The 144,179-nt window shown below is 41.8% G+C and overlaps 4 protein-coding genes across 4 annotated transcripts in view; 1 reads left to right on the plus strand and 3 right to left on the minus strand.

Moving 5' to 3' along the window:
• Nucleotides 1–60,545: 60,545 nt before the first annotated feature.
• On the minus strand, nt 60,546–65,548 carry tent5aa (terminal nucleotidyltransferase 5Aa). The gene is made up of 2 exons (XM_069143383.1): nt 64,344–65,548; nt 60,546–63,884 (listed from the first exon to the last, which is right to left on the minus strand). Exons 1-2 carry the CDS (start codon nt 64,770–64,772, stop codon nt 63,105–63,107), a joined length of 1,209 nt encoding a protein of 402 aa, XP_068999484.1. The 5' UTR covers nt 64,773–65,548; the 3' UTR covers nt 60,546–63,104.
• An 8,193-nt stretch (nt 65,549–73,741) lies between these two features.
• Nucleotides 73,742–98,251, minus strand: ibtk (inhibitor of Bruton agammaglobulinemia tyrosine kinase). Its single transcript, XM_069143385.1, has 29 exons — nt 98,091–98,251; nt 96,564–97,449; nt 96,242–96,338; nt 95,787–95,911; nt 94,276–94,386; nt 92,724–92,894; nt 92,455–92,572; nt 91,903–92,083; nt 90,273–90,396; nt 89,780–89,957; nt 89,234–89,387; nt 87,441–87,825; nt 87,045–87,301; nt 86,873–86,959; nt 86,686–86,768; nt 86,350–86,387; nt 86,137–86,233; nt 85,921–86,022; nt 85,372–85,489; nt 85,023–85,083; nt 83,953–84,080; nt 82,792–82,904; nt 82,260–82,405; nt 81,773–81,894; nt 81,462–81,560; nt 81,111–81,266; nt 79,437–79,637; nt 75,537–75,669; nt 73,742–75,012 (listed from the first exon to the last, which is right to left on the minus strand). The coding sequence occupies exons 2-29, from the start codon at nt 96,885–96,887 to the stop codon at nt 74,887–74,889; spliced, it is 4,035 nt and encodes a 1,344-aa protein (XP_068999486.1). The 5' UTR covers nt 96,888–97,449; nt 98,091–98,251; the 3' UTR covers nt 73,742–74,886.
• Nucleotides 98,252–102,814: 4,563 nt separating this feature from the next.
• tpbg (trophoblast glycoprotein) lies at nt 102,815–104,955 on the plus strand. The gene has a single exon (XM_069143386.1). It carries the CDS (start codon nt 103,238–103,240, stop codon nt 104,375–104,377), a length of 1,140 nt encoding a protein of 379 aa, XP_068999487.1. The 5' UTR covers nt 102,815–103,237; the 3' UTR covers nt 104,378–104,955.
• Nucleotides 104,956–133,592: 28,637 nt separating this feature from the next.
• Nucleotides 133,593–144,179, minus strand: part of ube3d (ubiquitin protein ligase E3D) — a 22,393-nt gene continuing 11,806 nt past the window's right edge. The window contains exons 9-10 of the mRNA XM_069143387.1: nt 142,085–142,223; nt 133,593–134,120 (exon numbers count right to left, since the gene is read on the minus strand). Of these exons, the coding sequence (XP_068999488.1) occupies nt 134,100–134,120; nt 142,085–142,223 (160 nt within the window). The 3' untranslated portion in view covers nt 133,593–134,099. The remainder of the gene's footprint in view (nt 134,121–142,084; nt 142,224–144,179) is intronic.

The raw sequence follows: 144,179 nt of genomic DNA on the forward strand, positions 1-144,179 counted from the left end.
ATAGCCTACGTCTGAGGAAAATGTTGATCTTCCCAACGGCCTCATCTTTTTTCCTCTGTGACTTTGCATTTCCTGCATGACGTTACCTGCCTGTTAGAATTAAATGCAGGTGGATGACAGCAGCACAGATGACTTAACCAACTGACAAAACATTTGTTAGCTTGCTAATAAATGACTAATTATGTTTTGGGTTGAATGCAATTTGGTCTGGTTTGCCCACCAAAAAGTAATCAGTTAGGGTGAGGCATAAAACCCCTTAGTTCGGGTTGGGAAAATTAATGGTTTGGATTCAAATTTGTAATTTTACTTAAGTAATGTCACATCACGTAGGTTACTTAACGTATGTGACATGAGTAAAATATGTTACGTTATGTACGTAAAAGAAATACTGGTAACTTTTTCTTTCTCATGGACTTGATTATGGGTTGTCAGGGAAAAACAGCCTGTTTGTTTCATCGAACCATCCCCTTCGTCACATGACCTCCTATTTTGGCCCTGTTCAGACATACGTGTACGTTTTGTGTTAAGGCGAGGTAAAACATGACATTGATAGTATCCTCTAGTGGATCACATGCTGTGACGTGAGCCAAACATGCTAAGAATTAAGAACATATCCACATAAACTTAGTAATGCATTTTGGAGTTGGCTTTAGGAAGAGCAACAATGACCACACAACTTTCTTGTCATCTTAAATAAACCATCTCTCTGTTCTCAAGCTAAAAGGAAGCTGTTGTTTTTGTTATACTCAGTCATATTGATGAAACAAGAGAGACCGATGGCTACCATGTCATGGTTTTTGTTTTTCCCATTGTAGTTCAGATCTGAACAGAACAACTGACTTCAGAGGTTCATGGATCATAGAGTTAATGAACGCTGATCCAAAACAGTATGTATATTTTATTACTTCCTTGTAATGGGGAGGTATGATGCTAAGCCTTTGTTGGACTTTGATGAGGAGACATTTGAGTTCAGGTCCTTGTGTTGTGGTCAATTCTATGTATCGGTTTTATTGAAAAAAAAAATGATGAGACGTTCCAAATTGTACCCTTAAGGGCAGACATGAAACCTCTCTCTTTTAGGATATGTGTATTTGCCTTTAAAAACACAAATGCCAGAGTTTGCCAATTAGAACCACAAGGAACCAATGGAGAACACCAGCTGTTTTGTGTTATGTTTATCCAAAGCTTCATTACCCCATGAAACATTTACCTGCAAGCAGTGTGCTTTCATGACTTCACACACATAAGGCCTGTACGGTATGTTAGTTCACTGGTGCCACAAGACTGAGAGCGTCGACTGCACACCATATTGTTTGGGTTTCCAAGCTGTGGTCCACTGCCTCTTTAGAGCCAAACAGAGAACTCACAACAGGACTGAAACACAAAACACATGTACATCTGCCGGTCTGACGATCCCACCATGCCTTCTCTCACAAATGAGCTGGATATTATGAAAGTTCGGCGAGGGTTGGTTTTAATTCCCGTTGTTGGGTCTGACGACTGGTTGCTATGGTAAGAGGGGTGGGGTTATTTTGCCTGTCTGTCAGCTTGACGGCTTGTATATACCAATGACATCCTGTTAGACCCAGAGGGTCGTTCAGTCTCATCTGACGTAAGGGGTGCTAATTTGTGTGGCAACAAAAGCATTTCCAGCCCTAATTGAAGGAGCATTGCATGTCAGGCTCACACATTTACACCATCCATGGCAAACAGGGTCTCTGTTTCGGAGTTGTTCCCCACTCAACAAGGGAAGCATTTCTATTCTCCAGCTTGGCGGGAGCAACACACTATTTGTCTGTGAAAGTTGATTCGACACAAATGGGTACCATCTGCCCAAGTCTGACCGTCAATGGATCATAATGTTTGTAAAGCTGTAAAGTAGACTTTACAGATCCAAAAGGCTTTTGGTGAAGGAAACAGAATAGTTATTGGTGACATGAGGTCATCAATGCTTTGGTTGCAGTGGAAACAGATTTATTCGGACTGGATTCTTGCAGACAGAAAAAACTCTGATAGACCAGTTTCCACAATAGTGCTTGTGTACTATAAAAATAAATAAAAACATCTTGAGCCTCTGACTGCTTGCTTCTTGAAAGCTACATTTCAAAGCAAGGCTTCTTAAAGTTAGCTTTGACCTTAATATAATTTCTTTCCTCCTAATTTTTCATTGTACCCATCTTTCAAGTAGGCTTCTTGGAAAAGGGGAAACAACGATGTTTAAGTCAAAACTGTTTGAAGTTTGTGTAGAGAAAATGTAATGAAGATGAAGGAAACTAACACAACCAGAAAGTTGTACTGTCCTATTAATCCCAAGCGGCAACCTGTCATGACATCGGTGTGTGCCGAGAGAGCCACTATGAGAGCGGCAGAAAGGAAATGGAGAAAATCTAACCACCCTGACGACCCGCTCACCTATCAATCTCTCCTCTCCTCTTTCTCTGCCTCTATCTCTGCAGCCAAAAGCTCCTTCTACCTAACCAGAATTCAATCCTCATCTTCCAACCCCAAAAAGCTATTCTCCATCTTCTCCAACCTCCTTGACTTCCCTCCCCTCCTCCCTCCACCCTTCTACCGAGCCACTTTGTCAACTACTTTATGAAAAAGATAGATGACATACGCTCCTCATTTTCAAACCCAGCTTCTCTAACTACATTTCCATCATCTTCATCTTCATCCCCTTCGCTTTCCTCTTTCACCTCCCTGTCTCCCAATCAAGTTCTCACCTTGGTAACCTCTGCCCGCCCAAACATCTGCCCCTTTGACCCCATCCCATCTCACATTCTCCAGTCTATTGCTCCTGACCTTCTTCCTTTTCTCTCCCATCTCATCAACACTTCTCTGTCAACTGGCTGCTTTCCAAACTCTCTGAAGGAGGCGAGAATGAACCCTCTCCTGAAGAAACCCCCCCTCAACCCGGCTGAAGTAAACAACTACAGACCCGTCTCTCTTCTTCCCTTTCTTTCCAAAACTCTCGAACGAGCTATCTCCAATCAACTCTCCTCCTATCTCCACCATAATAACCTTCTTGACCACCAGTCTGGTTTCAACAGACTACTCAACAGAGACGGTCCTCCTTGTTGTCTCTGAGCAGCTTCACACTGCCAGAGCAGCCTCTCTCTCCTCTGTCCTCATCCTTCTTGACCTTTCTGCTGCATTTGACATAGTGAACCACCAGATCCTTCTTTCCTCCCTTCAGGACCTCGGTGTCTCAGGATCTGCTCTCTCCCTGTTCTCATCCTACCTCAATGACCGCACCTACTTGGTAACTTGGAGAGGATCTGTGTCTGAACCTTGTCCTCTCACTACTGGTGTCCCTCAAGGCTCCGTCCTGGGTCCCCTCCTCTTCTCTCTGTACACCAACTCTCTCGGCTCTGTCATTCAGGCTCTGGTCCAGGCTCTGGTCCAGGTTCTGGTCATCTCACGTCTGGACTACTGTAACTCCCTCCTGGCAGGTCTACCTGTTAGTGCCATCCGACCTCTGCAGCTCATCCAGAATGCCGCAGCTCGACTGGTCTTTAACCTCCTAAATTCACTCACACTACTCCGCTCCTCCTCCGCTCCCTTCACTGGTTACCAGTAGCCGCCGCATCCGTTTCAAAACATTGGTACTTGCGTACCATGTTGCGAACAGATCGGGTCCAGTCTACATCCAGGACATGGTCCAACCCTACATCCAGCCTGCTCCCTCCGCTCTGCTTCTACCAATCAGCTTGTTGCTCCCTCACTGCGAGCTAAACACTCAACAAAATCACGTCTGTTTGCTGTCCTGGCTCCTAAATGGTAGAATGAGCTCCCCACCGACATCAGGACAGTGGAAACTCTGTACATTTTCCTCCGCAAACTAAAAACACACCTCTTCCAACTTCACCTTGAACAGTAGAACTTTAGTAGCACTTAAAATGACACTTACTTTTAGCACTATGTAGTTTGGCTTTCTTGAAGAAATTGTATTTACTTGATTCCTGTTGTTCTGGGTTGTGTACCCTCATGGTTGAAATGCACTTATTGTAAGTCGCTTTGGATAAAAGCTTCAGCTAAATGAAATGTAATGTAATGTAATGACATCAATCACTGGTTTGAGAGCTGCAGTCTTGAAAGGCTTAAAGTCTCACATTTCACCCATCGCCATCTTGTTTTTTTTAAGAGCCAGAAGTCACCATATTTGGATGAGATGCAGTGGAGTGAGCGGTTCACCTGAATAATGAGGTCAATATGCTTCAAACAAAGTAGTTGTCGGATTGTCAAATGGTGTCTAAACCTGACTTAAATTAGCATAGAATAAATATTCTTCTGATCTGACACAATGCTCACTTAAGGCAGCAGTTAGCCATCTGTAAGAGTTGAGGCATAAGCAGGGTTTGAACTTCTCTCACGTTCTCTCGTTTCATTCTTCACAGAACCACTTCAGCCACTTTTCATGGGTGTAAATAACAAGGAAAGATTGTCTAAAAGTAAGCACCTTCATCCCCAAAAATTACTGTATCTTGCCCCTCTCTACGACGGTCAGCTTCTCTCCACACCCTTTTGCCTTCATACTTTCAGTCAACGTATTTCAAGCATACCCCGGCCTTAACTCAAGATAAAAGGTTTGGTCCGGGTTCAGAGAGTTTTCAAACAGAACACAATCTGCTCTGCATTTTCCACCCAGCAGAGCATAATTTTCTGACTGCCTACAGAAGTAGGAGTGGTGTTGAATATAGCATTTTAAAATGTCCTGTCAAAAAGGTCAACAGTCTTCACTTTGTCTCTAAATAGAACTGCCGTGGCGAATTGCTCAGAAACAATCCAATTCTCAGCTGGCAAAACAACCTCATTCGCTAAACTCTAAAGCTTTTACCTTTCATAGGAGAAGAGAAATGTACGGAACATTCGGTTTCTGAATTTCATCCAGATCCAACCCTACACAGCAAATTTCTGGAGGGGAATATCCTGGAGTTAAACAAAGAGTTGGATTTTGGGAGTTTATTTTCGAAGTTAGAATACAGCTTGTGTTCAGGGAGACTCTTTGGTGGGGTAATATTTTGGTGATCATTCTGCTGAGTGTTGAGGAGCGTGATTCAACACTACTCCAGGTGTTAACTGCACAGCTTTGCTGCAGTATTAGCATTTCCCAGCATGCCTAAGTTATTTCTTTGTAAGTTTTGGGAATAAAGCAACCAAATTAAATCAAAGTGATGGGCAGAAATTATATTTAGTTTTGTTAAAACATGCTGTTTATTAATATTTCAATGAAGACATAATGATAAATAAAATGGGGCTATCATTGAAAACCATAAGTGTACAAGTTGGGAACGTAACATACAGTATATACCAATCACAGGCACTGTGAATAATGAATTAGTTGGTAAAAAAAATTCCATGCAGAATTCATTGTCGTACACTGCATATAATCACTCTGCATATAATTGTTAATTATAAATTTGTGATGAATATGTTGTTATCTTGTTGTCAGTCTTACCTAAAACCTTTTAAGTGTGATGTAATTTTAACTCCATGAATGTCAAATAATTCACGCTTATAAGTGTTGATTGTTAACTCTGTGAAAGAGTTTATATTCAAACAACTCAAGGTTGAAGTAAAATTGTACTCTTTATGTCGAGTTTTAACTCCCAAAGAGTTCAGCTTTAGCTCCTGAAAAGTGTTCAAAAAGAACTCCTCGAAAAGAGTTACTTTCAATAGTCTCACATGTACAAGCAAAAAGAGTTGATTTGAAGTCAGAGAGTTTATTCTATGTGAATTTGCTGTGTACCTGTATCACTGGTGTCAGATAGATAATTAATTCTATGCCATCAAACCTTAATCCAAGAAACAGGTTCTACCATGTTTTCCTGAACAACTTCACAACCGTGCTGTTTTAAGACATTTAATTGCAGCATCGTTCAAAATATCCCAAAGGAATTTTGTGGACAGAAAAATGAGACAATCCAGTGAACACTGCTGCAGTCGTTGTGTGTTTTTCAAGCCTGACCGTTTCAGTGCCTCAGTCCCGATCCTTTTTCGATACTACCTATGGGCAGAGCCCAAGTCTGGATTCAAATTCTACACATAGTGGCTCTAAATCTGAAACTGTCACAGGTGCTTTTTCTTTTCCATCCTTCTGGCAACCTCTGTTTTTAATGAACACATGATGGTTCCACCAGAGAATACAGTGCAAACATTTACTCCATTTCAGCTTTGAGTGACTGATGAGCTTGCTCCTCGAATGGGGGAATTCCAGCCTAAGAGAACAAACGGTTAAAGCTGGTTCATGCTGAAGTTTGGGGTTTCAGTTGGAAGATTATGTGTTAGGGAGTCTGTGAATGAAGCACTGCCAGGTTTTAGGAATCCAATCTTTAATTCTGTATATATCGTTTCATTCAATGCACTATTTTCTATGTGTGGTCTGCTGGTACGCAGCAGGAAAATTCAAGATAGGTAAAATAATCTGCATATGCTCAGTCAAATTACTATCTTCATCTGCATCCAACACTTTGATGTCTGTCTACGCTAAGACTCCCACTGAGAAAGACAAGTGTAAACCTGATGTTTTGAGTTTGGCCGCATGTCCAAGACTTGCAGTATATAAAAGCTACGTCTTTCTGCAATCCTGAAGATAAAGAGGTTCCTCTGGGACGCTGTCTTGATTCAGTTGTTAATCAGTTCAGACATAATCTACAAAAGGGGACAAGGCAGAAAAGGAAAGTACATTAGCATTCAAACCATCTGTCGAGTCTTACAATATCCTCTGAAATGCATGTACAGCTGCAGTTGCTCCAAACAGCAGTGCTCTCTAAATGTAGATTATTTTATGAGAACATTTTTGGAGAGAAAATATTATAGTAGAAGCTTACAATAATATTGATCATTCAGTAGCTTGCAATGGCAGTTTTACAAAGCCATTAACACAGCTTGATAGCAACACAACTCTCGGTTAGCCTTCGTGTGAAGCTAATAAATATGCTGCCATGCTTTAACATTTCTGCGGGTCACATATTTCCACAATTTGAACATGCCAGTCGGGACTCGTGGCATGGCTTTCATTCTTCGGACACTGACGCACTCTCACTTTTCAAAAAGCACTTATAGACACAGAGCACTTAATCCACTCTCGGTTCCCACATGTGTCAGATGTGCCGGTGAGCGGCGGTGCTGAAGGATCTCAAGGAACGCTTATTTTGCAGGGAGGGAAGAAGAAGAGTCATTCGAGGTCAGCGGTGGGGGGTGGGGGGGGGGGTTGTGAGCAGTAAAACATTTCACCTTCCTGAAGGCTGAGTCAGAGCTGGGAGCGAGGCAGGAGTGAAATGACGGTTAAAGTGATGGCAATCGACTGACCTGCGACACCGCTGAGATCACACTGGAGGAGCAAATTAGATAATTACCCTTCTGCTACTACTCACCAGTATAAATATAAAGATCCTCTTGGAGAGAAACACTGCAGACGACTTGACTGCTTTGACTGTCTGAGACACCACAATTACTGCTGTATATAGACATCTATATACATAGACATCCAGTTTATTAGCTGCCATTTGGGTCTGAAGACTTCCAGACATTTGCAGAGATATTGTAGAAATTGGAGTCATGCCTTGCACTCAAATAATGACAAAGATACTGTTCAGTTGCAGAAAATTTTCGACCCTGACAGATTCCTGCTAAGAATGTCTTTATCGTGCAGCGCCAACTTTCCTAAGAGGCCTGTCTGAATCTTGCCCTGGTTTTCAAGGATACATCTAAGAATTTCACAGACACATTTTTCATCATAATTTACTTATGTAATGCCTCATAATATAAGGCAGCGTCATAATTCTGTCCTTCATCAGGGAACGTGACGCCTACAGGAATAACAAAGCACTGCAAAACACAGATTTGAGTTTGCAAGAAATAAATTAGCCTTTAAATCTGTAGTAATCAATATTTATATGTATATTAACAACAGATTATATGATTATGTGGAATGTAAAGAGGGTTGACAATAGTGACAAACCCCCAGATGATTTTCGTCCAACTCTGCAGTTCACTTTAGTCCTATGCAGCGCTTTAGTGTCCTTTAGCTCACTGTTTTGGTTTTAGGACATTAACTGTTTTGGTTCACTCTCACTGCTCTCATTAGTGAATTCAAAGATTTTTTTTTAAGCCAAAGAAACAAAAATAACTAAGTACACCTTCAACTAACTAACTAACCAGCATCAAATAGCACACAATGTTACCAACTAGCATGTTGAGAAAGTGAAACAACTAGCAGCTAAAGAGTAAGAAATTTCCCTCAGGAGCTGAGACAGACTAAACAGAGCTAAAAGCAGAGCAGAGGACTTTCATTCATGCATTCAACAGGTGGCCAGAAATGTGGCTCCAAAAAAAAAATGCTAAATTTGCTTAGTGTCTGCTGGACGTGCAAAAAGGCAACTATTTGCTATCTCATTCACTGAAGCAAAGGTGATGACAATTTTATGGTTTTCTGACACCTCCAAGAATTATTAAACAGGGTCAAATATTTGCCCTTGTTTCCACTGAAACTGCACTTCAGTCCTAAAATCAAGACGTGAAAGGTTAACATGTGAACTGGAACCGGGGTCACACTGTTGCAGTGCGGCTAAAATCTGAAGCTGGCCATCTAAATTGAGCCATTGTTAAACAGGAGGAACGACTGTCTCTTGTGTGTAATTTCTCTAACTGCGACCTCTCCTGCCTTTTAAAGTCACCGATCACTCCTGGTCCGCAGTCCCATTCTCAAAGCGTGCGACCAAACCACAGACTCCTGTCACTGCTGCACTTCTCCCGCAGTAAAACAAACACACAAAAAGTCACCTAACCAGTTATATTTTCAATTTTGTCCGTGACTTTCTGTCTAAATGTTTATAATTTTCCATTTGGAAGCTTTGTTTTTGTTTTGGTATATTTAGCTGTCCCTCATCCTGGGCTCAGTGCCCGCTTGACAGCCAGTCTCTAATTAGCAGAGCAGAAATACATATTTAGAGCTGTGTGGCTTTGGAGACTCTCTTTATTTAAATCACCAGGGAGAACAATGGAGGAAACAATGGCCGCCTGCAGCAGTGAAGGTCTTCACAGCTCTAACTCAGTGTAGATCTTTTCAGCGTGACAGTCCACTTCAAATTTAGACACTGTAATACAACCCACTCACTGCAGGAGCTCAGAGATAATTTATTTTTTTCCAGTGACAGGGAGTTTATTGTTGTGCTGCAGGTTTTTCACACAAAGTATGAATAGCTGTGGTACCATATCTGGTAAGGATTTAGTTTCGGGAAATGCTGTTGGCACATTTGTTGCATAAATAATAATGAATCATAGCTTAAATGATGACTATTGTGCCTGCTTGTAACTAAGACAAGTGTTTGTTCCCCCTAATCTTGTGTGAAACGGGTGATTTAAGACGTAATAATAGACATTTTAGGAACAAACTGTTTAAATCTCCTTGTGGCGGTGTTGATAAGACGAAGCAGTGTCTTAATACTGAGAGCTGTTTTGGAGTTTGTGTGCTCCATGGAGGCAGGCTCGAAGAGGAAGTGTGGGTGAGGCCGGCAGACATTTCCCTTGGCTCCCCCTCTGAGACTCCTTTAAAAAGTGAAACTTGAATCAAAGCCTCCACACATTCACTTGTCTGCGGTTCACAAATGAGTAAGCTGTTGGGGACTCCACTCCTAGTGCACTATAATTTAGGAAATTCATTCACATCAATTTTAATTTTCCTGAAAGCCATATGGTGTCATGACTAAGACCTTAGATTTCACTCTGAAATATAAGGATGCCAAAATAAGGACACATTGTGTAGGTGGCTGCATGACAGCACAACTCCTAAATGAGCATGTGAGTTTCTGCAAGCTTAGTTTAATTACAAACTGAAAAGCATATTACTTTATAACACACATTACTCATTTTTATTTTAGTTTTCTCAAAGGTGTTCGATGGAAATTACTTTAAGATAAAAGTTTTATACTTGCAAACATATGTAACAATGTAGGACAAAAGCATCATAGAGCTGCTCTTAACATAGCAAATACGGTGACCCAAGGTCAGTCAGACCCAAGCGACAAGCCACCGAGAGGTCACCCACTGGCTCATAAGCTGTCGTTCTGATGCCTCGAGTTTGGCATTTTGGCCGTCGCCATGATGTTTTTTTTGGAGCCAGAAGTGACCATATTTGGATGAGCCGTTGCAAAGCAAGGGGTTGATCTCACTTTAAAGTACTTCGGCATTGGCATCATTTTTCAGACCCGCATGTCCAGTTTTACATACAGTCATCTGAAAAGGTATGAATATGAATATGAATATGAAGACCTGGTCCAAAATCCCAACAGAGCCCAACGACTTTTCACCTTCCATCTGATAACTGCAGGTTTTTATAACAAAAGCTGGGGCCCTTCCTCGATGAATAACTGTACCGTTATTTAAACTGAAGCAGCACATTTCATTACAAGCCGTGTATCTTTATCTTCCAGTCACTCAGCAGACGCCGTGGCCCAGATTTGTAGGCGTAAACATGCTGGTAATTAGGCCACAACTCGCTCTGATCTCCTTTCAAAGGCACTGACTTGCTACAGACACACCCTCTCCCTCCACAGGCCCCCCAACCAGCCACGCACCAGCCCTACACCCAAAGCAAATATTTGGGGAAATAGCAATGAACTCTGTGTTACAACACACACACACACACACACACACACACACACACACACACACACACACACACACACACGCGCACACACACACACACACACACACACACACACACACACACACACACACACACACACACACACATTTGCATTACTGCACTTATGAGAACCTTTTTTTTTTTTAACAATTCCTTCATGTCAAAGTCTAATGTTATTCTAACTCTAAACCAAGTAGGATCTCTTTAATCGGGGTCTGCATGGCCCTCAGTTCTATATTTACTGTATAACACAAGATACATTATTAGAAAATGTGTGGAGTAAACTACATGTGGAATTTAAGTAATAAGATTTGGATTGCACAAACTGACAACCAGACTTTTGAGCATATTATTATACATTTCATATAATATTTTTCAGCTCAGCCACGTAGTTGTTTGGCCCGATGGAAATGCTGGTCAGCTTATCGAATCATCTCCTGTTCCGTCTGTCTGATTTTGGACTTGACAGTGGATCTGAAGTACCGTAGTAAAAAACGCCATGAAATTCAGTGCAGACTGAAAATGATGTTGTTGATTCCCAAACCTTTTGAGCATGTATGAGCAAGCTCACATATTATCTGTTTGCACAGAGCTTTAAAACACAGCTTGGCCTGAAGTACAGCTGAGGAAGAACAGGTGATATTGGTAATAACTGCACAGCACCAGCGTCACAGTCTGATTTTACTTTTGTTTTTTGTGCCACCAGCAGTATCAATGTTAAGAATTTTGTCTTGTTTTATCCCCAGTTTGTCTACCGATAGTATCAAAACCCCAAAGCTAATGAGCAGCTGTACTTGCTATAGCTGAACTCTCATGTTCATGTCATGTTGGAGAGAAGATAATAATGGGTAACATTCACATATTTAACACTCATGAGCAATCAAGTCATCAGACAACTCAGGTGCCATCTTAAGTCGACAGACAAAAACGTACAAAGTACAATTGATGGCCACAATACAGGAATGTAATTCTAAAAATGGGAAATAACATGGAGAGACAATTGCTCTACTGTACAGCTGGCTGTTTGAGGATTAAAAGTACCATGCCTGTTCAATATAAGAGTTTGATCAAAAAGTTTAGAGGCTGCGCCTATAACGAGCAAAAGCTGTAATCGATTTAAATGTGGTCACCATCACCTTCAAGGGCGACCCTTTGTGCAGCGACTCCCCTAAAACACTGCGATGCTCCCTAGAGCCCATTGATGTTGCACTTACAGATCTCACTTGATCCCTTACACAGTGTCAAAACATTGACCCTTCAGCTTGATCTTCATTTTTGCAGGGAGCTAAATGCAGTCAGTAGTGGGGAGGGACAATTGTGTTGCTGCAGACAATAAACCTGTGTGTTGTCACTTTGGAGAACACAACTGCCTTCTCGCCCCAGTTCAGGTTGTTTGCGCCCGATGTTTTCCCTGAGACACCTCAGAACGTCACAGTAGACGAAAGCATTGACAGTCTGACTTTGGGGGATGAATTCAAAGTGCACAACCCCACAGATGTCACCGAAAACCACCAGCATGTTCTGGGTTGTGCTCATGACCTGACGCTCCTTCTTTGGTCTTGGACAGTGACGTTCTGTTCCTCTCGCAAAACAAATGCCACTTGATACACCTCACCCAGGTCAATACTTCATTTCTGTAAGCTTTCTGAAGCATTTCAAATGTTTCCGTTGACTTCTTAACACCAAGTTGGATATACTGAAGCTTTGAGAAAAATTCAGCTCGGCTAGTAGTGATTGCAACTTGGATGCTGACATGAACTCTATTCATAAGTGTAAATTCCAATGTGACTTGAACACAGCATACAAATTTCAAGTGAGGACAGATGTAAAACATACTGTACATACTGCAAGCAGCTTCATGGGTTATTCATGGGTTTCAGGGATGCCTCAGGACATTTCCAATTACTAGAATATCACAAAGATCTACGTTCAGTGTCTCTGGACTGACTCGTAATAATACATCCGGACTAAAAACAGCTTGTTTGTGATCATACATTAAAGATAAAAAAACAGAGCTGTTCCAGGAAAAGTGCAGCTCGCCTGTTCAAAGCTCTGGGTGTTGAAAGAATGAAAGGAGTAGATCATAATTTGTGACTATGAATTCATAAGCCTAAACAGGGATCGGGCTTTGCAAATTCTAGATATCCTATTCATATTACATACTCACGGTGGGATTCTAATGTGCTTATGATTCCTTTCAAAGCCTTATATACACTGCTGGTTCTATCTCCATCAAAGCTGAAGCAACAAGGCCAAACATCTTCATCACATTATCTTCAAAACCCCACTGAAAAACAATCCAATGGGCATTCACAGCACAAGCAGCTTAGCTCATTTGAAACTATTAAATCTCAAACATGTAGCAGCTCTGGCTTTTTTTTTTATTTTTTTTTTTATGTCATGACCATCCAGATTTAAAGTTCTCGGGTTCTCAGGTTTCCAGCATCTTTCAGAAACAGCTGTTTGTGTTGACAAATGATGGATAGACTGAATGATGAGCTCATATGAATTACATTATGTTAATTCTGTCTTGGGAGAAGTTTGGCTCGGACTCCTCGCACATGTGAGAGGTGACTTTTTCATGTAAATAAATATCCATTTTACTGCTATTAGTCTTTAACCTGATGAAGATGCATGAACGTTTGAAAACTTGACTGGATGTGTGCAGGCGTTAATGTGTTTATCTAGTGTATTATTATGAACTAATAAAACACAGTAATGTTTGCGTTAATAGCCAATTAATTGGCTTCTGTAAGCTTTTGGAAGCAGAAAAAAAAAAATCTGTTACAGTGATGTAGTGCTGCGATTACTAACACTGTTTCAGTTGGAAGAGATTAATAGAAAAAAGGGATTAGAGAGTAATTTCATGAATTTGATTAACACAGAGTGCACAATGAAGAAATACATGAGGAGTCTGTGGTGATTGGAAGCCATCTTCAAATCATCATTCTACGGTGGCAGTCGTACCATGAGCCACAGAGTGGCATGCACCTATACCTATAGTAGAGGCCTGACTGCACCCGAGTCATGTCAGTCAAACCAGACACCCCCAAATATGCCTCCCTTTGTGGCCTGATAACTAATTCAATATGAAATTATTTTCAGAAGGAACACCAGAAAACCGAAGGACTGAATGACACCATAATGACTTGTGGAAAAAAAAATATTGACATTGTATTTCATGAGTTGAATGCGAGGCTATGGAGCCAGAGGTTTTTTTTGGAGCCAGCCCCTGGTGGCCCTTGGTGGTATTGCACTATATGACACTTCTGCATTGGCTTCACCTTTCAGACCTGGAAGCTACGTTCACATTTTCATGCAGTATATGATTGTGCTGCACATAGGCCTATGAGATTATGGAGCCAGCTGACACTGAGGAAGATATTTACAACTTTACTTTTGCTTTGCTTCAAGCAGTGTTGTGGTCAAGTACCGTGTTTTGGAGCTGCTAGCCTGGATGTAGATTCTTAGCTTTGTTGATCTTTGTTCATCCTCATGTTGGTGTGTTCGTCAACACATTTCTCCTTTGCCTAATAATTTATAATAGTTTGTCTAAAGTGGTGCCATTGTGTTTACTCATTGTAATTAAGGTCCGTTCCAACACAGTAATCCCACCCACCCCATCTATCTGACTTTCAATGTATTCGAGTTTGTCTTTGCATGTGTGTTTATCCCCCCTCTCACCAGGATTACTCACATCGAAGGCTGTTTTTCATCTCCACATACCCTGTTTGACACATTTCTAAATACAGCTGAGCCACTCTGCATTTTTAACCTAGTCCTTTCTCCTCTGCCTGTTTTTTAAAACTTCCTCTAAGGGTGTTTCTCATCTTACAACACTAAAATGATCAAAGGAAAATGTGATCAAAGGAAATTAAATGCTCTGCAAGTTTCTTTTCAGTCAAATTTGAATGTTGTGTGACATATGGTACATAAACAGGGACCACACACACAATGACAATGAATGTCTATATCCAGTCTGACTGATAGTTGGTGGTGATATCAGTATTTTCCCAGCAATGATCTCGAGCTTCTTTACATAACCTGATATCCCAAAATACCTTCTTCATTAACACAGGGAAACAAAAACTTTCAAATATTCTCAGACTCTTTCTTTCCCAATAAGAGGATAATGTGAAAATATTTCTTGCATACTAGATGATTTAGTTTTATAGTCATCGTCCCCCCCCTGTACTTCCCAGAGGTTTATGTGTGTTTGTCTCCCTCGCTGAAAACTCTCCAAGTTTCCCTTAATTGATTCCCACTACGTTCCAGTGAACTGCATACCGAGCAGGCGACCTGATGAAGAGTACAGGTAGGAGCCAGGAAATAATCCAGCACTGCAGGTTTGCAAGAATTTGTAGCTAAGATTTGGCTCAAGATACTGAATCTTCCAACTGGAGCTGCAGGGGAGCGGATCAGCTCAAGAAAAATACACCTGTAGTTCAACATAAAATCTTGGCAGTCTCATTAACCAGCAGGTTCACAAATTAAAAGAAGGAGTAGAAGAAAATTTGACACCTCAAAAGCCAAATCCTCGAGTTGTCTCACCTAGGGCCCATTATTATCAACTTATCGCAGCTGCAGTCATAAGCTGGAATCAGATCGGTCTGTTGTGAAGCATTTTACAACAGCCATGCATTTAAAATCTAACCATTTTTCTAACCCAGATGGTATATTTGGGAATTAACACAGAATAGCAAAAGGCAAATATAATTACATCAGGTAACAGTCTGCTATTACTCGCCAGACAGCCTGCCATCACTCTCTACTTCCGCGCCCCACTGGAGGTGTGTTGTCCTGAGATCATTTCTAGAAAGATATGAAGACAGTATTTCATTTAGCTGTGATTTTACTGCATGGTGCCATGTCGCCCTTGGTTGTTAACCACAGATGTTCGGATGTGAACCTCCTCACTGTTTTCGCCTGTGGACTCTGTGGATTGTTCACCCCTGTTAAATTATTGTGTTTCCCGCAACAAGACCTTGAATAGCACCGTGCTTTGCTAGTACTCTTAGAGCTCTACAAGAAATGTCCTCGTGACCTGAACTTCGTCGAAGTGATATGGCTTCAACTCATTTAATTACACATCTGTTGATTTATCCTCCGTTCATCCTTATTTCCGGATTTTGCCATTTAAGATATTTACTCTGGTCGGTTGTAATCACAGTGTCGCCAGTGACGCTGATGCGCACGCATATCCTGCCACGCCTACGAATTTGACCGTACCATCTTCACCACCGTAGAAGGAGTAAAGATACATTTGAGTGTCGCCTTTGGCTCCTTCCTTTTCAAGATGGTTGGAAAAGAAACATCAAGGCATTTTATCATGCGAGGCATCTTGCCTCCTCCGTAGAAAAGTTCACCCTATCATTTAACCCCATTCCCGAGATCCTAAGATTATATCATATAAAACCATATATAGCTCTCTTTCCTCTTGCATTTTACTATATGTAACAACTATGTGCTACCTCCTCTGTATATTATACTTGTGTTATGACGCATGCAGGGCTAACGATTGTAAAGACCTCGTTTAACTTGTTTAAAAACCTGCTCTAAACTGATCTGAACGCTGCCTACAGTAGTTTTTCCCACACACAGTTGAAAATGGACCGCCAACTGCTCGGCCCTCTGTATGATTAGGTATGCTGGCAACATCCCACTACAATGCTATGGCTGAACCTCAAGTGCCATACCTCCCTGTGTGTTCCTCGTTCCATCCATGTCAGTCCATCTGACAGCTGTGCCTTGACTTTCTCTGTGATTTCAACCTCAAAATTCGACCATAAATTAGGTTCCCATGTGAAGAGAAAAACCGTCCACGCCATGCTGATGTACCCTCCAATTACCATTGATGGTTTTCCGTGGATTCTGACCAAAATGTTGCAGTGCGCACTTTACAGATGGACAATGATGACAATTTTCATCACCGCAAATGTATTCCAATTTTCTAACAGCATTTTCATGAAAAATGCAACCCTGGTAGACAATATGATTGTAATTGCTTCTAATTGTTGTGCCAGACTTCATTTATATGTAAACCTGCAGCCTTCTTATCAGCCTGCGTTCACATTCTCTGTATTACCATATTCAACACTGTCTGTACCAAAAACCGAGAGAAATTACAAACTGAAAGCCATTCAAGTTTTCAATTTGAAAACATAATGTTTAGTGTATTTAAAAAAATAATAATGTTCACTCCAGTAATTCTGCATTTACGTTATATTTACATTTAAAGACCGAATGCGGCACAGTGGTTCAGTGGTTAGCATTGTCGCCTCAGCGAAAACGTTCTGGGTTCGATTCCGGCCTTTCTGTGTGGAGTTTGCATGTTCTCCCCGTGCCTGCGTGGGTTCTCTCCAGCTACTCTGGCTTCCTCCCATTGTCCTAAAACATGTATCTCAGGTTAATTGGTCATTCTCTAAATTGCCCTTAGGTGTGAATGGTCTTTGTTTCCGTCTGTCTATAAGTGTTGGCCCCGTGATGGACTGGTGACCTGGCCAGGGTGGACCCTGTCGTTGCCCAAAGTGAGCTGGGAAAGGCTGCAGCCCCCCCGTGACCCTGTTCAGGATGAAGCAGGTATAGATGATGGATGGATGGACCCCCTCGAATGACAATCATGTTATTTACCTTGTTAACATGTTCATGTGTGACATATCATAAGTGAAATAAGCAGTCAATACAACGACTGAGTATTTCCACTTAAAAAATGCACTCAATCTGACAAAACCAGGATTTCATACGTCATATACCTAAACAACCAATCAGCTTTCAGGGTGGGGCACATTAGCTGCCAGCTCCAGCTGCAAGCAAGTCACTGAAGGGTGGGTATAGATGAAGGCGGGGACTATTTGTATATTTATAGATCCATGAATATGAAGGAATGACGACGATAGTGTTAGGCTTCTTGATATTTATTTTAGATTAACAGAAAATTTGGTTTTACGGATTAACTCAATGCCAGGATGGGGACTTTAAATCTTCATATATTTTTGTAAAGCTTCACTAATCAAAGTCCTGTATCGATAATGTATCAAGCAGCTATGTGTAATGTAAAAGGTGTGACTCATAGTGACACACCTACAGAAAATTATTGGCCCACTTCGCAGTTTCCCTCAGCTACGCAGAGGAACTTAGTGTCTTTCAGCTTTTTGTTTTGGTTCACCTTAAAACCTCTTATCAACATTTTTCACATTGTAATAGACAGCTGTTTTCTTCAAACTTCTGATTAACCCACTGTATGCTACGGGTCAACAGAGTCGAGCACCTAAAGATTGTGATATTCCCCTCAGGAGTGAGAGAGACCAAAACACAGCCAAAGGGAGAAAATGATATTTGACAATCATCAAATCACCAGAAACCACAACTTTAAATGTTAAATGTTAATGTTGCTCTGTAGACAAATGTTTCCTGTGTTTACAAGTTTTTTTCTACTCCCATAAATCTAATGCTGCTTTATGCTATTTTATGATTCTCAACAAGAGGAACAAATACCCACCAACACATGAGTGGACTGTGAAGATATGAATACAGAGTTAAACATATTGTTAACCATGAATGGACAAATTTCCCATCCTCATTTTGAGCTTCTCTTCCTCCATATGAAGCGACACATCAAATAACAACAATAAAACAGTATTAAATCTCGTACAAAATCACACCAGATTTCAATCAATAAAAGCTGGTGCCTTTAGTCCGACCAATAATCTAAAGTGGTTGATAATTAAAATGTGCTGATGTCGTAACAGTAACAGTACATTCTGAACACATTAATTACCTTTAAAATCCTACAAGCTTTGTCTCTTACACGTCATCATGCAGATGACTGATCTGTCCTCGTGTTCCCAGCATTGAAGAAGATTTCAGGCTCTCCAGGGGGCAGCTTTTCTAGTGTGTGATATGCCACTGTGCTGTGATTCATGCCCATAAACAGACGTCATAAGGGCGGATCTTTGGCTGACGGTGATGACCCGTGGTCCTCATGTCTGTGAAACAAGCCAGCGTTTATTAATTCCTGTCCCTTGACCTTTGACCGGCTGAGTGACGTCTTGTGTCTCCGGCGGTGCTCGGGTGTTGACTGATGACATCAGCGTGTCACAGGCGCGGGGACATTTAGCCATTTGTGACATGCAAAGGCGAGCACTCTGGATCTAGAGATTATCAGATGCTGCTGTGTTAAAGGTAAAGTGAAGGATGATTCATTAGTCACACAATGACTCAGATTGAATTATTTTGTGTGCCTGGAAAAAATTCCTTTAAGCTTTTGCTCATTCATCAACTTCAGTTTTGTGGTAAAGAGGAAAACAGACTGTTGTCCTACTTTTAATCAGGATTTCTCTTATCTTCAGCTTGTCCCCCTCATTTGTTTTTAGTACATATCATTTCCTCATTATTAACCATTACATGAAAAAGCGTGATCCCAAGATTGTGCTCAGATTAAAACAAGTTGCTATAAAAACATTGTTTGACTGAGAAAAGACCAAATTTTCCATTGCATAGTCCTGTCATGATCCATACGCTTTCACATGGTCCTAGTTTGGCCCACATGGATCCCATCCACCAGACTAAATGAAACAATCCTGTGATCCGTACGTTTCTCTGTTGTTGTAACCACTTCACCCTGGTCTGGAGCAGAAAATGTTCCTCTGATGCAAACCAATGTGTGTCCTCATGCCTACAAGGTAAGGCTGTGTTTTTTTATGTTCTCGCTTGCTCTTTGATGTACATATTGTAAGTTAACTGAATAGTGATGCTCTCACAGTGTAATGACATTGAATTCTGTCCATTTAAGCTCTTTAGACGGATGTCACAAGCCTTTCGGACTTATTGTTTTGAGTCAACTTGGCACCCGGTTGATGTACTCCAGATAAGACTTTTAATATCACACTCATCCAGATTCAGTGCATCACTTATAGAACAGTGAGGTTGGAACTGTAAAAGTCACATTTGATGGCGATGATCACTTTGTATCATAGGAGCATTTAATCACTAATAATAAACTCACTTTCTCTGTTGCGGAAAAGAGCGTGAAGAGATGAGACATCCAGCCGGAGAGTGTGTCGCACATGTGACAGGGACAGCATCCAAGCTAAATAACGATGTGCTGGCCTGGGCAGAGGCAATGGAAAACAGCTTGTCCTGGTTAAATGCTGACCGGTTCGTGTCCCCCACTGAAGCCAGAGCCACGAAGAGTCAACAGCAGTCGCATCGCTCGGAGTACAACAATAAGAGTGCTCATCTAGCCACTCTGTCTCCAGCCTTCAAAGTGATAATCAAGCTCAGAGGCGCAGCAGTAAAGGCAGCAACAGTCAGAGTTTTGAATAGAGACCATGGACAGAGCGCTGGATGGCAAAGTAGGCAACAGCTTGACACAGTAAAGAAAGAGACAACAGGTTTATTTCAGCTAAAGAGCCCAACGTTGGCACAGCTCACTAACAGCAGATCAGGAACAACAACTTTACGACGTGAAAGAGATAAGCACAGCTTTTCTGTGCACCCTCAATGTTTCACTCACTTTATTCAAATAGAAGCAGACCTGACATTTATTTGTTGGAATCCCACAATGACATCCAGATTTCATAGGAAACAAAATAAAACCATTTATAATCATTCATAGTCAGCCTACATAAATATCACTGATCTTGTAGCATCCAAAGATTTAATTAAAGCCAGAGGCTGATCTCAGATCTGAAGGTGTTATCTGAGATCTGAGGGAATATATATAATATCAGCCACTTCAGTGTTGGGTACGGTCTTATATACTAAACCCATAAATGTGCAGGGCTGTTGAAGGGAAGTCCAATGCAGAAATGTCTTTAATTGTACATGTAAAGACAACACAGATGAGCTTGAATGGCAGCTGGAATCAAGCAGCAACCCACCGTGACATCGCCCATTGGTTTGTGAACTGCTGTTTTGAAATGTAGAGTCTGGCATTTTGGCCGTTGCCATGTTAATATTTTAGGGCCAGAAATGAGCAGAAGTATTTGGATGCGCTGTAGAGGAGCGAGGAGTGGATCTGACTGACAACGTGAGGACACTATGCCCCGCCCACCTTTACCAGCAACCTGACTGCACCCCACGCCTGTCAATCAAACCTGTCATGCCCCCAAACATATCTCTCTTTGAGGCCTAACATCTAACGCTGACCAGGAGTGAATTTAGCAAATGTTATTCTCAGTGGTGTTGCACTTTAAGGACCTTAGATTATATCCAATTTATGTTTAGACTGTGACTGGAATGTACAAATGGGTAAAAATAAAGTGAAGACAAAAAACAACATAAAAACCTATTTAGGTGTTCAGTTGAAATATTGAAAAAAAATGTATATTTGTTGGAACAGTCAGTGTATCAATGAAAACAAAATGCATAGGAAACATGAATTAATCACAGCGCTCGTGACCTACAGAGCAGTCTGAACTAAAATGTTACAGATCTTAAAATGGCTTATAAAGGGGTAGTCGTGAATTCTGATGAAAGTGAATGTTTGAAATGATTTTATGATTACATGGTGTATATTTTTCTCCCCATTCCCTCCTGCATTTATTCAAATCATAAAAATATAAGAGTGAGGGTGGGGGTCTGATTAGGGTCCCATTGCTCACTCCTGCCCTGAGGCACCTGGTGGGTTAATCCAGCCCTGACCCGTGATGGTTTTAATAATAAATGCATGATATTTATTACCTTTTTGTATGAAAAAAAATCATTTTCCTCAAAGTTAACTACCAACTGTATATCTGTCAGATGCATGTAGCAGAGAAGAAAGTACAATACAGTGATCATAAACGCAAATTATGTCACTGGTGTTCAGTTGGTTTGCGATCTGCTGACTGTACTGTAGCCTTTAGATAGCTTTCATACTGTTCAAAATCTGCATTCATCATGCTTTCCATATATGCACGATTTTTCTTATTTGTGTTCATTTCAACATGGCTAAACATAAGACAAAATACCTTAGCTGTTGGAGCTCTATCATTCCCCTGTCCAAGGGTCACTCCCTACCCAAGTTAAATATATCCTCAGCCTGACTAGATGGCAGATGTGCCAGTCTGTAAAATCTCAACGGGAGCAGAATTCAGGATGCCTGCCAGGTGGAGTAGTGGGACAATAAAGTCGTCCTCCTCCTCCTGTGTCCTCCAGGCGATGTGGTGTACTTCTAGTTGTGTGGTCTAATATAGAGTAGATGCACAAAAGCTCCATGAAACAACATTCAGTTAGCACAAGCCAGTACTCTTTAAGTTATATGTCCCCAAAAGTCTGCTGTGGAGAGATGGGAAGAGGGAGTGTGGGAAAGGCACACTTACTTCTGGCAGATCAAATGACACATCAATCTTTTATGGACCGAGAGCGAATAATTCTCCCTTTGTGTTAGCTCCACTTTACTTGGCAGAACTATTACCCATCTGATGAGCAGAAATGAATCTGTTCTTTTAAGACCTTGGATGGGTGAGCGCTTCCTTAATGGCAATCAACAGGTTGGACGACTAAAGTGAACTTTAAAGTTGTAAGCGACTCTCTGTTATATTTAAGTTAAACAATAATGTAAATCAACATGAAAGATAAAAGTCTTTCTGGAGCAGTACAGCACAACACAGTTTGCCTCAGATCTCATCAGAGTCTGTGTACGTTCCATTTTCTTTTAAGACATTTTTAGTACATAGGTCGTTGAAGTATCAAGCATAATGTCCAGTATCCTGTGTATCTGTTACCTTAAATAAATGCAGTCCAATAAAATAGCCCTTTAATAAATCCAACATTCACGTAGCAGTGTTAATTGTGGCACAAGTTTGATTCATGTTTATTAATAATGTCAACAGTTACGTTCAGACACATCAAATTTCACCAACACTGGTTCAGAAGCTGTATCCACTCACTTATTCACTAATATATAATTACAATAATACATGAATTGAGATTAAGCCTGAGACAAGAAGTTAGTGTCAAGTAAAACTGTTAGCGAACACGCGGGGGAAAAAAAAAACCTAAACTTAAAGTAATGTCAGGGTTACAGACACAAATGATCTGGATGGAAGGACTCTTCTGTCCTGCGCCGCTCCGTCACAAAAGACAAGTCATTTTAGGGCTCTTCCACACTCTCCACTCAACATTTGAGCCCAAACTCCAGTACTGACACGGTAAGTGTGTATGTTGCGTACAGGAGCCGAGCACAGAACGACGGTCCGTTCCCACTTCCGTTTGGAGGACGTTTGCTCAGGTCCAGATGAGAAATACTCAGGTCCTCTATGCATCAGGTGTAAAACGTAGCCGTACCAAAATCAGGAAATGTTGGTGAGAATATGAAATCAACATTAATAATAGTACACTTTTTCAAACATGACCATGAAATTAAAGTCTTATAAGACATTTGATTTGAAGAAAAAAAAATGTATTAGACATTAAACATGTCAGAGTTCTTCGCATCCAAAACAAAAGCAGCAGTGAGAAGCCAACCCTGGAATATTAACGTTAGCTTAGCATTTTATAAATGTTGGCATGTTATCTTTTTTGTTGGCTGTTTGCTAATTTTCGGTCAACGCTACCTAACACTTCTGCTGGCAGCAAGATGCCCGTCTTTATTGTAACAAGACCAGCAGCTAAATAAAACACATTTCACAGATCAGGAGCATACAGTGAAATGAGTCGTTCCACAGATGTGTGCAAACACCCGAAGGCAGAAGACGATCATTTTTTTGAGGACTACTTTTGCGTTACATCACAACAGTTGTGTGTCTCCATTCCTATTGAGCTCCATGTTTATTTCTGCTCAGGGGCTCCCAGCGTAACATCCCAGCGTGGATCAAATCATTACATTTTACTCTGAAGTGGGAACTAAGTATGCTATTTATGATATAGTACTGCCACTCAAGAGGATTTGTTAGGTAATTAGTGAAAGTGAACTTGCACACATTTTTAGATGAAGAGGTCTCTTCAGATGAAAGCAGTATGATAATATGTAGGATGCTGTCGCTTTCATTCAGGACCAGTTACTGATGTATAAGTAGTCTACTCTTGATATTATTCACTGACCGCTGCTAAGACAGACTGCAGCTTCGATTATGACTGCAGCCTCTTGGATGGCACAGCTCTCACTGTGGCTGGACTTTGGTTGTTACAATGTGGGCAGAGACACATTCATTTTTAATGGTTGTAACATAAACTCTTATAGAAGCACCGTTGATTCAAATAGTATCAGCAAGACATCCATAAAACTGAACCACTGCAGCAGCCAAAGTCCAAACAATAACCATATCCAGCCACAGCTTCAACCTTCGCAGCAGGAAGAGCAGCTGTGCTCTCGACCAGAAGCCCGGTCCTGTCAGAGATCGGCCTTTTAAAATGAAGAAGCACTAAATGCATCACGTGAAGCGACATATCAACTCTCTTTCCCCGAGTGTCTGCAGATTGTTTCCTTGAACTGGCAGTGGATTATTGATAAAGTGGACCAACACACCAGTGCAGCTGAGCGGAAATAGACATGTGGCTCAGGAGGAATGGAAGAAGCGAGGGAACTCAAAACATATTGCAAGGAAGTGCATTGGTAGTCCTCAAAACAATTCTCACTGTTACCCCTCAAGGTTTCCTCATGCAAGTCACTGATAAAGATGCCATTAAAACAGCAACAGCAAGTTGATTTATCTGTCTTTCACGTTAACATTTCTTGAAGAACTTTTTATTTGTGAAAAAATGTAGTTGTTGTTGTTTGTTTGTTTTGTTGTTTCTAAAAGGGCTCTTGGTTACATAAACCAGTTTGGGACTGTCTCTCCTTAGTTCCAGCAGCCACCTTGACTTGCGACAGCATAAGCACAGGTGTTAGTGATAATGTTCTATCTGTTCCATCTGTGCTGCGTCTCTGCTCGGTGGGCCAGCATCCACAACACCGGCACCCTACAAACTGTGGCAGCAATTGGATCATAATGAATTTTTATAATTGACACCAGTGCTGTTCCTCTGGTGGCACGTTGAAATGGCTAAAGGCTCAGAGAAGCATTCTGCTTTTTCAGAAGTGAAGTTAATGTGAGACACATTTGTAACCACTTCGTCCTCGGCCTTGATGCCTTATCTCCTGTAAAACTGAAAGGTACTCTATGACAAAGGGGTGCTTTCAGTATTGTGTCCACACAATTTTGTATTACAATTTTGTATTAGCAAAGCACAACTAATAAAATAAGTTTATGTCTCAAAAAAATGTTATGTCTCATTTGCATTCTCTTACCTTAAAATGGATATAAAAGGTCATGAAATGCTTTCCACTCAAGGTTCTGGACTTATTATTCACCTTTATCAGCTACAGGTTTGTAGCTTGTATGTGTGTGTGTTAAACTTGAGGAGCTGCATTATGTCTTTGAGAGTCAGCTGTAACGAGATACTTACGATCTTCACACCTCCGTGTCAGCATGCTGAACGTTCTTCCATTGATGACAATGTCCTCCACTCACCTGATTAAAAATCTCCTTTACCCACTCTGCTATTAACCATCCATGATGATTAAAAGTGTCTTATTATACACAGAATTGACTGTGATACTACAGCTACTGCTGCAGCTCAGTGGAGCATCAAACAAACGCTGATTGGTTGAGGGAGGGTTGATTTTCAATACCATTTAACATCAAATTAAATTGTGACCCTTCTCGTGCAATAACATGATGCAGACTTCAATTTTCATTCACAATAAACACCAGTGGAAAGGTTGCCAACAGAAAATGGTTTGTCTTTGATTATGTTTAAATTTGTATTATACTATTTTATTTGGACAGTTACACCTTTTTTTCTTCCTCAGGCCTTGTGATATGAGATAAGATTATACATGTTACATTAAAGTGCCGCACGTCGGCTTAATTTGAGTAGGTTTAAATTAATACTGAAAGAACTGTGAGTAACATACTGTATAATATATTGTTTGGGTCCATAAGCAATTGGACACTCAGGTGCCAAATGATTCCTGCTGTATGTCCTTTCACTGTTAATTCATCAAGGAAGAAGCACACATGACTCAGAGTTAATTGAATTTGTGTTCAGAGTTGCCAATATGCCAAAAATCAGTAGTTTGAAATGTTCTAGAAAATGGCAAACAAGCTGGTAGACCGAAGAGGACAAGTCTGAGCAGAAAATCATTTGCATGGTAAAGAAAAAAACCTTAATGACTGCACAGCAAGTCTTGCTTACAAGATGCAGGCAAACAGGTTTCTCCATCAGCAATCATGAGTAAATTTCATGACCAGAGTCTCAGAGAATTCACAAATAAATGTAAACCCCTGGAAACCAAAAACTGAGATTTATGCAAAAACAATTTGAAGTGACTCACTGGACTTTATTGATGATTTCACTGCTGACAGAAGCAGCAGGATGAATGCAGGGGTATACAGGAGCATTCAGTGTTTTAACATTCAGGCTGAATCACCAAAAGTCATAACAGGACAATAGTCTAAAACATGCAACCAAAGCAAACCGAAGAGGTTTTTAGTGCGAAATGGAGAAATCATCCTGACTCAATCTCCTGATCTCAGTCCAATAAAGCTGCATTCCACTTTCTGAACCTGAAGAACAAAAAATGTGTACGTTTCCAACTCCTATATAAAATATATGCTCTTTAGCTGTTAAATGATCCATTCATAGTTACCAGCAAGTGGCTACCTTTGTTTGTCTGGTGCAGTCCAGGTCGAATCATCAAATAAGGTTGATGAGAATGGTGAGACTGAACCAAAACAATGAGCTGAAAGATGCTCAAATTTAGACTTAGGAGGGAATTATTTATGTGGTTGTCACTGAGCAGACACTCTCAGAATCCGTTTTTTGTTGTTGTTTAGAGTAAAAATATTGCAAAATAAGTGCAGCTTGTCCAAAGCTCCTTATCTTGTAATCAGTTAACTTACGATCTGAGCTCAACTACGAAGCACAAACATATCAGTAGAAACACTTTACAGGAAACAAAGTGGATGGTAACAAAGTAGAACCAATTTTAGAGCTTATGGGCCTATAGTGATCAGTCTCTAATGACATGCTTACACAGAGTGTGTCGTGGGCAGCGCCAAGGCTCGGCTCATAATGCCACAGATGAAGTCAAACACGACTGCTGTTTCCCATATCCGTACCAGCCATGAAACCCCAATCAAGAACACACCAGCACAGCATTAAACCACAGACTTCTCCCACATCACAACAGTGTGGTGGAGATTTCACTATGAGGAAATGATTGTTGCGTTGCCCCTCAGTTTGGCATTGGATGAAGGAATTTTTATGGCGGAGTTGAGCAGCGAGTCGTCAGAAGGTTTCTGGCTGACAGGATGTTGAAACACAAGTCATCACAGCTTCGGAGAACAAGTCACGTCAGGCCTACGAGAGGAACCTGACGTGAAAACTTGGAACAAAAATGTACACATCTCAATGTGTTTCATGTGATGGATGCATTTCCCCCATTTCATCTTTTCAGTACCATCCCTTCTAACCCCGACAGCTTCAGTGCTGATCCGGCCTGTTGAGCTGCAGAACCATGTCAACTGTCTGCACTAAACACACATTTCATTAAACGTCGCCTTGGGGCATAAAGTTGTGGACTGTTGCACAAGCTACAGAGTAGAGTATGGGGTTGAAATTCATTTCTTTCCCCCGTCCCCAAGGGCAGCCTCAATGCAGGTGTGAAGTGAGCTCATCCTGACACTTCAGTTTTCACATGACATACATTAAACTAATAGCCTAAAGTGATATGGTTGCCTAATTTGACACTTAAATGTTGGCTAACCGTAACAGAAAAATGTACAAAAGGTTAAACAACACCTTCAACCGTCACAGTAACACAAAGGCCTGGAACACACTGTCTGCCTGGTGTGTGCATTACCTCTGATGCGCGTTTTAACTGCGGCCTGGTTGTACGTGTGTACCCACACCTGCTGCGTGTCACCATCTTGTCAGCTGCGTTGCTGCAGCTGCAGGTCCTACTATTGAATCAGTGAGTTTCCCCTTAATAATGGTCGTCCGTATAGGATGTTTGTGGTCAGACAAGTGATGAATTGTAACTAAAATGCAGGAACGTGGTTTTTGTTTATTGTTGTTCCGAGCGAGACAAACACACACACACACACACACACACACACACACACACACACACACACACACACACACACACACACACACACACACACACACACACACACACACACACAGGAGAGGAGCTTTACCTAGCTACAGCGGTGCTTTGAGCTAAATGCTTACATCAGCATGCTACGGTTTCATGCTCACAATGGCAATGTTTAGCATAATAAAGTTTACCATGCTAACCATCATTGTAGTTTACACTTCCTGATCATTTATGCGGGTGGAGCAATTAGTTCAGAGCTCCTGTTGCTCGGGAACAATACACTGCACCGTGAAGTGCACGGAGCAGGAGCAAGATATAACCCTCGTGAGTAAGTCTAAAGTCTTTTTTTTTACAAATTCTACTATTGTTGAGAGCTTTACAGATCCCTTGTTGAAGACCGAAGCGCACAAAAGGCATATTGAGTCTGGTGACAGATGACATTTAGCAGGATCCACATCTTTGATTCCAAACTAGCAGAGACATTGACAACATCTTCAATCAGCTCATCAATAGTCAGCCAACATCCCTACAACTGCCCGTTTAATCTAGAAAATACTCCTGTGCCAGAACACACACTCACAGATGTTTCGTCAACAACTTCCCATTTTTTTGGCGGTCTGGTTTCCACTCTTCACGCTGATCTGCCAGTCCTGGTCTCATTGGAAACCTCCTCTTCCGCTTTGACAGACTGTGTAATTATCTCGAAGATGCTTTCGGCCTCCTTCTCAGAGCGCCTCTAAAACATTTGTAGCAAAAGTACATGGTAGTGTCCGACACCTCTCACACACACATGCTCACACGCTCATATAAAGTTTACTTGAGTCAGCCCTTCTAAACCTGCATCCTGTGATCCTCTCCCCACCGCAGGCAGGCTCAGACAGACGTGGAAACGTGCTGCCGATGTTCCACGGAGCATTCCCCAGATTCTGCCTTTATGGGAATGTTTGGAGCAATCTGTTAACCCCACGCCTAAATACAGAGACCCGCCTGTTTCTGTAAGACTGAAATGTTAGTTTACTAGTGAGCGTGTGTACATGAGAGTGCGTGTGAGACTACACACACCTGCTCTTCAGTGTTTATGTGAATATTGTGAGAACAGTTTTCCATACATTCCTGCCAAAAGAGGCCAATCTACTCACGCAGGGTGTTTAGGGTAAACACACTGTGGGCCCTGGCCGTGAATATTTCCTGTATAGTAAATGTGAAACCCGAAGATGGACCTCATGGCTCAGGGCGAGCCTCCCTCCTCTGTCTATAAAAAAAAAACTTGATTCACAGCTGCGCTTCAAAGGATGACAAGCTGTGCTGCGTATAAACTAAGTAGAATATGCTTACAGTTGTCCCACATTTTGCCCTTTGGGCCCTATTAAATCCATTTAAAACATAGTAAAAGATTTCCCTCTGGCTCGCAACCCACTGATTCCTTTGAACAGGTGGTGGTGGGGCATGGAGGAGCCCTACTTATGCAAGAAAATACAAATTATGATTGCATTCAAAGTGTATAAACTTGCGTTTAGGATGAAAATAACCATCCAAACAGAGCCATCTAAATTGGTGTGATGCAGAGCAGTAAACTACATATACAATACGCAGTTGTAACACAAAGCCACTTGTTGCCTTAAAGTTAGGAAGCTTTTATTAAACCAAAATAGTTTGTCAAAAGTAAAAGATGGAAAGATTGTTAATAGAAATAGCTAGATGTAGTACGTTAATGTTAAAACACTTAATACGCAGAGATAAATCAGTTAAATAGTAAGCCTAATGTAATGTGTTGCATACATGATAGCATCACTTTCGTGTCGTCAGACAAACAGACCTTTCTTTTAGGCCTACTATCTAATTAATGATGGGATTATTTTCAGATGGACGGCCAGAAAATGTATAAGAAGGAGTGACTTTATCGAATGTCTCCATGATAACTTATGGAAAATATTTATTGACTTTGTATTTCATGAGAAGTTGAATGGAAGTCTAAGGAGTCAGAGGCTTTTTAGAGCCAACCTCTAGTGGCCCTCGGTGGTATTACAGTTTAAGGCACTTCCACATTGGTCAAATTTTTTGTACCTGGAAGCTACGTCCACTTTTATATACAGTCAACGATAACAACAAGCCCTTTTAAAGTTGCCAGCACCGTGACTAAAAGCTGCTGCGTCACATTTCACAATTTTCTTCACTTCCCCAAAGAGCAGAGAGTAAAAGAAGAGATCTGCAACAACGTCAGTGTGGGCCTACTGTAGGTGGCATAGGGTGAAGATAGGATTATTACTGTCTACTTATAGCCTACGGTCTATAGTTATAGCCAACCATATGGTTTCAGGTTAGCTTGCCAAACCCCTGTAAAGCATGTCCATTTCAGCCAGTATAATTAGTTGACAGTTACATCACATTGGACGGACCAAAATAAAACAGGCCACAGCAGCTAAATCAGCTGTCAGAAATATGTTACCTGAACATTCAGTAAGGTAGATGTATATGTCAGGTTATGACACCTCCGATCAATGGGAGACCATCCACTTTGATGGAGGCAGACTGACAGGACACTTATAAACCCAATCACTTAAATCTTTTCTGTATGATGACGCAGACCAATCAAAGAATTGTTTGTCTGATTGGCCTCAAAATTCAGGCTCCTAATACCCAAAAAGCTACATGGTATTCTTATTTTATGCTATGAAATTGGAAAAAAAAAAAACCCTCTTTGGCATAACTCTGCTTTCACCTTGAAAAAGTGACGTAAAGGCCAAAGTATGTTGCTTTGATTTATAATTGGCCCAAAGTATTAGATGTAAAGTTAAAAAAGCTAAGAGTAATGGTTAAGAAGTGGAGTTAGGTTAAAGTAATGGATAGTGTAGGTGACAGGGGGACATGAGCTCATCTAGGAATATGTACGTCAAACAGAAAAGGATGGAAACCAATGTCCTGATGTGTGAGCCGAGTCAACCGCAGCTTCAGCAGGGAAATAAACATGTCTCTTTTTATTTTCCCTGGCCACAGAGGCATCGATAGAAAATGAGGAGATGGTCAGCTGATCATATTTCATAGCTCTTAACAACAACATCTGAATCTCCTCTTGTTGCATATGGGACACTGCATTGTGTTGTTTTGTTTTCGTTGGCAGGCCTCACAGTCGAAGCGGCTTTTCAGCAGCTGTCCTCGCATCACTGTGTGCCTAAATATTAATTTGTCTCACAGGATTTGGTTTCTTCCTGCACAGCGGCGAGAGGCCAGCGTAGTAAAAACCCCTCAAGTTTTCGTCGATGCCTCGTGATGTCCGAGACCCTGTTGAGCAACAGCAAATGGACGTGGGAGCGTCTGAACATTCGCTACCTGGAAACAGTGTAACACTATGTGCAGTACATCACGTATTTTTCTCCATATGAGAGAAATGACAACAGGGATTGAGACTGGAAGTCAGCGGGACTCCCGATACTCCTGACATGTTCATAGATTCAGATTCACAAACAAAGAAAACTTCTCTCTGCTACTGTTTGTTTTGCATCTCTAGCATATAAAAGCAGGTTTCAAAATAATTCATGCACCGCTGTTTAAAATATGTACAAACACATATTGGAATATGTGAACATGTTGCCTGTGTGCAAATTGTGCTCACATGGAAGTTATTTGTAAGGGCTAAGTCATTTAGCATGTGTTAGGGGACTCTAGCAGTCTGTACATTACTTACGAGAATGGAATCCAACAGATGCCACGATGAGCATGTCATTATTCTGTTTCCTACATGACACATTCAAAGCAGAGTCATCAGAAGCTAACCAGGAATACATACTAGTTTTTTATGATCCTTGTCCTCAGCACGAGCAGCGGAGCGGAGCGGAGCGGTCGTACTGAACAGCCAGTCTCTTACACTTCATGACAAACATCTGGGAAATGTTTCTGCAGCTTCAGCACCCTGTTTTGCTTTTGGATGGGGGACTTGTAGGAAAGCTGGGGTCTTATTTAGAGCAGTTTTATTTGGTTTAGGCCAGTGGGAGAAATGTCTGTGCCTCAGTGGGTGGGACGCAACCAGATTTCATTAATACGCTCACTAGGGACATAAAAGTAACACCAATGAGCCGTGAGGATCGTGATCTCTCCATTTCACTAGCGTGATGGATTGTGAAAGCAACAGATACACAGTCGGATTAGAGGCGAGATAATGAGCTCATCTGATCCTGGACCACAGAGGAATCCAGACCGAAGGAAGCGTTCCACAATCTCAACAACATGAGCATAAAGCCTGAGACTTAGTGCTCGATAGTGTGTTTTTTGAACACACAGCGGAGAGCTGGGGTGAATCACTGGACATGGATGGCACACAGATGAATTCTGGGATTAAATGGCAGCAGCGCAGCCACTCATCTGGTTCCCATGTTTGTTGGAGAGCCACTAAAGAAACAAGGGCATGTTTGTCAACAAGCACAATAACTTTGAACTGTTACCACCAATTACTACTCTGGACTGTTGATGTTATTTCCAATGACAAATGCTATTTTTACATATTACCACTTTGCCTTTTTTCCACAACATATCAGACCAACAAACAACAGACCTCAGGATGAGGCAATCGCTCATTATCACACAGAGAAATCACTGAAAGATGCTGCTGCAAAGATAATTTACATAACATCTGACAAAGTCTAAAAAAGATCATGATGCTCAGTCAGCCTGCAAACTGCAATGTTGTGTTTATTTGAGTAAATATCTCTAAATAGTTTGGTCTCATTCCAGCATTCTCAGAACGTCGTTCAAGTAAAGAGAAATATTCATACGTTTGATATCAGACCTGGTGAGCAGATGATGGCGAGCGAGGGAAAGCCACATGACAGGAAACAATTACAGCTTTCACTAGTGTTCATTATTGGTGTAACTTCATAAAAACCGTTTCCAGTCACATCCTAGATCATTTTTTTCTTTCACCAGACTCTTACTGGATGTGATGTGTTTGCGCTCACTGCCTTTGTAAAGAACGTCAGTTGTCTCACGGCTGTGAATCTCTGGATGTAAATGTGTATCTCATACATAATTGAATATAAAGAGTATATATTCACCTCTGGATAATTATAGCAGCCACAGATCTGTAAACAGAAGGATTTGTATGGAGTGGCAAAAATATTTACAAAATATATTTACACGAGAGAAAAAAGGATGCATAAAGTGACCAAATATTTCAAATAATTTGACATGGAGACTTGTACAACACTGTTGTATTGTTAAAAAAAAAAAAAAATTGTGAATACAGTGAAGCCTGTGTGCTTTCACTAATCTCCTCATGTCAACACAAAGAGATGCCGAGATAGATTTGCACGTGTTACAAATTGTTCCATGGGAAGATATGAAATTTGAAATTTGAGAGCCAGATCTGTCGGACCCAGCTGGGTCAGGTCACTTTTGCTGCCTACTCCTGTCCAGTAAATCAATGTCCAGTAAATCAACGTCTAGTTTGGGCCTGAGTTGTGAATATGGTGAAACACTGCTTCCTTGTCTCATCGCATAATCCTCTTTTCTAATTTTTGTATTTTCAGCTTTTCTAAAGAAATGTTGTGAAAGTTGAGTTTAAGCATATTTTCTGAAATAACATGAGTGCCTTGTGCAAATACTGAGCATGTGGATTTGCATCTGAGACATTTGAGAAGCTTTTTAGAATGTTTTTATGTTTTTTATCTTTCACCGTGAAACTGGATCAATAGATTTCAATTCCTGTGAATGCAGTCTGACACTGCCCCAGTTCTCCATCGTAAACATTTTAAAGTCACCTTTTAAGTCTGCACAGGGCTTATTTTTCCATACCTTAAAGTTATACTCCTCAGGATTTCAGTCCTGTGTGATTTGGCAACACCTGGGGTTAAGGTTATAAGAAGTGTCAAATGCATTTTGTAATAACTGGGGTTGAAAAAGTTCTGTTTGAAATGACCCGTGCATCGACCAGTGGGAGCAGCAAGCACATTTAGAGTGCATTAAAAAAGTTCAATGTTGGATCGCTGTAATAAATGAAGGTAATCCATCACACAAAATATTTGTTGACTTAATATATGTCCTGCTAAAAGTTTATATTTGGTCAAAAAAAACAAAACATTATGAGGTTTCATTTGAATAAACTAATAATTTTCTGCAATTTGAAGTAATTAAAACACAGTGAAAAAAACAACATCTTTGTTTTACTTTTTTCAGTGTAAAACCAACCAACCAACCAATCGAGAGTACCATCAGTCACGAGACTCTCGATTGGTTGGTTGGTTGGTCTGGATGAGGCTGGTCTGGATCAAGCCATATTCTAATTCTCTCTTATATGCATTGATTTTCTGTGAAATTCTAATAAAAAATTAAAATTAAAATTAAAAAAAAATCAATCCTTACTTTTAAATTACATCAATAAAATATGGATTTTAGTCAACTAACTTTACAGCAATTTAAAAAATGAATTACCTTCTTCCTCCTGCTCCTCCTCTTGCAGGTTGTAACTGTTGTGTGACCCTTGTCATGAGGGTCAATCCAGAGTCTCTGGATTCTGTCTTCAGTATCACATACAGGATGTGCTTACGTCATGCCTCACCAGTGCATCAACATGCAATTTCCCAATTTGGAACCTACAATAAATGTTAAACTTACTGCATTATTGTAATATATTATTATTATTATTTTAACATCTTTCAATTCAGTTCAGAGTAAAAGCTATATCTTATCACTGGAACCAGTTCCTTCTGACTGAGAGCAATTTCATGGCTTTGATTTCTGTTACTCTGGTTAATCTATGAAAGCTGTCTATTGATTTCTATGGCAACCTGCTCGCTCACATCAGCCAAGGACTACAGGCAGAACAATGGCATTCATTATATGTATAAAGAGGAGGGGAAATGTGTTTATGTGTGAGAGGGGGATGCAGAGGCAGAAACGGAGGGAGGACTGGAGAGCATCTTTACAGTATCAAGTGTGTGTCCACACATACACGCCTAAGTGTGATTTCCATGCATGATGTGCCTGTGTGTTGGTACGCCTGTGTTTCCAAGCAGCAGAGAAGCGAAGCGTAGGCTGACGTCAAGCAGCTGACCTTGGGTCTCGATGTGTTTACTGCTATGTGAAGTGTCTGCTCTGGCCAGCGGTGATGCAGCCCACGAGTTTGGAAAATGCTGCCGCGTGTGTGCGAGGCCACGCCAACATGCCAAGCGAGTAAAACACACACCGCCACCAGCCTTGTACGGTGTTACGCTTACATACAAGGTGACAGAAATAGAAAGGCAGACACTTTCTTATTTCACACTTTCAGCTGGAGTGCCAGACGCACAGACATAAACATCCTATTACCAACACGGCTCTGTTTATCCACCGATTATTAGCTTAAACTCTGTTGTGTTATTGGTGATGGGGGAGGAGGGTGAGGGGGTGTTATAGCTTTGTTTTGTTGATGTTTACTCATGCTTTTGTGTCATGCTGGAGATCACATCTCCTGCTCCCTGGATGCTGCTCTGCTCCCTCAGGTGACATCAGCAGAGAGAAATTGCAGCTCTTTTCTCTACAGCAGGTAGACAAGACAGAAACCATTTATGATGCAACACAATGTCTCTGCAGAAAGTTGAGTTAAGTTGACTTTCACATATGTTTGAGGCTTCAGGTTGCATGTTGAGGGATATAAAGAGTCTGTCTGTAGCTGCTGTTCCTCTCTATCAGTACGGGGTGGTACTTAACACTTTAGTTTGTAGTGCAGTCGACTCTTCTTGGAATATAGAAAATGAACTCCAAAAACACAATTTATTTTTTCACAAAGACTGATAAAAGAAAGGCTAAATGATAGATTGTACTGAGTTACAGAAGCTGGCGGAGTGGAGGCTAGTAATGTAGTCACTTTGCTTGTTAGCCTGTGGACATTATCTTTGGTGCCTGTGGAGTTTGGCAAGACGCGCTGCTCCAGATTGGTTGAAAGTTACACAACTTTTACTGTTAGTGTTTTGTCTTTTGATGCAAATGCTGCTGTCTCCAGGTTATTTTTGATTCCTGCTATTGTCATGACACTGTGGATTTATGTTAATTCACTGTAAAAATGAAACGTCTAGCGTCAACACAAGGCTAAAGCTGGAAAGGCAAGAAAGAAGACACCACAATCTTTATATAGTTATTATCATACTCATAATACAGCTCTACACAATACAGTTCTGATTGGGCAATTGCTGTTCTGGGGAGGGGCATAACGTTATAATGACATACAAATGCAACCACCATGGCTTGAGGCTGTCGCTAACATGGAGGCCTAATCGTGTGCAATGGCTCAGACAGCTGACAGATGGAGGTTCTATGGTTGTGGTTGTGTGGTTTCACGAACAAGACCCTCATTGGGTGCTGTCACTCAATATTATGTTAAGTTTAATGCTAACATTAGCACAGGCGTGGACCGGTCAGTGTCTCCAGCGTGTGAAAGGCAACACAGCGCACGCATCAATGTGAGTTTATCTTTATCTTCATGATCATGGAAATAATAATTGTTGAATTAAAACACAGTAATTACAGAGTAAGTCATGCTGAAAAGGAATGCAGTTCTGAGAGTCTCTTAAAGAGTATTGAGTCTTTTAAAAGGAAGTTTGGGGTTTTTTGTGGCTGTTTAATGGTCATATGAAAAGTGGTATTACTGAATCCATACAGAGAAACTGAGCATGCTGGACTCAGTGGCCTTTCTAAGTTTATACATTTTTCTGATAGCATGCAGTGAATGCATCACTGGTTAAAACTTCTCCATGCAAGAAACACTAATTCATGCACGGTTTAATTCTTTGCTTTTTGTCTTGATACAATCTTTTTATGGTTGTTTGTTCGGGTTTGGGCGTCCACATGCTGTAAGACTGTAAGAGTTTGTCTTCTGACACTAAAAATCTTGAGAGAAGAATGATATTCAGTACATATTTGATTATTACTGTGTATATAAATGTACACATTATAAATAAAATGCATGATTTACCAGTTTTTTGGTGTTTCCTCACCATCCCTTCTCTCTCTAACTCAGTAACCTTCTGTCTTCCTTTCGTTTCTTATTCAGTTTGACCTTCTTGTACTTCCACCCACCTTCCTCAGCCTGTCCACACTGTCCTTTTTAACACCATCCTCCATTAAGAAGTGAGTTGCTGCCTCTTCATTCACAGAGACTGATGAATCACATCCTCAGAGTGGATAAATAGGGTTTTTTTAAACAAATTTTTTTTTTATTTAGTTTTCAACAACATACATTTTCAGTCTTTCTTTGTCCCTTTTTCAGCTGTATGTACACAATATTTAGGTACAATGCACAAAGCACAGAAAGAACAACAAAGAGTGCCCACTCCACACAACAAAAAAAAGAGAAAGAAAAAGAAAAAAAGGGGGTGGAACAATAATAATATCATAAGTTTTCAGAGAAGATGGTGTATAATGTGTGTCTATAGAGAAGATTAACAGATAAATGTTAAACCAGATGGCCGAGCAACATTGAGTAATGTTGGCTACTATTTCTGAAGAATCTGGTGATTATTTTCCATTTAAATTCCTTCCAAGTGTTTGAATTTGTAACCCGGTGTGCCTCTGTGCACATCTCCTCCCAGGTAATCTGTGGTATGATCTTTTTCATTCCCGCTTCCCATCTTTGCTTGTTCTGTAGGGAATTATGCAGATTCATAAATAGAAATATTTTATATAATGTACATGTTGTTTTCTTATCGCCATTCCCCATCTGTATTTCTATTAAAAACATTTCTATAAGGGTACGTTTCACAAGCTTTCCCCACTCTTTGTGTGTTGTTAGGAAATTTCTCAATTGTAGATATCTGAAGAAATCTGTTTTGGGGATATCAAAATAATTTTTCAACTGCTCCAATGTCTTGAAGTTGTCCCCATTAAATAGCTGGTGCAGATAAACCAATCCAATATCTGACCATTGTTAAAGCCTGTATCTAGATTGCTAGGTATAAAGGTCTTCATAGATCCAATGCTTGCTAATGATGAAATTAACTTCGGAAACCCAAAAGTTGTCTGTATTTTGTTAAAAAACTTTAAGAGGGATCTTAGTCCAGTCTGCCAGTTCTTTAATCGGTAACATTCTTATTCTGAATTTCAGGTTTCATTTGTGCAGCCTAGAAATAATATTTTAAGTTTGGAAGTGTAAGGCCTCCATTTAGCTTAGATAGGTGTAAAGTTTTAAATCCAATTCTAGGACGCTTTTTTTGCCAAATCAATTGTGAAATTATTTTATCCAGATTATCAAAACTTAATTTTGGAATTTCTACAGGTAGCATCTGAAATAAATAGAGAAGTCTGGGCAGAACATTCATACGAGTACTTTCAACCTCGACTGAGCAGGGAGAGAGGGAGCGTAGACCATCGTTCCAAATCACAACTAATGCACCAAATTATTTTGCTATAATTGGCATCATACAAATTCTGTAAGGATGGGAGGATGTACATGCCAAGGTATTTTACACCGCCTTTTGTCCATTTAAATCCACTTTTGAGTTTTACACTTTTTGAGATGTTACCGTTGACCGTCCACAGCCTCTGTTTTTACCACATTTACCTTGTATCCTGAGTAGTATCCATACTGCAAGATGAGTCCCTTTAAATGTGGTATTGTTGATGCAGGTTGCATCAGATATAATGATACATCATCAGCATAAAGAGATATTTTATGCTCTTCTTTATTTATTACAATTCCTTTTATATTGTTATCATCTCTGATGAGCTAGGCCAAGGGTTTGATACTAATTGCGAACAGCAGGACTGATAAAGAGCAGCCTTGTCTGCAGGCACGTTCCGATGTGAATCTTTATGATCTATATCTATTAACTTTGACAGCTGCCTGTGGTGATGAATATAATGTTTGTATCCAATTTATAAAAGTTAGGGCCAAATGTGAACCATTTTAGTGTTTGGAATAAATATTGCCATGAAACCCGGTCAAATGCCTTTTGAGCACCTAGGGACATAATCATTGGTTCTGATTTCTCTTCTTTTTGATGGAATATTATGTTTAATAAGTGTTGCACGTTATCGCCGTAATATCTTCCAGTGATGAATCCTGTCTGATCAGGATGGATGATTTCAGTGATTAACTCTTCTAGCTAAGATTGCTGTTAGAATGCGCCGATCCCCGTTCAGCGGTGATATCTGTCTATAGGAGTGGCTCTTTACCGTCTTTATGAATGGTGGCGAGTGTGCGGTGGGATCGATCAATCGTTATGTCCCGGTCCATCTGCAGGACTTCTTTGATAACTTTGGCAACTGTTTTAGGGGAGCTGGAGTCCGATTGTTCTTGAATGCCAGCTGTTTGGATAATACACCATCTCATTCTCCCCTCCATGTCCTCGCATCGGCATGTTAAAGTTGTCACCTGTCTTTGAAGGCTGGTTACCGTGGCTTGTAGTGAGACAACATCGTCGGACCGTGTTGATAAGCCGCGCTTCATGTCTTGAATGTCGGCTTTCATGTGGTCAACTTCTGTTTGGATGGCGGTCATGTTGGGGTTCTTGTAGGCCCCAGTGAGCTACCGCCGGATTTATATTTGTATTTTTGGAGCTTTTCTGCCATTCAGATCGATGCAGCTTGCATAATTGAGCTTTTGGCCTCTTTATGTTGACCTCAGTGAACTTTGAGGCTGGTATTTCTGTAATAGTAACTGTTTTTTGATGGAAATATTGTTGGTTCTTTAGGAGCTCTGAAATTTGCGCTTACTCCATATCTTGCTCACCAGCCCCGGATAAATTATTTTAATTCAGACGTGGGTAACTGGACTTCACCAGTGTGAGTCATAGGTGAGTCCTCCTTCATGCTCCAAGCATGACCCAGACTAAACATACACACAGACGGAGAGTTTGGAGAGTGTGAGGAATCCTGGGAAACTCTGTCTTCCTGTTGATTCGCGTTGTGCCCAGAGGGGTTTCCATGTTTCTCTGATGAGGACAGCGTGGCCCAAACCTGGATATTTCTGTACTGTATAATTTAACACCACCTATATTAAATGAAGCATTGAGCTGCCTTGAGGCGAGACAAGCTCATGCTGCAATAGCAAGATGACACAAGATGACACAAATCTACAGACCAGTATTACAAAAAAGCAAGTAATACACCTATACACCTATAAAAACACGCATAACAGTCAAAGAAAAAGGTCATGCAATGAACAAAGAGAGATAGTGTCCGTTTGGGTAAGAGGGTGATCAGACTGCATATAAAAGTGGACGTAGTTTTCGGGTCTGAAAAATGATGCTGATGCGGAAGTGCCTTAAGCTGCAATACCACCGAGTGCCACTAGAGGTTGGCTTCAAAAAGTCCCCGGCTCCATAGACTCCCATGCAACTTTGAAATACAAAGTCAATAAAAAATTTCTACGAGTTATTTCAGTTTTTCGAGCGAAAGTTACTCCTTTTTATTGGTTTTCTGGCTATCCATTTGAAAATAATCCCTTCATTAATTAGAAAATAAGCCTAAAAAAGTTGTGTTTTTGGGGGCATGTTTGTTTGATTGGCAGGTCTGTGGAGCAGTCAGATAACGGCTATTGGTGGGCCAATCAGGGGTCTCATTTATAACCGTTGTGTACGCACAAAACCGGTCCTGAAAAAGGCGCACCTCACTCCCCACGCAAAAGTTGGGATTTATAAAAACAAACTTGACGGCAAATAGTGAGCACCTGAAAGCAAACTCTGACCAGCCGTACGCATGTTTTGGAGACAGGGAAAATTGACAACACAGACGGTGAGGTGGTGAACTGAAGCCAGATTGTAGAAATTAAATGTGATGGGCATCTTGATATGTATAAGGAAGCCCATTCAATTTCACCTCATATCACATCTTATTTGGAGATGGGTCCACTTTATTATTAACATTCTAGTAAGCAGGGTCATTTTTGCTCGTGACCTATAATTATTCCATAAGAAACTTTGAACTGCAAATGATACAAGCAAATCTATATCTCACATTTAATTCCGATCATTATATCATACACAGGATCACGCCAACACGTTCCTGTAGCATGTACATTGCAAACTAATCATCATCCTTTGTAAAAATCCAAGATAACATCAACTTTGATGAAAGTACATTGACTTTTTATTACCCTAGCCAAGTAGATCATCGTCCCTTAACCTAAGGCACCTTAGGCGAGGTAAAACATGACACTGACAAAGTATCATCTCGTGGACTGATAGGTGTATTACACCCTTTGGCTTAATACTGGGTTGAAATCGTATTTGTTTCTGGGCAATATAGAAACTTGATGTTTCATCTATTCTTCACCGGTTTTGAATTGACAAGATTTATCTGTCAGTGTACGGCTCCCAGCTTTGTTGTTAAGAGTTTGGCTACTTGGTCTAAACTTTGGCCTGACTGCAGCACAACAGAGGCAGAAAGGCCTGTCAGGCGTAGTCTACAGCTGGGCTTTTAATGCCGGGTCCTCAGAGCTCAGAGAGCCAGTCTGCTGAGGCGCTAATGGGTCCACACTCCAAGCATCACCTCATCAGTCAGCTACAGGGAAAGCACGGTGAGAAAAAAAAAAACGTGTCAAATCTCTACCAAGATTTTACTCTCCAATAATAAACACTTTCATGTTCTGTTACTGCTGCGCTGTTATACATTTCGTGATGCATCCCGTTATGCATCCCGTTACAACAGCAGGTGTGGCTGTTGTTTGAGGTGTGTTATTTACTGCCTGTCTATCTTTACCAGCTTCATTTACAATGTTCACCATCTTAATTTTTCATTTTAGCTTGTCACATTTGCTGGTAAGCATCAACCACCCACGCATTTGTCAAATGAAACTAACACTTTAGTTACATTTTTCTGATTATAGTTATATAGCTTTACTTAAGCAACATTTTCAATGCATGGATTTTACTTAAATTAAGTGTTTTTACAATGAGGTACTGTGCTTTAATAAAGTGAAGGACCTGAATAGCACCACAGCCGGAAGGTTTTAGCCACTGGGGACCATAAATTTCTATACAAAATTAGCCATTACTGATATTTCACTCAACCTAAAGCAGTGGACGGACTGACTGACGTGGTTGTTTCGAGAGCCACACAGCAAGTGGAGCTAAAAATCTGACCTGATGACTTGTAGTAAATGAACCAATGAATGATGAGCAGATACCTAATAAAGTTCGAATAACTAGCCAACATGCAAGTATACTACTTTCCTACTTTATGTACTTCTCAAGCAGTACAATGCATGTAACGTCATAAATCATAATATTTCAATATGAAATGTTAATCATCCTCAATTTTAAAGCCATTTTTGAGTATTGCGTTTCTATTTGACGCTGTTTTGACCAAAATACTCTCTATTCATCCTCTATTATTAGAATTTGCGTAGTTTGGAAGCATAAAAACTGTTCAGACTGGCACCCCTGAACTTTTTTCCTGGACGATGATTTGCTCCTCCGTTCCCACAGCTCTCCCACAGCAGGTCTGCTCTTTCTCAATGTTGTGTGCCAACTCTTTTTGTAATTGTAAACAATTTGCCTTCTTATGAAACCTATTGATAGTGCTGTCTGCATTTTGCTTTGAAAGGGAACATATCAGGTGCATGTTTTACATAATGCGGACCTTTGCAGTTTGGAAAGCAGTAGATCTCCTCAGCAGAAAAATGCAAATATAAGTATGTTTATAATGATGCCTGAAATTTCATAATCTGCAACAAGCAAACAAAGCAGTGTGCCTTGTTCTATTATGTGATAAATGAAACAGAAAAAGACTGGTATCATTTAATTTGTGTGGGCAAATGAAAGGAGGGAACATTTATGTAACACCATGTCACAGTGAACGCAGGGACCTTTCGTGACAACAGTGCAAATGACACACAGGGGACAGGTGGCCAAGCAAGTACAGAGGCCAACAGGACAAAGGAAATTAAAATTAAAAGAGGGACTAAGTGACCTCTGCATGATCAACCGTGCTTTTCATTACCTGAATTAGTTCCTTGACTGTCTTGTGTTTCTGTAATGGAAACAAGCCTCATTCACCCTGTTTCTTCCTACTTTTTAAGGGCAGACCCACAGCTGCTCTTCAGCAGTTCAGGGTTTTAGCCTGAGTGTAAATCTTGCCTTTTTGTTAACCCCCTAACTGCACCCTTCTTTAACAACTGACACCACAATCTTTATCTCTTTTTCACAACAGCAAGAGCCCATAGAGGAGCCTCTTTCCTGACCTTGAAAACAATTCTGAGTTTCAGTGTCACTGGGGGACTTCTAAAGCGGTCCTATGCAAGCTGTGACTGACTCATTCTAACTCAATACAAAATCAGGTGCTGCATTCAGAAAGATTTAAGTTTTATGTGTTGGAAATAAACTCGATTTGTGTCTGAAGGGATGTTTTGGAGGACACAATGTTTCACGATACACCAAAAGTTCTATGTATTAAAGCTTTTCCTCTGGAGGCCCAGTCAAACTGGGCAAGTCAAACACCTTTGGCGAGAACAACCTCCCTCATTCATCTTTCTTTCTGGCAGCAGACACTTGGAAATCTGCATCTCTGTCAGCCTCAGTAGTTCTCTCTAAACTTAGGGAGTGACCTTAGTAAGTTAGCATTCACGTTGCTGTGTGTCTCCCTGGTGTCCACAGGCATATGGTTTGATGTGTGGAAATGGCCTTCCTCCCTCACCCACTCTGTCATTTCCAGCAAAGTGGCGCGAAGGCTAAGTGTGATTACACTATGGAAGAAATGAGATTATTCATCATTCAGCCAGTGCTACTGGGAGATGTCGCGTAATTGTTAAAAGAATTAGACTTTGCTCATGGTACATGGGGAATTGTGGCCACCACATGTACTGCGATTTACATGGTCACCGCCAAAACAAGAGCTTCTATACACTTGCTTCACTGTGTAAATAATGCGATGTGAGGAAGAGGGTGTCAAAAGCTTAGAGTGCAGCTCCACCATCAAAATGTGAAAGGGAGTTTTTTTTTCCCAAACACCTTCACAAAGTCACTGTAGACCTTACCAACTTTTACTTGTCATCTGTTCTGTCACATTCTGTCAAATTATATGAGAATATGTGTGGGTACATAAGGATATATGAACATGTTCGTGCAACGTTCATTTCACATTATGTCTTTTTATATCACTGTATTATAACTGTGTGCACTGTTACTATTTGGGACAGAAGAACAAGACCTGCTAGCTCAAAGTGGGTGGACTGGTAAATACTTGCTTATTTACACATACAGCTAATGCAGAGCAATGTTAGCACTGATTTAAAGTTGATTTGCATGTTATAGATTCTCCGTTCTGCTAATTTTTTGTCTCTGACAGAAATATCTGACTGTTAATAATGCTCTGCTATGTTCGCTTGCTGGCCTCCACTTTGTTAATTTGCTGTTTGTCAGAAAGCTGGTAGCGTAAAGTCACTTTATCAAAAGGGAAAATGATGTGAAAAGTGATTGATGAGAGCTGAGAAACTGAATCAGGACAATAAAGTTGTGGGTCATAAAATCAAAATAGTAAGCTGGAAGATGCTTTAAAAAAAAAAAGGTCAGTGGGTTTGAGGAACTCTGCAGTCTAAAAAAATATTGTGGGTTTGTCATTACAAGAAACCCCTTTCACCTTTCACAGTGTCATGTGACCCTTCGGTAATGTAAAAACACTGATTAGTGCAGCTTTAAAGATGCTGTTTAAAAGGCACCTTATCAGACATGATTGTTTCATTAAACTGGAGAGCAAAGACCTCGCCTCAAAAGTGACCATTATGGACTCAACAAACAGCAAAACATACTTAGCCAGCGATTAGAATAAGTGTTCACAGACACAGACAGACTTTCTGGGAAATATCAGTCACTGAAAACATGATCCAAGTTAAGAAGAATGTAGATAGAACAAAGAATTGAAGCAAATTACAAAGAGAGGGCGAAGAAACAAAGTCGATGGATCACATGGATTGAATTCAAAATTTATTTCACGATACTGTCAGTATGAATTCCTCACACACTAGGGGTGATAAAGTGGTTGGATCTTCTCTGAAACCTCAACTCGCTGCAGTGCTGGAGCACTCTAATATTCTAAGTTTCATTTCAAAGCTTCTGTTTTTCGGTGCCAAGATTTGCTTTGTACAATAGCTCAGTCTCAGAAAGTGTCAGAGAACCAAGAAGCTGTCTTGATTGGCTGATAATGAGCGCTAATGTTGCTCGGTTTGGAAATATCCTGTTGGCTGGGTCTCGCTGTCAGATCCGTCTATTCAGTGGGGTACAAAGTGTTACAAACCCTGGATCCTCCATAGCTGGAGGCAATCCCTATGTTTTGTGTTCCGTCTCCAGGGGCCCATTCGTGAAGCCACTGCCATGTTTAACAGAATTCGATCTGCGAGGCTGAAAGTTAGCGATCGAAGCCAGAAATTCTGTGTTGGTTGGCTAATTGTAGGTGATGGTGTTTCCTGTTGTGGGAAGGGACATGCTGGTTCGATCACAGCGCAGGGTCGTTGCGGTCATGCCTAATACGAAGCAGAATTAGATTCCTCGCAAGTCTGGAAACCGAGCACACAAAAGAGTCATAAAACAGAGGGAAGAGGAGGAGGATGTTGGGAAGAGTAAAATAAAACAGGTCAGACAAATATTGGCATAAAAAGAAGAAGAGGAGAAGAAAAGCGAGGCATTGATCGCTTTATTGTTTCAGCTGAGGACCGTCTGCAGCCAGGAAGCTTCAGACAAAAGCTCCGCGGTAGGGTTAAGTGTCTACAATTATAGCACTATATAATAAAAGACGTGAACTATATGTGTGGTTAAATGTCAGGAGAGATGAATACAGTGGAGCAACCTATCGCCTGTCACTTTTATGTCTCCGTGGTTATTGCAGGTATGATCACTGCTCTGGGAGGCAGTCAGTCGACGCCTGTTTTCACTCCATAGCGGTTAGAGCGGAGGGACCGGTGTCCAGTGGAGCCATTTTTAAAATACATACGAGGTGAGTCGCTGAACTTAACGCAGCAGTGCAGCCAAAATGGTGAAAGTCTGTTCCAAGGAAAAGGTACAGCCTGATACCTCAGAAGGCCAAATATTATCCTTTTTCATCACTTTTTTTGTTCAACTCAGTTCAGGACTTGCATGTTCTTTGGAAGTAGTCACATGCAGTGAAGATCAGCGAGCACGTTGAAGAGCCACGGCTTTCGTTCGGAGTCTGCATGAATCAGAGGACCTGTTCGCCAGCAGATGCTCTACACTCTGTAACCCTCTTCACAGGCCGAGTCATGTACTGATTTATGAGGCAGAAACTCACAACACCAGAATGTGAACCCCAGAAACTGATATAACGCTTGTTTAGCACTTGGCATGGCAACCACCACCACCAAGATCTGGCGCTCTGCCTCTCTGTTCTCTTTCTTTTTTCTCTCCATGTAGAGTCCTCTGTAATCTATCCTTTTCTCTCTTCCTCTCTCCCACTCCCCATTTTTTGCTTTCCAGATTTTGCTCTGGAGTTGTCAACATTTGAGCACTCGAGGACCGGCACGGCTGGATCCCAGAACAACAGTCAACGGTCACATGAAGGCCTCAGCGTGAACTGGACCGGCCCATGACCCAGAGCGGGACTGTAACTCAGATACAATGACCTCATGAAGCACCGGGGAGAAGGCCTGTTCTCCGGCCAAACAAACGACCGAACATAAAATGGAAGAAGAATCATCTGAAAATAGATTGTTTTAATGTTTTAAAACTGGAGGTATACCTAAGACAAGCTAACTAACTTGGAAAATCTGTGTTATAGAATCATAGATTTGTTGAAACACTGAAACCCTCTTCCTAGCCTAGTAGAGAAAGAAAACGAGAAGCAGGGGAAATAACTAGCCTGGCTCTATCCAAAGTTCAGAAATACATCCAGCAGCTCCTATAGAAAGCTACAATAAAACAGGATATTCTGGATTTGCCACAATTCCTAAATGTCAGCATGGAGTACAAAGTGTAGGAGCTTTCTTGACAGCAGAGATAACAGCTTAAACCCTGAGAAAAGGCAATGGGGGGAATGAATCCTAGACAAAGATTAAACCAAGCTACAATGACGTTAAGTACCAGTATTTGTATTTTCATTGTAACTGCTGCATGCTACCAAATGAACCGTGCTTCAACCCTAAATTCCAGTTGGCAGTGAGTTCCAGTTTATCACAGAATGATGATAGTAAAACCCATTTATTCAGAAAGACTGAAAGCTTTCTGCAAAATTATAGACTGCAGCATAGATGTTGTGATTGCGGACGCTAGCCCCAATGACATGGCAGGACTTTGGCTCTCTTTAAACCTGCCCTCATTAACACATTGTATCTTGTTTGATTAAAGTGCACACCAACATAAATGTAGAAATAAGAAAGAAAAAGGATGGTTCCCCCTCACACCACCCCAGCCTTTGCTTTGAATCAGTGTGCTAAGCTCAGCGAATTATCTGCTTCCAGCTCCACGCTCAACATGCAGAATGGTATCAATCTTCTCTTTAAAGAAAGTAAATAAATATGCTCATTGAAATGTCCGTTTATTCAAGGTAGAGGGTATTTTTCCAAAAATTAAAATTTTTATGGAATTCATTGTAAGTACATTAAAATGTTAGTATGTTGGTATTACACCCAAACTCTGTCTTCAGAGTATCAAAAGCCTCCCAAAGGCTTAATGTTCCTCCATTGATTGAGGCTCTTTTCCCTGAAAGTGTAATCTAATTGTGGACTTCCTGGAAGTTGACTGAGTACCAGGAGTTAAAACCAGTTTTCTACCCAGTGGTCATTTATTTCCACACTCATTCATGGTATGGAAGCATCTGTCATTTGAGTTGTCGACTCACTGCACTGCAGGAGGGTTATACTTATCTGTGCAGTGGCAGGTGTGTACGGTGTGGTAGGGATTCTGCAGTACAGGAATGACTACGGAAAACGTGATAATTACTGTCATCTTTATTGCAGGTAAGTATAGCTGTGGCTCAGCGGTTCTGGATCTGAGTGTTGCTCCATCGCCGGAGCACAGATCTCTGGTCCAGTGAAAAAGGAACAGCTTTCAGGAGCCGCACTTTCACCGTCAAACTACAGCGGTTTATAAGCCTTTAACTGGTGTAATTTTAGCTTTAATGAGGATTTGAGGAGAGAGGTATTTTGAAAATTGGTACTCTGTGCCAATAAAACATTAAAACGAAGCTCCTGGCAGCCCTTATCTTTCAAAGTCTCCCTCGTTGCTCCGCTTGTGGGCTTTTCAAGTGTTATTCCTTCACTGTGGATGTGCAGGGGGGAAGTTGTGGGTGGCAGTGCTGTCCTGCAATTGAACATTTACATGCTGGTCGTTTAGCATCTTGGAAACATCACATTAAGATGGAAAATTGAAAGATGGATTCATTATGTCAGGAAATTGTGACACAAGGGGTGACAAAAGAGGCTAATTATATCCAAATTCATAAATCTTTAAAAAAAAAAAAAGAGAGAGAGGACTTTAAGGTGAAAGTGTAATTGCGAAATCTGCTCATTTTGAGGGAAATGTGCAGCAATACCTAATAATGAAAAACTGTTCCATTGAATACAATCAATTGTATCACTTGTTTTTCATTGTTTAAAATGTACGCTACGGACGAAACACCAAACTTGAGGCTTCAAAATGGCAGTTCACAAACGTCACTGTTGGTTGCTGCTTGTGTAGACTCCTCACTCAAAACACTGCAGAACTGACACACTGGATTTAAAGAGGGGAGCACCCTTGTTCCTTAATCTGTGAAGGCCAAGGTTTATCTGATCACAGTTATCGAAGCTTTCAGTTACTGAGGCCCTTTTCTTTTTTTTTAAACCTTGACAATATACCATTAAATTAGTTTTGCAGCCATTGAGATATGTTTTTATTGCTTTTTTTTTGGTCCCTCGGTGGATCAGATCAGTGTTCATGAAGGTAAGAGGCCAGAGAATTTGCTAGACCCACAGAGGATGATGTAATCCTTCAACTGCAGCGAAACCGTGAAAATACCCAAATTGGTTTCATGAGGTTTTTACACACATTCAGAGATAAGCATTATGCTGTTTTCATCAACCCCAACACTGAGGCGAATGCACTGATGTTGCACCATCTGGGAAAAATCACCCCAGAGCTCCCCCCCGATGACCTCTCCAGGCGGTCCGGTTAAACATCCTGTCTGCAAATTAAGGGCAGCGATGGTGTCCAAACCGAGACGGTGCTGTGTTACAAGCTACCCTTCGGAGAGGTTTGGGTCATCCAGACAGGAAATGAAAGGGAAAATGGTTGTAAAACACGTTCTGCTCATGACTCATCAAGAGACCTGGCACTCAGAGCAGAGCAGCCTGGAGCTTTATCCCTCAGCTTGTTCTGACCTGGCCCGCTCAGCGGTGGCACCACTTTAATCCACTCGTAAATTACAAGATGTTTGTGTGAAATGTGAAAGGTCTGTTTAATAAGGATCGCATTGTAAGCTGGATTTGTTTGTGACAACACAGAATAAGAAAATGCATATTACATTTATAACAGTCATAATACTGCCTGGGCGTGTCTTTAAAACACAGGGTTTGACAGTGTTATTACATTTAACAGAGTAATGCTGGAATTATGGTTCTCTGAAGATAACCTGTAAATGTCTGTCGTTCTATTCATTGTTATGGATAATCGTAGATTGATCTGCCAAGTTCCCCGACCAAATCTAATGAAAATGCCAAGGATGGTTCAAAAAACACTGCAGGAAAAAGACGTAAGAGTTATACTCAAAATGTGGACTAGTAGAACAGACGTTGCTACAATAACATCTCTGAATGACCCTGTGTATGTTCACCCCCATGCAATTTGCCAATAAAGCTCCTTCTCTACTTCTTTACCTGAGTTACAGGAGATAATTTCGGACAATGTCATAAGTGAGTTTGACTGTGGCTGATGTCAATTTGCTGTATTTTCACAGATTATTAAACTAGTGTCAACTTTGCATTAAATAAGTGCATTCTCATTCCCAGTGCGTCAAATAAATTTCCCAGGCCTCAAGTTCTGACATTTTATCAAAGCATGAAGACACCAAAATGGTGAGGAAAAGATCTGTGTGGTGTGGGTTACTTAAAAGTAATCAACTTTTGCTTCATTATCGACTCGAACACTGCTCTCCTGCGTGAAAGTCATGTGTTTTGTTCCCCTTGCGAACTTCCCCTCCTTTGTACTTTGTCACGTTTTTTGAAACGACTTGTCATTGTGCGTAACACAAGAGGAACCTTGTGTGTGTTTTAAACACCAACAGCTGTGACGAAACAGCTTTACTTCACGCCCTGCGAATAAGAGTGATGTTCAGTTCATGCTCATGTCCGTTTGGCTCCATTACCCTTTCCTGTGGTGTCACCATGTTGTTGACAATTTTGGTTATGATTGACGTAGCTTGATAACTGTTGGATGGATTGATGTTAAATTTTGTAAAGACGTGGGACTCCGATTTTCAAGTTCCATCATCAGGTCAAAATCTCTGCATAAAAACTAATGAAGCTCCCCTCGGCCTCAGCTGTGCTTTGGGTTTAGTTTAAATAACCAGACGTTATCATGCAATGATACCAAACTGAGAAGATCCTAATGATAAACATAACCTGCTAAACATCAGCATGCCAACATGCGTGGGTCCATTTAAGGCTTTATTCAAACTGTAGGCAAATTGGATTTGTTTCTCAAATCTGTGATCTGTCACAGATCACTGTCCAAACTGTTATATGCAAGTGAGCAGATTGGATTTTGTGTGTCCACACATCACTGACCTATTTGCATCAGTTGCCATGGTAACAACATATGTGTAACCACGCTGGTGACACGTCTTTCCAACGTGGAAGCAGAGTGCCAGCAGACAATTTATTTCAGCCTCAGTTCACAGACGGTTGTTCTCATCCTGCAGACGTGCGGTCCTCCATCTACACTCTATGAAACACCTGCCAAGCTGCAGTATTTTTTATGTAGTACAATCACTTCTGTTAACGAGGGTAAAACTGGGGCCTTTGTGTTTCATGCACTGTCAAAGTCAGGACAGCAAAAAAACAATTTATTTCAGCCTCAGTTCACAGACGGTTGTTCTCATCCTGCAGACGTGTAGTCCTCCATCTACACTCTATGAAAGCGCTCTGCTGGTGATAGCATATATTCTGCTTACTCTGTCACTTTGAAAATAACATCATACTTGTGTGTCGTGTTGTGAGTGACGCAAGAAATCCAATCTGAGCCACAAGCGCGTCCGGACTGAGGCTCATCTACAGAAATCCGATTGGAATCGTATTCAGACCACCTTCAAATGTGGTTCAGTTCTGATTTCCAAAATTGTTTTTTTGCTGTCCTGACTTTGACAGTGCATGAAACACAAAGGCCCCAGTCTCAGCCCTCGTTAACAGAAGTGATTGTACTACATAAAAAAAATACTGCAGCTTGGCAGGTGTTTATAAAGATGTCCAAAAATCTATGAAAACAAACTAAATCTGCTCACACATAATTGAATTAAGAGTCAATTCAATTATGAGTCCACTGGAGTTTGGGTTTATGTATTTTGGACATGAAGCAGGTGGACACAAACTAACTGGAGAAGACACGTGTTGATTTGTGGACCAGTGATGCTCTTTTGGTGCTATTTGCTGGCGTATGTGTCGGCACTGGTCTCAGTAGGCTTCTTCTTTCTTTTTTTGCTTTTTTTTTCAGGAAAACTTCCAGCTGGCCCTCTGTGTGGAATTACACCCCGGGATCCGAGCGGTGCAGGCTCACAGAAAAGAAAACAGCTGTCAGACAATGAATTACTGTGCTTTCCTGAGGAATGGATGAGGAAGCTGGGAGCGTGTCAAAAATCACACACAAACACACGCTCTCTCACGTGCATATACAGTTTATACAGATATTGTATGCTTGCTTGTTCGTACCCAGATACTCATGAGACACAGAGGAAAAACTAATATCAACAACAATTTGAACTACTTTTCCTGTCCGAACTAAATCTGTAATATCTTCAGACTCTACCGAGCAAACACAACATAATTCAATAGACTTCCCCTCTGCATTTAAACATCATGGTCAGATGCTGAAGCTGAAGAGGAAAACAAAATCTCAGACTTTCCAAAAATGTTGTTCTCTTTCAGGTGATGCCTCCAAAAGGCTGACTTTTCAATGCAAACAGAGCACATGCTCAGACGGACCCTCGTGAACCGAGCAGGCGGCTGCGCCGAGCAGGCGGCTGCGCCGAGCCGAGCGACCCGAGAGCCTGCAGCTCTCACTGCTGCCTCAGTCTCACACATGACTGTGAGTAACTGAGGCTCCGAGGAGGAGAAGAAGAAGAAGGTCGTACAGGAGATCGGGTGAAGGGCTCAACACTTATACGTGTGGCTGTTTTTTATTTCTTTTTTCTTGGAATATTTGCTTACGTGTGAAAGACAGTAGATGGGAGAACTTTTTGTTTTTTTACAGCAACAATTTGGCAACTCATAGGCGGACGACACGTAACAATGTTAAGTGTCCCAGGAGGCCATGACAATATGACAATGAGCTAGCAGGCACAATACCAGGACCCTGAAACCTTAGCTAAACCACATATAGCCAGTTTGATTGTTTACATCAGTGTTTTTACCCGTGGTGACTTGTCAAAATGTCTGCTATGAAAACCCGACATCTACTGTACATATGTAAGTTCCAAGTGAGTCCTGTTTGACTTTGCAGCTCGGCCACAGCGGCAGAAAACAGCAACCCTGGTTTAATGCAAAGTTAAAACAAAATTGTCCAACCAACAATTCAAACTAATTAACAAAGTGGGTCCTATTTTTGTACGCAGCGGGAGAATAATGGCGCAGTGGCAGTTTTAAGCAGTGGAAGGGGCTTATTTACGCCCTTGCGCCAAGTTATTGTTTGTGGTTATAGATTCGCCGGTGTCAGTTTTGTGGCTTCAATGGGCAGAGCGCACATGAACAGACCGATCCAAAACACCACAGACAGGTTTGGTGGATGTCCTACATATTTCTTCCCACTTGCAAGAATAATGAAAACAATTTTTTTTTAAATGCAATCTTCTGATTTAGTTAATCATATAAAAATTAAGCTGACTCTCATCTATTAAATTGGATGTGAGTCATGCAGTATTAGGCAACTCAGCCATGAAATATAAACGATTCTCGCGTTCACGTCAAATGAATAACAAGTAAATTACAACTAAAGGTGTAACAATTCGTAAGGAACTTGTAGGCTGTAGTCCCGATGTGAGAAGTCATATGAACGGTGTGCTAGGGATTCTTGTGGTTAAGTCGTTACAGCATGTTTCTTGGCAACGCCAACATGGATAAAGCCACAGAGCTACAACGCCTGCTTTACAGCTGGTGTTGGTCGGGTTTTGTTCATTTTAATGAAGAAAGTGATTGCGACATGTCTATGCAATGTGTAATTTCTGTGAGTACATCGCCTTTATCTGCCAATCCTTTCTGTTGGATGTACTTATTTTTTTTTTACTGACGGTGATATTCCTGCCAAATAGTTTAGTAGTGTTTGCATTGTATTAACATTCTCACAGACCTGCATCTCATGTATGAGGTATGTAGCATGTGTGGGTTTTTCATTTGTGTGTGTCTGCATGTGAGAATTGCATTTAATAGTAATACATAAATCAATACTCAATTTCAGCCAGCGTCATCGAGCTGCATTGTGCGGCTTTCCAAAGAAAATCAATCTCTCTTGCCGGGTAGTTGTCGGCCTTTCTCCTCGCCCCACAAGACTCTCCTCCCACCAATTGGATTTAATTGGAAAGTAATGAAATTTATTTTTAAGGAAATGATAGAAGTTTACGAGGATCATCTCATTGAGGAGACACAGGATACTATTATCTCGGTTCGGTTTTACGCGAGGATGGAGAGTCTGCATCAGTCTGCTCCAAATCAAACGAGAAGTGTCTCGTCTTTCCATGGTGCCCTCGTATGAAATTACCTGGCTTTTATATCAGCTCCACCATCTGGATCCTATTACCGTAGCAACTTATGAGCCAGCCTAAAATGGTTTAACTTGTGTTTGAGAGAAGAATATTGTGGTTTACCCAGCAAAGGTTATGTTTGTTATATGGGCTGGTTGAAATGCACTCCAAATTGTTTGGATCCCATTCAGTTGTATTTTTCCCCTGCTGTAAATATAAAAGCTATTTTAAGACCCACAATGGTAGATAGTTAGATTAAAAATGAACTTCATTGATCCCAAATTGATCCCAACAGACTGGTGGTGACGAATCCTAAAATATCTTTTACATCATAAAAATGGTTCTGGGAGAATATGGTACCCTTTATCTCAGAATTTCAGAGTTTGCAGTCAAAGCGTATAAATACACAATTTTAAAGCTACTATTAGTGGTCTGAAGAAAGCATTTTCATATAAAGCAGCTGGGGCTTTCAAAGCAATGGTGGGTTGCATCAGAGCCAGGGATGTCATCTGTTTTAGGGGAAAGACAGTTACAAACGGGAGGTCAGAGAGCCACAGCAACATGCAGGACGATACATGACAGCCAGTCAGAAAGACTTTCCTTGGCCTCATGTTAAGTGCCTGCATGAACTACGACAGAATAATGCCAGTAAAATCAAATCTGAAAATAAACATTACAAATCCCATCTCAATCTGTGCCATCTCATGCCGGAGAACGATAACAGAGAGTCATTTCAGTCCAAACCAGGAGCTTTGAATTTAGTTTTCAGACATGCGTTCTTCATGGCTCTATGGATGGGGATGTTGGTTCACCACGGTGGTCCAGACTGAAATATCAGCAACTACCAAATGAACTACCAAGACATTTTCTACACTCACGAACAGTCTCCTCTCGTACCACTAATAGGGGGACATCTGTAGCATACAGTGAAGTGAAATAGTTAGACAATTGTTGGATTGATAGTATTGAAACTTGAGGCTCAATCTTCTGTGACTTTTGTATCATCTTTTCAAAATGTGTTGACTTATGGCCAAATGACTTGCTTTTAATGATATTAAGCAAACATTAAAATGCTAACATTATGTGACTATTCTAGCACGCTAATATTAGCATTATGCGTGACTCCAGTTTCTCATTCTCATTCTTTTTTTTTCACCATTTTCACAGCGATAGGTCCGTTTTCACTCTGGAATATTTCAGATTTATTATTAATAAATGTAATAATTCAACCAGCAGGTCCCATTTCTGCAGACAGTGAGAATCAGTCAGTTCCCTGCCAGCAGTGCATCTTCTCACCACAAATCACGATGCAAGATCTCTCCTTGTCTGTTTTGCTTACCTTTTATCTCTTGCTGATATCAGAATGGCAACATAAACATGTGGAAATTGTATGTGGTTGCACACTCATTACATATCGAAGAGCACTTCCTATTTATACTTTAAAACTATAAATTCGAGCTTAACCCTGCACCAACTTTTCTCCTGTTTCTGCCTTAATATCTTTCTCACAAACGTATAAAGTTGAAGGCCGTGCACTGATGCACACCCGTCCGCGCATAACCACCATGTATTGCGTTGATAATTGTGTAATGTTGATTCACAGCGACACATTTTATACTCACTTGTCAACAGTGGTAAACATGGGCCACACACACGTAGGCATCACATGAGAGACGTGTGCAAAGGCAACTGCCCGATCTCAACAACCACAACACACTAAACACATTGATGAAGTGCCCTATGAACATTAATACAGTTTTACTAAGCTGATTTGTGAGTATCATTAGCTGCTGCACAACAGTAAAAACTGAACTATTCACTTAAAACTGCTTCAGTGTTAACCCTTAACACGTTTAATTCATATAAATCACAGTCAGGCAAAATTTATGAGCAGATACTCAAAACATGAATTGTAGTCCAAACACTTTATCAATGCTGGCTCCAATGCCACAACAAAAAAAATTTAAACTCAGACTTAATCTTCACCTGAATACTTTCTGCACTGTAGTTTATGCTGCAGAGTTTCCAATAAAGCAACTAATTTTTCCCCTTAAAATAACAGTTTCAAAATCATTTTGATAGTAAACTGATTTGTAACTGAAAAAAAAAGCCGGACGAGCGTAAATCTCAGAATAGCTTTTAATCGTTGGCAAGAGCTTTGTGAAATTAAATGCTGCAAGACCGTCTTGCTGTTGGACTTCTGTAATATTAGCTGGTTCACTATGTCTTGCATTGTTGCACTTGCTTCGTGCTTGGCTGTATTAAGATCATAAACCATTTCCACTTCCTACGTTGATATCTCAATGTGATTTCCGTAAAGATTCACAGTCATCCAGGTCATGGTCAATCCAAGTTGTATTAGAAGGCAACTGGACCCTGAGTCCGTTAGCATCCAATGTGTTCTGACTGAGCATGAATGTACAGTGCACTTGCTGGCAATTATGATGTTGTGTAATTACCACTTAAGGCCAAAGTGGCCACTGTTGCTGCTGCTCAGCAAAACTTACGTATTGTTGCTTTAACACTCAAACAACTGGCTCTGATCTGCGTGTCTCCTTTATAGATTTGCTCTCAGAGAAAACAGAAGGTATTTCTCATGTCCATGTAGGAAAATGATTTTCTCTTTTGTATCTGACTCCCAGTTCACCCACTATGTGTCATTGTCAGATCCAATTTGCACACAAAACACAGAAGAGCTGCAGCCAAGATGTGAAGGTATGGAACACGTATGAAAATGATATTTACCCAGCACGCTTTAATAAGATGGACAGAGGATTCTTTCTCTCACTGTGAGGTAGGAAGCTCGTCTGTCCTGAGACTTATAAAAGATAAACCTGCTAATGTCAATGACACTAATCTCTGAGACGAGAGGATCAGCTTCCCTCCCTGCACTCTTTCACCTTCTCTGTCTCCACACACACAAACCCCGCTTTTATGATCAGCTGCTCTTCTTCTGGTCTCCTCCTTCCAATATTTTTTCCTTTCCCACCTGGTTCCTACTGTTACTCCCACCCCACCTATGACCCGTCCAGGATCCATGAATCTCTCACATCCATTCAGTCGTTTCAGCTCAATTGTTCCTCCCTGGTGATCCTGTCAGTTCGTTACAGAAGTCGATAAATCTTCAAATTTCAGCAACAACAGCCGTCAGCTCCTCATTGTTCCCACTGATAGCTGCTGTTGACCTCTTTCTCTGTGTTTCTCTTTGGCTGTCTGGTTTCCTTTGTGTTTCCCGTAAGTGGTTGACTACAGGTCAATAGTAAACTGGTGTGACACTCCAGCAGAGTTGTCTTGCATTACCTTTTGTTTCACAAACCATTTGCTACAAAAAATGTCCCATCTTGGCTCAGGTTCTCTTGCTTGATACACACTTTAGAGGTGATTGAAGCTTCAAGCAATTAAAAGTGTAAATGAAACCAAATCAAGAGAACTGTGAACATTTTATTTCCTTACTTGGAGAGGAGTGTCGTTGCAGGGTGCCACCAAAGAGAACAAAACAGAGATCTTTGAGAGTGTTGTTTTAAAGACGGTGAAATGCTCTGAAGAGCTACTATTTCTGGCAAAAATGTTCTGTGCATTCAACACTACGAGTGACACCTTTTACGCAACACGTAGCCATTTGACCCATTGTTGATATGAAAATATGAATCAGTGCAGCTTTAATTTAAACGGGACATTATAGACGTGTTTTCTTTCACCCTTCCAAGCCATTTGATTCCACAGCCTGAAGGAAAATTGTCATATTAAGTGAACTTAAAGGCTGAAGCAAGGCCAGTATTTAGTTAATGATAGCCAGTAATTTAGGTTCATGTGCTTATAATTAGATTGACTGATGAGAACTTTGTACATGGTGGGAAAAGCTACTGAAGCAGCAGTTATATCACGGGACACTGAAATTATAACCAAATATATACATGCAGTCTGACATGATATATGAAACGTGAAGGCCAGAAACCAAACTCAGCCTAGAGAGACTGAGAAGAAGTGTCGTGCATCTTCTGGTCCTGTAAGTTGTTGTTTTCAAGGTGTGCTGAAAGCAGAGACTCCGACACATTTAGAGGATGTTTGAAGAACAGCAGGTCCAGCTGTCAGTGACCTGCAGCTGACTCGCACTCTAAATCTGTATCTCCCCCATGGGTGTTGACATGCATGATGGATGTTTCCTCACTGTTTGTAAAAAAATCACTCTTTTGGAATTTATTTACAAGCCCCCAGCATGATGTGTGTAGATGAGTGCATGCATGTGTGTGTGTGTGTGTGTGTGTGTGTGTGTGTGTGTGTGTGTGTGTGTGTGTGTGTGTGTGTGTGTGTGTGTGTGTGGAGGGGGGGAGAGGGGTTGGTTTGCTGTGTTATCCCACACTCTTTACATAAGTGAAAAATAACCAAAGCTGAAATAGTATTTCAGAGACCAAGCCACATTGTAAATGAAACAGCATGTTCGTTTGGCCGCGGCCATCACTCCTCACCGGCGGACTAGACCATAGTCTGGACCGGACCAGGTTAGGTGAAGCCGCCTTCCAAACGGTTCACTCTTATTCCATAAAGAAGAAAAAAAAACTTTCATCTGGAAAAAGTTCTTCACAGCAAAAGGGAAGGAAAAACAAGGAGAAATCCCATTCTGGAAAAGCCATTAGAGAGCAGATGAGCGCGAGGAGGGACGAGGAACCGAAGAGATAACTGACAAGTGTCTGAGCTTTTATTTAAAGGTAAACAGGTAATTAAAAAGACATTCAATAGCACACACTCTATGGATTCCCTCTCCTTTAGCTATCGCCCTGTGTCAGCCAGGTACTGCGGTGAGAGTATTTCACAGCTCACCCTTTAAACTTTGAAACAAAGCTCCCCTTAAATTAAGAGGGCTTCTTCATTTGATGCTGCATCTCAAATTAAGGACCTGAGATTTAGGTCCTTTGGCACCATTACATCAATCTGACTTCTTTAAAGCAAACCACAAATGAGATGGGTTCTTAAGAGAGGATTAAGTCGAGTCATGCTTGAAATTAAGACGGAGACTGCTAGCACCAGAAGGCATGAGACTCTGACAGTAAACAAATAATTATTCTTGCTTGGCTGCTGCTTGAAGGAGAACATGATCAGGGCGATGTTGCATGACTTTGAGGTCAATAGTTTTAGTGGTTTTATGCTCTTTGGTGATAAGAATTTCATTGTCTCTCATATACTCAGACATAAGCCAAGTAGGAGCCTGGATGAGTGCTGTACTAAAAACTGGATCATGGTTCTGTATCTAAACGCTAGAAAAGCCGTCATTCTGGTGTTTGAAGTCACCACTTGGGATCAGCACAAGCTGTAAACACAATATACTGTATATTTGCCTGTTTACACCTCCTGCAGACATAGAATAATGTTAGTATTCATTTGAAGTTGTGTCTCTGGCCAACTGATTGTCACATCTCTCCTTTTAGCTCTGGTTTGGTTTTCACTAAGTCCTGGGATAAACACTATTCTTTAGTTGCTAAATGCTACACTATGCTCGCTTAATGCTAGTTAAAGCTGTGTAGTTTGATGCTGGGCACTAGTGTACAGGGAGTGAACACTTAAAAAAAAAATAACAAAATTTATTTAATAAAAGAACTTAAGTTCCGGAGAGCAACACTAGTGAACCAAAACAGTAAAGTTTCTGGTCCAAAAACCAAGACAATAAGCTAAAAGGTGTTAAAACAGTTGATGCAGTTGAGGGAGGACTGCACTACAAGTGACCCTTTACATGAAACTATTAAACTAAATATTGAATATGTTGACCAGTGGAGCTTTAAAGCATCATGTTTTTTGTCTGGTAGCAAATGTGCAGTCACGTCAGTGCTGCACTCGCTGGTTGGAAGCAGTACTGCAACATTAACGATGCAGAAGACATTTTGTTGCTGTACAGACTGAGAGGTGGTAAAATTTATAGAAACGAGTGTCTCCCGCAGGCAGCCGTTTATTATAGGATCACATTCTTGCTTCAGTGCTTGATGTGATTTTCTTTAAAGGAAAGGTTCACATTGTTTCAAGTGGGTCGTAAAACAGTCCTCATGTGAGCGTGCACATGGAAAGACTTATTGGTGGCTGTAATCATTTATCCCGTCTGTACTGGCCATACAGAGGTTCCTTCCTAAAGCACTTCCAAGGTAAGTGATGGGGGGATAAAAGCCGCAGTCCCTCTCTCGGCGGTCTGATTTGGTAAAATCGAGCGGCTCTCCTTCCATAACGTCATATGTTGTTTGTGTATGTGTCTATACATGCGCTGCTGCTCAGCCTCCACCTGTCAATCATTACTTTAACAGCCTAGATTAATGAGCTGTAAATGCGCTTGAGTGAAACCAATAACGTCCTTCTCATGGCAGCTAAATATAGGATTATATCATACAGGGAACCTCTTACTCATTGTGTGTTTTCTTCTCTATATCCCTCCGTATCTAGGACAGCTTTTCATGTGACCCGTGTGACAGTCAGTGGGTTTTATTTCAGCCTGACAACCATTGAGACAGTTGGACTCCGATCACTGCGGGCCTCAGCGATCATCGCCACTGCATTGCTGTCAGTGTATTGTGTGTGTGTGTGTGTGTGGGGGGGGGGGGGAGGGGGGGGGTTGTTAACAGAGAATTTGATGAGCAGGCAGAGATATTCATTCTACAAAAGCGTTAAAGTCTCTTTTTTGGGTGGATGCAAATCCCCTCACATTCAGCGACAGCCCTTTCTGGCAGCAGCGGGACAGTTCTGGACGGGTTTCTGGCCGGGCCTGTCGGGCCCAACAGGCCCCGGCAGGGATTTGCCTCTCCGAGTGGAATGAGCGGGGAACCCAGCTGAAAAGCGCTGAATGGCTCCCATCACTGAAAAGATACACTCTGATTCTTCTTTAAAGAAAAAAGAAAAAAAAAGTCTGCAGTTAATCGACATACGAGCAATTTCTCATGTTTGGCAGGAGCTTTGTGTCTGGACAGAAGCCGTGCACTAAACTGGATTTAGACTCATGAAGAACGAGAGGCATTGCAAATCTGGTTTTCAGATATTTTATTGAGGAAAACATCTTTAACCTTTTGATCCATTGGACACGACATAAAATAGCAAAAAAGCTATCGAGAACATATCCTTTGAAGCCCAATCACAGATTCAAAAAGCACCGCAGCATTTGCAGTGTGATACATTTATAAAAATAACAATCATAAAAAATATACATACATGACGAGGATCTTTTTCTCTCTTTTTCAAAGTGTGATTTTGTAAAAGACTGCATGAAGAGAAAAAACCTTGAAAACGACACGTACAAGACGATGCAGTAACCCACAATCACTAACTGACAGGCAGACTGGAGCTAGCTAGCTAGTCAGCTGGTAGGACTTCACCGAGTATAAAATGACAATATACTTCCAGCACAATCCAAAGGAGACCATTGACGTACACAGTCATTGAGAAGAAACAGCCGAACGGAGCAGGTGTGGATTACCAGAGTGATGCAAGAAAAAGGACGAGGAAGAGATGCTGGTCCAAACCTGGAATCACCGTTGTATTTTTCTACTTGCCATCAGATAAAGCTGCAGTATAGTTTGCAAGAATTAAGCTTGAAATCATATAAATATATACAGTTCTTCAAAATGGGTGGGAATGAGGCTTATGAAATCATTAATGAGCATCAATAAAGCATCAAATGAACCATGAGGTGCAACTTAAATTCTCCTGAAGCCGGCATGAATGCATGCAGTGTTCCTCAGCTTCTTTTTTTCTTTTTTTTTTATCAACCATCAGTGTGATTAAAACCGACAGCAAACGCTGATAAAAGAGTGCCTTGGTGTTCCTGAAATGAAAGGGATAAACTGCAGCACTGTCCATAAAGCTGTAATCTGACCTTAACAGAGACCGTTTGTACAGTAAAGCATGGGAGCCCTCAAGAAATAAACCCCATCACCAGCTGCACCCATCTCTCCAGACCGGCTCACTCTCCCCTCTGGCTTTTAACGTTTCCCTTTCTCTCCCCACGTTTGTTTTTTGTTTTTCTCACTGTCTTCTCTCTTTCTCTGTCTCCGATATCAGCATCGACATCTGCACACGGTGAAGTTGTGCTCGCCGACATGTTTGGCACTACGTTTTTCAGAGCATCTGCAGACCCAACCCCCGTTAAGTTCAAGCTCTTCAGCAGCAGCTGAGGAATTCCCTGCCAGGGTGCTACAGCAAACAGTGTCTCATCATCTGAGGTGTCTCTGCAAATATCCTTCCACTGTGGGATGAAGCATGGGGGAACACACACACACACACACACACACACACACACACACACACAGACACACACAGACACACACAGACACACACCAGCTCTGTCGGGCCCCCTCCGTCTGAATGCAGTCTTTCCTCTCTCTCTATACCTACTTATTCTGACTTTTTTTTTTTTTTTTCCTCAAACGAGAAAAAGTGCAGCACCACTCTACAAAATATACGGGAAACATTGTGTGTAAGTTGCTGATGATCTGAAAATGCTTATCAAAGCAGAATGTAATATTTGTGACCTTTGCAAAAACTGTTTGTACATTTCACTGCTACTTTACTGCAAAATCATTTCCATCCAAATGTAGACGAACACGGACTGTGCACGGTTTCATGTATACATTCACAAGCCTCTGGGGTGCTACTGTCTCATGTGCCTGACTAAACGGAGTGGGGTCGTATAGCCTGCTCATTCTTTTCTCTGCCTGCTGACAGGCAATAGGCACTTATAAGCACACATATGTTCACATATAGAAATAACAACAGTTTCATATTTTGTTAGTTTTTCCCCCCCATCAAAACTGGGTTTTTCTGTTATAAAAAAAAAAGAAAACTCTTTGGTCTGTAAACAACCAGAATCAGATCCAAATGCGAGGTGGAGATGTCGCTTCATTTTAACGGCATCTCACCACAGCTGATGTAAAGCAGAGTCTGGGGTGCTCGTTTTGGAGCCCCGCACACACAAATCTGAGAGTGTTTGTGTTTGTTTGTTTGTGTGTGTGTGTGTGTGTGTGTGTGTGTGTGTGTGTGTGTGTGTGTGTGTGTGTGTGTGTGTGTGTGTGTGTGTGTGTTTGTTTGTGTGTGTGTGTGTGTGTGTGTGTGTGAGTTACACACCCCTGAAAGCTGGGCTGGAGAAGCTGTCAACTTCAGGACACTGATGCAGCCATTTGGTCTGCTGCTGGAACATGCTGGCTAAACAGTTCGTGACAGATTCAATCAGCCGTCTCGATGACAGTTCTGCTTGCTCGCGTTCGAGGCCGTCACACATTTTGCATGTAGCCATCGCTTCCTAAAATTAGTCTTTTCCAAACCTGCGTGGCCGAGGCCTCGTCAGGAGACGTCGGCCTTTCAAGAAATGTGAGATATTCACATTGAAATACGAAGTTGAAGTGAAAGCCAACTGTTCTCAATTTACCATTCATACTCAACGTATGAACAAAAACAGAAGCTTTGATGCAAAACATTAAACAGAAGACCCCTTTCTCTGTCAGCACTTGAGCACTGTGCAGATTTGAGGGTGTGACTTGCTCCTGTTTAAAGAAATCAGACTCTCTCCCTCCTCCTCTCTGCGCGGCTCGCTCAGTTACACGGCAGCCAGGTGGAGTACGCAGGCTGCTGGCAGGCAAACATGGGCTGTACCTGGGCTATGTAGTAGTTACTGAAGTTGCCATCTGCCACATAAGGAGCAGGTTGGTAGTAACATGTAACATTAGCCACGTTGGGGATGACGTTCTGCTCGGCAAGCACGCGCACAGCCAGCATGGCTATGAGCCCTAAGGTCTGCCGCCGCTCGTGTCCCATCAGACACACCGTGCTCTCGTTGACCACCCCGTGCAGGGTCATCAGGTAGTCGTACTTGCGGTCTTCCAGGCCCACAAAGTGGTTTTGAAGGTAGGACTCCAGCTTGCGCTGCTGCTCACCAATGTCAGAGAAGTCAATGAAGAAGCGTGAGCACATATAGCGCTGCAGGGACTTCATGTCTGACTCGGACGCGGCCCGGAAGCCCCTCACCAGCAGGTGACAGTACTTCAGGAGACCCCCACCGCGGATCTCCTCCGGGTTGCGGGTGCAGATGACCTTGTGACGTAGGTGGTCCAGGGCCTCGCCGAAGCCCCCGTACACGCTCTCGCCCATGATGGTGGGGTGGAAGGTCTCGGCCATGGGGTTCTCTGAGCACTCGTAGAACAGCAGCAGGGAGTCCAGTTTGATCTGAAAGGAGTCCACGCTGAACTCAAACTGCCGCCTGAGGGAGTCCACAAACTTCAGCTCCACATTCTTTCCCCGGTTGTTAGAGAGGGAGATGAGACTCCAGCGGTCTGAGTCGTTACACACCTTCACCATCTTCTGCACATAGGCCTCCTATACGTGTGTGTGAGAGAAGAGAAAAAGGGTCGAATCATTTAGTATTAAAGTCTTAAAGGTGCAATCAGTAATTCAGCAGAGTTATGTACCGACACAGTTAGGCCTAATTTTCTATTGTGCAAAAGGGTTTTGTATTTAATAACCATATTTCTATATATACACATAAGAGCTGCATGCTTTGTTATTAATACAACTGACCCCAATATTAAAGATCCTAGAAGATACTTATATGGGACCTTGGTGGCTGAGGTCAGGTCCCTTCCAAATTGGTTTAACTCAATCCTCTTAACTACAGAAAACCAACATTTTACTATCACTAAACTGATCTAATTGCACATTAGGCTGCTTCTAATAGCCATTAAGCCAAATTGTCACAAATGCAATTAAAGCTGATCACATATATAAATGTAAACAATTGAATAAAAAAAAAACACGGTGCAGAGTTGTGAAATGTACCTTTAACGTTAACGGGGATATTTTCTCTTTATTCACACAGTCCGGTAAAAAATCCAGGAGACAGTCCAAAACTATGTCCTTCACAGTCTGGAAATCACTTTCACCTTTCATATTTGCGCAAAATATGAGGTCAAGGTCCTTATAGCCCAGTCCGCTATCCTCGTGCAGGATGTGGCTGGCTGCTGAGCCGTTTAACCGAACGTCCCGGACGTGGATCTGTTTCTCCTCCATCCGACTCCGCACCACTTTGACGATCTGCCGCGGCTGCATCTCCAGAGTGGGGAAGTTTCCTCGGCCGTGGATCGGGATGGTCTCCGTCAGAATGGCGTCCAGCCGCTGCACTTGCTCCCAGCTGAGGACGCTGACGGTGCTGTCTTCTGTGTCAGACATATGGCTGGTGGTGGTGGAGCTGCTGTCGTCCTCTGACATGGTGGAGAAAGGTCCGCAGCAATTTAAATAAAAACAAAAGTGAAATCGTTTTCTCAAAATGGGAACAAATCAGTGGTCGCGTCTTTACGCACAAGTAAAGTAGCGTATCAGTAACTTCATCAAGACTCTCAGTGTTAGAAATGGTCCGTTCTGACTGTCAAAATATTAAAAGTAAATAAATAAAAAAAAAAAAAAAATGAAAGACCCCAGGCTTAAAGTTGCGGCAGTGCGTTATAGTTTGCGCAATGAGCCTTTGGTTGGAGATCCAGCGGAGCAGTCGAGCTGATGCTTGACTTGAGAAAGAATTGCAGCCAGTCAACAGAAGCGTGTAGAAAAACGAGCCCAAACTTTCTCTTCTTTTCCTCTGCACCTATAAAACAGTCGCCCGGGTGCTGTAGTCAATGCGTCCGAGCGCCGCGCATCACAGCCTTTGAAGGTCGCTGATGATCCAGGAGGGGGTTTGCTTTTCCGGCTGTGACTCCATCGCCCAAAGGCACGCCTATGATTTTATGAATTTGCATGAATAAGCTGCTCGCCAAGTTGCACTTTGGCACAATCCTCGCTCCGACTACGACGACGACGATCAACCCTTCAGATGAATCTTGTGGATTTTTACGCACAGCGCCTACACAATTTAAATTTCTCCTCCCGCTGCCAATAAATAATCCCGTTAATGCAACTTGTATGTGCTCAGTAAATCCAGGCTACTTTCTTCGAGTCTGTTTGGTTCAACATATTTTTCCCATTTATGGAGAAGTTAACCGTTACCTGTCCACTTGACATGCAGCGTCCTTCTGCGAATCACGTCTGTAGTCTGAAGATGTCAGCTGTACTTCACCCCGCCCCCCTCTGACAGTCTGCTGCTCACTGCTAACACTGCTCAACATGATAATACTGTAAGACCCTTCTGTATGAACCAACGCCGGTCTGTCCTTATTATATTTTAATAATGATTTAAAGCATAACTCCTTAGATAAATTATATTTCTCTCATATCATTTCTGCTCCTAATTACAGTTAATGCGTTTGAATAATTTTTTTTAACTGCCGATATATTTCCTGTTGTTACAATAATCCCTTTATAATCTAAATTAAAATTTCAAAACGGCATGAAAAACAACATTAAATTATTAACAATAACTATAAACGTGTATCCTGATCTCCGTAAGATTGGAGCTGATCAGGACACAGCTCACTTCATATCACCATGTCGCCCTCTGTGGGCTGGTTTAGGTCTTGAAACAAAGTAACAGAGTATATAGCTTTAAAATATCACATTGATACGGATTTAATTTGTATTATCGTAAAAAAAAAATAATAAAAAAAAAAGTCATAAAGGAAATGTGACTTTTGCTGTTTTAAAGGGAGAATAAATATTTTCTCTGCAATCTGTGAAGTGGACTGGCGCTCCTGTAGACCACTGTCATGTCAGGGTCTACAGTCAAATGTAAAAACACCTCTTGGACACACCGAAATGTGCAACAAGATCTTGAATTGGTCATTAAAGTTACATTAAGGGTCTGCAATATGGTCATTTATTTTCAATGAGCCTTTAAAAACAACAGTTATTTTTCCATATTGGTAAACTTAATGCATGAAGACATGTCTTATCCGAAGCTGTTTCAAGCAGGATGTGAGAGGGTCAAGGGTCAGAAGAAATTGGAAGCACGTACTCTGGGCTCTTGAAGGGTCAGGGATGCCACGTCGAGGGAGGGGGGGATGCTGTCACGGATGCTCCATTAGGCAACATAAAGCCCTGCGTCACTGCAGCCACCCAGATCTGTAAACCCTGATTATCCCATTTACTCTATTGCACTGTCTTAACGCTGAGTCTGCCTCCGCTCAGCGTCACTCCCTCTGGAGGACAGGACACAGACAGTTGGCTATTTTCAAGTTTACAGTCACATGCTGCAGATTTTAATGTCAAAACAGCAGAAAAATAGGCTACTGAATCACCAAAGAACTTCAAAATATTGAAGACAGAAGCATTTTTAAAGTGTCAGAGTTTTGAGATACAGACCTTCAGGTAATTTATTAACTGTAATTTGTTGTGTTTTCATGCTTTGCTTTAGCATGTGTCAGACAGGTTGAACGCAGGTTTCTGAAACTGAATCCCACATCTGGAAATGTACATGGAACTCTTAGTCAGTTACAATGCACTGAAGGCAGCCCTGCCGATGTGTTTCCCAGGTGTGGAGACACAGTTGCTATGGGTTGGATTGAGTCCCGCTGCCATGCACGCTGCAGCCACTCCTCTGCAAAGCTAAATCAAAGCGTCTGTCAGGCAAATAGCAGGTAGGTAGGTAGGTAGGTATATACTTTATTAATCCCCGAGGGGAAATTTTTTAAAGGTAGACACATACGGCACGACGCTGCTGAGCTGTTTAGTATAAACACAACCTGGTACCTCATTACTCACCGTGGAATGGATGATTGATTTGTTGGAAATTATACAAAGACAAGAATGAGATTATGTTGTCAGAAAATTAAATAGAAGCACAGATTCAAAAACAATACACATCTCTTCTCTCAGAAGATGTTGATGTCTTTTCCTGTCAGATGGGTTTGTGTTTATTTAAGTAAAAAAAAAAAAAAAAAAAAAAAAACTTTCCAAAGTTTTCCTGCAATGTATGTGGAAGAGACTTCTTCTATTCCTCATAAAGGAATCTTTTACAATCACGCAAAGTTTGCCTCCGGGGTCTATGAAATATTTTCTGGACAGTTCGGCCCAATAAAAAGAAAAACGGAAAAGGAGAGCGGTGTTGTTTTCCAGTGTCACTTATCTGACCACATGAGTTGGATTTATCTTCCATGAAGTGTAACATCGCTGCTGCCTTTGAGCTTTGTTCCTCAGGTGAGGACTGTGAGCTGGAGCTTCATACGGCTGAGATGGACCATACTGTACCTTTTCCAGGTCTTGTCGAGGGATCTGAAGGCATTCCTGGGCCAGATGAGACGTGTGATCCCTCCAGCGTGTCGTGGGTCTACCTCAGGGTTTCCTCGATGTCTGAAAAACCTCCGAGTGCCGAGGGGGCATCCTAATCAGATACTCGAACCGTCTCAAACGGAATATTGGAATTATGAGCTAAAAAGACATTTTTAAGAAAGACTACTTTGAAAGAAAGATCTTAAAATGAAAATTGACTCAGCAAGAATAAAGAAGGAACAATGAAAAAAGTTTCATATGAAATTCTGTCATTTTTTTTCAATGACAAGATTGAATCTATCAGGTACCCATATAGTTGGACTGTAGTACGTGTATCACTGCCTGTACTCCCACTGGTGCACCGTATCAGCTGGGACAGGCGTTGACATTCAGGCTCCTCCGGCATAATTATTAGAATTTCTGTCTCATTAGGAGCAATCCAGAAAAAACATGATGACCTCCCAACCTGGCTTTCAGCAGAGGACAGAACAGAGCTGCTTGTAACGTTTGTGCCAAAACAAGCCAATAAAGCTGTGATGAGTGAAAAAACAACACATGCAAGGTGAAAAACAGCCCAGTTGGCATGGGTGCAGAGTGTGACAACAGTAGGGGATTTAAATGCAGTGTCAAACAACAGACATTTCATCTTCAAACTGTCAACAGAAGTGAAAATCCTTTTTTTCTGATGCTGGTGTGACCCGGAGAAGAAAAGAAATCGATCTGAAACACGACAGTCTGAGACAACGTGGCTTTAGAAAAATGTGAGCGATGACATAACAAGAAAACAAAGCCCCACTCATGCTCTTCAGCTCTGTATCTTCAGTCCTTCACCCTCATCCTCTCCCTCCGCACAGAAAATTGGATTTCCAAAAGGGTCACATTAGTTTCCCCCGGCTGTCGGAGAGATATTCCCACTGCTGACGGCCGAGTTAGTTTTGGTTGAGGATCAGAGGTGCGATGACAGAAATGGGTTTTCCAGCTCTAACTGCTTCTGACCCCCATTGACTAAAAGCTGGAGAATCGCTCCGCCGTCAAGTAAAAGTATCGTGGGGTTATGTGGGGTCTGCGGAGCCACGGAGCAGCAGCAGCTTCTGCACACAGGATCCCTTTATGTCAGCTCTTTTGATCCCAAAGGGACGGCATTTGTTGGGTGTTTGGTTTTGAAATATTCTGGCAGATTAAAGCAGAGGGAAGGTTACAGAAGGGGTCTCGTTTCACGGGGAGATAGAAGCCCATCTCACCTAATCTTCCTCATTATAGTGTCTCTGTGATCCCACAGTCTGCAGGACCAGGGACAGTGAAGGAGCTGAGTGCTGCTGCTAAAGCACTTTGAGCAACTAATAGATGCTACAGACCGGCTGTGATCCTGGTACTGTATGTGATTGTCTCCGGCAGACTTGCTCACTGGATCCACCTTCCTGCTCTGACAGCGCCAACCCCCCCCCCCCCCCCTCCTCCTCCCACCTGGACGCTCTGACCACGCTGGAAGACATCCACATCAAACAGCCACACCTTCAACTCCACGGCTTTTAAATGTGCTTTTCTAATCTCTGTCACGGCCTAATTGCACCCTGCATATTTCATGAGTGTGTCCATTTACACTAATAACATGTCATTTGAGACTGAGGGATGAAAGGAAATCCTGCAGGATCTGTGGGGCCTTGAAACAAACATATAGTATATTTGATCCAGAGAAGGACTGTTTCATCGAGGGGAAATATGCTTCGTATTCTTGTCGAGAGTGATTTAAAAGACTGACACTTAGCATAAATACTGAAAGGGAGTTAACAGTCCTGGAACTGTCCAGCAACAAATAACAAGGACAATTCAAAGCTGGTCATCACTAGATGATGGGTTGGTGATATTCCAGTCACACAGTTGGTGTATCGGCCTGCTGCTGAATGCTGTCAAAAGTAAATATGGCAAATAACCATCGTAGCGAGACATTACACGAGGAGGAGGAGGGTAATATCATCAGAAAACTTAACAAAAACCAACTTGAAACGCCTCACATTTCCCCAAACATTCACTCCAGCTGTCATCACATCCATTGGTTGGGGACATGCTTTGTGACAAGCAGCCTCAGAGACGTCACAGGATCATGCTGTTAGCCAGCAGACACTCGGCTCTGAGGCTTTCACACCGACAACCAGATGAAGCAGGAAGGATGCCAACTGAATGACAGCCAAGGCAGCAGCTCGGCCCGCACGTTCTGGCCACCCTCTCCGAGTAGAACACTTCCTGAAGCCCTAATGATCTTTGTAAAGCTGCCAGCAGAGTGACGGTCGTGGATAGGTCAGGTAATCCCAGGGCTAACTGGCTCCATGTCCACCAAAGAGGATTGAAAGGGCTAGTCGGACTTTTACTCCGCTTCGGGTGAGGCCATGGACAGAAGCTAAGCAGCCAGTAGGCTCTTTGAGCCACAGGTCAGCATTCAGGCCAAAGAAGAATATGAATAACTCTTAAGTCACTGTTAAGGTATTTAGAAGCCGTCACAGCTGTTCAAACTCTGAACTATAGGCTTCCTTCTTCTTAAATGTCAGCTAAAATGCATCTTAAATAAAGTTGTTAAAATCAATATTATTACTATCGGATTTGTATCAGATGGTAGAGTGGGCTGCACACTAATCGGAAGGTTGGTGGTTCGATCCCCGGCTCCTCCTGTCCACATGCCTAAGTGTCCTTGGGCAAGACACTGAACCCCAAGTTGCTCCCGATGGCGTACCGTCGGTGTGTGAATGTGCTCCTGATGGCGAGCACCTCGCGTGGCAGCTCAGTCTCATGAATGTGTGGATGGAAAACCATGTGAAAGCGCTTTGAGACCGATGAGGTGATAAAGCATGATACAAGTGCAGACCATTTACCATTTACTTTAAATATATATTGAATTTTGGGTGAAACCATTTGTAGTCATGATATGCACATTTCCAATTGTAAAACAAATGTATGCATCTGCTCAGACTGGAATGAAACTTCACCGAGATCTTAAAGTGCTATGCTGTGAAAATATTTATATGCTAAGGATGACAAGCATGAATTTTTGAGGATAAAAAGTATTTTCGCTTTTCCCTTTTGGAAAGTGCCACGGAGGCAAAATCAACTTTGTGTGCACAAGTCAATAATTTGGGAGCTCAAATGAGTAATTTCGGCATGATATTTAATCAATGAAAACCTTTACATTTCACTGATGTATCATCTGTCATGTCGTTCCAGCTTTTCACTAAAGCTATATGATGTTTAACTAAGTGAAATATGCAAAGACTGCATTGTCTTTCCTTCAAAGAGAAATATTTGAAGTGTCTTAAGGCACACGATGTGTTCCAATGTGAAATGGACAACCCCCATATTGTTGTGGAGCTCATAAAAGGTAATGAAGAGAGCGTTTCTTTACGACTACTTTTGTGTTTCCTCGTGAGTACTACAGAGTAAATCACAGACTTCCTCTCATTCATTTTCTAGACTAGAATTGTCATTTATACCTACTTTCTATAAAGGGGAAACAAATAATGCTGTTTCATTTCCTTCTGTAATTACCAAAGCAAAATCTGCAAGTTTCAGTTTCGTTTACAGTATTTTTTTTACTGTACTCCCAGAACGTCAGTATATATGAAGGACTTCAAAGAATAACTTTTCTGCACAGCATCAAGTGTGATACTTCCATCCTGCGGCTCCCAGGACTACTTATCGTAAAAGAAGTTTGAGACCTATTTAAGAGTCATTTACAATCATTAGACCGTAACAAATGACACCGACAGGTAACCTGATGAGTGATTAAATCAGGACGGATGAACAGAGGGTTGACCTCCCTCACTCTGCTTAAACCTGTCCAGTCAGAGCGGGTCGGGAATGTAGGAGTTGTTCCACGGGGTGTCGAGAACGTCCCTTTTTTTTCCAAAGACAAATGAATCCCGATATCCTCACCAGCTGGAGAGCAGCCCTGTATGACTTTCCCATCTGCCTGGCAGGAAGGCTGGATGACGAGGTCCTGTCCTCCACCGTCTCTCCACAGGAAGAATGCACCTTCCTCAAATATGCCGCGCTGCTCTGTCACGCTTTTGCCTGCCAAACTCTACAGCAGTGATTCCCAACCAGGGTAAATATAGCCCTGGCACTAATAGAGCTGTCAGGAGGGAACAGGGAAGGCCTGAGTATTTCAACCAATTTAAAAAAAAAAAAAAAAATTAAAATTACTTGACTAAAAATATATATGTATGAGGGACAATAAAACGTTCAGAGACTGCTCCTGTTGCTTACGAACAAAACCAAGCACCATAACGTGCACAGTGCCGAGGGAAGCGAGAACCTTTGTGAATAAGTGTTTCAACTTGCGTTGCTCGATCTACGTCAGTTACTGCGTCACGCATTTCTGTCAGCATTGCCATGTGCGCATTTGCGATGTCACCATGGACCTAAAACATGAGCAGAGAGGACAGATCCAATTTTGCAGAACATTTTTGGGAAACAGAAAGAACTCGAGTAAAATCTGGCGAGTTTGGGTGGTGGGGGGGGGGGCAGTTGTGTTCTTGGTTATTGCTCCGAGGAGGCACATTGTCATGTTGGAGAACCCAAGTACCACAGTTCAAGTCATTTGCACTGAAAGTTTTCCCTCAAACGTCTCAGAACATCACAGTCCAACTCGGCATCGACAGTCTGACCCCGGAGGACACAAACGTCAAAGAAAACCCACCCGGTTGAGCTCCGAATCAAATGCACCTTCTTTGGTCTTGGACGGTGACGTTTAGCACGTTTCAAATCCCAAACACCACTCAAAACACCTCGCCAGGCTCATCGCTTCGTTGCTGTTGGGCCTCTGTTGTCAATTTCCCGAATTTCACGCAAAATGTGATTGTGCTCAACTCCATAGTGAAAGAACAAATGCGAAAGCAGCAGTGATCACAAAAACATGACTAACTCGTGATCAAGTGAAGGAAATTGGAATACTTTCTCATCTGGAGACCTGTTGTGATAAACAGCCTAAGATGTTAAAACAGCTGAAGCTAAAAGCCTAAAAAAGTAGCTATATATATCTAAAAGTAGAGGCTAAATGGTTCTAGCTACAAGTAATGGTGATTTGTTATCATTAAAACAAAGTTAAACCCAGCTAATGACTATGTAGCTGACAGTAAAGGCTAAATGGTTATTTAAGCAAAGCCCACGTAGCTAAGAGTACAGGCTACAGGTTGCTATAGCTAAAGATAACTGGATGCCTAAACGTCGGGGCCACATAGTTAAAGCAAAAAAAAAAAAAGAAGCTTTTCTTACATTTATTTACCATTTACAAAGTTTTAGACAGCTAAACATAGCGAATGGATAAAAGTAAAGGCTAAATGGTTAAAATGGGAAACTAAAAGTAACCGTTATTGGACGTGAGGATGATGAAGGGGTACTTGACTTCAACCGGTTGGGGAACCACCGCTCTACAACTCCCACATTAACGCACATCAACATGGAGAGAGCGCATGAGCTCCAGTTCCTTATGTCAGCTGCTTTATTGTGCTCGACAGTCTAATTTCAAAACATGTCATGCGTCAGTACACTAATGCCGAACCACTGCATTTTAATTCAGAGCACAAACAGGATGAAGTCCTTTTGAAAAAAAAACCCTCATTGGTTTCCAGGTCGCACCAGTGGGAGTCAAAAGGAAGACTTTCTCTCCAAGGCTTTGATCCATGTGTCGTCTCCGCGCTGCCTAATGGATCCTAATGAGTAATTAACATTTTGCCCATGAGCCGTCTCCCCCTGACTTCCGATGTGATGCTCTACCTGTAATTACAACCAATAAAATCCCTCTATCGCAACACTCTGCGCTCAGATCAGGGTCATCGCAGTTAATCACAGGTTGAGACTCGATAATGGTCCTTTGCTCATGCAGGCCAGATGACGTGTCAGGAGATCAGGAGATTAAATGTTATTTTTATTAAGACGCTATGAGAGCCACATTATTCAGTAAATGACTGCGATAGAAAATTTAAGTATTTAAATTATTGAGAAAATTGAACTCGTCTCATCACTCTAACCTGAAATACAGAAAGGAGACACACCAATTGCACAGATGAGATATTTTATTATTGCATGCCATTTTCTTTTCACATCCTGAAGTGATACACACGCGCACAAATATTGTATGAAGATGAGAATAGATGGTCCAGATCTGAAGTGCCTACCAAGCTTACACTGGCTCCGGGAAGAGAGCTGATGGAACTGATGAAGAAATAAACTAAAGACTTGTAGCTGCTTTAAACTGTCTATATTGTATATGTCATTCTTTTATAAAGGCACACCATCAACTCTAAAACACACTAGTGATAACCAGTTCCACACAATCACACCTACTGAGTATAATCTTGCTTTAGCATTCACTGTAGCTGCATTAAATCATGTATCTTAACGATGACAAATGTGCGTTGCGTTTGAGTTCAAACTACATATTTACTGGAGTCCAGCAATGTTACCACGTCACTGCAAATCAGCCGAGTCAAACAGTCACAATGGAGATGTTACAAAGGGAAACGTACCGCCTTCGTAAACAGCTCACTTTAGTTGTTAAGTGCAGCTGATGCTCTGTCACAGTTGATCATTGGCCATCTTACTTTCTTCATCACATTAAGAGCTTCCACTGATTTAACACGCGCGCACACACACACACACACACACACACACACACACACACACACACACACACACACACACACACACTCGTAGTGATGGAGTTTGGACCCAACATCTTAGTATATTTTCACATCTTTGGCAACTTCAACTTCTGACAATATATATTTTGGGAAAGTTGTTTACTTTTGATATAATTGTTTTGCCGAGTAAAGACAGTATAAATCCAGCAAAAGATAGAAAGAGAGAAATATGCTGTGCTAATCCCAGGCGGTCCAAAACTTCTCTTCAGGACAACATTCATTTATGGAAAACATTTATTCTCTTTCTTACGTAACAAAATGCAGAGCAGCAATAAAACTAAAGTAACACTGCAGAAGGAAGCATAGCTTAGCTCCAGACTCATCTTAAACCGGGCTGGATGAGTCTGAGGTACACTTCAACACGCACTGATGGATCTGATGGGGATGTGGGGGGTGGGAGGGGGGGGGGGGCTGCAGCAGGGACGCTGCCAACACTGCGGAGTGACAATTGGACGAGATGTTCTCACGTTGATGGTACTTAGCGGTTGCGCTGTGAAACATCAGTGTTTGTTCCAGGTCGGAGCTGCTATGGGGCCTCTGGACGACCTCTCCACCACTATCAGCTCATCTGGGTTGTCACGCGCCTTATAGTGGAACAGAAGGTCCTGGATGGCCCGCTCTTCAATCTATGAGGACAGAAAAATGAGGAGAAAAAGAGATGGATCTGGGGATACTGTGGGTATTTATGAAACCACACTTTATTTGAGGGTAAAAAGGAAAACGCTGACACTGAAAGCTTAATGGTAATAAGAGTGTTTTACATAATGGCAACCAGAAAACCACAGAGGGGGGAAAAAAAAAAAAAGTGTTTTTTGAAGGCACTGACAAAAGTCTGGCAACAGCCGGAGAGGAGCAGAGAGGGCTGTCACACGACAACCAGGAGGCAGCTCATTTCTAACCAGCACTGTACAATCTGATATTCATTAGATCAACGTCGGCCAGAGAGAAAAAGACAGAGAGCAGACATATCGCCCTGAAGGGCCACCGCTGTTTCTACCAGGATGATGCTCATGGAAGCTGTACATAGTAGGTGTGTGTGTGTGTGTGTGTGTGTGTGTGTGTGTGTGTGTGTGTGTGTGTGTGTGTGTGTGTGTGTGTGTGTGTGTGCGCGAGAGAGTGAGAGCGTAGACACACAGATAAGACACGTTACCTGGATGAGCGCCAGCGGCTTCTCTCGACTGCGGATCAGTGCAGCTTCCTGCTGCTTCTCCTCCTCCACGATGGAAGCAAAGGTCACCAGGGAGGAGAGGAGGGGGCTGCCCACTGCACCCAGCACCCACGGCCTGAGGGGACACACACACACACACACACACAGAGAGAGAGAGAGAGAGAGAGGATGGGTATCAGTGACTGCGCTGTGATAGTGAAAACAACAAGTGTCTTCATAGGTGGTTACAGGTTGAGTCAACTCCTCCTGACGGCCGCCTGTCCACCTGCTCTAACAAACCTCTGGTACGACTGCGTAACTGGACTCAATTTAAAAAGCATCTCTGTTACAGAGTCTGGGTTTCCTCACAATCGCAGAGCTGTGACCGCTCTTATTAAAACTTATTTTTAACTTTTTTTTTTTTTTTTTTTTTACTGCCGCTGCATTTGATACAGTGGATCACAACATATTGTTGGATGAAACTAGGTAGGACACACTGGATTAAACTGGTTTAAATCATGTTCACACAACAGGAAGCTTACTGTCTCCGTTGGAGTAGTAAACAATGCAATAACACGTTCCACAGGGTTCAATACTTGTTCTTGTTCTCTTTCATCGCTTCACACAACTACTACCAAGTTATACAATCTACTACAACTACATTGCTCCTATTCATGCAGATATGTGGCTTTACAGATCATTTTTTCTGATGACTTCTATATTGGCCCAAAAACCCATTCAGTCTATTATTCAGATAGTAACTGAACTTTTGGTTGTCTGCAACAGGACTGCTCATCTTGTCTCACTGTCAATCAAAACAATGAATTGGAGAATAGTTACTGTGACGGAGTTCAACCTCAGCCCTCAGATAACAAAAACAAATGGCGTAGTCGTAGGCAGTGATGGTGCAATTTATTGTGCGTCTCCCAGAAGTGCAGATTTGTGGCAGATATATATTTACAGGTAGAAAACTTTTGCAAACAACAACAATGTTTGCAAAACAACAACAAAAACCTAACAAATTCTAGACCAAAAAGTCAACAGCTTCTCAATCCAAATGGCTGTTACCTTCTCTGTAACTCTGCCCACACACCTCTCCATCCTAAAGAGGCCCCTTTAAATATAATAAGCTCCTCCCATCAGGCTAATTGATTACAACCAAACATACAATGAAGCCCATCTCTAAACTCAGAGGTTATAGTTTGTCTGCTTACTGCAGAACTCAAAACAGGAAAACAAAATACATTTTTCCTTCATGCAGCCCAACAACTACCTCACAGGTAAACCTGTCTGTTATGATTAAAACTACACATTTAATAACGGGGATCGTCGCATACTAATGACATCTTATAATTGCGCATCACTACAGACGTATTAAACACCTGGTTCACCTCTGCTTCAGTCTGAGAGGAGAGTTCACCTGCAGTAAGTTGGCCAGCGGTGTTATACTTAGTTATGATAAATGTGTCAAGTGTGCACCCGTGATCATTTCCTGGCAGCAGCCAAATAACGGTGAAGGTTCCCGACGTAGTAATCGGCATGGAGTGTGAATGAACCGTGTGTGTGTGTCTGAGTGTGTGTGTGTGTGTGTGTGTGTGTGTGTGTGTGTGTGTGTGTGTGTGTGTGTGTGTCTGAGTGCGCCTCATTAAATCTGTAACCAAATCTGCCTTTTGTCATCTTAAACTGGCAATAAAACATTTTCCAACCATTTGGAGAAATCAGAATAATACACACTGACACCATCTTTGAAGTTGATAAAGCCAAGTTGCTAGCGGACAGGTACCCATTAACAACCTAAAATGGGCCCCACATTTAACTGTGTTTGAAAGCAGGCTTAAACTCCTCTGTTATTTTCTGCTGCCTTCTTGTTCATTTCTTTTTAACATCTTTATTTTCATTATTATATCCGGGGCTCTGAATGTACACACATGTTCACATTTTTATGAATGCCATCTCTTTAAAGTTAGTTTCTGTAAAGCAGCTGGGGGAAGCCTTGAATATGAATTGCTCTGCATAAATACATTTACCTCTAGAAATATTTCTCCAGACTGCAGAATACACGACTTCCTCTCCAATTATTTACACTCTTTGATTCTTGTGTTGCTTTTTTCTCATTCCACGAGGATCCTGAGAATTTATTCTGCCTGACATGTAAAGTATGACATGTCTTATAGATGACATGCCGTCCCTGCAGCCTGATTTGTGTGCGCTTTAAGTGATTTCTTATTCTGTGCTTATTTTATATCATAGTTTGTTATAATTGAGGCCAAAAATTTTTTCCAAATCACTCATTATGATGTCTGTTGAAGTCATATGGAAAGTGGGGCGTGTGTGTGTGTGTGTGTGTGTGTGTGTGTGTGTGTGTGTGTGTGTGTGTGTGTGTGTGTGTGTGTGTGTGTGTGTGTTCATCTGGCCAAGAGACACCTCTGGAAATATTTGGAGGAGACCATAGCAGAGAGAAAATGTCTGACATTCAATCAAAGATTATAAAGGCATCTCTATTAAAGTGTACTTGGTATGTGGAAAGTGTCCCTGAAGGCGGCCATGAGAATGTACGAAGCGGCTTCTGCTGCTGCTTCCTGAGCCTTGAACTCGTCCGTCTCTGCTCCAAATACCCCCAAAAAAAGGGGGCGGGTGGGGAGACCTGAAACCTGCTTCCTGTTCTGTGATCCGTTGTGACATGAGGGCTGCCCTTATCAATTCTGATTAACATCACCGACTTCACTAGACTGACTCACACAGCTGTTTAATATCTAGAAGTCTGCTCTTGACATTGCAACATGAAGCGACGGCAAACATACAGCGGAGGAAGTATGAAATCAGATAAAAGAGATGCACTTACACACTTCACTTCACAAGACCTGAATGAATAACAACCTGCAGGGACGGTCTAATATTGCTTCCAGTCTTACGCACACACACACACACACACGTACGCACACACACGTAATAGGCATTATCTAAACAGTATTGCAGCTTTGAACAGCGTCTGTGCTTGCTGTGTTTATGGAGCTGTCAGGTTGTAAAGGTCAGAGTGACTCGGTGTGTGCAGGTCAGCTCAGCTGTACTGGGTCATTAAGAGCTGTTCACCTCAGACCGGAGCATCACGCCTCTCTCAAGCTGTCTCACTGGACGAAATCCTGTTAGTCGTCTCTTCAGAGTTACAACTTGTATTCTTCAGTCTGAGATAAACACTTATTGTTACTTCCCCTTTTATTCCTTAACGTCAAACCGGTGCATGTTTGTGCCACATTAACACAATATTCTTGTTTTCCTGTATTTAATGACTTCAAAGACAGACGGGTATCTGGAGGGTTTCTATGGAGCTAAAACCTAACAGCAGCTTGATGATGACACCTCAACAGCGCCTCCAAGTGGAAAACAGCAGTACAAGAACAGAGGAAGTCAACGGTGTGGCAGAAGATCTGATGTGTGTTTCTGCTTCAGTGTGTGTTATGTACCAGGGGGTTGAAGACTGGGCCAATCTATAGATCTGAGTCACAACAAAAAGAAAGAGGAGCACTGCACACTGTCTCTTACTCTAGTTCCTTGTGTGACAAACCAAATGAGCTGCAAATGAAACGCACTGTAATTTGTAACTGGCAGTTATGTTGACTAACAGGAAAAGCAAAGAAATGTTTGTGGGGGTGTGCAGCTTATAATTTTTTTACAAAGTTCTTTATGCAAGTTGACTACATGTATGCACTGAAGTACAGAGTACATACATGTACTGTTCACTGTTGGGGTGCTTCACTGTTAAGTTACACCTTTTTCGTTTCATCTAAAATTATTACAAAAATCGATTTCTGCTGTTTGTGACTCGATTCAAAATCACAGAAAGTAACATCTCTTGTCACCCGGTCCTTTTCTCCCGTCACTATAATGTGGAAGTGTTTTACTCACCCAGTGGGTCTCTCTGGCTCGCTGCTCTCAGCACATTTGAACGTGACCCTCCTGGCAGCTGGCGTGGCGGTGACGGGGGATCCCAGGTTATTCTGCCCCCTCGGGGTTCTTGTTTGTCCCACCGTGATCAACTGGTTCTCCTCCTCCTCCAGCAGAGCCCGAAATGAACATGAGGAGGGCGGAGACTGGACGGCTGTCGCCCTGCAGGTGGAAGCAAATGACAGGCGGAGAAAGAAGGTGCATTAATTACAGTAAGAGTACTGTTACGCCTGCTCCTACGAAGATGGAGTGACCTGCTGGGCTTCATCTTACAACAGGCACAAAGCAGCGCAGAGGGCAACACAGGTGTTTTTGCTCGTTTCAGACTGATGCAGCAGTCTTTTCCCTTCCAGCACCCACATTGATAGTAAATGTACTTGCACCCATGTGAGCAGCCGTGGGCATGTTGGTTTTCACACGCTCACGCTGTCCAAACTAACATCACACCCAATAAGAGAAAGCCTAAAAGATCAAATACTTTACTGCGATCAAGGCAGAGTATATAATAGGTCAGGTCAATAACACTCAATATCGCATTTTTGACACAATGTTACAAGCAGCTGAAGCTGTGTTTGTTGGAGTCTCTTCAGTCTCACAGCAGTATATGAAATCGTGACATTACTATGCGTATAGATGTGTAGCCATAACTATATATAGTGTGACCTCTCTAATCATCAAAGTAACTAACAAAATGGTGCAGTACAGAAACCCTAAAAGAGTAATCTGCTCCTACAAAAATACAATAGATTAAAAATACAAGTATCCTAATGTGAAGGACTCAGTCGCTCCTGGAGATCCGTTTCCGCTGCAGAGAAGCATTCCTTCCTAGAACTTGGCAAATCCACCGTTACGATAGCAATACGCCAACGTGCACCTGACTCTTAAAAGGCAATGAGAGATGATACTCTGAGTAATTAAGACTAAGTATCAGCTCTTTGAACCATGCGTCTTACTTTACACTCAGATTATCCAGTTAAACAAGTAGAATAGAGCCCGTTGTGATTAGGAGTAAAAAGAAAAAGTATCTTCCCCCCCCCGATGTGTTCACCAGATCTCATTTTTAAATCTACAGTTTAAAGCAGGTGAGTGGGAGGAGTGGATTTAGTACCAAGAGAAACAATCACTGAATGTTTCATTTTGTTGCCAGAACGGACTTTTCCTTCCCTGTAGAACAGATCATCTGCGACACTCTTATTAAGAGGAGGTGGGGAAAGTAAGACCCAAAACACAAGTGAAACTTTTCCACTAATATCATGGAGTTCTGTTTGTATGTATATATCTGAAAACGTGTGCCAGATGCCACAAAAAACACAAACACTGTTGACATAAAGGATACAAGTGAAATGACTCCCCCCCCCCCCCAACTAAAAATAGAGCAATATTTTTCCTGTATGAAACCAATTTCTGACAAAGGAGCTTCCTGTTTCTAATTCTGGCCATTACAGATCTCATTCAGGCTGAAAGAAAACTGATAGATTCACAAAGCACACTGCACAAAAACACACAAATCTCTTCTGTCTGTCAATCTAATATCTCCTGGTGTCCCAGTGAGCGGCTGTAAGCCCATCAAAGGAACCAGAAAGCTATTTAAGAGAGTTGTTAGCAGAAGTGGTCTTCATATCTGGGCTCACTCACCAGGCCTTCCCACTGCTTTTGGATGGGGTGGCTGTGGGGGTGGGTTTGGATGCCGTGGACTCCACACTGGCCTCCTTGTTGGCCATGGCCAGCATCTTCCTCTGCTTCTGGGACAGTTTGGTGGAAACGGGGGAGGGCTTGGTGCTGCTGCCGACACTGAGGGCAGATATGGAAATAACAGTAATCTTTATTAACGCGCACAGATGGCGTAATAGGACACAATTTACACTTAAAACATAAAAAATGCATTACAGTTGAAGGGTACGCATTGAACACGGGCTCCCACCGACTACAATAAGTGGCCACCATAGAATCCTTTGCTCCTTTGCTAGAAATCATTCCTCCACCCACCTCCCAGGGCTTTTAGGCGTTGCTCCGAGAGTCTGCAGAGAGTTGGCTTCCATGTCCATGATGGTTCTCAGATCCCAGACTGGAGGAGCACGAGCGGGACTGCACATTGTAAAAACACCGTCACACTAGGTCGGCTACGCAGCTCCATTTTCAGGAGTTATTATTTATTAACTAGGGATGAAAAAAAAAAAATGTCCTCCTTTGCATAAACCATCTCCTCAAAGTAAAATAGGAGGATGTCAAGTTTAAGTGAAGCTAGTAAAGACATGAAAAGATGTTTAAAAGCGGTTTCGGACTGTGAGGTCCCTCACCAGGGCAGGACCTTGGGGATGGTTTGTGGAGCGGAGTTGGGGGGAGTTGGGAGGTCGTTCTTCAGGGATGTCGGAGTGCTGGGTGGAGTCTTCAGCCTCTGACTAAAAGCCTTCTCATCCCGCTGATGAAAACAAACACTCAGTGATTTCCCCAATATTACTTTCAGTGCTCTGTTGCCCTTCTCTGGCTCGGCGATATTCTGTTGTGTTAAATCTGAATTATTATAACAAACAGACATTGTTGAATATCTGTCTGAAAGTTAACAAAGACACATTTAGCATATGCACTATTTAGCAGATGTCCTGTTTAACTCTCATCTAACATAAATAATTACTCAAAGTGTAATTATACATTAGTTTGTGTAATGGTTGTCTGCTCAACTATTAGCGAGCAGCATTAAGTCATTAACAGAGGAGTCCCTGGAGTTGTTGGATATTATTTCACCCTGCTAACAGTAAGCGTACGCTGCATCAATATAAAACTGACCTCGGCTCTGTCGTGGAAGACGGGTGACTGCATGTCTCTGGGACTGCCCACCCCCATGCAGCTGCCCTCTGAGTCCGATGTTAGGAGCTCCTGCAGGGACTCGGTGGAGTTAGCCTTCCCCGACTTCACCAGGCACGGCGACACCACTGAGCAGAAGGAGTGTGTGTCAGTGGAAGTATGACGGCTTATTAACAACAGCCAGGTTCTTTAAATAAGTTGCAGACAGGTGTGAAAAAGGCTGTTTGTCATGTGAATATAACATGAATGATGGTATGAAGTGAAAAACGTGTGTGTGTGTGTGTGTGTGTATATGTGCATGTGGGATGTGCGTGTGTGTGTGTGTGTGTGTGTGTGTGTGTGTGTGTGTATGTGCGTGCTGTGCGTGTGGGCTGTGCGTGTGTGTGTGTGTGTGTGTGTGTATATGTGCATGTGGGCTGTGCGTGTGGGGTGTGCGTGTGTGTGTGTGTGTGTGTGTGTGTGTGTGTGTGTATATGTGCGTGTGGGCTGTGTGTGTGTGTGTGTGTGTGTGTACCTGCAGCAGGAGGGCTTTGGATGATATCAGAGAGTGTGTATCCCCCTGAGCTGTCAGAGCGTCTCCTTGGTTTCTTTTTAGCCTTCATCTTGGCCTTCTTTAACAGGATTTCTCTGAGGACACACAACGTTGTACAGTTATCAGCAGCTTTATATTTGGGACATGTTTCAGAGGTTTAAAGAGGTCTGCAAAGACTTACAGATACTTCCTATTTTTTAGCTACAAACTTTAGTAGTTACAAAACCATGTTTAAAAAACACTGAATCAAAAAACTAGAGCTGCAAGATTCAGAATAAAATGAGAATCACTGTGTGTGTGCGTGGTGTGTGTGTGTGTGTGTGTGGGGTGTGTGCGTGGTGTGTGTGCGTGGTGTGTGGGGTGTGTGCGTGCGTGGTGTGCGGTGTGCGTGCGTGGTGTGTGTGCGTGGTGTGTGTGTGTGTGTGCGTGGTGTGTGTGCGTGGCGTGTGGGGTGTGTGCGTGGTGTGTGGGGTGTGTGCGTGCGTGGTGTGTGTGTGTGTGTGCGTGGTGTGTGTGCGTGGCGTGTGGGGTGTGTGCGTGGTGTGTGTGCGTGGTGTGTGGGGTGTGTGCGTGGTGTGTGTGCGTGGTGTGTGGTGTGTGTGCGTGGCGTGTGGGGTGTGTGCGTGGTGTGTGGGGTGTGTGCGTGGTGTGTGTGCGTGGTGTGTGTGTGTGTGTGCGTGGTGTGTGTGCGTGGCGTGTGGGGTGTGTGCGTGGTGTGTGTGCGTGGTGTGCGGTGTGCGTGCGTGGTGTGCGCGTGTGTGATTTTCCTTTTACATAAATGATTTTTTTCACTCATCAACCTGACACAGAAGGAAACAAGACAAAAACCCTGATGGTGCCTGATGTAGGAACGACACCATCTTTGGACAACAGCAGAGAACACTCTTGTTCTGGGCCTGTAATGCAGCAGCTTCATGAATGAATTGACACTGAACATGAAAACAATCAACTTCAGTCTCTCGTCTTCTCTGACGAAGCATAAACTTCGAAGACGCATGTTTTTGAGCGTTTTCGTTCCACCGGATGCATTTTCCTTCCTGCCGGTTTCTGCTGCTCTGCGTCTTTCATTAAAAAGAAAAACAAGGAGCCCTTGTTTTGACGCAGTAATGAAAATGCAGCAGAATCTAATTCTTGCTTGCGTACCTGCAGGAGTGATCCAGTTCTGCTTCTGGTTTGGGGCTGAATTCGGAGTCCCAGTCTTCATCCTCATACACACTGAGGTCTGGTGCACCCGGCCACGGAGTGATGACACGCTTTTGCATTGCAGGGATCTGAAAACCAATTAAAAAAAACACTGTAACAGTCAATCTGTGAGTCTTGCTGTTAACTCAGTGATGCAGCACACTGTGTCTCATCAGGATTTGGACTCTGATTTACACTGAAATACAAGAACCACAAGAGAAGAAACTGCCATTCAGTTAAATCAGCTCAGACATTCAGACCCTTCATACTATCTGCCATCATACATTTGACTTCTCATTTTTGGAACATTAAATATCACAAGTACTGCTGCCTTACGAAGTTACACCACATTTAAACACATCAATCATCGAGCTCCAGGAGTTTTGATGTATTTTTATGGTGCACTTACACCTCAGTGATAGTAATGCCGTGTGACACCAATGAATTCCTCCTCCATGATTGTTCTAATGTTGAACCAGTTACAGGTTTTGATGTGAAGACTCGACTGAATTCCTGTGAGGATGTCGTTTGTGTTGCTTTTGTCCTCCACTGCAATATCCAGTGACGTGTTTTTGTTATTTAGTCTGAATCTCTCGGATGTAAATAAGCACAGTAAACAAAAACAAAAAAAAAAAAACACTTCAATTCAACAGCACCACAAACTACAAGTGAATGTATTTCTCTGTACATTTCCCAAAAGCCCTGAAGTGTGTGAGAAGTACCCGAGTTTTCCCCAAGAGGCGCTACTTTTACTCCAGAGTGTCTGGTGGCTGCAATCTAACAAGGAAAACAGACTCCTCTTCCTCTGATAGGATGATTCCTCACTGTGATGAAAGCAATGCGGTGAGTCTGGCGAGTCCTTATCAAACCCTCACTGATGTCTTCGATACATTAAGGCTCTCGTATGTTGAAGAAGCTGTTTAACAGCATTCGCATGTTATTTGGTTGAAAAGAGACAAATGATGAGCAAACAGTGAAATCATGGGAAGTCTGACGCAGCCTGGGATGTTTGTGAGAGGGAGGTGACTCACCATCCTCCTGTAGGCGGCAGAAAGCTCCACGAGCACTTCGTCACTAAGAATATCCAAAGCTCTGAGGCAGCGCAGCAAGAACAAAAGGAGCAGAGGGACAAACGCGTATCCATGAGAAAACATATTTTTACTTCTCTCCTGTGGTGCGACTAGGAGTCCTCTGTAGAGACCTAAATCTCCACGCACATGTTTGCAGACTACGTGCAGCATTTACTTTTCATCACAGTCGTTATGTACTAGAATAGCTCTAATTAAGACTTGTGATGCAGTGACTGAAAACAATAAAGGAAATTGTGAAATGCTACGAATCAGCTGTGATCCACGCTGGGTTATTAATTCCGATTCTCACTTTGACTCCAGCAGGGCGGCCATGTTGAGCACGATGAACTGGATGCAGGACAGTTTTAGCTGCTCTGCGTTGTACATGGTCGCAAACTCCAGCAGCTCAGCGCCGTTCTTCAGAGTCACTGAGGAGAGAAAGGCAAGCAGTTTAATTAACAAGCCAGAAATCTGTTCAATTATGTAATTGTGTCTTTCAAAGCCTCTACTCAGGAAATGATTCTGTATTCACTTCATATGAGGAAGACATTGGAAGCTCGGCTTGAATAAACAAGGCTAATCGAAATGTAAAAGGTTTGGATTTACCCACATGAATATGAATTTAAGACTTTTGAAGGAACATGACAGCCCAACGGAAAACACGGAGTAACAGAAGTGTGCTGGAGAACTCTGTCAGCATCTCTACAGTTCTCACTGCTGCTTTTAACCTTCAAATCGATCTCATTTGTTGTATTTACAGGACATTAATGTAGAATTATGTCCAAATGTAGGTGTGCTGGTGAAAGATAAAGAGGAAAGTACGAGAAGTTTGGTGAGACAGGAGACAAACGGGACGTACAGTTCTCAGTGATGATGACCTCGCACATCTCCTTCAGCCGTGTGATGAGCAGCTGGTCGGCCACAACCAGCACGTTGCACACAAACTCCACATTCAGAGACTCTGTCGGGGGCAAAGGAAGAGAACAAGTGCTCTTAAAAGTAGAGTTTAACCGACAAATGATCATTACAAAAACACAGATTCAAAATGTTCTTTCAGTCAAAGTTGAGGAGCTACCTTTAATGGTGGGAGACTCATCTGTGTAAATGTACTCGAGAATGGCCTGCAGGATCTCCGAGCCGGTCGGCATCTCCAGTGCAGAACAGGATGTGGCCTGAAGGGGGCGACATAACATTACTATAGTGGTGCGAGTCCACACCAGTGACAGGTTCAAGAATACACCAGCAGAAAATGTAAAAAAAAAAATTTAAAAAAAAAGACTTGGAGTACCTCAATCCAGGGGTTTCCAAGCATACTGTTGAAGTATTCTGCAGAGAAGATAGAGACACAAGTAAATACATTTCCAAAGGCTGTCAAATGAAGTTACTCCAACATGTGAAGCTAATATTTCCTCAATATTTCCTGCAGAAGGAAAATGCTGGAAAAGGTATTAGGTTACATTATTCCACGGGTTATTCTTGGAACCAAATGGCACATATGTCAACTTGCAGATTCATATTTATACAACAACTTGCAGATAGAGTTTATTTATATGAGTGACAGAAATCATCTCTGTGCTGTACGTGTTGTTTGTTTGTTGGTGACGTGCTGGCCGATCAATCTCACCTAGTCTCGCACAGAGGACGCTTTTGTGACAAGGAAACTCTTTACCATCTTCAGATTTCAGAGTCACATCACACAGATAGGAGCTGCAAAGACACAAAAACAACAAAATATGAGAAAATGAAGATTGATTTCATAATTTGGAATCTAATCTGTTGCCAGTACTGCTAATATACACTCATATACGCACCATTTTTTCTGGTAGAATTTGGGTTTGCTGCCACTTTTCTTGTTTATAACATTAATTCTTCCGTTTTCATATTTCACTCCATCAAGTCTGCGCAGGAATAAAGAAAACAGCATCAGACCAGATGACATTGACTGTGTTGCCTCTTGGTTTTGGAGGCCACTCGGTCTCTCACCGTGCTGACAGGCTGCCCAGGCCCAGTTTTTTGGCGACACCCTGTAAGGTTTTCACCGGGTTGGCCCCTCCCTCGTTGGCTCCGGCCTTGTCACCTTTGCCTCCTCGCCCCTTTTTGCCAGGCTTGGAGCCCTTGCTCTTGGCCTTGTCGCCGTTGCCTGTGGGGGCCGGGGGAAGGGAGCGGTACACCTCGAGGGCCGAACGACCTCGCAGACCCAAGTCCTGCAGGCTGCTGATAAGCCGCTCCTGCTCTGAATCCTGGCCAAGACAGTGGAGACGGTGGAACACAATCTTCATGAAACAACCACAGCTGAGTCACAGCTCACAGTTCATCAAGGCCAATGCAAACTGATGTTTTAGACTAAAGCAACATTTCACCAGTGAATAATGATCCTACCTGGTTTTGTCCCGTTAAGACCCCTGAGACTCGTGGCCGAGCTCCGTGCACCAGCAGCTCGGTGGAGTCCGTGTAGATGAAGTGCAGAGCGTGTTCCAGCATGTCCGCTGGGACTTTTTCCAGGATGAGTAAATCGCAGCCCACGGCGTCTTCACTCTTCCTCACCTCCTTGTCGAGCTCTTCGTCGACGGCGCAGTCTTCGGACAGGAACTGCTTCCGGAAGAACTCGGACCTCATGGACAGAATGTACTTGTGAGCCGGAAAGGTGCGATCCCCGGCCTGAAGCGTCACGTCGTGGATGCTGTCCATTTCGTCCGCCTCGTCCAGAAGGCTCCGGAAGTGTTGGGAGAAGGAGGACGGAGAAATGCTGGGAACCTCATACAAGCTGAAAGGCATAATCAGGGTGGAAACATGAAACAAAAAATTGTTTGAGCCATATCTCTTTAGAACAGAAGCATAGCACAAGAAAAGGCAAGAAGCTTCCCACTGACTCCCAATGAAGCAGGGAATATTATCAACAGGGAGGAGAACTAAAAATAAAGATGAGACAACCCGCTAAGACAAAGAAAGTCATTTTAAAGTTAATTAGCCAAAAATGAAAAAGGGATATTTTTCCACCTCTAGTTGGCAGAGTTACCAGTTAATGTTTTTACCTCACTGTTGGTAATAAAAATGATGTTTTCATGGTGTTGTGAATAAAGCCACTAATGATTAAACTATCACCCTTCACACGGGTTTATTGAGCCTGCTCTGTCCATCCATATTCCTTCCTTCAGATCATACTGGTTTTGTAGATTTACTTCCTCCAGTTCAGTTATTGTTCACATTTCAGTCGCTTTAGTTCAAACACTCAGAGTCACCTGTTCACACAGGATGTGTTTAAGCTGTTTTCTTCATGTTCGTACTTCACATGTGTAACTGACCTAAAAGACTCTTTTTGTGCTTCAGGTGTACAAACTGATCTAAAATGAATGCAGTCGAACAGTTCAGCAATAACTTTATGAGGGTTCTTATGATGAGTTTGTGTAACTGCTTTATACTGTAGAGGTGTTGGGTCAACCAGGGCAACGTTTCTAAACTGGTGAAGCTGTGAGGGAAAGTGAAGTGTGTGAAATTTTGAAGCATCCAATGCGTTTTTATACCAGCTCAGGAGAAATAAAATAAAAGAAGAAATAGATCAAATAGAAGAAATGCATGAGTGACACAGCTTCTTAATTAAAAGAATTCGTGGGTAGTCACTTTTTTAAAACTTTATCCGAGTCTCAGTTTGTTTTAAGAACGAATTTAATATCCGGAGAGGACGATTATCGTTGTAGCGGCCAGAGAGGGCGGTGAGTGCAAAGGCTCATGGGACTGTTAATGTGTGCTAGGATGTCACATATCATAATTACAGACGTATACATAATGCAGAGATTTCTTTCACAGATTCCGCAACCTGCAAAGGGTGCAATTCAATGCATATTTATTAAATGAGTGCGTGTCTAATCTGTTCGTTGATAGTTATTAAACAGCCTGCTGGAGTGGAACATGGGTCAAATCTTACTTATGATACTGTAGCCTATCATAATGTGTGACATTCTGCGTTTGTTATCTGGCCTATTCACCTTAATACCTCTCTCAAATCCATTTCAACAAAATCTGAACATTATAACCCTCATGAAGGTCGGACTGTTGGATTAGACTGGTGCATTAGTTTAAGATAGCTGTACCTAATAAACTGGCAACTGGCACTGTGCAAAGTGTTAGTGCCTGATCGAACACAGTATTTTCTTGCTTCATAGAAGATCTCCCACCTCGTTTTGGGGTCGGTCTGCAGCACTCCAAAGTTGCGTCCTTTGGAGTCCATGGTGATGCTGACAGCTCGGTGGACGTAGGGAAGTTTCTCCAGGCGGATTCGTTCGTACATCGTGCCCACATCTGAATGACCACAAACCTCCACGCTGACCTCTGTGAGATAACAAGAAACCTATCAGTCAGAGTAAAGTAATAATACAGTTATCTATTTCAGTTATTGAAACCTATTTTTACAAACTTTCTTTAATGATTCCTTCATGTTATTTGATCTCCTATCGCTATTTGTTGACTTGCGCTGCTGTTTTTTTTTTTGACTGATTGATTTGATGTGAGAGTGTATTATGTTGATCCGTTTAGTGAAGCTGTTTGTAACTTTCATTTTCAAAAGATGCAACACAAACTTTATTTTATCATTAGGACATAATCACACACACCTGTTGAACTGATTAACTAAAAGGGATTAAAGCCATTTAAAACATTAGCTAACTGTTGCATAACATTTGCCAACTTAGTGACTCAGCCCACCCTGTTCCTAAAGTCCTCACCTTTCTTCTCCCCATACTTCTTATATTCTCCAGCCCACACGCCACTGAAGCCTTCCCCGTCCTGAGTCACAAACATCATGCTGTTCTTGCTGAGCGCAATGTCCGACATGAAAACCTGACGTGCATACGCCCACCGGCACTGTCTCACCGAGCTGCCGGAGGAACGCCAGCAAAACACCTAAGAGGCCGAGGGCAAAAAGGAGGAGGGAAACATTTAAGGAAAGTTACACAGACAAGTCTTAGTCAGCATTTTTATCTATAGGATACCATACAGGGAAGATGGATTTTGGATTGTATAACTGTCGAACTGTGTAGCATGGGTTAGATAACGACAGGAAAAAATAGAGTGATGGTAAAAATAACAACAGGACACATCCTCTCCATATCCAGCATTTAGAAACGGAGGCAGAGCGGAACTTCAACTAAAGTTTTATTGCTCCACGATGGATTAAGACAAACTAAAAAGCAATGCCCTTTATAACAATGCACTTACCCTCCCAGCTTCATCTAACGCCAAGATGGCCACCTTCTCCCCTCCCCCCTCGTTCAAGATCTGGGGGTCCACTCGGTGGTCCAGACTGCCACCACTGACCAGCACCTTCTTGATGTTGAGCTGCCTGGAGGAGACCAATCAAAATCAATAATCAGAAAAGAAATAATACTAGATGTCATATTAACAGCATGAAATGTATATTTAGTGGGCATGTTTACAGCTACTCGGCCACAATAACCAACTCATTTGCAGCACTTAAGTCTGAATCTATCAGCTGCCTTTCAAATGAGGTCTGACCACAAAACCTGAGTGCAACAAGCAGCTGTATGCAGATACACCACATATCAGTCACATCTATGAGCATGGAGGGAATACAAAGAGTTCATACTATCGTTCATAATCATCATCACCAGAGATCAGTGGAAATCAGAGACAGCAGTCAAAGAGCCATCACTGATTTCAAATGTCAACATGGCCAATCTATGAATCCGTATTGTCTTTTTCATTTTGTCTAACTATGTCGTGATCAGAAAACGATGAATTTGTCTGCAGTGTAACAGAAAATGTCCCAAATGACAACAACTACATCATGAATTTGTCTGCATTAAAACACAGCGTTTGACAGCATCTCCTCTCGCTCTGTAATTACGAACACACGCAACTATTGTTGCTGTATACGTGTTTGACAAGTGAAATGCACAATTAAAAGCATTCACAAGTGAATTTTACGCTTCAGAGACAGAAGTCGGTCCCGACCTTGTCAGGATTGGCAGACAGAAAACTGATGCCAAACGGGCTGCTTTAAATTATGGAGTCGAGCCACTTCTGCTGATTAACAGTGATCATTCTGACTGTTCGTTAATGTCGGCGAGGAAAATGGGAAAATAACAACATTTAAATGTCAACAGACAATCTGACAGACTTGAAATTGAAATTTACAGAGATTATATTACATCTCCAGAACAACTACCTGGACTGTGTGTGTGACATTACAAAGATGCAGTCTTTTGTTAAAGTGGCTATAATCTGATATTTCAAAATAAAAATGTATGAAATGACAATGTGAATACTTTGTGAGAACTGGTTTCTCATAGTGATGAATCTACAGACAATTATCAGATGAATCTGCAGCTTCACTACATTTCACAGAGAAAGTTTGAGCTAATTTCTTAACGGCCCGATCTGTAATTTTCTCATAGTGTCAGTTTTGGCTGCAACAAACCGTTCTTTCTGATCTGTCTGAAAACACTGTACACTGCCACTCCCAGCAACACAAGTATATTAACACAGTTAGCGGATAGCTGTGAACATATTGGAGCATTTAGCTGCCAAAGAGACATATATTTCCCTCCTGGAAACAACAGTGGAGAACAAAATCAGAGATAAAGCTGAAGAAATATTGGACTTTCATTTGCCACGTGGCCAGAAACATGACTCAGAATAAATGATAAGCTTCCACTGTGATTGCTGGATGTGGAAATAAGTAAGTGTTTGTGCACCGGTGTAACAATACACAAAAGTCCCATCTCATATCTGCATTGGATTTGGGTTCAGTGACAAATACATGTACTGTTTAGTCCCTGTAATGCAGTCTGTGTAAATGTGTTTGATCTCCGACTGTTTCACTCACTTTGAAGCCATTTTCTTGCATTGATAATCAGCCAGCAGGTAAACGTCGCCCTTCTCGGTCACTACTACCGTTGCTCCATCACTAGCTGCCGCCATTGCTATGGTAACATCCTTGTGGTGCAGGGCCGACACCTGACGGGGGGCCGTCACACACTTTTCCCCGTTCGGATCCAGCAAGTAACCTGAAGAGCAACACACAGGGCGGTAAAGAAAATATACTTTACAACATATCAACTTGCCCTAATACAGTGTGTGTTTGATACTGGTATTTTACTTAAAAATACAAATAAAAATAATCACATAGTAGCCTTTTGTGTCATCCACCTCTGACATGATGGAGGGGCTTCCCTCCTCACCAAACCTCTCTCCTACAGAAGTAAATTCAAATTTGTACCACACAACCATTGCAACATTATTATTCACGGCTGAACGCTAAATATATAAGCAACCTATTCTCCTCTATTCTGGCATGGCTGCACGGTGTTGCGAGTTTCATCTGAATCTGACTGCACCACCCTGTTGAGGTTTTGCTGCCTTCAGTGTTGAGACTGACCCAGCTGTCCTCCGTTCAGTCCCATCGTGTAGACGGCCTCTCTGGTCCACAGCACCGTGTGGAACCTCCCTGCTGCAACTCCAATCACCGTCCTGCCTTTCAGCGTCTTGGAGAACACCTACACACAAAGCATATTACAAAGACATGATGGATATTGTTTCGAAATCATGTCAAAAAGAAACCTAAATTACAATGAAGAACTCTTTACACAATGTCAGTTCAGACAGCTTGTTACATATCTCCACTCTCCCCCACCCGCTACCTCCTACCTGTTTGGGGACATGTGCTGAGGCGGGAGGAGGAGCGAGGCCCAGCTGGTGGAAAGTGTTGAGGCCAAAGGTGTAAACGTAGCCCTCCTCCGTCAGCACCACCGTGTGGTCTTTAGCTGCGGCCACCTGGGAGCAGTGATGGGACATCAGTCCCTCCACCATTCGAGGAATCTGGAATAAAAACAACAACAAAGAAAAATTAGGAAAAGAAAGTAGAAGTTTTAATAACCTTTTCCAAGCTCACTGCTCAGATTTTCAAGTCATCTCTTGACAGTAAGAGACATTAATGACTACAGAGTTTTCTCGATAATCCCTTTTGTATAATTTTGCCTTATTTACCACTTCAAAACAGAAGTCATTCTGTCACTCAAACACTGAGTGTCAGAGAGCTTTGTTCCCTTCATTTCCTGTGCTGAGCTACTGTTAACGTGCAAAACTACTGTTGATGCAAACTCAACACTTCCTTCATGTGCTTCAAAATAAAATTGTTTTAACAGCTCAATGATTTCTGTATGAGTAAATGACAACAAACACCTCCAATTTACATCAATTGGGCTGACAAAATATTAGAAACACCTTTCAGTGAACTCAGTGGAGTTCAACAACAACACAGATTACAGTCTCCAAAATGAATCAACACCTCTCCCCGTCAGACTGAGTAACAAGTGAACATTAGGATCCTCATGAGGGGAAGAATTTACTGCTCGGCTGTTGTATTTTACACTTAATGCTTCACCTGTCAATGGTTCTATTGTTATGGCTGATGATGATGAAGATGATGATATGAGACACTGTGCATCTAGCATATTAATCAAATCAGATGTGACGATATCTAAATATAGATGGTTAAAATGTAAGTGTAGTTAAAATGCCATTTCAAAGCAGGCACAAGCATCCCTCCTTTTAACAGAGGCAATGCCAGTACCTCCTCTACTGTACCTGATAAAAAGATTTTTCCCATTTCCACAGTTTATCTCAGCCAACTCTCCTGCAATGTCCAAAAATCCCTACTAGGAACACTTAAGTTTAAGGTTCCAAGAATAAGTACTCATTTCACTCATTTTTAGGCCAAAAGACGAAATGTTTCCCAATAAAAGTGTCTCCACTAAAAGTGGAGACACTTTTATTGGGAAAGAATATTTAGATCCAGAATCTGATCTCCGAAGCTCAGCAGCTCCGGGCTCTTAACCACACAGAACAACACAAGACAAACTGAAATATATTGTACAGTCTGCGGTCAGGGAGGGAAAGTCCATCTTTATCAGATGTGAACAACACGACTGTCTGTAATTAATCAAGAAATATTTAGTAAATGCTCGTTTAAAGCCATGACGTAAGCAAACAGTGTAAACTTTACACGTCTGAGTAATAAGAGATAACTGTCAGTTTACAGTCCCTAGCTAGTCCTTAGCGTTTGTCCCAGATAACGGTTCATACAAATATTTTGGTTCAATACATTGTACATTTAAAATAAATACATAAATCGGGAAATAGGGACTCTTTTGCAGCATTTTGAAATATATGTGGCATCCTGACCAAGCAGAAATCTCACCAGATAAGTCTGTTCATCTCCGTGGCCAAGTCTCCCCCCCTGTCCATGTCCACAGGTGAACACCTGTCCTTTCTGAGACAGGAACACCGAGTGGAACTTACACAGGACCACCTGCAGGGAGAGGACAGAAACAAACACAAACCTTGTTGGGAGTTTTCTCTTGTTGCTTTTAGTTTAAACAATTGTTCGATAGTATAGAAATTGTGTTTTGTGCTAATGAAGTCTTTTGTCATTATGATATTGACCTCATAGCAGAGGCCGCAATGCATCTCTTTCCATGTGCCCGGGCCAAATCCTCTTGTAGTGATAGTAAAACACTACGCCAATAAAAGGCCGGGGCACAAGTGGAAAAGCAAACATCATTACTAATACATCGCCCCCTCAAGCCTTCAATAGAGCGCACGGATGTTTCCCGAAGTATCACATTGATGTGGACATTCACACACATGCGTACACATCAGTGTAGCTCATTTAATTAAAAACATGTCATTGTGGAATTAATATTTAACCTCTGGCACCTGGTGGATTGGGTTAGCGAGACAAAGACTACGCTCGGTACCACTGGGTCATTGTGTGGTCATGAAATCAGATCCACCTGTCCCCCCCACCAGCTTTATGAAATTACTCTGCAGGTCAGAAAGAAACACACGTGAAGTTTCTTCTGTAAACACCAATAATGTGGCACCAAGCACAAATGAATTATCACAAACCACACAGGCATGTCAAGTCTTAAGAAACACATCGACTACAGCCATTATGCATTACATAATCTACTGATACTGGCACCTGGTGTGCACACACACCGCTGGGGGTGGCTGCACTGGGGCCAGAGCTATATTAATCACACTAAGAGCATCCACATGGCAAACACCTGAAACTGTAGCCTGGCTGGCACAGTCGGGCAGCATGGGTTAACAGAGCAGCTAAGCTAAATCATAAATTAAGATTATACAAGAGAGGACAGTCCACACCTGACAAACCAACAATGACCCTTATTACACGCAAATAACTTCTTTCCCTCATCTCCCAAATCAACAGTTAACCAGGAACCATGTCAATGCTTCACTACAGCATGCTGAACAATATTATATACTCTGCCTGTATGATTTACTTTAATCATTTATTACAAGTTCAATTTAAAACTCTCAAGCATATTCATTGTTTTCATAGCTGAGGATTCAGTAAGAACCAGTTTGAGTCAACTGTAAGGCAAAACCATCTTTACAAACGCTGCTGTGCTCTGAGGAGAAGGTTGTGTCATACAGGGCTCTGGGGACGGGAGTGTTTTGCAGATTTTACGGCAGCGAGGCACCTTATCTGGAGTACCCATGTGCATTGGCTTTTATTGTTCTTTGAGGTAAAGTGTGTGAGCACCGAACTGAAGCATGAAGTCATTACTGGTGTGATAGTGACATAGCGGGGTTTTGAGGGTGGGGGAAGCCCCGTGCTGGAGGAGAACACTTTCCCTCTCCCTTGAGAGACGGCACTGCAACAGTGCATCGCTAGTTTACCTGCTTGATATAAACCTCAGTCCTGGCAAACACGTCCACGAGTTCAGGGTGCTGTCGGCTCTCCTGATTGCCATGGCCGAGACTGAAGTTAGTGTTGTTTCCCCACGTGTATACTTCAGTTGGATCTGTAGTGACGAAGAAAACACGACTGTAAGCAAAGCCACAACACTGTCTCCACCTGAAGCTTCATTTAACTTCTGCTCTTTCCGGCTATGAAGAGAAGGAAGCCCCAATCGTCAGAAATTCTTTTTGCGAATTATGTGTAACACAATTCTGAATGCCTAGAAAGATATACATGATATAGCACAGAGAAAAATAAATCCAAGGCATGTACAAGTGCGAAATATGTTAATAAACAGACTGAGTCACGACGATGCTCATAACCCTTGTGATTCGTCTCAAAAACAAAACGTAAGCGTTTAAAAGTTGCATCATTGGGTGTCAGCTTTTCTTACCGGTGTTCTTGAACACAACGTGTGTTGGTCGGTCCTTCATTGTTAGTTCCAGGACAGAGAGACCCTCTTTGTCCTGGGTGGAGAGAAGTCCACCATGCTGAAACAAAACAAGTTCAAAAGTAGGTCAAACTCTGACTCTTCATTTCTGAAAATAAAGCCCTTTAATCAAAACTCATTTTATGTTTTCCAAATAATAAAACAGCACAGAATAACTTACATTGTTTTTTCCATTTTACGACACCAAAGATTAGTATTATGTTCTAAAACACATTGACAAACTTAAGAGAGTGAATTTTTTTGATTATCCACCAGCAGCTCATACCTTGACCAGCGATATGAGACAGTGGATCTGTCCATAGAAGGCGCTGCGGTGCACAGCGGTCCAGCTGGATTCTTTATCCTTCACCATCAGGTCAGCACTCTTAGTCTCCAGCAGCCACTCCAGCAGGGCCTTCTTCCCCAGCGAAGCCGCCAGGTGCAGAGCTGTGCGACCGAAGGCATCCCGACAGGTGGCTGCGTTGTGGCAGTGCGATGTCAGGAAGGCCCGGAGCTGTCTCTCAGAGCCACCCGTCAGCGCTGCTACCACCTGGTCCGCATGCTGCTGTGACCGGCATTTGGGGGTGCAGTCCGGCGGTGCCACACTCATCCTGACCTCCACCAATTCTTCACAGTGAACCTTCCTCCTTTTGCGTATTACTCTGACAGCCCACCACCAAAAATAGCAAACGAACTCAAAAAGCAATCCGATGGTTGGTAACAGACACTGTCACTTAACCAAAGGGGGAAAAAAAAAAAAAAAAAAAAAAAAGTACCAACAAAAGGTCGAGACGGTTTGGAGTGCTAGAATTGTGCTTGTGTTGAGGTTCCACTGCACCCTAGCGACCCCACAGCCTCTGCCTGACTTCTTTCAGTCCACCATTTCGACCCAAACTCGGACACAGACTAAGGTGCTAGCAGCATACGATGGCATTTAAGAATTCAATAAATACAAAACTTCAGAGGGTTTTTTTTTTTTATATATACAAAAACGTACATGTGAAAGTTTACAAAAATAGTTTTTTCATCTAGTTATTTACAAAAGGCATCAATTTCAACAACCCTCTGACCTTCTGGAACAGCAGTCCAACCATCAAACTTGAGGGGAAAGGCCTCCTTTCCCCCCAAAACTCTCCAGCCCGTTTTCAAAACTCCATAATTGTAGAGTGCACCTGAGGAAGAAGATTAGAGCTGTCAGTGATAAACAACAACAACAACAACCCACGTTTACACTTTGTTTACATGCAAACCGGTTTGCGTGCAGCACCGAGGTCCAAACACGCAAGTGCAAAGGTCACAGCGAGTTTAACCTGAACACACTCGTCGGTATCTCGGATCAGCTCTCCGACAGGTTTGCTGGGCAGCGAAGTAACCTGACGTTCACGAGGGAGGTTGCGTGATGACGACACATCGTCATGACGTAACAGGCTAAGTTAGCCACATTACTGTGTTGCTCGCCGCCCGTTGAATCCCGTGTTGCAGAACTTTAAAGTCTCGAGTCACGATGAATAAATTCCCTGAACAGAAGAAGATTCGTGGGTTTTCCTGTTTTCATCATCAAACTTGGTGCAGCGAGCGAGCTATGCACAAGCTAACGCTCGCTGCTGCCCCGGTGTTAGCTCACGCTGCCCAACAAACACACAAAGCTATTCATAATGTGCGATATGTTTTCCAACGTGAGAGCCAACGAGACACCTGCGGTGAGGCGACACGTGTTGTGCAGTGTGATTAGGAGACGTTTAGTCTGCTAATACTTTGGGACATTTAGCAGACTGACACATCACCACAACCGGAGCGTCGCATCTTTTCTTACCTTCCGCTAGATAAAGAAAAAAGAGGACATGGAGAAAGTTGCATCAACGACGTATATCCCCTGGGTCATTACTACAAACGAGAGACGGTGGCGGGGTTTTTCTCTCCGGAGATCATTCAGTCAGGGCTGGATCCCTCAAACCTTTGCAGGTCAGGCAAAACACCTCGTTAATGCGGAGACTTCTGATTGGTCGGCGCGTGAACACGCCGATCTCCTATTGGTTGGTTTTTGGGGGCGCTGGATGAGTTCAGTGAGCTGGTGCGGTTTGTATGACGTCATAGGAAATGTCTCAGATTTTATCTCGGGGTTGAGTTTATAGCCATGTTTTTATAGAATAACATTTAAAAAAAAACACTCAAAAGACTGTATTGCTGACTATCTTCTAAATGCATTAATGATAAGAGAAGACAAGTACCAAGTAGGTAGGTATTTACTTTATTAATCCCCGAGGGGAATTTTTTTTTTTTCGCTACAGCAGCATACAGAAGCAATAAGATAATAATAGAAATAATAGAATAAAATAATAGAATAGAATAGAATAATAGAATAGCAATAAAATAGCAGTAAATAGCAGTAAAAAATATAAATATAAAATGCACAGTATATACAGTACATTATATACTGTATCTATATATATTATATACAAACAAACCAAGAAACACAGTCAACATATATATATATATATACAGTACAGCATATATCTATATATATTATATACAAACAAACCAAGAAACACAGTCAACAGTGTTATTGTACTGTGATGGATTTTGCCAGAGGTGAGTTATTGTACAGTCTTATTGCAGTGGGCAGGAATGATCTCCTGTGTCTGTCCTTGTGACAGCGGAGCTGGAGGAATCTTTTAGAGAAAGTGCTCCACTGTCCCTGCAGCAGGTGGTGGAGAGGGTGGACAGGATTATCCAATATGGACAATAGTTTGTTCAGCGTCCTCCTCTCCACCACCTTTTCCAGGCTGTCCAGTTTGTAGCCGATGATGGAGCCGGCCTTCTTAACCAGTTTGTTAAGTCTGTTGGTGTCACCGGCTCCAATGCTGCTCCCCCTGGTACAAGCAATACTTGTGTCATTCAAGATTAAATGATGTGACAGTAACATTTTATTTTTCAAAATAGAAAAAGTGTCTGCTGCTCACTCTTTAGCAGACAGATAGTTATTGAGAGCAACAGAAAGAAACGAGAATTTGAGGTTCAAAATTATTTCTGGAAAAAATTGGACAAACAAATGGTTTTGCTCCTTGAATATGATAAATGTGCGATACAATGTCCCACCCAAAATAATATTTTTTGAGCATGCCACACTTCGTGTTAGCGTGAAAGGTGAATGTTAACAGTTTGTAGATCCAACACATGAACATCATGTCAGTTGGTTAGGAGTATCAGTTTCAGACCCAATCCAGGTTTCATGGAATTACTCTGATGATTATCACGTGGACCCAAGCCAAGAATAGGAGAGGGTCCGAGGAGGGTAAAGCTAGGGTTACACTGGGATCCACACCAGGCGCTTCCAAATATGACATATTGATGAGCATGCCCTCCCTCACCATTCAAGCATGAACACGTCCAACGTTTTTCTTCTCATCAGAATAATCGTGCATAATCCAGCAGACAAAGGTTCCACTACGAGCTCACCACTCAAATCATTTCTCAAAAGGACATGTGGAGACCTTTCTGATGACCCTCTCTTTGTTTGTGAAATAACACGAATGCTAATGAACCATTACTGTCAAGTATTGCAGATGTTGTTTTTGCCTTTTATTAGGAGAATTATTTTTTAATAATATTCAAAAATTGCAACTGAACAATTATAGGTCATTGAAAACTGAATTCATACAGAATATTCATAATATGTGAGAAAGGATTTCTTAAAAATAACAATTCATCAATATTCAGTATTCCCCTGTGTTTGCATAAAAGGATGAGATTATTAATTACAATTTTTACCTTAAAACATTTAAAAATCTTAGTCAGGCACTTAAATTAAAATGATCACGGTGTTTTCTTTGGTAAGTTTGTTGTCCATGCCTTCGTTGTATAGATGGTATAGACCCTGTATCATGCTCACGAATCCTAAAAGGGTTTGCAGATTTTCTAAATAAACAGCGGTAAATATGGGTTTAGAAATGTGACTTTATCAGTGGAACAAATGATTGATGCGTTTTCTTTGACACTTCTCTTTTAGTTTCTTGGTTCCTTCAGGCTATGTATGTTTTCCTCTGAAACTATTATCACTTACAGTGCATCCGGAAAGTATTCACAGCGCTTCACTTTTTACACATTTTGTTATGCTACAGCCTTATTCCAAAATGGATTAAATTATTTGTTTTCCTCAAAATTCTACATACAATATCCCATAATGACAAAGTGAAAATAGTTTGTTTAAAATTTTTGCAAATCTATTAAAAAATAAAGAATGAAAACATAACACGTACATAAGTATTCACAGCATTTGCTCAATACTTTGTTGAAGCACCTTTGGCAGCAATTACAGCCACAAGTCTTTTTGAGTATGATGCTACAAGCTTGGCACACATATTTTTGGGCAGTTTCTCCCATTCTTCTTTGCAGGACCTCTCAAGCTCCATCAGGTTGGATGGGGAGCGTCGGTGCACAGCCATTTTCAGATTTCTCCAGAGATGTTCAATCGGGTTCAAGTCTGGGCTCTGCCTGGGCCTCTCAAAGACATTCACAGAGTTGTCCTGAAGACACTCCTTTGTTATCTTGGCTGTGTGCTTCGGGTCGTTGTCCTGTTGGAAGATGAACCTTCGCCCCAGTCTGAGGTCCAGAGCGCTCTGGAGCAGGTTTTCATCAAGGATGTCTCCGTACATTGCTGCATTCATCTTTCCCTCCATCCTGACTAGTCTCCCAGTTCCTGCCGCTGAAAAACATCCCCACAGCATGATGCTGCCACCACCATGCTTCACCGTAGAGATGGTATTGGCCAGGTGATGAGCGGTGCCTGGTTTCCTCCAAACATGACGCTTGGCAATCAGGCCAGAGTTCAATCTTTGTTTCATCAGACCAGAGAATTTAGTTTCTCCTGGTCTGACAGTCCTTCAGGTGCCTTTTGGTAAACTCCAGGTGGGCTGTCATGTGCCTTTTACTGAGGAGTGGCTTCCATCTGGTCACTCTACCATACAGACCTGCTTGGTGGAGTGCTGCAGAGATGGTTGTCCTTCTGGAAGGTTCTCCTCTCTTCACAGAGCAACGCTGGAGCTCTGTCAGAGTGACCATCGGGTTCTTGGTCACCTCCCTGACTAAGGCCCTTCTCCCCCGATCGCTCAGTTTGGCCAGGCGATCTAATTTAATGATTAATTAATAATTAATTAATAATAATTTAATGATTTATTTTTTTTAATTTAAAAAAAATAATAATTTAATCCATTTTGGAATAAGGCTGTAATATAACAAAATGTGGAAAAAGTGAAGCGCTGTGAATACTTTCCGGATGCACTGTATCAGACGGAGTTTGTGCTGAACTGGGTTGGATATCAGATCTCATGATAGGCCTGTAGATCAGAGTGGTTTACCTAAAGGAAAGTGTTAGAAAAAAAAGTAATTTACATAACATTATGTGAAGGTGTTGTGTTTCAGGAAATGCAATCTCGAAATACGTTTGTGGTTAGTGAGGTTTCAGTGGGGGAAGAAGGAGAACAAATCACAATAAAGCAGTTTGATTGTTTTCCATTTTTGATGTCCTCATCAACCTACCTACAGTGAAATCAAATTGTACAAATAATTCAAAAATAAGATCTTTTACCTTTTGTAGAAGTGTAATCTTCTGGTTGACACGTTTGTTAATAAAATGGGACGTTTACATGTTATTCTCTTTTTTTTAACTGTATGATATTTTTTCTGTTTGCCTTTTGCTGCCTCTCTGCTTAATATTTTATCTACATTTCACTTCTCTTTCCTCCTTTTCCCGTTGCAGTCTGCTTGTTATTTCTAGTTTCTGTAATTCACATTAAATAGGAATTGCCAGTGCAGATTAATATATTTGTACATAGCTATACATTGACTAAATTTATTACTAAAAAATACATTAACAAATCATAACTGTTTTAGCATTTTGATTGACTGACTCTGAGACTTTTTATGCTGTTGGTAGGCTACGCTTCCTTAAATCAGAGTTTCTTCAATTAAGACTTGAATATTTTAGTAGCTTGAGATATTAACAGCAGCTGTGAAGATTGTTTAAAATTTTAATTTAGATTGTTGCTTAATTAGATAAAATGCAATCATTATCATTATAAAATAGTATTTCTTTGCTCAGCGTGCTCACTATGACGTTTCTCCATTTAAAACCTCTGAAATTCAGTAAAACACATTTGACAAACAGTTATTATGATTGGTTATCAACACTAAACTTTCCTGAATCTCAACAGTCCCCTTCAACCTGATGTCCCACTCAACTTGACCTCCCACTTAATAGGTACTGTATACAGTACATTTCACTTTAAGAAGATTTAGTTATTTTCATATTTGGATGTTTTACCGTCAGATTAAGGTATATGAAAAAAAGAGAAAAAAAAAAACATGAATAAGCGTCACCAAAAGAGATACATTTAAATATAAGCCTAAATGAAATTTGTGTGAGTTCCCTGTTCACCCCCCTTTCCCTGAATAATGGTATGCTCCCTCCTGGCAGTGGTCTGCACTGTGCTGCTGTGTTTGGTCTCTCCCTCTTGACTCCCAACGATTTGGAGAGCGGCAAGCTGGGAGTACGTATGTGATATGTGGCACCTCCGGTAGAAAGGCAGCATTGTCTGTTCGGGGACCAGAAGTCTTAGTAAGTTATATACCGATTTAACATCGTGGCCCGGACTTGACTGTTTTGCCGGGACTGGAAATATATATTTTCTGTTCATTGAAGCCGGAGGTTCGGGAAAACAAGGGAGGAGTAGAGCAGAAGTTTTGCGTGCTTCATGGAAATGTAGACTTTTCCCGAACAAGGATGTTGTGGGGGTAGTTGTCCTGTATGGAGTTGGAAGTGGGAGCAGTTTGCAGAAGGATAAAGGTGGGAAACACTGTTGAAAAACTTTCCCTTGTTCCTGGCGGAAGAGCAAGGCGGTGACTGGTTTGGATTGTTGTAAAGCAATCTTTACGCACGGTGTGCACAGATTTCTAAAATCCAAGATGCGCCTGTTGAGCACGTCGTGCGGCTGTAACCGAGGAGAACCCAGAGGGAGGCTACACAAGCCCGGTATGATGCTTTCACTTTTCCTCCTCGTCATCGTGATGTCCTGTCACGGCTGTCCGGACAAATGCCTGTGCTCCTCACAAACTGTAAAATGCCAAAACCAGCACTTGGACGAGATTCCGCATTCCATACCGACCAATACCAAATTCCTGTTCGTCACAGGAAACAACATTTCCCGTATTAGTGTGGCCTCTTTTCCAGCCCGCCTAGGACAGTTAACAGATCTCTATCTCAGTGGGAACGAGGTGGAGTATGTGGAAGCAATGGTATTTGACAACTTGCCAAACCTTGTGCGGCTGGACTTGAGCAACAACAGAATCCAGACTTTCAGTGAAAGAGCTCTCCCCCACGACAACAAACTGCAGCTCTTGAACCTCAGCAGGTCTTTTTACAATCATTCCTCCATGGATGTGGTCGTAAATTTTCTTCGCAGTGGGAACCTCCTCCATCTGACAGCTTTGGACCTGTCCAACAATGACCTTGTGATTTTTCCAGACGGTGTATTCACCAGCCTCTCCAGCCTGGTCAGCCTCGACCTGCAGAACAGCTCCATCATCACCATCCACAACGGGACTCTGAATGTGCCCCCGCTGCGTGACCTCGACCTGAGGGACAACAGCCTGAGGGATCTGCCCACCAGCATGCTTGCAGATTTCAACCTCAAGCCTGGCCTCCACATCCAGCTGGCGGGGAACCCCTGGCGCTGTGACTGCTTCATCGATGACACGCTGGTGTGGCTGAAAAACACCACCCAGGTCGTTGACGTGGAGAACCTGACCTGTGCGGCCCCGGAGGCCCTGAGACACCAGCCCCTCCTGCAAGTGGAGCAGACGCAGCTCAAGTGTTTCAGCGACATGGAGGGCGTGCTGGAGACCTCTTATGTTTTCCTGGGACTGGTGCTGGCCTTGATCGGTGTCATTTTCCTGCTGGTGCTCTACCTGAACAGAAAAGGTATCAAGCGGTGGATGTACAACATCCGGGATGCTTGTAGGGACCACATGGAGGGGTACCATTACAGGTATGAGATAAACTCTGACCCGCGTTTGGCCAACCTGAGCATCAACTCGGATGTGTGAGGGAGGACACTGTCTGGGACCCTGCAGTGAGATATTAAATGACTTTGTACTATTAAGATTTGCATGAAAGTCTTCCTCCCCTTCCCCTCTGCCCCTCCATGATACTATTCAGATTTTACATCCGTCACAGCCCCTGATTTAACCCCTCTCACGACTTCCCATCCAACCGCTGCATGTCCTGTACGAGTACCTGGCAGCTGTGATGTCAACTTTCTTGCATGGACAATGAATCACGGCGAAGGGGTTTTGTGGAGAGTTGCAAAGAGTGATATATTCTATTTTTACTTTTCCTAAAGGATAAACGAAAGGAGAGCATTGACTTTACAGTGAAAGAATACCCGGAAAAAAAACATACAGCTGGTCATTGCATTCTTCTCATTATGCCTCTGTGCTGCAGAGAAATGTTGTACTGCTTGAGTTTGTTCTTTTTAATATGTGAAATACAGTATGCCTTTTTTTTGTTTTTTGTTTTTTGGAATGATTATAGTGCACATTGGATTTAGTAGGTGGCTGTGATTGCTGCTTTTTTTTTCTGTGAAGATATTCAGCTAAATAAAATGCCTCTTGGATTGCTGGTATCTGTCTCGACTGAGGGCTTTTAATCTTTAAGACAGAGGAATGTGATCCAAAGGCTTTGACAGTGGAGTTCAGGGCCACAAACAAACACACACACACACACACACACACACACACACACACACACACACACACACACACGCAGTCCTTCCCTAGGCAGTGGCACAGCTACCATATGACAAACACTAAATCTTACTCCAGCTGTCAAAGAGTTCAGCAACGTGTGAAGCGTCTGCACTTTTGCCATGTTGGAGACACTTCTGGCATCTCCATGGTAACAGTTAAAGTGTCATTTTCGTTAACATGTGAGTTGCTGCAGTCAGAAGTAAATTCAGATTCCCAAGTAGAACAGAGGACATACTGTCTAAGAATAAATGACCTTCTAGTTGTAGGTCTATAGGTGATGAGAGCAGCCAACCAGTCCAATTTCCTCCCCGCTGTGATTCTGATAAAAATCCTGGGCTCTGCTGCGAATTCCCCCAAAATAATGTCAGCGACTGGCAGCCAGTGGGCACGTTTCAGCCCCCGCCGACAGACGCCAGCGTGTACTGAAAGCATTTCAATGTGCTCCAGCTGTAGAGTTCACAAAAAAACGAGTGTGTGCCATTCCGTGGCACATGCAAATGAAGGCAAACTGAACCCGAGATTCTCATGGGGCACACAGAGGTATTATGGAAATGAGCTCAAGCGGCTTTGCTTTTCATGTAACTCTGTTTTAGGGGAAATAGCGTTCTTGCAAAAAAAAAAAAAAAAAAAGCGCCCAATGGTCAATTTCTTCTTTTTTTTTTTTCATGCCATCCAGTATAGTATGGCTTAATAATTAATGCCTCATATTCCTTTGAACGGTATACCGTGCATGTTGCCGTCTAGCAGTCTAAATTAATGATGTTTGTTGTGTCTGCATGCAGGGATGACTGTGAACTTCCTTGTCCTTTTCAGCAGCACCTAGAGATAATAACTTCCCTCCCTCCATCTCTCCCTCACAAACACACAGCATCTCTAAGAACGAAGCCTGCAGCTGCATGTAATTTTCAATTCGACAGCGTGGCTCGTGCACAGATTTACCTCAACAGTTTGCCAGGCCTGAATCTAGCAGCAGCAGCAGCAGCACCGGCTGGCTTCACAGCATATCTGTGGAAAAAATAAGTTTTTGTCCGGATGTGTCTGATTAGGCTGGTTTGACATCAGAAAGGGAAGCCATGTGTAACACTATTTGTCTGGTCTGGTGCTCTGGCTGGTGTTAATGCTCTGTATGCCTCCTGACAAACACAGCAGCCATTCGGCTGAAGACGTGCCGTCACACCTTTTAGTTTCACACTTTCCCGCCTGGAAATCTTTGTATCTGGGAGACATTTGTTCGAAAACAACACTGTTGGAGATAATAAGGAGTGGTGCCTTTCTCTGTAATATGCCACATGTTTTTACTATTCCTATGGGTGTTAAGTGTGTGTGCTACTGCTGCGGTTATGTTGGCAAAAGTAATGTACAAGTACTGTTAGAAAGTGATATTGTAAAGTATTTTATTATTCTAAAATGAAAGTATCTAGTAATGCGCATTATACAGTATTACATTCTGAAAGCGACTTAACAACGCTGGTTAAGTTGATGTTGAATTAAGGTGCCGGTTTCCTTGGTTCAGCCCCTCTCCACCACACCTTTGCCCGGCCAGCTGACATTGGCTCGTGTGGCTGACGTTGTGGTAACCATCTACTGTTACCATTTGCGAATACACACGACGTTGTTAGTGACGGAAACTATGAGGCTAACTAACCCAGCTCGAGCCCTTCATTGCCACGACTCAGAGCCTTGCTGTTTTCCCCTTCAATAGTAGACATTGCTTGACGTTAATGTTAGTCCTTACCTCGGCAAAGCTAGTTGGCAATTGCCAGGAGTGTAGTGCAATTTGTTGAAGTACTGGGACGCACCTGTGACGTGCACACGAGCCTGCGGATAGCTCATTTGTTGTTGCTGTTGTTTAACCATTGTTCCTACGATGCCAATTTTACAAATAGTCAATAATGTATATTTAATAAAGTCATAACACATTCCTGTAAATGTTTCGCAAAAAAAGTATTTCTTAAATGAAGGGTTTCTGTCTACTAAAACGCTCGAGCTTTTAATTTGAAATGTATACAGGAGAGATATGTAGAGTTTGGATTAATGTGCAAACTTAAACAGGGAAAACGGTAGCAGATCAAAATGAGGCCTTGAGTTAAGTGAAGCGATGACAATTCTGACCATTTCAATTGTTTTTATTGGCTCTACATGACATCCGCTTTAATGAGTGAATCTTCCGGTACAACCGGATCAAAAGAACTGTGAACATGTTCTTCCCCCACTTGGAGAAAAAAAAAAGGTGTCAGAGCGTCATTACGGTGCGCTACAGCTCTATATACACCTGTGATTATAGCACTAACTAACCAACAGCATGTAACCTACTCTAGATTACCAACTCAACATATGCTAAAGGAAGTTTGGTTATATTAGCGAGCTAATAAATATGAACGTCATCAAATCAAAAAACTTAATTTACATGTAGCTCCGAGTCTGACAGCATCCTGAACCCTCTCGAGCCAGATGCTGCAGTTCAAAAAGACAAATGGCATGATGTCATTGGGCAACCAAGTTAAGTTTGATATACTCGGATGCTTGTATGTCTACTTCAGTCATGATTTTTGTTTGTTTTAGAGCTTTTCCTGTGCTAACATCTAAAATATGTGTATCTTTTGTTTTCATAAACGCAAACTCCCCCTCCAGCCAGGAGATGACACATGTACTGAGTGAGTCTATCCAGGGGCATAAATAAGAAAACTAAAAAGGAAATGTACACATTGTGTGCTAAAATCCACACACGTGTCAAACAACTATCAACACACGCATCTGTTTTTGCAGTTTGGCTTTCTCGTGTCCTTGCATGATTTTGCAGGTTAATTTCAGCGGGTTAAACAATCCCAAACTAAAAGGCTTTAACAGTTACAAGCACTTGCTTCCTCACTATGGATTCATAGGTTTTGCTGGTACATTGAAAATGGCTGTCCTCACCTCACACACACCCACATGCATATTAGTCCCCAAAGTGAGGCTTCCTTTACCTCTTTGTCCCAGGAGGGACGTACAGGTGCAGGCTGCTTACACCCTAATGTTTCCATAGAGACCGTCGGTGAGTAAGGCCTCCTCCTCACACACTGCAGATTCATATTAACAAGTGATTTTGCCCAGCCACGCCTCGAGCTACGCTTGACAGAGCAGGTGTAATTACAGTGAAAAAAAAAAAGAAAAAGAAAGCGAGAGAGTGAATGGCTGAGGGGGAAGAAGAATAAAAAAAAAAAGAAAATAGATGAGCAAAGGGAGCGCTCTGTTCTCAGCACGACGACACCACTGGCTCACTCAGTTGGGCCCTTTGTGCTTGTTAACGCTAGTCTCTAAACAGCACGGATGTCTAAATAGCCGGTCGTTGGCTTATGGTGTCGACTGAGGTCCAGACAGGAGGCAGCGTGTCTCCGGCAGCTCTCCCTCAGCTGTCTGTTAGGGCCATCGCCCAAAGCTCATTTCCAGACAGGAGCAGGACTGATGTTTGTTCTGATTAGCAGACAGAGGCTTTGTTGCATATACTGGAAGCTCTGGGATTCAGACGGGGTTTTCAGCTGACCTGCTGAGGCCCCACAGTGACATGGATACCCATTTGTTGCCTCCTGTTATACCAGGTTTAGAGCAAAACCTCCACGTACAGACAGGTGGGATTGATTTTAACCTACATCAAAACATTTGCTGTTGTTAAATGAGCATCAATAATGTTTAAGCGAACAGATAAGATAAAGTGATACCTGCATTTGCTTTTGTTGTTTAACATATTATAGTGATGGTTAATTGGTATTACATTTCTGTTTGTCCTTTTAGGCTCTGCAAAAAAAAAAAAAAAAAAAGCAGATACTGTATGGCATAAATAATAATTTTATTAAACTAAGCCTACCGTATTACTCAAGTAAAATATCTAACTACAACAGGTACCAATAATCAAAATAAACAATGCATTATGGAGGTGGATCATGCACACATGTGCCTTTAATAAATTGTGGAAGAAAGGGGCATGAAGAGATGACGTCATTAATAGAGCGCCAGAAAAACCCCAAATTGTTGAACGTGACGTGAAAATATGCTGGAAATATAACATTTCTGTTTTTTTTTTTATCCAGCTTTATAAAGATAAATAGAAACGATTCTTACGATGACGCAAAGTAATTGTGATGATTAATCAAAACAGGCCTAATTGGAAGATCTAATATTCCAATATGCATGAATGTGTTTTGTTAATATTATTACTCTGGGTTTGAAGGATGATTTTTCCATCTCTATTACACACAATGCTCACATGACCATAAAGCCCATCATGACCATCAAAAGATGATTATTTCAGTCATTTCCTCTGTTTTTAATGGCTGTGAAGTGCACAACTCCAGTGTAATGCAGCTAATGAGGCTTCAGCAGTCGGAGATACACAAGTCAGGCTCAGATCAAAGTTAGTCCAACATCTCCTCTGTGTCCCACTCCTGAAGCTCAGCAAGTCCATGGAAACCCTGAAAGGGAATCTTGTATCCCGAACTTTTGAAGAGCCTCATATTATTTGTCTGCCTCAAATGGCTGAAATCTTTTGGCTACAAAAAGATACATTACATATAACAGTCCATCTCGTAGACATAGACTGCAGCCAATTATGTTACAATCTGTCTCGTACAGTAATCTGTGGCTTTACTCCTCAAGAGACTTTTGTTCTCTGACTTAAGATGTTAACGCAGCGCCTCTTTTCCAGACAGCCGGCGCATCACCCGGGGGAGAAGCGCTGTCCTCAGGATAAACTCAAGGAACTAAAGTCTCTTCCCTTGTTATCATTAACCCGCAAGCTTTTCAAAAAGGCCATGGAGCAGATCCAGCAGCTAGCTCATTATACATGTCGCTGTCACACATGTGAAGTGGACACACCAAAGCACTGTAGAGGTCAGAATCAGAATCAGAATCGCTTTATTGGCCATGTATGTTGACATAAAAGGAATTTGACTCCGATTTTAGGTTCGCTCTCAGCATCCAAAAAACAAACACACAGACAGACATAAATAGATATTTTTATAGAATATAAATGAATTAATATATACAAATATACACCTAAAACAATGGTACAATTGCACCTAATGCAAATTATGCTGATGCGGTTGGGTGTAGTGCAAAAAGGTCCAGTGATGTAAAACATTTGAACTGTCTGTCTTTTTTGAGTGCACAAGTGTGTTCATACTGTCAAGTACAGAAACATGAAGTTTAGTACCAGGATGATGCACTCAAACCAACCAAAACACGAGTGGAACGCTGAACACTATTTACCCAAAATGGTTACCAAACAAAAGTGTTTATTTTTTTATCTATTACCGCCATACTGTTGCTGGACAGAATATTTATTAAAGCTGCAGATATGTTGACAGGTGATGTGTTGACATGCTAAAGATAATTTCCGGTCAGTGCAGAACGGCAATGTGTGATTTGAGATAACATTACCGTGTCGAAATTCCTACACTACACAAGTAAGAGTCCTAACGTGTAAGAGTACTATTTGTTAGTGTGCTAAGGGAAGAACATCATTTGGAACACAGCAAGAGACACTGTTCCTCGTTCACAATTAGGGCTGTGCAAAATATCGATATTATATCAGTCTCATTATATGAGGCCACATATCTTCTTAGAGTTTGCACTTTGTAATATAATAGGGCACAAGTGTCTTTTCCTTGTTTTGAAGGCCGCATTGCAGTTAAGTGATGCAGTTTTCAGACTGTTCCAGCTGATCTATTATTTGCCATTAACTACTATGTCTTTCTATCCACATTAATGGTGATTATTTATCAATATTTTGTGAAAGCACCATCCGTCATTGTTCAAATATATTGAGATGTTTGATTTTGTCCATGTCACCCAGGCCTACACACAACCCCGTTAGTTGAGCCCCATTTAATATGCCAGTGCACTTCCCTAGTGTTGAGAGACAGACTGGCAGGTTATCGGATTGCCCGGCTGCCGTAATTACATTCACCGCGCCGCACTGGTCTGCTGCTCCGCAAACACCTGGCAAGCTGCCCCAGCTGCTGACCTTTCCCTGAGAAGAAGAAAAAAACACTGTAAATGGCAGTCATGTGCTGCACGCCTTTTTTTTTTTGTATTATTGTTTAAAGATTTTTAACAAAGCAACAGAAATTCCCAGAATCCCCCTGGTATGCCATCACAGATCCTGATCCTTCTTGGATATTATGTAGTGGTTGTGTCAGGTCTTTATGTTGGGTATTGATGGCATGGACTATTTGTTACCGCTGCAACCTCCCTCCACATGAGATGCCTCGTTCCTCTGTAATGTGGATTTATGATGCCGTACATGTGTGTGCTGTGGAAGCCTGCCTCCTGTTGAACCACGCTGGGCTTAATGAACACCCCCCCCCCTTCCTAAATGAAGATGGATCTGAGCTGACAGCACTGCAGCATCTGCCACATGCGCTTGAGGGACAGAGTCAGGGGACATGCAGAGATGGGTGAGATCAGGATGTGAAGATGTACGGGGGTTTTACTTAGTAAACTTGTACAGAGCAAAGAAAAAAAAGTGGAGCTCAACATGATGCATGTAAAATGTCAAAATACATACTGAGACTGACCTTTATAGGGAGATTTACCGACACTGAGGGCCACGTGAGGTTTGTTGTTGAGTAACTGCATGATAGTTGAGGATGTAAAATGTTAATAATATACTGACCTTTCCTGTGTGACCTTTAACTCGTGGAACAGTTCAGAGAACAGATTTAATAATCTCAAAATTTGGGATTTTTCTTTCTTTTTTTTTTGCATTTTGCAAGATGAAATCAAAACCTCTTAATAATCAGCATACAATATGTAAGTTATGAACATTTAAATCTCCCTTTATCCTGGTAAAGCTCACACCAAGAGCTCTGTGTTGAGGATAGTAGGCATCTCTTGAGTATTTATTGCAGTTCTGAAGCTGAATAAAATAAAGTGTAGTGCTTTTGTGGTAAATCAAATTTGCTGTCATCTGATCTAAAAAAAACAACACCACTGAGTTCAAGTAAATATTTTGTTGATCCCACTAAAATAAACCTGTTTGAATCAGAGCTGTATTATTTCATATATCAGTTTCAGGAATCCAGACGTCCTAGTGACAAATCAGCCAAAGCGTTTCGTAACTTAAGTCTTCACTCGACACAGTGAAAGCTGCAGCTCACAATCTATCAGGCACACGTGGATGATTCTTGTGTGGACTTCTCAGCGGTCGATAGCAGGACTGATCAATGGGCCAGTCTCAAAAGGAGTTGGGTGTTTTCCGTCGAAACATTTTCTCAAACTTGAAACCCAGCCTGCATCTTACAACGTGTGGAGCCCGACGGCAGCCTTTCCATCACCCTCTAAAGCCACTAGCAGCTGATTTATGTGTGGGCATGTATGTCTAACGCTGGGCTAAAACATCAAGCGCTCTCGTGAGGGTGCTCTCAAACAGGAAGTGAGAATTTTGAATATTTAAAATATGCATGATGGAAAATATATAATAGAGGCCTTACGTTTTTACATCCAGTCATCTGTGGTTACAAATAACATCACCAAAAGCAGCTTTGAAATTGTTCCTGTCAGAAGTTTCGAAACTGGCATCGCAACAAAGCCTACAATACACTCATCAGTCCACTAGATGCGTGAAAAGTACACATATGTATGACTATGGTTGAAGCAAGTGGCAACCAACCGTGACGTCACCCACTGGTCTGTGAACTGTCACTCTGAAGCCTCCAGTTCAAATTTTGACCGTCACCATCTTTCTATTTTGGAGCCAGAAGTGACCATATTTTGACAAGTTGGGGAGGAACGAACAGTGGATCTCCCTCAAACCCGATGCAACTACGTCCCGCCCACCGATACCGGAAACCTGACTGCACCACAGGCCTGTCAATCAAACAGACAGGCCCCTAAAACCACTGCTTTTTAAAACCTAATATCTAATTAATGATGGGATTCTTTTCAGATGGACCGCTAGAAAACTAATAAGAAGGAGTGAGTTAAGCTAACAATACCAAGATAACTTTTGTAAAAATGTATAGACTTTGTATTTCATGAAGGAAGTTGAATGGGAGTCTATGCAGCCAGAGTGTTTTTGGAGCCAACCCCTGGTGGCCCTCAGTGGTATTGCAGTTTATGGCACTTCCACATTGGCCTAATTTTTCAGAATCGGAAGCTACATCCACTTTTAAATACAGTCTATGGGTTCAAGAGGGAGGTCATATGACAGAGGCCATGTGACGAAGTACAAAGACTGATAAAGTGCAAGTTGGGAAGTTGGCTGGGGTGGTTGGATGAATCAAACCCTGGACTTTTACCCAGAAGACCAGGCTTCAAGTCTGTAAGTAAGTTACGTACATAATGTAACATGTTTAACTTACTTGATGTACGTAACGTTATTTACATACAATTCCTTATTTTAATCCAAACCATAATCTTTTCCTTACCCTAATCAAGTTCCTTTTGAAGCCTAAACTTCAGATACCTCCCTTTAAACGCCGATTGTAGGTGAGGCAAAGTGTGACACTGACATGGTATCCTCTGACAGGTGTATTAAATGCTTTGGTGTTCTACCGGATTGCAAGAATAATATATGTTTGTGGTCATATTTCCCACAACAGTAACATAAAAAAAAGTCACAAGACTTTCATAAAAAGTGTCTGGTCTTTATCATCCTGACAGATTCAAGCAAAAAGACGAGTGTTAAAGATTGAACCAACACTCTTCCCACAGAGCTGGATGAATTAATGACAGTAGTGTGGTGAACTGTTTGTGCAGAGAACGGAGACAGCGATCATGTGGAAAAGAAAGGAAACAACAAATCACTGGATTAAATGCGTCCATCAGTTTGGATCTGGTTGTGTGGAAACCTGATCTGGACCAGATAGCACCTTCAGCCCCGAGCTCACGGAAACATGGAGCTCTACTGCCCCGTTACACCATCTACATGTTTATACTTGCTCATAACACACAGCTGAGTCAGCTCTTAATGGCTCTGTTTACAGGTTATTTAACTTTCATCACTTTTATACTTAATTTGTAGAACTAGGATTTGTGCAACATTTCAGTTAGGTTGTATAACTACAAACATACAAATAATAATGTGTATTATCAATGCATAAGTTGTACAAAGGATGGACGATACAAGAATACATCTGATGTACAGATATGCATGTCTGCTTTTTTTATTTATTTTTTTTTAGCTTTTTTGTATTGTGATGTTCAACATATTGTATTTACAAATGTTCTTCCATACACTGGCAGCTATTCTTTGACTGAAAAATGTAAATTCATTTTGAGTTTGACTGAAGTGAAAACCAGTATGTTTGCCCTGGGGGAAAGATTAAAATAGATTTGGAACAAATTTCATTTGGGATCATTTACCTTTTAGCAGCACAGAAGGGAAAGTCGTGCTGCAACATTTAAAAGCGTTTCAATAGGAAAGAGCAATATAATGACCATGTAGCTGAGCACACAGTGGTTACCTAACGGAGGGAGAGAGGTTTGTGTCTGCAGCTGTGCTGTGGATCCAAGTCAGAACCCACCAATTAAAACTCATGTCTCCTCCATCAGTCCATGACGTCCAACTCAACTCGCAATGAAAGGTTTGTGACTTGCAACCAAAGAGGTCAAATTTGCAACCAAAACTTTTTGTGACGAGCAAAATTTTCCCCAAACCAACAGAACTGTGAGGGAGAGTTTGTTTACAATCCCAATAATATTTTAAATTCACATATTTTTACTTCCAACCTGATTTTCGATTGCAATGTGAGAAATTTGCTCTCAAAACTGCTTTTATACTTGAATAAAAAAAGACACAAAAGTATACCTTTATAAGTACCACCATACTGCTGTTGGACAGAAGCCATCAGTATGTTTATTGTGTGCAATTAATTAATTAAAGACTCGTCGGCCAATATGTCGGCGGATGATGCATCAGAATGTTACGGTTATTTCCGGTAAGGGCAGAACGGCAGTGTACTACACAAATAAGAGTTTTAATATGTACGAGTTCTATATGTTAGTGTTGTAAGGGAAGTATGTCAATTTGAACACAGCTCATGTCTGCCTTTAAGGAAGACTTCACAGAATAAAAGGCTAAAAAATAAGTTATCTGGATGTGGCAGTCCTGGGCGGGCGTGGTTACATGTGGTCTATGGTTGGAAGTTGAGCCAAATTCTCAGATAAAACTTTGGAGAATGCTTGTGGTTGTGAAATGAACTTTCAAGTTATTGGAAACAGCTCCGGTGGACATTCCCGCAGTGAGCACGCCAAATTAAAGTTTTTTCAAAACTTGATACATCAGTGATATTGTTGCGTGATAAAACTGCACATTTAGAGTGGCCTTTTATTGTGACATAATCATGCTGTTTAATCAGGATCTTGATGTTCCACACCTGTCAAGTGGATAGATTATCTTGGCAAAGGTGAAGTGCTCACTAACATGAACAAAACTTGTTGAAATAATACAGACAGTAAGTAATGAACAGGATGCTGGAGTCGTTTTTCTGTCTGTAAATCAAACAGGATACAGCTCGAACATGCGCTCACATTTAAACACAGACACACTTCAACCTAAACAAGTGCTTTACAACAGAAAAGAAAAACAACAAAAATCTGTAACCAAGTAAATAAGAGTGCAGTAAACTTTGTGGTGTGTGTCTGTAGATTTCATCTCTCACCATTTCAGAGGGCACCAGGAGCATGTGTTAATTTTTTACCCTCATGTCCAAATAAACCGTGACAGCTTAGTAACACATTTCTGCCGTCTGGTAAAACCTGAGTGATTCTTATATAATCTGAAGTATGTAGCACCTTGGAGAGAAACGGATCACATTCAGAGAAGAGCAGAGAAACATAACTGCCTTGGGTTTGGACAGCAAATCATCATTTTATTTTAGTGTCTGTAGTTTCTCTCCATTTTTGATGTGAAGTGTAAAGGAGGTTTGAAGACAAGAGGAGAGGAAAGCAATTTATGATATACTGTAGTGCAGTATTGTTTGCCATGCTGAGTCATGAGCAGTTTACATCTCAGTAGGTAAAATATAAAAAAGAATGTATTGCATAGCCTCTGCATTTTCTGAAAATACGTCAGAGGAGGTGATCAATAACTCATCTCCCAAGATTTGCTGAGGGAAACACTTTAACAGTCTTGATGATGTATTTAGGACAGCGTGGTAGTCCTGTTGGTAGTTTTGTGAGGCCATATGGGCAGCAGGGAACAATATTAAACGCTTGGTAATACGATGTAGATCAGCGAAGGGTGTCACAGTGAGTAATGACCTCGGCAACACGGCAGCAAGGCGCCAGGAGGAGCTTGTTCACGCCAGCCTGCAATGCTTTTACAAGGTCATGTGGTGCAGAAGCCCTATTTAAAAACATGTAGTGTTTTTTTCCCCCCAAATTGGAGTGCTCAACAGGCCTTGAAGAAACAGTTTAACAAGGTCCACACAAAATATGAAAGCCATGTTCCTGTCATTAATCTGATGGTACAAGAGGTGTTAAAGTGGACGCTGGTTCAAGTCCCCCGACTACAGGCACTTACAGAGCGAGCAGGAATTTGTTATGTTGCCCAAAATGATCTGATTTTTCATGGCTCTTTACACAAGGCAGCCAGATCGGACTACTTGCAGCTCCCCGGTCCCATTTATGTCCACTGAGCTTAGAAACACATGCATGTTCTTCTCCTCATAACTATGTCAGAGGGGATCTTACATAATATTCATATTGGATTATGCCATGTGAGGGAAAGGTGCAGGAGGGGCAAAACAATATAACCCCACCTGAAACTGCTCAATCAGCATAACAGCAGGGTGAGAAGAGCAGGCAGGTGATCAGTTGGAGGATCACCTTTATCAACTTGTCTGCATTATGTCTAATTGTATAATTTTCTGGTCTTACATGTTTCCAAAACATGTTTTTGCCGCACCACGTTTCCCACCTAAATTTGCCACCGACTGCACATATTGTGTACTGCTGCTGTATTGTAAGTTTTGTTTATTTTGCATCATGACAAACAAGAAATTAAAACACAGGTTTCATGAATAATACAATAAAAATCAAATGTATTTGTTTTAAATTTGTATTCTCTGAATGGTTTGATGTTTGCTCTTGATGTGTCATGTAAAATTCATAAACCCAATAAACTATAGCTTCAGCCTGACAATATATAATATACTTTTGTTGTCTGAAAGATCATTTTCCAGTTTATTTACAATGAGCTTCTCGATGAAGATGTTCACTTGCAGATGAAGATGAAGCAGCACGGTGTCTGTGAACTTCTCCGCCGCGCTAGCTTTTTTTTAACCTTTGCTGCTTGCCACACATCGTCCAGAGCAGTAGCTACACTTACTGTATGTGTGTTGGCTTCATGGATGTATGAAGAGAGCTGCGTACAACTCCAACTCCAATTTTTCCCAGTTGCAACCCATAGAAATATGAAAAAAAGTTTCCTCTTAGACCACAATTATCAACTAGATGTCTATAAAACTGTACGAGACATTTCAAACTGCAAACAAGGCAGGTCTATTGTCATTAAAAAAAAAAAATCATAAACATATTAATTAGTATTTTCAGGTGGCCTGTCTGTAGTCACACAATCATCCTGATCTCTCCAATGATACAACAGCAACACTGCACATCCTTTATAGTGAGAAAAATGGGGAATGTTTTGTAGAACTAACACAATGTACATCATCATCAAGTGAAAACTCCTGAGCAGAAGTGGGAAGGTTCTGACTGTCAAATGGGGGGAAAAAAAAATCCCACTGGAAAAGTGGAAGGCTTATCATATCTCTGAAAAGAAGGTTGGACGTCACTTGACTTGGCAGCGTTTTTGTTGAAAGGAAGAAATGTACTTGCTCTGGTGAAATAGCCTTGGTTAGCCGAACTAGTTTGCTCGATGTGGTAAATGTTAAAAACTGCTGTACATCAAAACATCTAGAAATGTACTGTACAAAGAAGTGTACAAATGAATTCTTAGGCTCCATTTCAACCCTCTGTTGGTTTTCTGTATTCTGACAGCAGAAATGGAGCCCATTTTCTGGGAACATTTTGTGGGACATTCCCACATGGGAACAAAATTCCCAGGTGTCTCAACACATAATAAGTCATAAAATAAACCATTTCAGTTGCTGGCAAAGAAAAAATAAAAGCTTTTTTGCTTCCTTTTTAAAGCCAACTGCTTTGACGTCAATGGTACATTTTTACTCAGTATAATGTACTGATGTATTCAGTTATAATTTGGACTTTTTACTGCGCTTCGTCAGTTTCAGCATTGTTACATACAGTCGATGGTTTCAGCGCTTCACACCTTGTTAATATTCCATACATGTGTATAAACATACGAGACCTCAAACGGAGCCCTCTCTCCCAGGAGCCTCGCTGAATGTGGAAATACTTACATTCACATTTCTCCAGTTACAATCTCAGCCCTCGCTTGTCAGGAACGTCGTTCCGCCTCTTTGCGCTCCATCTTGTCATTTTCCATTCTCTGTAAGAAATGAGATGAGTCTGTGTGCCAGCAAAGCGGTCTGGCAGCAGCACTGGAGAAATAATGAAACAGGCTTCAGATGCAAGCTTAGACAGCCCCCCCCGACAGATGACACGCTGTACTCTTAAAGTACTGTGTAACATGAGCTTCATATGTAGATATCAGATAGTACTTGACGATACCTCTATTACTGTCCACAAGCCAACGCTTTGGGCAATTAAGATGTCTCCGGTTACCCAGCTGTACACGAGCCAATCTGAGATGAGACGGATAAAAACCCAATTAGCTTTTGTAAAGTGCTGGCCACTCTGCATACCAGCTCACATATTCCTTACTTCTCTGTGGGGTCAAACGCCACGTTAAGACCTTTCTTACAGGTTCATTGTCGTTACTCTGCATTTTGAGTTTAAATCCAATCTCTCCTGATAAAACCGAATTCTTGCAATTCACTGGAGGATACAAAAAGTGCAGCTCAAGAAGGATTAATCTATCATGCTCTCTCACAAATCCCCATAACAATGTGGGGATGAACATGAACAGAAAACTTGATCTGACAACTGGGCCTGTGGTTTAGACGTTCGTGATTAGGCAGTCAAAATAGGCGTCAGTTCAGTACCCACGATATGCAGGTACGTGGTGAATCACTGCCTCATTCAAAGTCTTCAGAGTGGATAAACTAAGGCAAAATGTGTCATGTCTCCTGATACTTTCTCCCCCTCCTTCCCGCTTATCTTTCTCTCAACTTCTATTTTTCCTCTCTGCCCCGCAGAGATACCGTTTGTCAAAGATTAATTTATTTCAGATGAATCCTTGTGAATCAGAAATATCTGGATCGCAGCCAAAGCAGAACCAGTTCTGAAATAATGTCCATAGGGCATTGTTACTCCACAAATATTTCTTTGATTTGATGAGAACATGTAGCTCACAAGAAATGAGGCAAGCGCCGTGTTAACATTCATTTCTGCTCCTCTCTAATCTGGCCAGGTCTGTTTCAGTTGAAGGTGTGACCTTAAACTAACCCGCAGTCATCTGATGAAGATCTCCAGGCTCTTTAAAAAAAAAAATCATTTTCTTCTTTGGTTTTTATATTTGCATGAAATGTAGCTCCAGTAAGAGCAGGCTTGGTCATTGAAGTGTGTTAACCACAGTTGTTTTGACATAATAATGTGCTTTTCTCAGAGTTGTTTTGCAAATTTTTTTCCCCCCGATAATCACAAAGCAATGTTTATTGTCATACAATTTAAAAAATGATCTATTTTTTTTTAAGTGATCATGATATTATTATCTTTCTAATTATTGTTGACATTTCTGCCTGTGTTCAACTGTGTGTTTGTTTCATTTAATTTAAGTACACTTTAAATGCATTGATCACTGATCTATGCACAGACTGTTAAGTTCACGTCAATTAAGCATAAACTTTGGGAAAATGTAAGTTTGGCCAAAGTGTTTATTTGTAATTTTAATAGTATGAGGTAATAAAAAGAACTCAAACTGATGATTGACAGCTGAACATTTATTTGTTTTTTGCACAGCATTGCACCAGATATAGTTAAAAAGCTGATATCCATTTGAATGTAAATACAAAGCTGAAAGACAGCTTTGAAAAAAAAGAAGATATTCAGCTTTTAATATATGATATGAGCAAGTGCTTGAATTAATTATCTCGTCAATACAATTCAAATGTTTTTATAGAATTTTTTCCACAGTTATACAAACATTTGAACACAAAAAGTGATGCAAGAATGAATAACATGGTACATATAATATACATACGGGGTGGATCGGCAAATTGACAGACTGTTCCTGCTGTGTATGAATGGTGCACAGCACCGCGACACATGAAGCTCAGAGGAGCTCAGAGGAGCTACAACCTTTGTGAGTAAGTACGCACAAATTTCTCTCCCAAAACAACACACTTGTCGCTGCTCATCACCTCCTCCCACTGGATTTCAACTTCAACGTCAATCCACCATATGACATACAGACAGATCAGAAAATGGTTTCTCACAGTCCCACAGTATGAAAAATAAAAAGATAAAACAAGAAATGTATGAATATGTAACAATTATAAACAATAAAACAGACAACAACCACAGTGACACTTAACTGCAGTATATATAAGTACAATGTGGTTCAAATACGGGTCCATATTGCAAAAGTTCAGACTTTATGGGTCAAACGGGTGAGAGGGGAGAGAGTTCAGCATCCCGACAGCCTCATGAGCCAATTTGTGTGCCTGCTGCTTCTTTCTGTTCCCCAGTAATTTGTCAAAAACTTTGACGAGCAAGTTGCAGGTGTGCAGAGAATTCGCAGATGCGCCAGACCAGTGATGGACGTCATACCCAGGATCCATATTCAGTAACTCATCTGTCCATTGAAACATTTAGATATTATGTTGTATGTTTAGAATGGATGCTTGCAGCGTATAAATCAGGCTCTCCTCAAGAAAATGGAGACCAAAAACAGATCTATTAGACTTACATTACTCCCTAACTGTTAAAGGTGTAATTAGGCAGCATTTTGCTTACAAGTTGACCATATCAACATTGAAAGCAGATGATGTCAATGCTGTGTTCGCAACTCGTTCCTACTGCCCCCTCAGGCGACGCAAAAAATGAGCAAAGAATTGAAGCTGGGACATTCCTTTGCTATTTGTAAATGATTGTGCTGCTACTTTAAAGGAAAAGGATCTGAATACAGTATTTCTTCAATAGTGACATCACCTGAAATTCAGGTCATGACAAAACATCTTAGATATCTAAAGGCAGCATCATCAGTCACTTCTTTATCTGGTTAAAAACTCTAACTGTGCTTGCGTGGGTTCTCTCCGGGTTCTCCGGCTTCCTCCCATCATCCAAAAACATGCACCTCAGGTCAGGTTACCTGGTGCCGCACTAGTGGCAGCCTGTTGCAGCAGCTCCCCCCTGAGAGCCCCCCTGCTGTAGCGAAGAAATTTCCCCTCGGGGATTAATAAAGTGAAATAAAAATAAATAAATAAATAAAAAAATAAAAAATAAAAAAATAAAGCTGCTGTGATGTGTGTACAGTACATATAGCAGGGTAATGATGGTGCTTCAATACTTGTGCAGCCACGTATATGGCTCATAAATAAACTTTTTGAAAGTCAAGTACTGCAGATTGGGAGCTAATTTACCTTCACAGACGTCAGGTAAACTCCAACTTTAATTAGTGAGGGAGAGACTAGAAAGGTGTGTGTATTTGTGTGTGTGTATACAAAGTCAAACAGACAGCTGTTGTGGGAAAATGAAACGCTTCCTCCTCGTTCCCATTAAGTGAGTTTTCAAACATCCTCCTCTCATTAGCGGTGATCCTGAACAAGGCTGGCAGGATTGCAGACAGGCCAAGGCCACAGGCAATGATGCTGTGCTACACTGATGTTACAAAGAGGAGTGTAAAATGTTAATGACAACAGATCGCCTGTGCGTGCACACACACTGTAATCACATCACTGTCCCTACTGGCCAGTTAGTCTCCCTCCTTCAGTAGGAGCCGCGGTTTCACCAGGAGCGTTGATGAGGTGTACACACTGTGCTCTAGACGCGTTGCAACCTTGTGGCACTCAATAACATTAGTGACACAGGCCCCGGCTTCATGGCCTGCTGCTCTCCTCTGCAGCGACTCCGCACTCTGTGATGATGGGGCTGTTCAAGTGATAAAGGAGCTATTCAATAACAAGCAGAGACAGAGGAAGATCAGAGGAAAAAGGCTGCTGTAATAACATCCTCTGCTTGAAACGCTGACAGCCGTGAGAGGCATCATTTAGTCGTATGAAAACAACACAGCTGAACGGCTCACACACAAGAGCTGCAATTTAAACGTGATCTCAGCGGCTCTGCTGAAAGGTTCTGAGGAATTATACACCGAAATGGTTGATTGTGGGTTGAACTCGCTTTCCTTCATGAGGAAAATATTTATGTCATGTGCACAGACCAGTTAAAAAGAATGAATGTGACCACAGCTGACAACGACGATTGTTAACTCTAAAACGGACTGTGAAAGTAGCACAAGTTACGTTTCTTTACATTCTCTCATGTTACAGGAAAACTTCCACGTGTTCTGTGATGTTGAATAGGAGCACAGAGCGCTCTTCTGCACACGGCAATCCAAAAGACACGCCCAAGTACAGACGACTCCACACTGTCCTCTTTGTTCCACCCATTAATGGGTCATTTATCTTTTCTTTTTCTTGGCTTTTTTAAACAGTAAGGTATCATGGGTCTGGGGCCATTGTATGATCTGTTAATCACTATAAATCTGACACAATGACCAATTTTTTTTTTTAAAGAATATTTTGTTGGTCTTTTGCCTTGATTGGTCAGCTGCAGTAGAGACAGAAAGAAATGTAGGGAAATAGGGAAATGACATTCGCAAAGGTCCGGATGTTCAGGGGCCAAACGGGAATCAGCTGTTGAGGGCATTTCATGTGGTACGGAGCTCTAACCGCGTAGCGTTCGGGTCGCCTCGACACCGTAACCATCTTATCAGACCAGTGTAGTTATGGCAACTACTTTGACTTGGTTAAAAAGGGCTATTTCAGCAATTTTGCCTTGCACTTTCATCAAGTTCAGGGACATGTGAGGGGCACATTAAACAGTGCGTTAATGCCGAATATCTGTACTTTCAGCGATGGTCACAAACTATTACAAAATATGAGTCTATATTTTAGGAGGCTGTGGCTCAGATGGTAGAGCGGATTGCCCACTAATCATAAGGTTGATGGTTTGATCCCTGGTTCCTTCTGCCCACATGCCAAAATGTCCTTGGGAAAGACGCTGATGGCAGGCGAGCACCTTGCATGGAAGCTTAGGCACCATTGGTGTATGTGTGTGTGTGAATGGGTAAATGGGAAGCAAACTGTGAAGCGTTTTGAGACCGCTAAGTGAATAAATCGGTATATAAGTGCAGACCATTTACTATTTATTCTACATCACAGCGTGTCTACTCAGATGTTTCAGCCATGTTTTTCAGTCACCTATCTCATGCTCATCTCGTGTTAATTAAAAGCTCTCTATTGAGGCCCTATACCAGCTCATGTCTATTCACACTGCTACCTGTGAGTCAATGCAACCTTGTCTACGTTTCTCTCCATTTTCCACATGTAACAACAGGGACTGTGAGCGCTGCCAAAACACAGGTGACCCACACTCAATACTGCAACTGAACGCAGCCGGCGCAGAGACAGATGGGACATACTGCTGCTCACACTGGGCCTCGTGTGTAGACAGGGTGTTAGGCAGCTTCTTATTGTTAATTTAAATGCAATTTATTTGAGACTCCACACCACGGACTGTTCATGCAAGCTCAAACGAATACCCAGGAGGGACACTAGTGTCACACTGGCACTGGCAGGCAATAGCACAGCTAAAGTGAGACACAAGATATTTTGGACTATCTTCGGAACCACAATAACCACAGTGACATCATATGGATTACGTGAACCACAGAGCACATAAAAAAAATGTTTTTCATTGGTTGAATAGGGATCTCTATAACTATTAGATTGGTTTTGACATGAGAAATCCATTAAAGGTCCCATATTTTACACTTTTCTGGTATTTATTTGCAGTCTTGATATCAATAAGAACATATTTTTGTGGTTTAAAGGTACAAAAATCAACTCAATATAGTCTTACATCTCTCTTAAGCTTCTCCCTGCAGCTCTACCAACAGCAGGCTGTTGTGTGTCTGTGCCTTTAAGACACATTGATATCAATGACCCTCTTTTCTGATTGGCTGACTCATTTCAGAGGGACGTATGCCCAGGCCTACGAAAAGTTTGTCTTGGTCTTGTAGCTCGGAATAACAGAATGACCATGCTGTGCTTTACTTTGCATAATAGGCTAGACCGTGGGCCATGCTGAGCGGAGACGAATGATGTGCGCATGAGTTTGTGACATCACAAATTTACAGAAGTCCAAACAGCACAGTTGCTGAATACGGGCTGCGTGCACTTCTCAGAGGGCTGAACGTTTTGACACTTTGACAGTATTTATAAAGCACTTTGACCTGCTTCATAATTAAAAAAAAAAAAAAAAAATTGAAATCTGAATTCATAAAATAAGGGACCTTTAAACCTGAACAAAGTTTTAGTAAAACATGTTTGTAACAGCATTGTGGTGGAAAAGAAGCAGTTCTACATGAGTTTTTATGCTTCATGTGCGTAGATAAATTTCTACTACGACTTATGATATGGTTCTTTTTTGTCTTTTATTTGTTCTAAAACTATCACTTTATAAAATTGTGCAGAAGCCACAGTACAGTACTGCTAAGGGTGACAGCCAAAACTACTATAACATAATTACAAAGGCATCGCTGGTGAATTGATAACTCCTGCAGATAATAACATGCACTGCAATTAAAACAGGAATAAAAGCCTGTCTCCCTCCCTCTATCCTCCACAAAAATTACATTAAACGCTGCATGTCGTGACCGTGTTACCCTCTCGGCGTACAGCAGAGCACAGTACAACACATGTAGCCTGCAGCAAATTGAAGTGAATCATCTCCTAACTTTGTTACAGAAGCTATTAAAGTCAACAGTTGCCAGACCTGCAGCCAGAGGCGTCGTGACGATGAATTCTTCTTCCATCCATCCATACCAGGTTTATCCTGAGTGGGATCACGGGGTGGGGGTGGAGCCTATCCCAGCTCACTCTGGGCAAGGGCAGGGTGCATGCACCTGGCCAGGTCACCAGTCCATCACAGGGCCAACATGTAGAGACAGATGGAAACAAAGACCATTCACCCTCTTATTCACACATAAGGGCAATTTGTAGGATTGCCAACTAACCTGAGGTGCATGTTTTTTGGATGGTGGGAGGAAGCCGGAGTACCTGGAGAGAACCCACACAGGCACAGGGAGAACATGCAAACTACGCACAGAAAGTCCCAGATTTGAACCTGGAACCTTTTCCCTGTGAGGTGACAATGCTAACCACTGCACCACTGTGCCACCCCATTCTTCTTATAGATTAGAAACAGTGAAGACAAGCAGGTTTAGGCTTTTAACACATGAATATCACAGCAGTGTTTCCAGAATGGTTTCTAGCTTTTTAATTTTATTTTTTTATGAGTATTGAACATTTTGAAATGTCCATTATTGAAACTTCTTCCACTACGTCAAGGTAATAAAGAATAAATGTAACACTCATCTTTTCTCTGAGTTGTGGGACGACGTTGCAGCAGAGAAGGGACACTTTGTTGAGAAAGTAGATGAGATGATGCTCTCAGCTTGTCAAAACGTCCTCCCCTCCACCTGTCGCCTCTGTGGGATAGCGAGGCCCTTTGTTCTGTCTCAGCGGTAAACCCTCCACTGAATAAAGGCTTCTCTTTAAGGGATCAGGCTGCTGAGGACACCTGCGTGCAGAGGGAACTATACTTTGGGAGAAGCTCCAGGAAATGGGACTCTCCTACCTCAAAAAACATCAGTGCCCCAAGAGACTCACAATGTGCTCAGTCCTGGAACCATTCAGAAAAACTGGACTCAGTCTCAGCACCATGAATCCCATCTAAAGATAGATTCATGGAAATATATTGGAACAGACAAAAGGGCCTCACTTTGGCAAGAGGCAATGGGTAACACACAAACTGTCATGAATGCACACAGATGCCGTGGAAACAGTCCTGGTTGGCCAGTGGGAATGTGTCTCTGCCTATTATTTGCTTCGGTTCCAGGTTTCCCCTTTTCTTGGGTTTATCATGTGAAGGATGTGCTGCTGTAGGGTTCCAGAGATCAGGTCCACCACATAAACACAAGGCCTCTGCATCCTGAGGCTACAATCAGCTCCTGGAGAAAGTGAGGGGGAGCAGAGCAGAGAAATGTGCTCAGGAATATTGCAATTTTCTGTGTGCCCTCTTTTCTTCTTCCTCTCCCTGGCTTCAGGTTTTTATGTGTCCTAGAAATGCTGCAAAGATGAACGCTTTAATTTTGACTACTGTTTTTTCATGGGGAGAAAAACATCTATATTTGTCTCAGTGCCATGGTACATGGCCCTGTGGATGGCAACATCGGTCCATTGGTCAAGACTGAGATATCTAAACAACTATAAGAGGTTAACAGTTCAGGTTGTGAGTAAAATATCTAAAAAATGAATGGATTTCAATGAAATATCATGATGTCTCAGATTCGATTGTACTATCTTTGGAGTTCCGCACTTTTCATTTTCGGCAGTTATCAGGTCAGTTTCTCCAATCCTTTGGTTTATGACCTGCAAAACGAATGACATTTCGTTTGCCACTGCTCTACTTATACTTAGCATGTTAGCATGCTAATATGCTAAACCAGCATTCTCAGCATGAAAACATTTTACCTGCCTGACATTCATATGCATATCAGCATTGTCATTGTAATGTTAACTTTTGCATTTATCACAAGTGGCAAAACCACCATGACAACACCCATTAGTTTGTAAACAGCCATTTTGAAGGCTCAAGTTTGACATTTCAGCAGTAGCCATCTTGCTTTTTTGGCACCACAAGTGACGATATTTGGACAAGATGGGGAGCAGTGAGGGTATGGATGTGACTGTTCTCAGTCTGAAAACCCGAGGACACTAACTCCACCTATGCACCCCAGGCACGCCAGTGAAACCAGGCACGTACCCAAACAAACATCTCTTTGAGGCCTAATACTAAATAATTACAAGGTATTTTCAGAGGGACCACCAGAACACTGATTAGAAGGACTGAATTACACTAATGACAACATAATGACTTGTGGAAAAACTGTACTTACTTAGTATTTCATGAGAGGAATTGATGATTTTTGAATGGAAGTCTATTAGAGCCAGAAGTTTCTTGGTTCCAGCCCCTAGTGGCCCTCAGTAATATTGTTTAAGACACTTCTACATCAGCTGTATTTTTACAACCCAGACTTAGTTAATTTTTGAATGCCGTCCACGGTCACCACTGTGCAGCCTCACGAGCATAGAAGAGGACTCTTACCATGTGTTCAAACTTGAGATGTGGTAGACTTAAGGGGCATTTTGATTGACTATAATTTCAATATTGTAATGAGTGATGGAAATTAAGGCTGAGCTGCTACGGAGACACACATATCAACCACACTTTAATACAATCAGTGTGTTCATTACAGGCTGGCCTATCACGAACATCTGTACCGCTTGTACAACTGTATGAGGTGAATCAACGCGAAACTACGGCAAGAGTTCCGTGAATGATGTTTGGCGAAACTTTGCTTTCTGTTTTCATCTGAAACACAGAAGATTATCATGATTATAATTATCAATAAATAGCAAGAACTTTCTAACACCTGTACCTTTGTCAAGTTCTACAAATCTCTATCATATGAATATACTACTTATCTGTTGTCTGATGTTACCACAAGATCAGATCTTGTTTAAATAATGTATTCTTTGTACGAGGGTCCAAAATGGTAAAAGCCACACAGCAGCTGCAGTGACTGCATCCATGAGGCATGCACAGAAGACTTGAGTCTGTGTAGATTGGACCATTTTGTCTTCACCATGAGTGCTGACAGATTGCCCTGTTGTTAACATCCCCCTCTCCGTCTCTTCCTGTTCCCAAATCTATCCATCCCTCATTTAGATCCTCCCTGCAGCAGCAGTCCATATAGCTGTCATCTCATTCAGGGGCCACAGCTGAATGATCAGCCGCTGCTAAATACTAGGAAGATCTAAATTTTGGAACAATTGTCTGGAATCTGGCAGATGTGACCCATTAAATCTCTGCATCATCGGCCACTGGCCACATTTTAGGCCCAATTTCTACCTGTACAACAAACATGTGGTTCCTTTTGAAAAACAGATTTTTGTAACACACATTATGCATCTTCCCCTGGAGTGCAGATTAGCAGCAACAAGAAATTTAACTGCTTATTTTTCCATAATACATTACAAACATAACCGCTGATAAGCATTTTTCCCACCCGACAGCGAGGCAAAACCTCCTCTATCTCCAGACTGAGACAAAGCAGCCGATTCATCTTCCCTCGGGCCGGAGGAGATATCAAGCTGCAGCAGCGGCAAAAAAAAAAAAAAAAAAAAAAAACCCAGCTTCCTAACTTCCCACTTCCAGCAGGACTTCCATCTCCTCTGTCAGCTGTCAGGTCAAAATGTCTCCTGCCCGTCAGACCAGAGCTTTCAACTCAATCCATGTCTGCCTGCACCACCGCACTCTCTTTCCCAAAGTTACAAATGTAAAAGGTAAAAATCAAAAAGCTGATGTGCATCCTGGCAACTAAACAACAGAAATATTGCTGATGTATCTGACGAGTGTCACTCTCACCACTGTATTCCCACATTAGACCAGTGACTCACAACAGTAAGCAGTTTTCCGTCTGTCATTGAGCTGTCACAAGCATTACTAGTTTCATAAGTACTTTCTGGATGTCTGTGTTGAGTTGTTTTTCGCGCCGTGCTCGCTGAGGAAACTGTGCTCTTCTTCCCCAGGAGCAGGTTGACTCTGTGGCCTTTGCCTGCTCGAAGGCTCGATGTGGGTTTGCTCCAAGGTTGCCCACTGAGGCTCGTTGAAACCAATGGACAAACTAATGAGCCCCCAGAGGCTCCCGGATATGCCCCATGGTTTTGTTAGGACGCCAGGATGGGGGAGCTGCAGAGGGAGGGGCATGGGTGCAGGGGGTGGGGCGGTTGTTAAAGTTACGGGGAAAGTGGGGGAAGCCGGAGGGAAAGACAGTACAACTTTGGAACAGTTGCTAATTAGCATTTAACACAAAGTGGAGCGGAGAGTGAAAGTCTGGCAGGTGTTTGGTCAGAAACCAAAATACTGGACAAATTAAATGTTCACTCAAGTTATTCCACATCATCTTTTCATGTGCATGAATCACTGTACCATTGTATGTGAGTCCATCCAATAAGTGTTGAGACATCTCACTCAAATCAATGCCATGGTGATAAAAGGAAAGTCAGTTGATCAGTTGGTCATTTGGACACACCATTCAAGAACCACAAAGACAAACCATGTTACATCTGGCAGATAAGTAAAAACTTTGGTCAGCTAGTGGCATTAGACACAAGTCGTTAGTATTCATCCTCCTTGGACCATGAACATCCATATAAAATAAAGTTATTTCAGCCATATAATGGTCCAACAAAATGGCTTTTGATGCATACGTGCTATTTCTTTGAACAGGACTTGACACTGGCTCTGCCCATTGCTAACAGCTTCAGTCTGCGCAGTGATTATAGTCTGTCGCATTAAGGTTTGCACTGCCACTCTGAAGGGCCGACCAATCAGCAACCAGTGGGGGTGGCTAAGGGCCATGATGTTGAGGTCGTCCCAACAATGGCGATGATGGTAAAGTGCTGGTCGATGCCGACCGGTTAAAGGCTGATTCAATAGTTCCAAAATCAATCCGAGATCTACGCCCATTAAAATGCAACAATACGAAACAGTCCTCAGTGGATTGTAATCAGATACATACATTGACACAGTTCATTTGGGTCTGGTAATACCAGGGTAACTTGATATCTGGTTTATTTATAATTGTTTACAATAGAAAGTCATACAGGGACATCAGTTGAGCCTCTAAAGTGGAAAGCAATGAATGAAATGGATACAGTAACTGGACAAATTGGATGATCTACAGGGCAGAGTGGCATAGTCTCAAATCCATGGACAGCTCATTATCCCTTTGCAATCCCATTAAAACTACAGCTAGAAGAAAAGTTGACTGTCATGATGTTTTTTTGTCTCTATTTTACACCTTCAGAGTGACTCAGGAAAAGAAGCAAAGACCAAAGATTCTTTGATCCCTTTCCCAGAACAACTCCGACACTCAGGATAGATGACCCATTAGGATTGGGTGACTAAAACGGGAACTCAATCTAATGCCTCATTTCCTCTCAGAGATGAGACAAGCTTCGTGGCTTGACCCCTCCCAAAAGGATCTCTTCCTTTTTACAGTGGCAACGTCGTAATCTCACACATCGCTGTCTCGCTTAATCTGAAAATAATATCAAACACATTAGCAAAGGCAAAGGCCTGGAAAATCCAATTTGAAATTCATACTGTGGTGCTCGTAGACTTGATCATTCCATATGAGTGATGTCACATGTGGTTTTACTGAACATTTATCTCTGACGGGAGAGAAGTCGTAGAGGGAGCAGCTCTAGGTGAACAAGTCCATAAAGTTGGACTGTTACGTACCAGTCCAAGCGCTGGAGGATAGAAGGGTTGCGTCACAGATGGAAAGTCAAATATAAGAACACAACAAATATTTGCTCTTGACTCTTGTATGTGCTCCTTGGGATGAATTCTAACAACTTTGATGCTACCTTTTTATGTAGCGCCATCATTAGGCCAAAACCTTTATTTGCTCGGTACTTTGGTTTGTGAGCAAACATTAGCAAAACTAATGACACGTCTAACTAGCTGTTAACATTTGAGATGATTAGTACTGTAAACCTTATACCTGCTAAACATTAGCATGTTAACATAGTCACCATGAGTCTGGACTGCAATGCGGACAATAGCATTTGGCTCAAAGCACTCCTGTTTTTTTTAATTAAAGCTCTAAAATGTTTGTCATAAGCCCCAAGGATGGATCTTCAGGTTGAATCACACAGCCTTGGGACATGATTACCGTCCTCAACAAAGGAAATCTGGAGCACTGCACACCAGTGTCAGTCTATCACCATTCATGCGAGCTGCTATTGAGTATCATCTCTGTTTTTGCTTAAATAGATTGCACATTAGCGGCATATGCAAAAGAAACAAAAACTACCCTCCAACCATGGACCAGTAATTACCAGGCAGAATATGTAGCAGACCTTTGTTCAGACTGATATTTTTCATGAGATAAATGTCTGAAATGGCTAATGAGGTGCACAGTGTCAACAGGCGGCAGTGTATCGGCCAAAAAACTTTTAATTTGACACTTCCATTGTCTATCATCAAGGGGAGAAAGACGAAGAGCTCCTGCAACTCCTCAAGGCTTGTGGGTGACTGTGTCTGTCGGTGTGTTCAAAACAGCAGCAGCCAGTAATGTGGAGGAGCTCCTGCTCAGCGGGCTTGAAACAAATGGGTTATTTAGAGCCTACTTCATTTGCACTTGTGGAGAAAGGGCAGAAAGGAAATGAGAACCCCTTGACGGTTCAGCGTTGGATGTATTTAATTAGCCAATTCACTCTCTGCTTTGCCGCCTCAGTGGGCACAATAACTCTTTGTATTTTTAAAAGTAATTGTCACTTGCCGCATCAGCATTCAGCAGATCCAGGCATGCAGTCAGGAGTAGAAAAAAAAGAAAAAAAGTCCCTTCGTCCCTACTAGGAGCTTGTAAAAATAGATATGCAGGCAGATATTCTGCTGCACTGCTGGTCAGAGATAACCTATGCAGACTGGATGCTGTGCTGAGGAGCCATGAAGAAGAGGTGTGGGTATAACAAGCTCCAGTGGTAATCTGTAACAGATCATTGAGCTTCACTCAGCTGGCTGGGCTCTGCAGGCAGTTTTGCTGGTAAACACAGAAATAGTTCCATCTTTAGTTACAGTAATAATTAAAGACTTCAGATGCCACACTGATCACAGAATACATTTAAATGTCTGTATAAAAATATTTAAACGGTTCTCATCCCAGAGCGTAAAAAACTGCGGTTTGGTCACAGCCGTCCGGAGTCTCTGCATCAGGTTTAGGTACCAATAATCACGTACTTAGGGTTAAGTAAAGGTCACGGTTTGGGTTAAATGTGACACGGTCACAATTTGTTTAGGTTTAGGTGCCAAAACTACTCGGGGAGGGTTCTGAAAAGGTCACGGTTTGGGTTAGAAGAGGTCATTTTACATAAATAGGGAAACATATGTCAAAGATGTGCACGTTGACTTTTGCTTTCTCGAGGACTTGAACACCGTCTCCTGTCTGGAAGTCCCGTGTTGGTTTTGTTCAACCACCAACTTCATCTCAACATGGACTTTCTCACCGTTTCTACTCCGTCACGAGCTTCTTCTTTGACCCCGTCGTCACGGTGCGAACACCAAAGGTCACCTTTTGCATGTCTTTTCGACGCCAGCAGCCTTGGCAGAAACACACTATTTGCTGCTGGAGAATGATGATGGACTGCTATATCAGATTATTAAAATACTTTTCGCAAACAGAAGTAAGACGAAGGGTCAACAATCATGCTATCCGCTCAGTGAAGCTGTAACACATGGCACCACTTCGAACTCATCATCGTTTGCACGTCAACATGCTCAAAATGAGGAAGTCAACACTGATGTCCTGACGTTCATCAGATATTATGTTTATGTTCACAGCCTTAGTTTAGCATGTTAGCATGCTAATCTTTGCTAATTAGAACTAAACATAAAGTCGAGCTAAGGCTGATGGGATGGGATGGGATGGGATGGGAAGTGTCCTGACCTTTGCAGGTATTTGGTTAAAAACTAAAGAGGTACAGAATTTAACCTCTGCCGACCATGAATGTTTGTATTTAAATTCATGATAATCTGCCTGCTATAGAAACATTTTAGTCCAAACCAAAGAGTCAACATGATGCTGATGCCACAGGAAGAGTCAGAGGATCACCAAAGATTCATCCACTGGAAACCATGAATGTCTGTTTCATGGCAATCCATCCAGTAGTTTGAGATATTTTAGCCTGCACCAAAGCAGTGAAATGACTTAATGCCAGGCCAACATTACCATCCCTTTAGTTCCACAGCGCAAAGTGACTTGAAGTACTCCATATCAACACCCTCGGAGAACTACTTGACCATCATCGTGATGAAGGTGAAGAGTGTGTGATATTTCAAATGGAAAGGGCCATGTTCAGGACTTAAGCATACATTTTCACAATGATTCTTGTTACCACGCATGTTACATAAATACCATCCATCATTGACACACTTTCAAATAAACCCACAACTAGACAAAAAGTCACTGAGCTCCACAAGCTGTAATTACACTCTGCACAGTGGAGGATGCGCTGCTGTGCCCTGAGGCTGAAGTGTCTCTATAATAAGCTTTCATCAAGAGCCAACTCAAGAACAATGTCCCATGTATCGACCGGCAGTGGTCTCCAGCAGACACAAAAAAAGAGATGATTCTTTCAAAAACACAACAGTTTAATTGTTGGTTTGTTGAGTAATTTGTAAAAAAAAAAAAAAAGACAATTGTACAATGTGGACACACAAACTTTTGAACCACCATGATACAGTTTTGCATAATTACACATTAAGTATGAAAAAGATGAAAGACTATCTTGTCTATGAAAAATGATCCAGAGGTTCCCACAATTTTGCATTTACTGGATATGTTGGTGTTTTGTGGCTGGGCAGCTTCCTGTTCCAACATGAATCTGTTTGATGATGACACACTACCAAACAGTTTCTTGAGAGCAACCAGAAACCACAACTTGACATCTTGAACAAGCTATTGCACGCTTGCTGCATTTCCTCCTGCAGTAAACTCCATTCTTACTGAAATCCGTGCAGGATTTTACTTGAACTCATAGAAACACAGTACACGTCCGAGAAAGTTCCTCCCTCAGCTGCTTGAATTCCCCACCGAAGAAGGCGAGCGGAGTCGTGACCTGCTTCCTTCTGACCCGTGATGTTACAGTCTCAGGTACGCCACCTGGGAACAACAGGAAAAAGTTTAGATAAGGTTCAGAGTAAAATAAAAATTAGTTTAACTTTAGCATTTCACTAAACTCCAGTTTGCAAAGTGCACTGAGGATTTTTTTTTTGTATTCCCCCAAGCACAGATCTCTGCAGTCTACTAATCAGCACAGCAACACATTATCTGCAATTACTGTCTTCAAACAACAAAAAACACCACAGGTGGTGGAGATTTAATCAACTTCAAAAACACACAATCACATAAACGAAGCTCAGAAAACAAATCGGCTCAGCCCCGTCCTCTCTCCCTCTCTCTCTCCTCCATCTGCTATTCCTGGGTGTTTGCCTGCTGCAGACAACGGTTGCGCTCCACTGAGGGCTCTATATTGGGATGATGGATGAGGGCATTTGCCCCACTCAAGGCCCCGTCTTCTCCGTCCCCATGCCAATGTCTGCTCACCGCTCAAGCGCATCAATGGTAATTCATACAAATGATAAGGAACGGCAACTAGAGGTGAGCTGCTGTTAACGCAGCTCTGAGTCCCAGAAAGAGAAGAGAAAATGTGATAAGGAGCCGCGGCAACGGGAGTCTGGACGGAGCAGAGAGGCGGTCTGGTGATTGGAGGACCGACCTCTCAGAGCAAGGAACGGATCGAAAAGGGAAAAAAAAAAAAAAAGGTTTGCAGGGTGTTTACAGAAAAGTATATGCTCCCATTAAAAACTTGTATACAGATGCATGAATGTATAACTTCTTTGGGGCTATTTTTGAATAATTTTAGCTTATGCACCATAGACTGGATTTTTGAGGCTGATGTTGATACTGATATTTAGGGGATAAAAAAAAAATGGATATCAATATATCAAACGATATATGGGTATCAAACACCTATGGCAAAGATATGTGATAGTCATGATACTTTTACATTTTAACGCTAAATTTTTTTCTCCAAATGACACTGGTGCATTAAAACAGTGAACTTCAATTGCAATGTAATTATAACTATAAATTAAAAAAAAACACACACAAAGAACAATTTCTAAACTACCTCTTGCATCATTTTCTGAATTACGTTCTATAAAAAAAAAAAAAAAAGAGTTTCCATCTTGGACAACATGTATGCAGATATCGCTGATAAATCGGTCGGGCACAAAGCCAAAGAAGGACACTGAGGCAAACACTACTGCTTCATGACTCAAAACCAAGACAAAATTGTATAATTCATTTGAAGTGAAACTGATTGGCCAATCAGTTAAAAAAAAAAAAAAAAAAAGCCACTATTTTGACAAGTGATTAATCTAGAAGACATTTTTTTTTTTATTATTTTTTTTTTTTTTTAGCAAAAATGCAGAACTCTAAATTAAATCATTTTAAGTTTTGTACAGACAAAAACAGGCAATTTAAGTAAACTGGGCTTTGGGAAACAGTTACTTTATTTTCTCACAAATTCGTAAATTATTAATCGATAAACAAATCAGCTTATTAACTGGCAATGAATATTCTGTAGTTGGTAGGTAGGTAGGTAGGTATTTACTTTATTAATCCCCGAGGGGAAATTTTTTTTTAGTTGCAGCTCACTCTCTATAATAAACTGATGTTAAAAAGAGGAAAAGCTCAAAGTGTTCTCTCATGTATCATCCAGGGAACTCCAGTATTATTCAGACCCTGCTTGACATTCTTACGATGTTCAGTCCACAGAAAGGCAGAAAATCCAGCACATCTGTCCAATGCAGTCAGACGGATTCCTCTGGTTTCCTCTGTATGTGCTAATATACGGATAACAAAGGTAAGCTGCCATCAGGGCCGTTGTTGGACCTGACGTGGTTGTTCCTCTGCAACATGAACTGTGAACTCCGACCTGCAGCTGGTTTAGGGTCTGGATGAAAAGGCCGACGGTGGCAACAAGCAAACGTACTTCCACTGATGAATAGACTGAACTTTTTTATAAATGAGCTGTTTAGATTCTAAGAAGCTGTCTAAAAAGGTTCTCAGATAGTTTGTATTTCAGTGTTAATAGTTCTACGAGGGTATTTCGGGATGCTGACAGCAGGTCTGCCCACAACACTCAACTATAATGTTCTTAACGGTGTCGCAGTTCTTTGATCTCATTGGAATTCATTGAAATATAAAATATCACCGCAAAGCCTTCTCAGTAATACATCTGGCTGCAGCATGATATTACCTCTGCTAGTTTTATACTCCATCTCCACACAACAGCTCTTTAGTTCAAGGGCTTTCTTTACAGAACAGCAGGTAATGTCTGGCTGTTAAACGCACTGAGACAATGACGAGGACGTCTTTTGAGCAAACACGTACTCTTTGATGCTCCGTGCCAGAGCTGTTATCAAAACACTCCAAAGTTGGCAAGCAGCACGGAGGCAATGTCTTCACACATGAATAGACAGACTGGAAGAGGTGTGAAGAAGTAAAACATAATGAAGGAAACATGGTGAGAGTTCAACAGATAACTGACACACTGATACTCCTGGTAAAATAAACAAAGCTACTGTCCCATATAATGATGCAATGCCGTTATTATCATCATCCGTGGGTGTGTCTCCACCCAACCTTAAGGACGCGATCCAAATCCAAAACAAAGGAACCTCAACAACTCGTCCCCAAACCGGGGAAACATGAACTCGCTGAGAATTCAACATTTTCTGTTCCTGCTTCTGATCCTCTCGAACAGTCAGTAAACGTTGCTGCCATCAAGTTATTATTAGCCTGAATGTTGTTTCATAGTTGTTGCATACATGATTAATGAGCAGCACTCTTATCTGCCATCCACCGCATTTCCATGCGGTTAGTTAGGAGAGGACTATTGACAAAGAAAAATGTAAATTCTTAACGGGTGAGAGCCACTCTGACTGTAACACTAAGAGTAACTCAACCAGTCTAAAACACACAATCACAGAGCGAGTTTTAGGGTCCTGGTACTGTCCACTGGGATACTTGATGGAGCTGAGCAATTGTTACCAAAATTTGTTTCAACGTTGACATCGTTGGCTAAAAGTAATTGATGACTGAGTGAAACAGTTTGCTGTTATGGAGAAAGTAGATGAATACCAGGAACTGCTATGTAGAACGACAACATTTGATCAAAACACTTTCTCAGTTGCAGCTTCAAAACTGTGGAATGCCGTCCCTACAGATGTCAGAGAGTTTATTACGATCAGAGTATAACTAATGTTAAAATGTGGTCGTTATTAGTCTAAAAAGGTCCCTTCAACGTAAAAGCACCGGTCCGTACTTCAGATGTGTTTGGCGGTGTTCTCCAGACTTCACCACTAGACATGGAAAGTGCACCGTGCACATGACTTCTAACGTCGTGACCATTAGCTCACGAGGTCCTTTTAAAGGCAGCAGTAGATACAAGTACTGGATACTACAGTAACACATCAATGGTTGAAACATCCAGCAGGAATTCAAATTTGACCTAACGGACATAAACACCGACAATTTAACTGCATGAAAGAAAGGATCCACATTTTCCTTCTATTATTTCAAATCTACTTTGAAACAAAGTGACATTGATGCATTTGGATCATGTTGAGTCACTGAAGGGGAAACTTAACGGGGGACATCAGATGAGACATGTTGGTCTATTATCGATGTGTATAAAACTTGTCTTGTACAAAATGTCCCTTTAGTGCACAACAAACACAATATGAATCCCTCATCCACCAAAAATTAAATTCAACAAAGTGCATCACTCCTGTTACAGTCGAGGCTCATTTCTATCAGATATTGGTCCAGTCCTGATGTAAACACTGACGCAGAACAGCATCACAGGCCTCCTGCTCTGTTGATAAATTCCTCTTCTCGTGTATTGGACCACGTGAAATTAATCCAGACGTGCGCATCTCGGGGAAGTAATTCATTTCGACGTTCCTGGTGTGACGCTGTGTGGGCTGCAGAAAGACTGAGGCGATGTACGATCGATACCGCTCAGCTCTCCATTGTAAAATGTTGGAGCCGTTTTTTGGATCGCTTTCTGTCTAACCTACACCACGCCGTCTCTGTGGGAGTGAAGAGGAGATTAATGAAGTAAAGGGGAGGGAGGAGGGGGTGTTGTCTGTTCCCGGGCTGAAGAGTGACACGGAGCTGGATCTACTTTACACCCCATTACACTGGCAGGCCTCGGGACGGAGGGCGGGGAACGCAGCAGCACACACATTCCACGTGCAGCATAATAACAGGCCGAGTTATGTTGCAACACTTTGATCTACTCACAGGGGCTGAAATTAAACAAGAAAACACACATATAGACACACAACCAGCTCGACGCAGTCGCCTGCAAACAATGTCACACCGCTGCGATAGTTGTTGGGCTCGGCTGTTGTGGTTGTTGGCACTCGTACAAAACTGTGTATTGGCCAGTCAGTGTATGTCATGCAGTTTGGTATGTTTTATAAGTTGAAGTAAAGGATCCAAGACTTCCTCTATTTTCTATTCGAAAGATTTATTTCTCCCACATTTTTTTTCCCCCACAAAGTTGTTGTAATCTGTTTTATCTGTGATAATCCATCCACCTGACAGAGATTAAACAACATGAATATTGCCCAGGCCACTCTAAAATATGCAGTTTTATCATGCAACACCAGCACGTTTCACATCATAGTAGAAAACCCACTGGTGTATTTCATAACAATAACAGCTGCTTTCCATCTGGTGAGTCACTTCCAGGGCTGCTTTTTCACAGCAGACACTTGGCTTGTCAAAGCAGGAAAAGTGGTGTTATAACAATAACTCTGTTCTATTCAAGTATCCCAGTTAACCTTGACGGGGTGACAGAGGGTCAATACCAGGATCCCAAAACTGAAGCACTCTGGGTTTTCCCATTGGGATATGTTAACGTCTTTGTTGGCCTATTGTGCAAACAGTACTGGCTGACTAGCTCACCTGGGCACTTATGACCACAGCTGCAGTTTGGCATCATCAGCTGAGTAAATCCTCTGTGCTGACAACAGAGATGGGCTTTCTTTAAAGATGTTTCATACCGATTCCATGCCTGCGATATTCTTAAGGAACCACTTCAAGAATATTTCTTTTCATTACCAATTTAGGGAAATCTGTTTTGGGAGAAGAAAATTACATCATCATCTACTCTGGTACAACTTTTTAGGTTTGAGAGCAGAAGAGGTTTCAACCAAGGTTGTTTTTTGTAGCAACAGTTAACGGCTGCGCTCAGAGAAGCATCCAGCTACTAAAATTTGTTTGAAAAAAAGTGAAATAAGGGCATCCTACTGTAAAATGTGGCTCAGTTGAAACAGACCGATTTGATCTATGTGGGCCACCAAAGTAGAGACTAGGTGAATGCTGTGGCTCACTGCTGCTGATGAGATTCACACCTATGCAAACGAACTTATGCGTTATAAAACAAAAATGTGTCAGTGTGGATCTCGTCAAGGTAAAAAAAAAATCTGTCAAAATTTGGTACCAAATGACAAGGCTATTTTAGGCCATAAAAGTATCCAAGTCTGGTGCCGAGCAAGAGCTGACAACTTTAATTTCATATCTACTTATTAATCAAAATGTCAGCATGACAAAGTGTATCTGGTAACAGTAATAATGGCTCTATTGTTTTCAGCATGGCAGTAATCAGGTACGAACAAAACATTTCTGCCACTAGTCAGAAATCTGTGCGTGTGCAGCTGTGACCTGTCAGGATGTCTGCCGTTGAAAAGGTCAGTTAGTGAATGAAGTTTGGTGGCCTTTAACGTCTCCTTCATTTTCACTCCCACCAACAGGGATTTAGTTGTTCTAACTTTAAAGCTTGAACACATGAGGTGAAAGTGTTTGCGACAGACATTCGTTCGTCTTAAGAAGCCTTTTGCTCGCTTGAGCCTTTAAAGACCAAAATACCGTAGCTCACCGCACCCTCCCGTCTTTTGGTTTCTCTCTCCCTCACATCTTCTTCTCATCACGTCGAGAAGACTTAACTCTTCAGATCATTATAATCTCCCTGGCTGCCATCACGCTGCATGCTGCTCCTCCCCCTCTGATGCTCGCCAGTGTTTTTCACACAGTGTTTCAAATAGTCCATCTCTGGTAACTCGAGATGGCCCTCTGATCACATTACCATCCCGTCCTCTGTCGCCTATAGCGCACCGGGCTTCGACTATCAGGAAGTGTTCAAGTGTGTCAATTTATCACACTCTTTTTAGGGCTGTAACCACCTCCACCACCAGACAGATACTGCGTCCCGTGTCTGGGTCGCTCTATCTGCCGCCTTCTCCATTACAGCGGAGCCTAATTTCCACCCCCTCCACCCGCCACTGTCACGTTGTCACCTCAGAAAGCAGCAACACTGCTCTTCATATCTCACCAACGAGGAGGAGAAAAACAGAGGAACATTGGTTTATCATCCTCAGGGATGGTGGAGGGAAAGCAATGCTGTGGAACGGATTTTTAAGGTCAGAGGCACAATACCTATAAAACAGGACAGGAGCTTGTCATAGGTGACACTATTAGAAAAGCAGTCTAATACAGGTGGAAACACCGTGATCCCAATACTACTAGTGACATTACACTAATTTAGGTTTACATCAGTGTGAAAGTCCTCTGAGTGTGTAAAGTTACAGGTTCAACAATAAAACCTTGTTATGATTGTCCCCATAAGCTATTGTTGCTATGTCAACCTTTCTTTTAACACCATCAGTTCACAATGATAGTGGTGGCTGATTTACCACTCAAAATTCAAAGTACTCTCCTAAAACGACAAGTACTTCATTTGAATATAGGAGGATATTTCACTTCTAGCTGGCAGCCATCAATTCTGCCGGCTGAGAGCACGACCTTAGCAATAAAATTGAACTAATTAAGCTAAACTTAATTTAGCACCATGAGGTGGCTTGAAACGGCATCTTTGGCCGTTTCTTCTATATTTTAAAGTTGATTTAAAACGAGAACACTGTAAAAGGGTCTTCCATTTTGTACAAACGGCTGCATAAAGGATATCATGCTAAATAACTGAGGTTAAAGCTATCCCCTGCAAAAAAAAAAAAGTTAGCGTCTTTGCTGGCTGCCAGTTAACATGCAGACTGGTTTATTGTCTTTTTTTTTTTTTTTTTTTTTTTTTTTAAATTCTGGATTTGCATTGAATAAAAACAGTAAAGATGTCCCTAAACATGAAGAAAACATTTCCTTTGAGTCTTGTAGTTCCTCTTGCACACTTTTACTTTAAAAACAAACGTCTATGACCTCTCTGTTACCTACGGGGCTCATGTGTGTGTTCTCTTTCACTATTAAACACTGAATGAGTTATCAACGTAACATTTTTAAACAAAACAAAAAAATATCCATATGTTTGAATAATGTTACTTTTCCATTGCCAGAAAGTATTCTCTCTTCAGTGTAGACATAGAAAGTTAAATCCAGCTCTTGCATTTTTTTTTTAGCTGATGGAAAACTTGTTTAAGCGGGAGGAGTCACTTCCCAAACTTTGTGAGCAGGAAGTGGAGGATAATGGGGCTAATTACCGCTGTCACCCTTTTTAAACGGGTACAGAATAGAGCTGTCAGCCAAGTTAACACCTCCTATTTTCTAGTCAAAGGCGGTTCCTTTCCAACTCAGGCTAAATATACACAATTGGCACAATTACAGGTGTATAAGAAGCAGGAATGAGGCTGACAAAACTTAAATCTTTCATTTGACCCACATAATCCCTAAAGCAAGGCTGTTAACTGAAAGCTGTGAATCATGAAATTAATTAAGGCGGTGAAAAACACTGTCAAGCACTACTGAATAATGTAAAAATAAGGTGCTGGAAGTAAAAAGTGAGAGAAATAAGTGCTAAAACAGAGCAGGCTCTGCTGCTACTACAGCTCCTCACAAAAGATGAAGATGAATTTCAGCGTCTCTTTGCTTACATCACACAGTATCAGCGTAAAAGGCTTTAGGGACATCAAAATAATCAGTGACTAGCAGCCTCACGCCTCAGTCACCATCTGTTGCTTCGCAGTACACAGAGAATGTCTCACCTCGTAGGATCTCATGCAACGCATCGACGCAGGAAGCGCACAGTTGCTGTCATCTATCACTCGCAGCAGCTCCTCACACACCTTCAGTGGCAGCACCACAGGATGTCCTATGGCATTGACCTCCCAACTGGTAACAATCCTGAAAACACACACAGACGGAGTGATTTATGGTGACTGCTGTGGCATTCTACAACCGAGATGATGCCCAGAATAGCTGCTGTAAATCTCATGTTGAAGCATTCGCGCTGCCACTTTTAATCAAGTAGTTTTTAAAGTGAACTAGATAACGAGGGATACATACAAGTGGATTGATTGTGAGCATGTGTGTGTGTGGTGTAATAGACTGTATGTCTATGAGCCTCATGGGAGGGGGTGTGAGAGACAAATAGAAGAGGGGACTGAGAGGAGAAGAGGAAGAGTGATTGAGAGAAGAAAGATGGATGCTGTGTCAGTGTGAGGTGCTGATAGAGTTTGTTTGGGTGACATTTAGCCATCTGTGCACTTCCTCAGAGAGTAAAGTCTTCTCAAAGTTTTGGCAGTTGAAGCTGAAAGTCCACAGCAGAAACACCACTGTTACATCAATGGATATGTTCATAAATGCATGAAAAAGTGTCTCAAGATTAGCGTCTCAATCAGGTTGAACTGTTTACATCGTAAATCTAGTTCATTCTTTGTGCTAAATGTAGCTCATATCATCTAAAATAGGATTTGATTACTCAAATATCAGAATTGATTCTATAGAAAAGTGCATACGATTTCAATCCCCACATGTATGAGACCTTCTCTTTCCCATTGTACTGGACTGTGATGGTGCTTCCGACTTTCATTCAACTCGTAATCAAGTCGCCGCCATTAGTGACAAACATAATCCACTTAGGCACTGGCTCACTGATTCTCCAGCCAATTATTGGCACTTTTAACAACGCACACCTCAACCTCTTGCTGCAGCCGACTGTAACCGACTGTATCCTGAATAAGAGGGCCATCAACCTGGGAGTTCGGCTCCCCAGGCATAACATTTAATTTAAAAATGTCAGAGATGAGTGATGGAGGATGAATGGTAAATTATGTGGGAGGAAATGGAAGTGTGAGTAACACCAGCTTTTAGCTTCACCAGACTTTGGAAAAATGTCAGAAACAAGTGAAACTAAAAAAAAAAGCAGCGGCCAAAACTCTGATGTGAAATTTATTTTGTAAGAGACGAGATGTCAGGGATCAGTTTAATGTAGGTTTTAACCAAAAAGAAATGGAGATAGACTGTTAAGATCGCTGGGCCGATATTTGCTTGTGGCAGAAATATGATGTCCAGGGTTGTCAGCTGGTTTTTGGCCCTGATCCTGAATTATTTGGTCTCTACAAACAAAGTGAGAACCGATACCTTTATCTACTAAAAAATGTTGATAAAATATGCGTGACACATTGAAATAACTGATTTAGCCTTCTTAATTTTGCCCTTATTAAAATGTATTGATACAGTATGAATGGAAATTAAAGTCGAAAAATGTGATCGCTTAAACTGAAGTAAAGGGATTATCTACAGAGATTGTGTTGCAGTTGTTAAAACAACAGAAACAAAAAGAAATGTGTTTCCACAGCGGCATTACAATGTGATGTTTCTGTGTATTTTTATCACCCCTGCAGGGCTGCGCTGCAACACAGGCAGGCTGCGGTGGTCACAGCAGAGGACAGGGAAGAAACAACAAAGTACAGTATAGAAAGGATCCTAAACTATTTAAAATAGTATTTTGTAATATTGATATCATTCTGTAAAAACTAGCATCAGTCGAGCTTTGAAAATGAATAGAGCCCATTAATTGAGCAACATGTTAGAGAAGGCACAGGGTACTGTGTATATGAGCAATGTAATTATTGTTAAATTTTTTTCGTATTGACTATCATTCTTCTTGTAATATATCACATCTGTAATGAGTATTTTTGTTGAAAGTTGATATGTTACAATAAATGAATAACAGAGCCCAACTGACGCTGTGTTTTTGGGGCCGATAACGACACCAATATTAGGGAGTAAAAACATTCTGATATCGATACAGCGGCCGTTTCTTAAATATATATACTGGATAAAAAGGATTTCTGT

The sequence above is a fragment of the Embiotoca jacksoni genome, unplaced genomic scaffold (assembly GCF_022577435.1).
Source record: "Embiotoca jacksoni isolate LCO1_2020_lvr unplaced genomic scaffold, fEmbJac1.0.p SCAF_11, whole genome shotgun sequence".
In the NCBI taxonomy this organism is placed as follows: domain Eukaryota; kingdom Metazoa; phylum Chordata; class Actinopteri; family Embiotocidae; genus Embiotoca; species Embiotoca jacksoni.

What these genes read in the sequence shown, in the direction of transcription:
- tent5aa (XM_069143383.1), bottom strand. Translation starts at nt 64,772, where the DNA reads ATGTCAGAGGACGACAGCAGCTCCACCACCACCAGCCATATGTCTGAC. An exon ending in TATCCCCGTTAACGTTAAAG is followed by an intron (nt 63,885 to 64,343) that starts GTACATTTCACA and finishes ACACACGTATAG; the next exon opens with GAGGCCTATGTGCAGAAGAT.
- ibtk (XM_069143385.1), bottom strand. Translation starts at nt 96,887, where the DNA reads ATGAGTGTGGCACCGCCGGACTGCACCCCCAAATGCCGGTCACAGCAG. An exon ending in CTGCCGCCTACAGGAGGATG is followed by an intron (nt 84,081 to 85,022) that starts GTGAGTCACCTC and finishes ATTGGTTTTCAG; the next exon opens with ATCCCTGCAATGCAAAAGCG. An exon ending in GAGCCAGAGAGACCCACTGG is followed by an intron (nt 75,670 to 79,436) that starts GTGAGTAAAACA and finishes GTGTCCCCTCAG; the next exon opens with GCCGTGGGTGCTGGGTGCAG.
- tpbg (XM_069143386.1), top strand. Translation starts at nt 103,238, where the DNA reads ATGCGCCTGTTGAGCACGTCGTGCGGCTGTAACCGAGGAGAACCCAGA.